Source organism: Lygodium microphyllum, chromosome 7 (genome assembly GCF_053477565.2).
Source record: "Lygodium microphyllum isolate KBCC chromosome 7, Lygodium_microphyllum_v1.1.10, whole genome shotgun sequence".
Taxonomy (NCBI): domain Eukaryota; kingdom Viridiplantae; phylum Streptophyta; class Polypodiopsida; order Schizaeales; family Lygodiaceae; genus Lygodium; species Lygodium microphyllum.
In genome coordinates, this window is record NC_141141.1 from 39,282,585 (window position 1) to 39,426,763 (window position 144,179).

A 144,179-nucleotide genomic window follows, 5' to 3' on the forward strand; every position below is an offset into this window, starting at 1 on the left:
CGCGACATATGTGGGATCATACTCGGCTGTCTTGATGGCTCGGTGTTGTTCGGCGTTGGTCATTATGCGGCATCCTTTCACTGCCCATTTTAATCGTAGAGTGTACCACTGCTTCAAGAAGGGAGATTCGGTGTCCGCCAGGTGGGACAACCTTGTTGTTTCCTGGCTAGTGAGGCCGGAAGTCGTGCGCGGGTCAAACGATGGGATGAGGCGTTGCTTAATGTCTTGCTCTTTGGAGACCTTGCGCGCGAGTAGCTCAATGGTAGAGCGTGAAGCTTGTGCGAAGGCGAATTCAAAAGTCTCCCAAGAGCAAGGCATGGTGCGCACGTCCGTCGCAAGGGGTTCCACTAACAATCCCAAGTTTAGGCGGTCATAGCTGAGGGCCAGTGCCACAAAGGTGGCGTCGAGCTATTTGATGCAGTCCACAACGTCATCCCCCGTGTCCTCGGTGAGGTCAACGGCCAGCGTTAGGAATGACTTCCATTCATAGGAAGGCTTAAGGCCGGCGGGTGGTTGAGGTTTGCTGGGGCTAGAGGTTCTGTCGGTACAGAGCTGCACAGCTGGGGGCCTGTTTGAGTCAGCAACTCGGGCATTGGTCGGGATGGATGGGTCGGGTTTGATCTTAGGGACCATGCTAGTGCGGTCGGCAGGGCTGCTGGGTTGCGGGCCAGGGTGGTTGGGTGATACCGCTGGTGGTGGTGGCCAGTGCTTGGGCCGTTGGGCATGTGTGACGCTTGTGGGGTGACTCGCAAAGGAGTCGGATGACTGGGGTGGACTCTACGGTTCGTGGTCTTGAAGTGTCAGAGGACAAGGCCTTGCGATTGACGTAGGAGCAGGGCCTGTGTCAGTTGGGACTTTGGGGATCCACAGCAAGGCATTCCCCTCATAGTAGCCTTGTGCACGCAGTAGGATTTTAGGGACCCATATTTGTTTAACCACGCGGCGCTTGTGATGATGGCGTTTTGGTCTTCTAGGTTTAGGTTTGTAGGTGTTCCGCGGACCCGCGCATCTAGTTCTAGGCTGATCTCGAGGCTTCTTCGGCACCCAATGCAAGCGAGTCTGTTGGGGTTTTGCCTTAGGTTTGGCGGGTCGCGGTGCATGGGGATCTGGGTGTAGTAAATATGCACGGACCTCCTCCTTAGTCCTGGGTGTGGCTATTTCTATTGGTGGCCCGTTGAGCAATGCTGGGGTTACGAGGCGTTGGCTGAAAGTCGTGACAATAGCCACATTCCCGATTGTTAGGTGGATGCGTTGTGACTCATAATCAACATTGCAACGGGTTTGCTTTTTAAAAGTTCGCCCGAGCAATGACTCTGTGCCTGCCTCCCCTGCATCGGGTAGGACATAGAACAGCATGGGAATAGTTTCAATCTCGATAGAAACAGCAACCCTGCATGTGTCGAGGATCAGGTAGGATTGGGCTCCATATGGGTTCAATCTGGCTGTTGTGGGATGAAGCATTGGTGCGCCAAGTTGGGTCCAATGCTCATGCGTCAAAATGTTAAAATCCACCCCGTCGTCAATTAGGGCGTTGAAGGAGCACGTTTGCTTGGCCGTGACCGTGATGCGGAGGTAGGCGGGTTCTACAGGCTCCTCCTCATTCTCGCCGATTTCCGTAAGTGTGGCTACTCGTATGTTAACGTGTGTTTCCACCATTGGTTGTTCATGCAGTGGGTGAGTGGGCGGATAGTACTTTTTGATTCGACTGTCGTTAAAGAAGCCCATTCCCTCACCATCCAGTGTTTCCAGCTCGACATTACCAATTCAGCTGATTGTGCGGACCTTAAAGGGCCCGAGACCTCTGAATTTCATCTTCTGTTTGTGTCCTTTAACTGAGTAGAGAAGCACTAGGTCTCCCGGCTCAAACTCTCGTTGCTTGACGTGTTTGTCAAACCAGCTTTTGCGTCTAGCTTTCTCACAGATAAGCGCATGGGTGGCTAGGAGACGCACCTCTGATAGGCGTTCTAGCTCAACTAAGCGTTGCGTCCATGCCTCCCTCCCCTCCCATCGTTCTTGGAGTGCTATCCGTAGGCTAGGGACGAAGAATTCTAATGGAAGAATAGCTTCGGTCCCATAGGTTAGCCTAAAAGGCGTTTGTCTGACCGCTGTCTTATAAGCTGTTCGGTAGGCCCACAGGGCTGCCATCAACTTGTTATCCCAGTCACTTCGTGAGGCTGAGACTACTTTGGTCAGGACAGTGATGAGAATTTTGTTGGTTGACTCAGTCTGGCCATTAGCCTGAGGGTAGTATGGTGAGGATTTGCGATGGATGATGAGGAAGGTGGATAGGAGATGGGCTATCACTTCGTTGATGAAGTGCGTCCCCTGGTCGCTAACCAATTCGATGGGGCAACCAAAACGTGAGATTACTTGCTCCCATAAAAACTTGGCAGTTGTCCTAGCGTCGTTTTTCCGTGTGGCCCTCACCTCCACCCATTTGGTGAGATAGTCCGTGGCCACCACGATGTATCTAGCCTGTGAATATTGTGCCACGGGGCTGATGGGTCCTATGAAGTCAATTCCCCACTTTTCGAAAGGTTGGCGAGCGATAACCGGGGTTAACTCCATCTGATCTTTACAAACCGGGACCCTTGTCCGTTGGCACTCGTCGCAATGTTTGACAAATTGTGAGGCATCATGGAAGAGCGTGGGCCACCATAGCTGGGACTGCAACACCTTTCGTGCTGTCGTATCCCCGCTAAAGTGTCCTCCTACAATGTCGTTGTGCGCCTCTGAGAGCACATCGTGCATCTCATGCTCACATACACATCTACGTAGCAGACCGTCTTGCCCTAGCCTATAGAGCTGGCCTGCAACAATCAACTAATAGGGCTGGATCTTTAGGATCAATCGCCTAAGCTGTGCCCGTTCCATTGGTCGTTCGGGCAGCCCATGCTCGAGTACTTGGACTATGTCATCTGCCCAATATGGTGTCAGGTCGGCCCTGAATAGGTCTTTTTCGCCGGATATGCGGAATAAGTGGCTGTCTGGTAATTCGTCCACTATGCCTTGTCCAGTAGCTTCTCCTGTGGGTACTCGGGATAGATCGTCAGCCATGTAGTGTTGTTTTCCCTTCCGTACTACCACTAAGAAGTCGAATTCCAGGAGCAGGAGAAGCCATCGGGCTATACGTCCTGTAGCGCAAGGTTTGTTGACTAGACAGAGCAGGGCTTGAGGGTCAACAAAGAAGGTGAAGGGGGTGGCAAGAAGGTAATGCCGGAACTTCTTCACGGCGAATACCATGGCTAATCCCTCCCTTTCTGTTGTCGAATAATTCATCTCTGTTTCAGTGAGCTGCCTGCTCGCAAAACTCACTGGGTAATCTAAGTTATGCTCACCAGGTTGGCACAGCACTGCCCCCACGACGAACTTAGAGGCGTCGATATGTACGTGGAATGACATAGTCCAATCTGGGGGTCGTAGGATAGGTGCCGTTGTTAGGGCTTTTTTCAGTTCCTCGTAGGCTTGTTGGCAGGCTTCGGTTTACTCGAAGGCAATTAGCAGCTTGTACAATGGCCTAGCGATCAGCGCGTAGTTCAGTACAAACCGCCGGTAGTATCCTGTGTGACCTAAGAAGCATTGAACTCCCCTATAATTACTTGGGGGTGGGAGGTCCACGATAACCTTGACCTTTGAGAAGTCCGTGGCAATGCCGTTCTTGGATACCACATGTCCCAAGATGCAGCCGTGCTTTACCCAAAACTGACATTTCAGGGGGTTGAGAGAGAGACGGTATAAACGACACCATTCAAAGACCGCGCGAGTTTTTCGAGATGTTGGTTCCAGGCCGAATGGACACACAGGTCATCGACAAAGACCTCTAAATCCTTGCGAAGCATGTCCTTGAATATGGTGCACATGAGGCATTAAAAGGTGGCGGGGGCATTGGTTAGCCCGAATGGCATGACTACATAGGCAAAGACGCCCCACTCAGTGGCGAAGGCGGTCTTGTGCCTATCCGCAGGGTGCACTTGCACCTGATTATATCTCGAGAAGCCATCCAGGAAACTGTAGGCTTCCTTACCTGCCACCCTCTCAAGCATGTGCTCGGTGTATGGTAAGGGGTAGTTGTCTCTCTTTGTCGCTGCGTTTACTTTCTTGTAATTGATGCACACTCGAATCTTGCCATTTTTCTTCATCACAATGACTATGGGTGATACCCAGTCCGTGTGCTCAATTTCGTAAATGAATCCGGCTCGCATCAACTTGTCAATTTCCTCCTTGACAGCATGGGTGTGCTTTGGATTCATGGGGTATGGTCGCTGCTTGACCGGCATTGCATCTGTTGTCATGGGTATGTTGTGAGTCACAACACTCGGATCTACCCCTCGTAGCTCATCTAAAGACCAAGCTAACACATCCCGATACTCCTACAAAAGAGTGATGAGGCTGGATTCTTCCTCCGTGGTCAGGTCCTCGGTAATAAACACCAGTCGGGGTGTTTCTCGTTCCAGGGCTAGGTTTATCTCCTTGACCTTGGCTGGCCCTTCGATGGGTTCGCGGGTTTGCCCTTGGCGCTTGGCACTTAGCAGAACCACCACCCTGTCCCCTCTTTTGAATTTCGAAAAGCGCTTAGGGAGGTCTTGTGGCTTCCTTTGCTCCTCCGATCACACATCGTTGGGACGCTCCGCTTCATTTTGCCGTAGCCGTCGGCGCCTCAGGTGGATGGGTAAGTCTCCCCTGGTGCGTCTGGTCATGGGTGGCCTAGGGATTTCTGGGTCATCTTCTGAAGTAACTTCAGATTCAGAGTCGAATTCCCCATTTTCACTAGTGTGTTGCGTGCCAGTCGGTCCGTTAGGTGCCCCAGTATTCCCTGGAGTTCTTTCCTGTTGGTTGGCACTTGGGAGGCGACAGCCGTCATGGAGGCTTGCTGCCATCATGTAGACAGGTGCAGGCTGTGTTTCTCTTGGCTTGCCAACTGTCTTGACAGCCTGCTCATATGCTTTATGATCTGAGAACGACAGATCAAGTGTAGCGAGAACGTGCATCCAATCCCGCTCGTCCTCTGGGCAGGGGATATACTTCGTCAAGGACCCATAGGGTTCCTTGCTCTGGGTGGTTCCCTTGAGTAGAGTAGAGATGGCATCCAGGTCGACTAGTGAGGTCTTCCAAGTATCCATCTCTATTCTCACAGCGTCAGTTCGGTTGCCCAGGAAGATCAGGCTGTTACCCCAGTCTTCGATAACTCTGGCATTGCGCATCCAGGGTCGACCCAATAAGATATCATAGTCCACTCCCTTCATGACGATGAAGTCGACAGAGAACTGGACTCCTGCAATCTTCACTGGCCATTTCTTCAAGACCCCGAATGGTCTCACTCGCATGCCATTTGCTAGCGTGACGTTAAACCGAGCAGCTTTGACAGGTGGGTTTCCCCACTTCTGTAGCACCGCATGGTTAAGCACACTGACCCCAGCTCCCGTGTCTACGATCCCCTTTCTCGTTGTGTCCCCCAGGGCTACGACTGGCAGGACTGCGTGCATTTCCAAGCCCTCCCAGAAGGTGTTAACGTGCAAGGATTTAGGGTCTGAGTGTAGCGTCAAACTTGGTAAGTGCGTTTACGTATCCTGGTCTTGAGCATTTGCCAGAGCTTGCTCGTGTGGTCTTTCGACCCACTGTTTGGGGTCCTGCCATAGGGTAGAGTGCTGCCAGAGCAACTCTCCCAGTCCAACCGTTACAACAGGTGTGGTCATTAGTGTGGTTAGGAGATTGCTAAACACTCGTCCTTCCCTTTGTTCAGACTATCCGGGCCAATGGCCACGGCTGTCATGTGGTTCTGTTACGTCCAGGCTTGGCCTTGTCAGCACTGCTTGTGGCGTAGCAGCCTCGGCAGACTTAGGTTGGGGTAGCGATAACGGCGCACTCATGCTGGAGAGGTCCTCAATCTCATCCTCCATGATGGGCTCGACATCCTTAAGGTGTTGTTGAGCCTCCCTCACCCATTCCTTCACCTTTTCTGTGGCTTCCAATTGCCGCCTGGGGTGGGGGTATTCCCCTACCTTAGCACTTTCCTGTTGGGCAGTTCTAGGGGCTGAAGTCTCTGCCTCTGTGTCTGAGACTTTCTTTCCGTGGGGTAAGGTCGTAATGCTGTCGGCGGTCTTTAGTGCGACCTTAGCCTCTGACCTCTTCTTTTTCCACCTACGGCTTTTCTTTCCTACTGAGGTAGCGTTGAGATTGCTAGGTCCTGGCAGAGAGACACCGGCCTGCTTCGTTTGTGCTTGGGTCATCACTCGTAGGGGGATAGGTGTGGCCTCCCCATCGGGGTTTTCAACACCAAACAGTCCCAGCGGGATAGACGGTAAATTAGCTGTACCAGAAGGCGGCTTCCATTTTGGACAATCTATGAAAAGATGAGTGATTCCGCACTCTGCACACCTTTGGTCAGCTTTGTCCCTACTTTGCTGCTCTCTTTCTGGGCAGCGTGATGAGACGTGACCGGGATGTCCACATGTCCAACAAGTGACTGGATCCTGTGGCTGCCCTCCCAGGCCTCTACCTCGTCCTCGTCCTAGTGCCATCACCGGTACTGGTCGGTAATCCATGAGGATTGCATTGCCCTCGTCGTCATGCAAGACGTAAGGGTATATGTAGGTATCTTCGTCACTGGGCTCCTCTATGTAGTGCACGGGAGCATCGCTCGGTGGGTGGGTCACATAGGGACCAGGCGGTCTAGGTATACCGATAGGATTTATGTCCATCCTAGGAACCACTAGCTTCATGTCATTAGGTGCTGGTAAGGCAAGAGGAGCTCCCCTTCCGTAGAATGGCTGTGGCCTGTTGGTCGGGTAGAGCTGGCCGTAGGGCTACGTGTACGGTAGTCTTCGTGGTAGTCTGCAGTGTGCGGCATCATGGCCGAACCTTCCGCAGTTAGCGCAGGGTCTTGACCTAGGGTCTTGGCATTCTGCTGGCAGGTGGTTTCCTCCGCAGTACACGCACTGGACGTGTGGACGCGTAGGTCGCCTTAACATGTCTTGTATTTTGGCGAGTTCTGTCTTGACCTCGGCCAAGCCGTGGTCCGTCTCGGCGGCCTTCCCCTTATCGTGGGACGATGCGTTGGGTCGCTTGCTAGAGGTTGGCGTTCGTTCTAAACTCCGTGGGTTGATTTCTTCTAGGTTCGAGCTCCTAGAGCTCCGCTCCCTCAACTGGTCATCGACCCTAATGGCTTCTCAAAAACCCTAGCCACTACGTCCCTTTGCAAGCTAATGCTTTGTACAATTCTTCATCCCGAATCCTGCTGATGAACACGGTTGACACTGCCCTGTCAGTCGGTCTTTCGCCCAAGGGGATTCTCTTAAGGAGGCTTCTCACGTGGGTCACATAGTCGCGGATGCCCTCCTTCTCCTTCTGCTTGACGTTCATCAGACGCACTAGCAGGTTGTCAGAGTATCCAGGTTCGGCAAACCTCTTGACAAAAAGGTCCTTGAGGTTATTGAAGTTGGCTCGTTCTATAGCATCTAGGCTCGTATACCACGTCCTACCCTTATCGCTTAAGCAAAGTCCGAATGCTTGCGAACGTTGGGCCTGGTCGTTGAGGCCATTGGCTTCGCAGACCTGCTCGAACTGCTCGACAAAGCTGTACGGGTCGTCCGGTGGGGGCTAGTACTTATCGAGTTGCTTAGCAACGATAGGTATTTTGGCTTGGCTCTTTGAACCCTGGTTTGCCCCTAGTCCTGCAAGTAGCGAGGTTGCTAGCGCAGCGGCATTTTGTTCCACCGCGGTGTTATCAAGCAGCCGTTTCATAAGGAGCTCGCCCAGCGTCAGGTCTTCCTCGAGTGTTCTTTCCTAGTCCGTTCGGTTTCGGTCAGCCAAGTTCAACACTCGCTGCACCTCATGCAGCTCCATGCTTTGCCTTAGGCTCCTGGCTTGTTGGTCCCTATTATAGTCTGATATGCCCTGCAATGCCTTGCGGGCTAGCCTCCTCTCCTCCTCTAGGTCTGCAATGATTGCCTCCGCCGTCCTGCCATGGTGTTCGTACCTGGCATGCACATCGTAACTGCTCACCATTTGCTGTATGGCTTCCGAAAATGCGCTAACATCTAGCTCCCCTGCAAACTGATGATCTGAGCCTCCCTCTATCATGGTGAAATTCTCGCGCTTGGTTGTAAGTCAGATCCTTGTCGTTGTCGCTCCTTGCCTGATCCTGCCTTGCGTTTGTTACGCTTGGGTTTTCTCCTAGTGGTGGGTTTTTTGGCAATTTATATGAGTGAGTTCTTTTTAATTTTTGAATGCAGTGCTCAACTTAGGGTCACTCGTGAGTGTGTTGCTCCTCGTACACTCGTGCTCAAACAGGCTTTCGACTTTCCTAAGTGTTCTTCAAGTGCGGAAATTCAATCAGAGTGCTGTGAGTGCTTTCCCTGCGTCTTACTCACTCTTGCTCGTTTTGAGCCTGACAGGCTTTGCTACTCTAGTCCTGGCCGCCTTATGGGTCACAGGGTCCTATGCTGCTTCCTGTTGCTCACGTGGGGGTGGGCCACTGGGGGAGTGCCCCAGTGTGTCCCTGGATGGGTCAGGTTTTGTTTTGGTTTGACTCTGGGAATCGGACGTCCGATTTACCAGTGGTCCGATTGTGGGGATCGGACCAAGTATGTTAGGCAAAGTGGGGGTCTTAAGGTCCGCGTGTCCGATTCTCAAGAATCAGACGGGCGAGTGTGCGAGGAATCGGTTCGATTCTAGGAGGTCCGATCGAACCGGTCGATCCGATTCTTTCTGGTCCGATTATGGATGGGTCCGATTCTAGGGATCGGGGACCGCCGGACATGGTCCGACTGGTGACGTGTATTACTCCGTCCGATCGGACTGGGTGGGTCCGAGTCAGAGCGTCCGAGTGGTCCGAGTGGTTGAGTCGAACAAGTTGGTCCGAGCGTCCGATTCTAAAAAGGGGACGGTCGGTCCGAGTGCCACGTGGCATGTCCGATCGGACCAGTTAGTCCGAGTCTAGTGATTAAACGGGTTGTTCCGATCGGACGGTTGTTCCGATCGGACAATTGTCCGAGTGTCCGAGTGTCCGATTCTGGAAATCGGACACTGGGTCGGTCGTCCGATTCCGCTGGTCCGATGGGTTACGCACACCGATTTGCTCGATTTTCACTAGGTGTATTATCCTATTGGTCGTGCAATTACCCCGCGACAGAGCTGAAGTGGGGCAGACGAGATCAATTACCTGAAGTCGCCGAATGCGATGTCCTCCTAGCTCCAGCTGATCGGACAGCTGCCCAGCTCGCTCACTCTCTGTCTCTCTCGCTCTCCGTTGGTTGGAAATGGGATCCTCTTGCCCTCCCAGAGTTTATACCCTGCTAGTTCTGCCCTACACACAACAAGTTCCTTCCCTGGCGTTTCCTATGCCGTTACCTTGCATCTACTCCATTTTTTCCCTTTGTTCCTGTGGTTTTCCCCCTGTTTCACAGCAGCAGCCCTATGCCTTTTCGTGTGTGATTTCCTACTGCTAATCTATCTTAAACACATCCTAAATCGAAAGCAAAACACTGAACTAATTTCTCCATGTTTTCCAGTCATTAATAACCAGATTGTTCCAAAACACTTACCTGTTCTGAAGATCAAAAACACCAGACTTCCTACCTATCTCAAGCTCAGTTTCAAGGTGAATGCCCTACTCCAATGCTCGATATGGGGCGCGCGAGTGCTCGAGCTTGAATCCGTGGTCCCGGCAACGGAACCAAAATGTGGGAGCTTTCGCTCAACCTCCAAGACCCACGGACTGCTTATTCTTTTAAGCGTTCCAAGCGAGCTCTCATGGCTATCTCTCACCTAGCCGACGCGCCATCGATCCTACGAATGCAGTGAACTTACCTTGATGCTTGATCGAGTGCCCTCCTCTCTCTCACACTTCAGTAGCTCCACGATTCTTGATGCTAGCTCAAGCATCCTCAAGCCTCCTCCATCTCCAAGCCTCATCCTCCATAGCCACGCGCGCAAGAGAAGAGAAGAAAGGAGAGAGGAGATGGTGGAGAGCTTCACCCTCTTGATTCCTCACTCTCTCACACACTCATTCCCTTACACTCTCACACTCCCTCTCTCAAGAGCACACACAAGCAAAAAGGAGAGAAGAAGAGAGGAAGAAGAAGACTAGTTTTGCCACACCAAAGAATGAGCTCTTCATTCACTTTTCAACTTTATATACAAAACCCTACTTCCCTTTTGGGCGGTCATTCCCTTTTTCCCTTTTTACATGGCCGCGGTCATAGCCCAGGCCCTGTTTTCCATTGTCCTTTTATCTTCCTTGCTTCCTCTTCACTACCCTTCTATATTTACAAATTGCACGGGTGAGAGCCCGGCACTCTTTTACAAGATTTTAGGGTGCGCTTTTTATGCGTATTTCCCTTTTTGTGGTTGCCTTGGCCTTTAACGGTTGTCCTTGCGCTTTTGGCCTTTTCTCCTTCTTTTCCTTCCGTCGGGTTACCTTTTTCCCGCCTTTGCTCTACGTCTTTTCCACTTTCTTCCACTCTCTTCGTGTTGGGGTTAACAGAGGTTGACCTGATTTCTAATGCAAGCTCTAATGTTGATGATGCTACTATGAGTGAGGACAATATTGGACTTCATAAAGAAGCAAAGGATCCCATGGATAGTTCCTATGGAGATGACTTGGTTTCTCATGCAGGCTATGATGTTCCTAGTGCTATTTTGGTTGAGGTTGTTAAAGAAAATGTTGGCTTTGAGACTGGCTATAACTTTGATAATGCTAATATGGATGAGGCTTGTGCTCAAGAGGTTCCAAACTCTTTGGCACAAGATGATAAGGGTGCACTAGACTATTGTGTTGATGATCCAAAGGATGCTCTGTCTATGGAAAAAGAGGATGCACAAGAAATTATGAATACCTTTCTTGATGGGATAAAGGAAGAAGCTTTGATCGAGAAGAACTTCACTTGCAAGGTGTCTCCTACAACTTTTGTAACACCTTTTGCAACAGAACCTAAAGATGTTGAGATTATCAAAGATACCAACATAGTGCTTGACAAAGATGATACACATGGATTACTTATGTTTGAGGAGGACCTACAACTACAAGTGTCTTTTGATGCTATTGAGTAGTCCTTTCTTGATGCTTTATGTGACAAGGAAGATATTGCTTTGGTTGAAGAGATGCCCAATCTTGTGGTTGCAAAGGATAGTGTACGTATGCCTATGAATGTTGAGGATCTAGGAGAGTTTTCTTTTGCATTACCTAGAATTGCTAATGATGAGCTAGCCTATGCTTTCCAAGGACAAGCTCGTCTAGATGAGTTGGATGTGCAGGATGCTATGTGTATCTTGGTTTGAGAAGGCCAACAAAGGGACCAAAGATGTGTCTATGTATATGTGAATGGGCAACTTCAGAGTAAGTATATGGAGCATGCCATGACTATGATGGCTCATTTTGCAAGCCCTATGCTTTTCAGGGATGTTCCCGAAGGGGGACCTTTGCCACTAAGTGTGCTTGATTGTCAAATACCATATGATCCAAGCTGATACTATTATACATGCAGGTTTTGCAAGAAACTGATATGGATCTATGATCCCAGTGGTTGCATTGTTGCACCTCTAGAGGATGTGCAGGTTCAGAGGGGGTGGATGTCGTGCCACTCATTGTCCACCAAATTGAGAGGACTTTAAGGATCAATGTGTGTGCCTCTATTCTTGAGTTTTTTATCCCTCTTTTGTGAGTCCTATGTAGAATAAGCATGCACTTGGAAAGGCAGGATGAGCATGCACTCTTGTGGTAGGTACTTCAATGAAACAGCTCAAGGATGTCATGCTACTTATAGGGATATTGCATCAAACTATTAAGAGTAATAGTATGCTATTGGATTTTAGTGAATAAATAGGTCTCTCAAGGACCTCCATGGCAATCATTATGTGCATTGTGAGAGGCATTGGTGGCTCTAGTCGTGAGCATATGAAGGCACCCTTAGGCCTCTGGATATACATGGAGGAAAGGAGGTGCGTGATTCTCTATGGTTCATCTTGTCATGAGCTAATACATTTTCTTTCTGGAAGTGCATGTCAATGGATATTACTTGTCATCATATGTTGTGAGAGCATGCATGATAAAGGGACATGACTTTATCAAGGATTGCTTTTGTGGTCATTGGCTACCTTCAACTATCTCAAGGTATACGGGATAATTGGTTAGCATTATCAAGACGAGGAACAAAGCTTCTAGCTTTTTCTTTTCCAAAGAACTTAGTACAAAGAAAGGAGGGCTTTATTGATTTTTATTTTAGAGAAAAAGCTTCAATCTTTCTAAATTTTGAGGAAGATGGAGAGCTACCATATTAATTTAACAAATTGAAGAAGCTAGAGATAAGAGAAGTAAGAAAATAAAGAAGAGGAGCAAGGGAGGAGAGAATGAATGTAGCAATATCATCATCATTATTATTAGCATGATGATATTAGGTATGTTCATCACCCTCTAATTGTTGCAATATTTTCTTTTGGAATAGGATGGCATTGAGTTGTTTGTTCATTGCCTTTGTGGCCCTATATGGTCTAACTCCACCTTTAGACAAGATATCACATGGCTTTGCACACTCTCACACATCCAACAAGTTGTGACCTTTAGCCTTATGAGGCCCCACAGCCCACCACCATGGTCTTGCACCCACTTTCATCAACTCAACAAGGGGACCTTTGTATAAGCCCATCATGCCATATAGAGCTCACACCCTCCCACTCATCCTATTTCATGGGCTCATAGCCTATGGAATATAGCTAACACATGTGGATCGTCATAGTTGAGCATCCTTTAAGCATAGTCACTCACCTCATTATGTCCTAGTCAAGCATGCTTTTAGCTTGTAATCTAGCACAAAATTGATAGTGGAAATGAGCACATGGAGCATTGCATAATTAACCACCTTTTTATTTTTGCTATCAAGCACGTGCTTGTGTGATAAGAGTAAACCACATTTATTATTGGAGATGCTTTTCAAATTGACCACATGATAATTATCTCTCTGCTTTTCCAATTTAGCACTCCAATTGACTTCAAGTCAAACACCCACAATTGATCATCCACCATGCTTTGCTTGTTGAGCACATGACAGTGCCTTAATCGAGCATAGCACACTTGTAGTCAATTGAGTACATAAAGTGCCACTCAAGAATAATGACAAAAATCTAGTTGATCACATAAACTTCTAATCAAGCATGAGGTGCTAGCACCTGACCTCTTCTCTCTCCACACCTAACATCAAGTCGATTAATATCAGAGTTGTCGCCATTAGCAGCGTAGAATCCGATGATGAGCCTCTCATCCCAACCGACTATCTTTGAATTTTTCTCAATTCCACACAATCAACGATGGCTAATGCTCTTATAGATGAAGGCTCTGATTATAATATTCTCCCTTACTACTATTGGTGAAACCTTGGGTAACCAACCTTGCAATCAACAGATGCAAAGTTGAATCCATATGGAGGCTACCCCTATCCCTTGTTGGGTAAGTGCAAAGTAATAGTCACTATTGAAACATAGAGCATTCCACTTCTTTTCTATGTTCTCCTAAATATTGAAGGTTTCAACACTAAAATTCTCTTAGGTTACACATTCAAGTTCCTTATGAACTACAATCTCAACTATGTTGACAAACGTATATACCACATGAGCTAAAATGCGGAATCCATATCAAGTAAAAGACATGTGCACCCAAAATTGCATATGGTATCAATCTTTACTGGCGCGGGCTTTCTCCCATATGGTCCACACATGTGCCCAACAACTAATACTTTCTCTACTCTAAAAACCAAATTTCTCTTGACACACCTAAATACACTTCTTCAATATGGCTCAAAATCCTATCACAATCAACAATATGATCAACCACAAATGTTCTACATCCTTGCTCATTCATCTCTTTATTCTTCTCATGGATATCACACCATTTTATTGGCACATCATCAAGAAAGGGTAAGGTTAACTGAGGAATATACTCCCTCAAAACTTTATGCATAGCATTCATCATATATGCCAGTGAATTGGTTGCTCCTTTTGGAAGCATACACATCCTAACCAATCCAAGTGGTGTCTTCATGGCAGTGATATCTCGGCTTTCTAATCCAAGCTGGAATTGATCATATCCTGAATATAAATCTCCCATAGAGTAAATTGACTTTCTTGTAAATGCTTCTGCAAATTCATCCACTATCGAGCATGATCCAACATTCCTTATGGTGACCTTATTAACTTGTTGTAAATCCAGTATAAACCTCAAAGAACCATTCTTCTTTGGAACAATAAACCACCGATTTGAATATGGAGTTAAAGAGGGCTTCAAAATCCGCATCCTGATCTTCTCATTCAAAAGCTCTAGTAGCTTAGGCAAATATGCTCGAGGTACTCGAATATGCTTCGAGTTTTATAATCCATAGTGCTTTGAGTTTGCCTTGCCTTGGAGAAAGGGATGGAACTCTTATTATAGTGAAATAATATATAGGTCTATTTTTTGCTAGACATCCCCGGGAACCTACCAAGCCTTCGCAAGGCAATGATCATCTACTTTTGAAAATTTTCATACTTTACTTTCTTATTTTAAGGGTTAAAAGTCCTTTTTTACACACCTCGATATTTATATATTTCAGAATTCATTCCCACCTTGTCACATAATCCCTGACCATCTATAGCAATAAACAAGTTGCTCATATCCCTAAGATGTTCACTTGTGACACCATCTACTATGTCCCTTAATTTACGATTTTCCAATGCAATTTTGACCATATCCTTGCTTAGGACTTTAGCAATAGTATCATTCTTTGCATGAGGGAATATATTTCTCATTGTAGCAGATTGAGCATATATCCGTCTATGATATTGTCCACTTGCTTTGGTTAATTGGTGAATTGGCTTCACTAATTGAATGCACCGACGTGCTTCTTTGGTTTTTAAAGTGGGCCCAATCTCCAAAGTTTTTGTGAACTTCTTATTTATGTTTCAATTCTCCTTCTCCAAGTCCATAACTTTAGACTATAACTCCATATTTTGCATGTATGTAGCATGCGTAACATCTTCAATGACATACATTGCTTGTTGTAGGCTCTGGTTCTCCCTATCCTTCTCAGCCAATAATCTATCCTTTTCCATCAAAGACTGCATATTCCCTTGTAATCTTTTCTATATATTTGTCAAGGCTTGATGAACCCCTGCTAATCCTTGTGTGACAAGTCTACATGTGTATCCATACAATCCTTCATTGCCTTCACAAAAGAACTTTATAAATGATGTAAGCCCTTCAAATTGTGGTGGCCTTTGAGTGACTAGATCGGCGGATAAATGCACCCATCAACCCAAAGGTCCATGTTTTTTTCCCCTAAATTTCTTTCTTGTTGCATCATGTATCTTATTATATCATCCCTTTCTACAGTTGTTTTGAACATTGGTGCATATGCATCCTCCAATTGAAAGTGAATATCTCTCTTTCTCTTGGTAGGTCATCTTGCACCTACATCCTGTAAAGAAAAATATATGCCAATTTTAACTTCGATTAACATTCAAATCACACAATTACACCCCTTTGATTCACTATATCTGTATTCTTTTTTACCCAGTTGGATCTTGTCTCTTTCTCTTAATTTCAGTCATGATAAACCTTGATCAACCCCTAATCTATCTATAATCTTAGCTCTTAATCTACCTCTAATTAGCATCCAATCTTATCTGCTGTTCTATCCAAAATACTCTCTCTCTCTCTCTCTCTCTCTCTCTCTCTCTCTCTCTCTCTCTCTCTCTCTCTCTCTCTCTCTCTCTCTCTCTCTCTCTCTCTCTCTCTCTCTCTCTCTCTCTCTCTCTCTCTCTCTCTCTCTCTCTCTCTCATGCAAAAAGAGAGCCCATATTTCTCCTAATGGAGCTTTTTCATGTAAAATTTGAGTATCGATTAGTTTTTTAGAGATTGAGGGACCTTTATGAAAATGAGCTCAAATTTCTTCCATGAATATGGAAGAGAATTCATTGCTTGTGTTGTAGTCTCATCCAAGAGACCGAGGTCTAGCCTGTCATAGCTTCGAGCAAATAGGGTGAAGGTGTTATCGAGGTTCCAAATGCATGAGACTATGTCCTCACGTAGTTTCACAGCCATGCTAAGAACTAGAACTAAAATGGATGATCACTTATAGGTAGGTCTCAAATTGAAGTTTTTGCATACTTGATATGTCCCAACATAGTATTATCAATGACTGTAGATAGCCAATATGTCACCTTTTTGTCCTTTGCATTCCATTCATTCCATGCTTTTAATTCATTCGCAGTGGGGCAGGGTTACCCAGCTTTTGTTCCTTTTCTTCACCTAAAATGAGCTCATAAATGTGTTTTCCAATAAGGAAGTTTGTTACATGCAACTTCCATGATTATTGTTATTCTCTAGCTTCTCAATGATGGGGTTTCCACTATTCTCTGCCATTATTACCAAAATGATACAAAACAGTAAACAAGTCTTTTACAAAATTTCACAATAAGTATACAATAATATACCAAGCAACCTTTTTCACTGATTCAACTGCTCAACAGTATGTGTAATTTGCAACCAATTTGTAGATAAAACTTATGCTTACTTCTTGGCAAACACCTCAAAGATTTGAAATCTGTAAAATGTGCACCCACTTTCGATCGGTACAACTAAAATTGATGTATGCCTTGAAACTGTTGTCCACAATCTTGCGTGTCTAAAATCGAGTCCAAAAAGGCCTTAGATGGCCAAAAAAGTAGTGAGATATCCTAAAAGAATTAATTTGTAAAATATAAAGTGCTCTGCATGCACATCAAATCTCATAGCAATCTGCGATATTTTCTTTGCTCTCTTTTTGGTTTCTTCTCATACACTATCCAAGAGAAAGAGTGGAAGAATGGGAGAGCTTCTTACCATTGAGCTATATGATTTTAATGCCTTTTTTAGACTTTCTAGAGTGTATGGTTAAGCTTTTGTATATCTTCTATTGGTTTTTGTTTATTTTGGTGTGAGTGTTCTATTGGATGAATGCTTAGCTTAAAGATGTTTTTCAATCTTGAAAGAGGAAAAATAAAAGCTTCAAATAGCTAGCTCGAGTGGAAAAGGTAGTTGATGAAGACTTGAAGTAAATATTGAAGTGATAGTAACACTAATGAGCTCTCAAGGGACAGTATAGTGGCTCTAGTACATTGTCATATCAAGCATACCTCTGGGAAGGTGTATCCATGATCAAGAGAGAATTATTGAGTACTCTCATATACTATATTGAGAAAGAGCATATGTGAGAGAGATAGTGTATGATAGATAGCCAATTTCTATGAAGCAATATTGTACCTACATGTGAGAGATTGAGAGAAAGGCTATGAAGACTATGGGCTATAAATAATATGTGATCAATTCCATTCAAAGTTGAGCATTTCTTTGTGTTCCTTTGATGCTTTGGCGGTTTCTATGAAGAATATAAAGAATATGTTGAAGTTTTGTTTTGATAAATCCATGGGAGATTCACTATATAATATTGTATGAAGATAGGTTGTTCTTGGTGTTCATTTTCTTCTTATGGTTGGTTAAAGTATGAAGAGCATGCTTGTTGGTGAGACAAGATATATTTTCTAGTAGTAGTTTCCTTGTTTTCTTGGTGTTTCTCTTGGGGCTCTAGATAGTAAGAAAGAATGGTTGGGAGAAATCAAGCAATTGAAGAATAGGTGCATGGATCAACATGTATTTCAAAGTATCAAAATATTTTTGTTGACTAGGGTCCCAATGAAAAACAATATTTTTTCACAACAACATATTCAAAGATATGTAATCTTTGCAAGTCAAAGGCAAAACCTTCACCAAAAATTATATGACCAAAATATTCAATTTAATACTAAAAGAACAAAATTTTATCAAGATTTGTATAAGAGTAATTTTTGCATAGTAAATCAAATACAATGTGAATATGTTTCTTTTGTTTCTCTTTTGATTTATTGAAAAAAAGTATATCATCAAAGAAAATAATTTGAAAACCTTAATAATCTAGAAAAAAACTACTCATCATATTCAAGCAAATGTAGTTGATGCATTAGTAAGAGAAAAAGGTATAATAATAAATTCATAGTGACCAAACTATATCTTAAATGCAATCTTAAATATATTAATTGAATCTAGGTGAGTTTGATGATAACTTGATTTAAGATCTATAGTGACCAAACCATATCTTAAATGCAATCTTAAATATATTAATTGAATCCATGTGAGTTTGATGATAACTTGATTTAAGATCTATCTTGCAAATTCTTTTAGCTCCTTTAAGTTTGAGAGAAGATGCCTTTTCATAACCCCTTCTATATAATTCCAATAAAAGCACAATGCTACATTACTTTATGCCTAGAACACCATATTAGAGAAGTTGGAAATCTCCCAAGTCCCACATTCAAACAAGGAGTAAAGATTTAGCCATGTGGCTAAATCTTAATCCATGATTCTAAGTGGTACTTGGAAAGTTAACCTATATAGTAATTAGGGTAGATCCACTTTCAAGTAAGGGGACAAGATTTGATCATGTGGCCAAATGTCAAGGAGAGTTGGAGAGAGAGAAAGAGAAGAGAAAAGACTACGGAAGAGAGAGAAGAATGAGTGAGAAGAGAGAGAAAGAGAGTAATGAGGAGAGAGAAATACTAGAAAAGGAGAGAGAAATACTAAAAGAGATGAGAATCCATAGAAGCTGAGCAAGGTGATGAGGAAAGAGACAGTAACGTATTAATATGTCAAAATATGTAAAAAATTACATGTCTCTCCCTTTTATACCTATGTCAATGTGACATGGTATTACTGTTATTTCTACATTAAACATATCTTCTTCCTAGCTTCTTACAATCTATCCCATCCTTAAGGTTTTTTCCCTCAAAAGCAAACTTACAAGAGTTAGAAAGGATGGATAAAATAGAGTACTACTTTGTTTTCATCTATACAAGTAGGGAAATGAATATAAGATTGAAGACATATGGGCTGAAGTGAAGGAATGAAAGTAAGCCTTAGTTATACATATGATCAGGAGTGCTTTAAAAGTATTTGGAGCCTTAAAGTCTTCAAGAGATAGACTCAAAATGAAGAATATAGCTTGCTAAGAACAGATCTTGTTGAACCAAATCTTCCATGATAGCAAAGCGACTCTTGGACAATACGTCCGTTGAACATAGTGCTACTGCCCTAGCCACCGCGCTACTATTGGGATTGGGAGTTACGTAAGGGGCTAAAGGGTAGGCTAGAATCCCCATCGTAGCAAAAAAACTAGCTAGATATGAACCTAGCAATGACCCGTACAGCTTCATGGAGCAGTTCGAGCAAGTATGTGAGGCAAACAGTCTTACAGACCCTGCGCAACGAGCTCAAGCTTTCGGCCTATGCTTAGGCGATAAGGGGAGGATCTGGTATTCTAGTCTAGATGACGCAGAACGTACGAACTTTGTTCGCCTTAAGGGTCTCTTCATCAAGAGGTTTTCGGAGGCAAGGTATTTGGATAACCTCATCGTTAGGTTGATGAATATCAATCAAAGGGAGAAGGAGGACGTTAGGAATTACGTCACTCAAGTGCGTAGCCTCTACAAGAGAATCCCTGCCAATGAGCGACGTACCGAGAGGGCAATGTCTACAGTGTTCATGAATGGGATTCGGAGTGAGGAGCTCTACAAGGCTTTGACCAGTAACTCCACCTTGCAACGAGATGTGCTAGCTAGAGTTTTCGAGGAGGCAATACGCGTAGATGATCAACTCAAGGAACGCAGCATGAGGACTACCAACCGAGAGAGTGCAAGCTAGAGGGACCCTGAGAGATCAACTACTTCGGGGGGAAAAGCAAATGCTAGTGTGCAGGATAAGGGAAAGATTGTAGACCACGACCAGGGGATAGCAGAAATGAGAATGGAGATTGCACGGTTGCAAGAGCTGGTAAGGAAGCTTGTGAGATCGCATGTACAATGTATATACTGCGGCGGCAATCACCTCCCAATTGAGTGCCAAGATCCTAGATCTCGGTCATGTAATTTACTTGACAAGAAAAATAGTGAACTTTGGCATCAAAAATTCGATTTCTTCTTGTTAGCCTCTTTCCTTACTGCAACTTGAACTCCGTGTTCAGCAGCTCTTACATGAACTCTACGACAACGTAAAGATGATATCTATGATTAGAGATCCCATCATTTATATGTAAATACATATTCAATTATACCATTAATTAGGATTGGTATTTTCAAAGTTAGATACATTATCGCATCACTATTATTTTCAAAATGCTTTCATTGTAGGCTTAGTATTATGTTTATTGTTTTATACAAAGCCTAAGTTTTTTATTTGAATATGTTACAAGCAACACTCTACTATAACTAACCAAGCATCCTCCTCTTTATCCCAAGAAAGTGAGAATACAATACTAGCTTCAAGGTGTAGTACTTACTAGAGTAAGATCAGCTCTCTTCATCAAGGGAGTAAGTAGCCATGTTCAATTAATCATCGAGCACAAGGGGATAACCTTCAACAAGATGAGGGACCAAAGAAAACATTGCAGAGAGGAAAAGCTATCATAGAAGAGCTGCCTAGTGGTAGTGGTGTTAGCATTATGAAAGCTGTGTGTGTTAACACCACTAAGGCTCCCAATTTACGAGCCATAAGATGATAGAATGTTAAAAAAGGCATTAGAGATCATGTAAAACCTATTGAGGCAAACCTTAAATAGGATGATAAGGGGACACTCACCAACTTACCTTCTTGCATTGTAATCCAAAAGCTTGAATGCTAAAAGATGGTTTCATGACCACGATCAATATGATCCAATGATGTCGCTCTTTCACATCCACAACCAAGCACACTAATAAGTTGAGAAGCTAGTAGAGAAGACAATGAAGAACTTCACCTTCCCTTAGTCCATCACTCAACACACCTCTTACTCACTCTCTCATACTCCAACTTAGCAAAAGCATCCAAAGGGGGGCCATTTTATGCAACAACGTTCCCATGAAGGCAAACCAAGGTAGAGATAGATCGAGGTAGCCCCAATCAAAAAGTGAATGAAGAAGCTCATTTGGAACAATGTAGGAGAATACAGCCACGGAGGGCCAAATGATGGATCTGTCCACCAACTTTATCTTCAATTTCAAAGATGGATCCACACATCCGCCTCTCTCCACATAGGGATCTATCTAACTTTATCTTCAATTTCAAAGATGGATCTGCACACCCTCCTCTCTCCACGTAGTGATCTATCCAACACAATATTCAATTTCAAAGGCATAAATCCCTTTAACACACCCTTAACCAGGGCTTGTATACAAACTCAAAAAAGCCATCTAGCTACACCCATCACCCCTTCCAACCACTCTGCACGTCAGTGCCATGGGACTGACACTCATCTAGGAGGGGGTAATATTAACCCCTCAGACAAACAAGGTGGAAAATCTGAAAAACCTAAAGTAGAAGACAAGACCAAGGCAAAAGTGAAACAGAAGACAAAGGCACACCAAGAAAAATATGGAAACACAAGAAGTGCAAAAAAATCCTAAATCAAGGAGAAACGCACAAGAAAAAGTGCAAGTCAATACTTTTGTAAAAGAGTGCAAGGCACATCATGATTTATTTTAAGAGCACCACGCTCTCACCTGTACAAATTGTAAAGATAAATGGGTAGTAGAAAGGAAGCTAGGAAGGTAGAAGGACAATGGAAAAAAGGGCCTAGGCCATGTAAAGGGGATGGATGCCCATGGGATTTTAGGGCATGTATGTAAAGTTCAAAAAGTGAATGAGAGCTCATTGTTTGGTGTGTGGAAAAGTGGACTCTTCTTATTCTCTTCTCTTACTTTCTTGCTTGTGAATGCTTGAGGGAGGGAGTGTGAGTGAGTGAGGGAGTGAGTGTGTGAGGGTGAGGGATCTTGGAGGTGAAGCCCTCCACTATCTCCTCTCTTCTTCTTCTCTTCTCTTCTCTTCTCTCATCTCACACATGGCTATGGAGGATGGAGCTTGGAGGAAGAGGCTTGAGGATGCTTGAGCTTGCATCACAAATCATGGAGCTATCGGAGTGCTTGAGAGAGGAAGCAACTCAATCGGGGATCAAGGTAAGCTCACTACACTCGTAGAGAGAGATAGTGTGTTGGCTATGTGAGAAGTAGCCATTAGTGCTCCCTTAAAATGCTTGAACAATAAACGGTCCGTAGGTCTTGGGGATTGATCTTGAGCTCACCTCTACAATAATCCATGCTCTCAAATTGTGGCGACACTATCTGCTTGGAAGCAACTTTACTTTGGTCACTGACCACAAAAGTCTCAAATGGATCTTTACTCAACCAGACCTCAACATGAGGCAGCATCGGTGGATTGAAGTCCTACAAGAATTTGATTTTCAAATCAAGTTGAGACCTGGAAAAGAGAATGTGATTGTTGATTCATTAAGTCGTAAATCTTTTCTAAATTCGCTTGTCATGGAAGAGCCATCTAAAGGAGAGATAACTTTAGCTACCATGATATCGATGCCTAGCAATCTAGTCATTGAGTTAGTCAAAGAAGAGGCAGACAAGGATCCTAAGTATCAACTAATGCTTAGAGAAATCCTAGTTAAGGATACTAATCCTAAGCTCACTATCAAATACCAAAATTTCACTGTGGTGGATGATAGACTTCTCTATTTTAGGACTAGGCTTTGCATTCCTCTCAGTCGTGCTAAAAAAAAGATTTTATGGGAAGCCCATGAATCTCCATTCTCAAGACACCTTGGCTATGCAAAAACTCTTAATGCAATCAGGAAAAGTTACTATTGGCAAAGAATAAAGCATAATGTACTCAGATATGTTACTAAATGCCTAAGTTGCCAATGGGTGAAAGTTGAGCATGTCAAAATGCCAGGCAAGCTCCAACCACTTGACATTCCACAGATGAAATGGGAGTTTATCAGTATGGATTTCATAGTTGGCTTACCTTCTATTCAAAGAGGGTATAATTCAATCATGGTGATTGTGGATATGCTGACAAAGGTCACTCATCTTATCTAGTCAAGACCAACTACAAAGCGTTAGATATTGCACCAATGTTTGTGAAAGAAATCTTTAGGCTTCATGGATTGGCTAAATGGATCATTAGTGACCGTGACTCTCTATTTACATCACATTTTTAGAGAAGCCTATTTGAAACAATTGGAATCCACCTTTGCTTTAGCACATCTTAGCATCCCCAAACTGATGGTCAAACAGAGCAAGTTAATCAGGACATTAAAGATATACTAAGAGATTATTGTTCGAGAGAATCGATAAGGTGGATATAGTATTTGTCCTCAATAGAATTTTCCTACAATGCGTCATATCACGAGAGTATTCAAATGACTCCATTTCAAGCATTGTATGGGCAAGATTGTTTGATTCCATTGAATTTCTCTAATCCAACCCTGAATGTTGAGTCTTCTAAGAAAATGCTAGAAGACATGGATGATTAGGTCAAAACTATCAGACAAGACATCCAAGCTATCAAAGACCGCCAGAAAGCTTATGCTAATCTAGGATGGCAAGAGTGTATTTTCCAAGAGAGAGACATGGTTTTCATCCATGTACGCCCAAAGAAGAGTTATCTGTCATTAGGAAAGTTCAAAAAGTTGAGTCCAAGGTATTGTGGACCATACAAGGTTCTCAAATGCCTAGGAGCTAATGCCTATAAACTGCAACTTCCTGATCATGTGAAAGTCCACAATGTATTTCATGTTAGTCTTCCAAAAGCTTATGTGGAAAATCAAGATAACATTCTTGATGACCAGCAAAATTCCTAGTCAAGGAGTCCTTGAACTCCATCTTGATAAGATTCTAGAAGTAAAAGATAAGCCTCTAAGAAATAGAACCATTAGAGAGTATCTTATCTAGTGGAAAGACTCTACAAGGATGCCACCTGGATAGAAGAGACAGCTCTAGAAAGACAGTTTCCCCAGTTCTTTTCGAGATGAGGACATCTCGATTCCTCTAAAGGAGGAGAGGATGCAATATTCCCACCACAACACTTCATATCAAGAAACAAATTTTGGCTTGAGGCGTTCTAAAATTACTTGTCGAGCTATCACATAAGTGACCGCACATAATTTTCTTAATATCGAGTCTTGCATTAAATCAATTCCACAATCCGACACGAGAAGATGCCTCAATGTTACCACCCAACAAAAAGCAAAGATGCCTTGTTAATAATATTACAACGGCTTGATTGTACTTTTTCCCACATTATATTTGATTCAGCATTCCCGATTCCATTTAATGCATCAAAGATCTCATTGATTTTGTAACTACAAGACAAATTATTTTCTTGTTAAAACACACACACAATGTTAATATTAATGATTATATTAGTGAGAGCATCAATATCATGAGTTGACCCACGTATGAATCAATGAGAAAACTTAACCTAAAATATCAAGAATGTTGAAGCAAAAACGACTATGAAATACTCGGCAACCATGAAACTTTCTGTATCAGGAAATTAAATAAATATTAGAAGTCTGTAAGACTTATTGGATATTGATAAGAATTTGTCGATACAAATTCTAAGGTCTAAACAAACTTGGAAAAGCATTTGAAATCCTGCTAAGTGCGGGCTAGTAGGGTAGGGCAGTGCATGAATTGCTTGCCATAGGTATAAATGCCCATATTATCTTTTAGGGCGGAAATACCAAATTTTTCATAAGGATAAAATAGACTTCAAATTCGTGAAAGAACTTGCAGATCTCGAAAAAGAGTTGCAAGTAGGAAGTGAAACCCTAAGAATAAGGTGGGATCTTAAAAGAGAAACTCTAGAATTGGGTGGGGCTGCTTCCTATGCTAAAAATACTTGCTGCTATTTCTTTTTTATTTGCGCATGCATTGATGGTTGCACAAGAAATATTGATTGTGCTTGCAATAGTTAGATCTGATTGTAAATATATAATCAGGATAATAAGAGGAAAGATCATGATTCTATCCTCTTTGTCCAACATCCTATCCTCTTTGTTCAACATCATGATCCTACACAATAGGTAGATCTTTTGCGACTACATTATTAGTAGCTGTAGGCTGTCTAACATGGGATAATTGTACAGTAATAAGAGACTCCTCATGAAAGATCACCCTATATACATCAATCACTGGCTTTGGTTGGTTATGCATCTTGCACTCATGAAAGATAACATCATGGCTATGGATAACCTTCTGAGCCTACAGATCCTAAAAGCAATAGCCCACCTAAATTACCATATCTAAGATAGATGCCTTTGATGGACTTTGGATCCAACTTGTTGCATTTTCCTTTGGGAATATGGTAGAGTACTCACATCCAAATATTCACAAATGGATATGTGAGGAAGATTTACTAGATCATAACTCTTCTACAACTCTACCTCTAAGAGTAGTACATAATGATCAATTAATGAAGTGAACAACAATACTAATTATGTTAGCCAAAATGTATGTGGTATCTGCTTCACTAAGCATACTATGGGCTCTTTCTTGATAATCTTATTCATGCGCTTTGCAATACCATTCTGGGGTGGGGTATAAAAGTCAACACGCTTAATACCCCTCTCATCATAAAACTGCTCAAAAGTCTTAAAGACATATTCACCCCCATTATTAGCCCATACCTGGACAACCACAGCAAGACAATGTTAAAAAATAGACAAAACTTCTAACTTCTACTTTCTAGGATAGGCCCATGCCTTATACAAATGATGATCAATGAATGTAACAAATACTTAGCACCACCCAAGGATTGACAAGGCATGGGACCATAAATATCCAAATGAACAAGAGTTAAAGGCTCACCCATGCACATAGTGCCAAACTTTTTATACATATTACGAGTCTGCCTACCACATAAACAATGATCACATGAATCAAAACATGAGAAGTCTAGGGGCATGAGATACTATGGAAAAGTCAAGACTTTTATTTATTTTAGGGACATATGCCCAAATGGCAATGTTAATGTGATGAATGTGGAAGATCAATCATAGCCAAAATATGATCAATGGTGCTAGATACAAATAAGGAATAAAGGCTACTAGTCTTGGTATCTCTAGCCAAAATGAGATTATCACGAGTGATTTTCCATGCAGAATCACCAAAAGAGACATGATATACGACATCATCCAATTGTCATGTAAAGATAAGACTTGTAGTTAAATTCGATACGTAGCATATATCATACAACACAAATGAAGTAATAGTAGCAAACTATAAATGGACATTCTCGATGCCAACAAGATCACAAACATGATCATTTCCCAATCTCACAGAACTTGTCATCAGATGATAGATATATAACCAAGTACGATGCAAGGTCACATGAAAGGAAGCCCCTCAATCAAGCAACTAATACTACTGAGAGAGAGATGACTAAGTATCAGTCAAGTAGACATCAAGAGAAGATGTAGGTAGAATGTACTCATGAGAACTATAATCCAATGCATGTATCTCCTCAATTTTTATAGTATACTTTATGATACTACAATCATCCAAAGTCTTACGTTTTCTTATACTCTTATCTTGTCTTGCGACCTAAAACAGGCACGACAGTGGCTCTAGGGGTCTAACTAGGGGCCTCCTATGCTCACCAAACTACCCTCATGGCCTCGTGGGTGGGAGCGTCTCGAGACTCTAAACTGCTCTAAATAAATTATGCATTTATATCGATTTTAGTCCAATGATATTGCCCATCCAAACTCCAAGAAAGGGAGTATCCAAACATATAGGTGGCTAGCACCTCATGTCACATACATAAAGAGCTCCCCCCAATAGAATGATGTGGCTTCTACGGCTTTCCTACACCCCAGGATTGGCCCATGATACATTGTCTACACATAGAATATGAATGTAACAGAGTTCTCTCATAACATAAATGTAACAATCTAGGAGATTGTATATATTCCTCACTTAATTCGTTTCCCAAAATATGGTATTACCCTACAACAAAGGGAATCTTGCACTCTCAATGTTGGTCATCACCTAGACATACAATTGTAATGAATCTAGGAATTTATCTTCTAATACTATATTTAGATTGCATATGCAAAGTGTACAACACTCTGTGATCAAAGAACTTAACTAAAAATAGCCACATGAAGTGTACAAACAATATTTTCATAATTTCTTTCAACAAGCATTGTGCTACATTTTGCTAAGGAATAGCACCGAGCTAACCCTTGCTAATGAACCCCTTAAAATTTATATGGACCACTCCATATATGCTAAGATATGCAAAAAAATCAACAACTTAATCAAACACCTTTCCATTTTAGACCCCACAATCCCATACCGTTCATATTTAGATTGCTTACACAAATGTAGGGAGGTTTCGTGACAATGTTCCATAGAAACAATCCCTAAAACACACACTTCAATATGTAAATAAAGACAAATTAAGGCAAATCATCATGCTTTACCTTCATTACACATTCACGAATATTCTCCTAATTTTTTATAATTTTTATGATGTAAAAACTATTTTCTTAATTTGATTATTTTTCATGAATTTTTCCATTTATTTCAACATAAATCATTGATTTTTTTGAGTTTTGTGATTTGTATGACTTATTAAAGTATAGTCTATCAACATATTGATTTTCATGCCATATGAATATCATTTGATCCCCAAAATCCAAAAACAAACCCATTTTTTATTAAATCTCGTGTTTCGAGTTTTGCAATTTTAATATTTTTAATATGCAAAAAAAATGAATAAATTTCTAAACTTATAGACATTATCAAACATATTTCAATCATTTGCAACCATCTTTCCATCATATACACTAACGATTCATCATGAAAATTAAATAAATATCACTTACTCGAAAATTCACATACTCATATTTCAAGAAAATGGGGCCATTGATGCTATTTTCCAGTTGTTGTGCTTCCAAATTACCCATTCTACGTGTCATCACGCTTCCAAACCATCGTCCATCTCATCGATTCATCAAATCAACCCTCCCTCTCTCATATGCAGCCACACGAAAAAGGAACAAAGAGGAGAGAGAAACAAGAGAGAGAAAGACTGAAATTCTATCTTCTTGTTTATTGCATCATTTTACGTGAGAATTGAGGCGATGGAGAGCAAGAAATTGGTGGATCTCAAGACCAAAAGGGGAAAGAAGATCATGACAGCCATCAAAAATCCAATTTTTAATGGGAGGAAGGGGCACACAAAAAATGCACCCCTCCCCCTCTCGTGTTGTTTTTTTGAGTTTTGGCCTTCTTGGAGCATAATTAAAACATAAACTCTCAATTATCTAGTCAAATTTAATCTTTTCACACTTGATTGAAGTGGTTTTGATTCGATGGGAGAGGCAAACAACCTCAAAATCATGATTCGACTGGACAAGCAGCTTTCTAGCATTGAAATCTATCATTTGGCCTCCATTATCAGCTTTTTAGCTTCCAAATCTAGTACCTACTTCATAACACCAAATTGGAACCATGAGATAGGGTGACTCAGTCCATCCAATTCACAAACTAATCTGCACAAAGATAAATCATAAAGAGCATCGAGCTACTACAAATAAGAATATACAACAAAGCACAAACACAACTCTCACCCTACCTCTAACAAGATCAAAACATGAATTCAGTTCACGAAGGATTAGCCAAGCATAATCTGACAGAGAGCCAAAGCTAGTCACTAACTAATTGCTCCAACATAGAATGGCTAAAAAGAACTATCAGATGAGTCATCCTAAGTGGTGATCTGACCCGCCTACCTGAGCTAGAAGAACTAGACTAGGAACTCCTAGTAGGCGAGGACTCCTATAGCTTGGTCTATAAAAAGTCACATATTTCCCATTTTTCACATTCTTTTCCTTTAGTACTTTATATTCGATCATATAAAAAGGAGGGAGCTAAGCATATTGTGACCCAAGGAGAATAGGGCATCAACCTTAGGTCCTATGTCAATATCCAAAAACCTACCAAGCTCTCATGAGAGGTGACAACTTGTCCCCAAGAACCTACCAGACCTTCACAAGGCAATGATCATATGCTCGTGGAAATTTTTTTCTTTGATTTTCTTATTTAAGGGGTTAGAATCCCTTTTTACACACCTTTGTATTTTGTATTTAATTCAAATATATTCATTATTTCTTCTTGTTTATTTGGTAGGCTTCTCTATCTACCTCAAAACTAACAAGGATTCCTAGAAATAGCCACCTAGCAACAGGATAGCAAGATAGGGTCACTAGGACTACACTCAAAAAGAATTCTTAGGGTGCTCGACAATAATGCTACAGGAGATAGACAACTGCTCCAATCTCCCTAGACACACCTAACCTAATCATGGGACTTCATGCCTTGAATGCTGATCCCCAACAAAACAAAAATACCCATATATATATGCATATAGCATGAAGAGAGAGGACTCATAAAGGAAGGACGTCACCTAGACTTGGCTATAAGAAGCTTCAGCATAGTAAGAGGCTCTCTCCAAGTCTCTGTTGAATCTGTTTAGTATAGCACTAAAACAAAAAAACCATTAACCGCACCTGTACCAAACAAGCAAATGGCCCTCTTGGCCTTATAAAATCAAACCATTTCATTGCAAAATAGAGAGCCTTCTTGGCCTAATGAAAATATAACCATAAAGCACACCATTCAACAACCCATTGCTAAAAATAAACCCTTGGCCTCCACGTAAACTATACTGAAGCACAAAACTAAACCAAGGGGATAGGCTACTCAGGCCCTATACTAAATGAATCAAATTATTAGCTAATCTCCTGCATACATAGCAAGGGGTGTCTTACGAATATGTTGTTGAACGATCCAATGTGTCCATGACAAAATATGAAGATGATCAATTGCTACCTGGCTCATAACCCATACTAACCATCGGCGGCCAAAACAGGACATGTCAGCGAGTAGTCCCCACAGTAGCCGCAGAATGACATCAAGAGGCAATTGTAAAAACCCCTCAGAACAATAGTTAAGAAAGACATATTCAACAAAGGCATAACTAGTCATGGAATGTGCAAAGCAATTCCGCTATTAGGAAATGAGCTGGCACGTCATTGCCTCAAAGATCTCAAGGGTGTCCAAGGCTGCACCATGGTACATCCTTAGAATGGGATCCCTCACACTATAGGTCCCATTCAATTGGTTGATCACTAACTATGAGTCACCTTTCACCAATAACCAATGAATACCACCATGTCTAGCTAGATTCAGTCCCATATGCAAGGCCTTATATTCCACCATGTTATTCATAAAAGTAGAGCCTAAATACATTCCCATTTTTTAAACCACTCTGCACCAAGGATCTTTAATGACAACCCCAATACTTGCATGCTTAGTAGGTCCTCAAGAAGCTCGTAACCTGCCATGGCAATCAACCTACTTGTACTTATGATAATCAAAATATAATTGAGAGAGGGGATATAAAACAAATAGTACAATCCCTCCTTCTTCACTAAACTCAATAGGAATGCTCGTAAGAACTCTATGATAGTGGTGACAATAAACTCGAATATTCCACATGAAAGAGTTGTCTTGCCACTCAATAATGTGATAACCCTTACTCCACCAAATCACTTTGCATTGGTGGTAATGCTACTCTAAATATGGATGCTCAAGATAAAGAATGATTTTCCCATTCAATAGTCTTGGTACTCTTTGCAAATTTAAGTTGGATCCCGAAGGACATGCAAAGGTACCAAGTCCAACGTTAGCTCCTATACATAATAGGGCTTCAATTTATCGAAATTTACTTTAGTTTTGAATCCCTTGCAAATCTGCTAAAAGGGTTGTATAGCCATTCATTCCTATACGAACAATCTTATAAGGACCATCCCATTTGGGTTCCAACTTGCCTAGGAAGAGCTCACAATGAGCGTCATAATATAGGACCAATTGACTCTTAGAAAATTTATACTTCTTAGCTCGAAGGTCATAAAGTATCTTCATCTACTTCTTCTCTACTTCCTGATGTAATAAGGCTTGTAATCTAATCTCGTCAAGATGTGTGAGGGAAATGAACCTTTCTTGCAACGCTTCCTCTTCACCCAAAGAATGGTTTAGAACAAACCTTACTATAGGTAGCTCAATCTCTAAAGATAAAGCACACTCTTCCCCTTATACTAATTTAAGAGGGGTGTGGCCTATAGCTCGTCTAAATGTCATATTATAAGCCCAAGCAACCATATATAACTTCTTGTCCCAATCATGCTTACCTTCGAATACAGTCTTGGATAAAATCTACTATCTATTTGTCCATTACCTTGGGGATTATAAGGTGTGGTCTTATTAATTTTGATCTTTAGAGCTTTAGTCAAAGCCTCAATCACTTTTTTCAAAAAATGTGTCCCATAATCAGACACAAGCTCCTTAAGTTGACCAAAACGGCAAGAAATTTGTTCAAAAATAGAACTACATGTTTCTTTGGCATTATTCTTCATTGTAGCGCATACTTCAAATCACTTTGTAAAATAGTCTATTGCCACAATGATATAATGCTTCTGCGTAGTTGATGAAGGATATATATGTCCAACAAAATCAATGCCCCACTTCTCAAATGGTAGTATAGCCATAATAAGAGTGAGTGGGTGCATCCTATTCTCCCTATTATCATGTCTCTGACATGTATCACATCCCTTAATATATGCAAATGCATCTTAGAAGATGAGTAGCCACCAATATCTAGATATGAAAGCTTTTTATGCAATTAAATGTGCAACAAAGTGCCCTCCACCCGATAAGGCTAACACCACTACCGCCGAGCAACTCTTCTACCATAGCTTTTCCTCTCTGGAATATTTTCTTTGGTTCCTTATCCTGTTGAAGATTATTCCCTTGTGCTCAATGACTAATTGGACATGGCTGCTTACTCCATGCTAAAGAGAGCTAATCTTACTCCAACAAGTACTAGCTAGATGGCAGGACTTCCCATACATGTCACATTTGACGTTAGGGAACTTTCTCCGAAAGCGTTGACCACCACACCACTTACTGCCAAATCTTGGTAGACCACCCTCTTCAGAACGTCAACTTCCTATCAAGTTTTGTTGCTTCTTTAGGAAATTATCATCCATGGCTATTTGTCTATATTATTCTGTTATCATGTCGGTATAATGCTTCATCATGTTCTAAACTTTGCCAAGAACATTAGATGCACTAGACTCATAACCATGATCATCCACTTGCAATTCAATCAACCTAACCACTTGATTAAGGATCAGTCATTGATTAATTGGCATGACATAATGGTTCACCATTTGGCTTCCATTATTTAGTGGAACCATTTGGCTAGCCATTAGCATAGCAACATTAAGAGGAGTTGACAACATGGGCACGTTTTGCATTATGCTTCCTTTTCGAATTGGTCAATGCTAAATTATTTCTAGGGCCTAGACTCAAATTTTGGTTTTCCCTAGATGTGTATGCCCCTTGTTAGCGAGACTTTACCTCCTCTCTTGGTGTAATAGCAATGTTTATATCAACAAGAGTAACAGTACTCAACTACACTTGGATAGTGAAGTCTAATCCATGTAAAAGATATTGCAATTGGGTAGGTGGAATAGTAATAGAGGTTTATAATTTGCAAAACACCTCATTTAGTATTTTGGCATGCTCATGGGGCTCTTAACATGCCACATTCAAAACATGTAGCCAATATTGACCACCTCTCTTAAGGGGAAACTCTCTTCAAAAGGCTACAAAGAATAAATCAATCGTGGTTATTATTCCAACTTTCAAGTCATGATACTACATTGTAGCGCTTCCTTTTAGCATCATATTGAAAAACATCATTAGATGTCCTTCGACTCGAATTTGACAATTGAACATTAATTGCTAGAACTCACTAATATGTAGTTTCGTATCTTTCTCTGCTAACCCATTTAAAATGGGTAGAGAAAGACTTAAGGCTAGCAAATATGGTGTTCTTGCAGGTAGTATTGCAATGGGTTGCATCATCATGATGATCAAGTTTGCTCTAGGAGTTTGTATCGGTGGGGTTACACTCCCACTCAAAGTAAATTAACGTTTTGGAGAAAGGGGAATGCTAGAGCTTCCTTCTTTCCCTAACAAAGTGACTGGGATATTAATTGCATCAACAAGACCTCTCTTTCTCAAGGATATCGCACTACTACACTTAGGAGAATATCTCCTAATGATTTCAACTCATTGTCTTGCCCTTGGAGCTCTTTCTTGTCATTGAATCTTGACATGATGGTGTCTATTAGGAAATAACAGATCTATTTCAATGCTCTTTGGCATGCACTAAACAACTGGTTCCTATTAACCAAGATTCAAAAACCGCTACTTATTAGTAGCTCCCGACAAACACACAAGTTGTTGGGACCTAAAACGGGTCACACACTAGCTCTAGGGCTCTAATTGGGCCTCCTATGCTCATGAAACTATCCTTATGGCCTCATGGCCAGGAGCATCTAGAGACTATACACTGCTTTAAATAAATTAAGAATTTGTATCAATTTTTAGTCCAACGATATTTCCCATCCCAACTCCAATAGACCGAGTATCCAAACATATAGGTGACTAGCACCTCATGTCACATATACAAAGAGCTCCCCCTTATAGAATGTTGTGGCTCCTATGACTCTTCTACACCCCGGGGATGTGGGGATTGGCCCAAGATGATGCATTGTCTTACACATAGAACAGGAATGTAATAGCGTCCTCTCATAATATAAATGTAACGATTCAGGAGATTGTATATATTCCTCACTTAATTTGTTTCCTAAATCTGTTTCCCAAGATATCGTGTTACCCTACAGTAAACGGAATCTTACACTCTCAATATTGGTTATCACCTAGACATAAAATTGCAACGCATCCAAGAATTTATCTTTTGATATCATATTTAGATTGCATATGCAAAGTGTATGGCACTGTATGCTCAAACAGTTTAACTAAAAACCAATCAATGTAAAGTGCACAAATAATCTTTTCATGATTTATTTCTACCAATGTTGTCTTACATTGCTAAGGAACACCACGAGCTAACCTTGCTATTGAACCCCTAAAACTTATATGAACCATTACCTATATGCTAAGATATACAAAGAAATCAACAACTTAATCAAACATCTTTCCATTTCAATCCCCACACCCCCTATTGTTCATATTTAGATTGCTTGCACAAATGTAGAGAGATTTCGTGATAATTTTTCATAAAAACAAGCCCTAAAACACACACTTTAACATATAAATACAAGTAAACTAAAGCAAACCCTCATGCTTTACCTTCATTACACATTCACAAACATTCTCCTAAATTTTTATAAATTTTAACGCATGAAAACTATTTTTTCTTCAAATTTTTCATTTGTTTGATTATTTTCTATGAGTTTTCTATTTATTTTAACATAAATTATTGATTTTTCTGAGTTTTTTAAATTTTATGACTTATATGAAGTGTAATCCATCAGCATATTGATTTTCATGCCATATGAATATTTAATTCCCAAAATAAAAAAAAATCCCTTTTTCCATTAAATCCCATGTTTTGGGTTTTGTGATTTTATTGTTTTTAATATATGAGAAGGAAAATGAATACATTTTTTAAATTGCTGACATCATTAAACATATTTCAATCATTTGCAACTATCTTTCCATCATGTACTAATGATTCATCATGAAAATTAAATAAAGATCACTTACTTGAAAATTCGCACATGTACGTCTCGTATTTCAAGAGAATGGAGCCATTGACGCTATTTTCCAGCTGTGCTGATGCATCCAAATTACTTGATCTATGTGCCATCACGCTTTTGAACCATCGTCTATCACTGATTCATTGAATCGGCCCTCTCTCTCTATCTCTCATACGAAGCCATATGAACAAGGAACAAAGAGGAGTGAGAAAGACTCAAACTATATATTCTTGTTTATTGTATCATTTTACGTGAGAATTGAGGCAATGCAGAGCAAGAAACTGGTGGATCTCAGGCCAAGAGGAGGAAGACGATAGTGACAGCCATAAAAATTCAATTTTTCAATGGGAGGAAGGGATGCCGAAAAAAATGCGCCCCCCTCTCGTGTTATTTTTTTGAAAAGATTTGGCCTTCTCTTAAAGCATAATTAAAACATAACCTCTAAATTATCTAGTTCAACTTTGGTCTTTTCACACTTGACAGAAGTGGTTTTGAGCAAATCCGAGGGGCAAACCACCTCGGAATCGCGATCCAACTGGACGAATGGCTTTTTGGCATCGAAATCTATCACCCATGCCTTTGTCACCTACTTTCCAGCTTCTAGATCTAATAGTAGCTGGTTCATAACACCAAACCATGTGGCCATTAAATGAGGGCTCAAATAGACTCCAATTGACGAATGGATACTTGTGTTGGATTCCTAGCATCGAAATGCATCTAGGAAAACTCCAGCTCCTTGATCCGTGATTGTTCATTTTTCACTAAAATTGTCTCTTTTACGAGTCTTAGGCTTCTTTTGCACTTTAGCTTTAAAATCCCCTCTTACCTTGCCTTTATCTCACCTACCCTAGTGCATTTTATCACACTGTGGTTGAATATGACCCTACTATTCAGAATAATGACACGTATGAGATGATTTAGGGCCATGGGATTTACTACAACCCTACCTATGAGATCTAAACTTTGACCTACTCTACTGTGCATTTTTCCCTCCACGATGATTATTACCATAGCTACCATCATTATAGCCTCTAAAAGTGAGTACATGAGAGGCGTGAGATGCATCAATATTCTTTCTATTTACTTTCTTGATAAGCAAGGCACCCTCTATATCTTTGAGCATAAAACAACCTACAGGAGCATTATTATTTTGGTAGTGCAAAAAGTGTCCCAAGAGACTCGAGGATAGTGAAAAGCAAGAACATAGCCTTGAAATTTTTGTCAAAGGTAATCACTTGCAAAGTAAGCTAGCTAGAAATGGAATGAAACTCACTCAAGTAAGCAGACATAGCAATTCATTCCTTCATATGAAGATCCATGCGTTTCTTAAGCCAATACAATCTCAAAGTGAGGCTTTGTTGATCATAGAGACCATATATTTTCTCCCATTGCTCCCAAGCATCACCCTCTGTCTCAATGATATTAAAGTAAACCTACTTTGATAAAGATAAGATAATAATGGATTTGCAAAACTCATAAAGATTAGCCCAAGATCTACATCAAACTCTTCTAGCTTTATGCCTTTGGAATTCAATGGTTTAATTTGCTTCTTTTGAACCAAAACTTGCCATATTTATGTCTTCCAATAATTGAAGTTGTTGCCATCCAACTTATCTATGTTAAAAATGGCACTATCCCTAGAAGTAGATTCCATTATGATTGCAAAGCAAAGAGTGAAAGGGCTATTGTAATAACAATAAATCTGTCCAAAACAGAATGCAAGAGGCGGGGTACAATAGAATGTATGGATGTCCACAAAATAAATGCACTAGAGTATTCAAAACCAAGTGTCTACTCTCAAAAAATTGAGTCAAAATTGAATTTCAACATTGCTATCCATAAAATTGTAGTAAAAGAGTATGTAATTGTAGGAAAAAGTTTAAAATAATAAGCTCTCATTGCTAACAAAATCCGATTAGCAACTAGGATATACAATGCAACTAGCAGCTTCAAGAAAGAGAATAAACCAAGGTACTAAATATGTTAGGTACATAGATGCATTCCCAAGAAAAAGAGTAGCATGTACATAAGCTAATTGTGCATAAGAGATCTCCAAAAGCAACGAAGATCCACCAATCAACCAAGTAACACATTGCATACGAACAGTGAACTCAAGTAGATAACCAAGCATGCATCCAAAGCTAACAAAGCTGTCTAACAGGAGGAAGTTTTGGGTGTACAAGTCAAATCTAAATAACAACTTGAATGCTTGCGTATCTTATGTATTTGATGCCTACATGCTACCTAGGGATGCTATATAGACTTATAGATGATTGCCATGATGTACATTCTTGGATATGCTCTCATTGAGCTTTGAGCTTTGATATTGAGCTCAGATATTCACATACTTGTAGTGGCTACTTGCTTTGAAGCTCTGTCAGTTACGAGCTCTGTCACTTATGTTATGCATATGCTCCTAGATGTCTTGAGCTTGCATTGCTCTTTTCCATTTTGGATTTTGTTAAAATGGGAGTACCTTGGCATTGATCATTGCAGAGCTTGGCCTATTAGAGACTATGGGAGTCCTTTGTTTATGTATATATGCGCAATTGATTTATTCATATACTATCTTTGCAGGCATTAATGATTATGCATGTTGTCCATAGAGTATTACAACAATAAACCTTCCAAATATTGAGCTAAATAGGCTCTAATTGATTCAAGAAGCACTTAAGCATTAATACATCATTCGAGCATTATAAACTTGCCCTGACTAAAGTAATTCGATTGATAGTGATGGGTGGCCTACCACCTGTAGTGTACAAGTGTGCGGGCAATAAGTACAAGATAGCTGTAGGCAGCTAGGCACGAGTGGGCTTTAACCCCCAATAGAAATTAAGGTTTAGTTTAAAAGGGGGACCTACCTTGCCATCCCTACTAGCACCACCCTAAAGGTAATTTGAAGGGGATAGTGATTTAATGATGTGATATGACACTCATATCTATTGTGAGACACCATCCTTCATGATTTGCATGTGCATGGTCTAACCATGTTGCCCTCTAAAGGCTTTTGTGATACTCATATCGGATGTGAGGCATGCATATAGTGATTAACTCAGACTGTGTCTCTCTCTTCTCTCCCTCTTTTCCTCTCTCTATCCATCTTCATTCACAGATTTACTAATGTAGACTTAACAAAAATTACAAAATTGAATGCAAGGATAAATTGGGTACACTCTTTCTCCCATGCATAAGAAGGGTTCTACTCTTTACATATATCTTAAATTATATTCATATTTTGCCAAAAAACCAATTTATAACCATCTTTTGCATAAACTAAGATCTTCACACTTTCACATTTTCTAGTTTTCTTTTGATACTTAAATATAGAAAAATATAAATGCTTATAATAAGACAAATCTCTCAAGTCAAAGTCGATAAATAGTTAGTATGCCTTATCAAATCCAATAATCAATGATGCCCATGATGATTGAGAAAATAACAAATTTTTAGTTAATCCCAAGTAAAACTTACAAAGTAAATATCTCAACTAGGTGACCAAGATCCATCATGCCTCTATACATTAGCTAAATGTTCACAAATATAGATTAGCATGATAAGTAACATATTAATTAAGTTATTTTCTAGAATACTAAAATTAAATTCATAAAATAAAAATTCTAGCCATAAATATCAGTAATCAAGAATACTTAAGAGCCTTCTAATGGGAGCACACACAACCCAAATCATTAACTATGTATTTTACGAAATCACCTATGTATGCTTTCACTCAAGTACACAACAACAAACCTCGATGATTGCAAAGCACATTTGCCACCATCAACTCTTCACCCAAGGAAAAACCATACCTCCTTGAGAATGTGTCTCACATTGAAGAAGAATCATTTAAGGCACTCATCCCTTCAATGATGCACACAAGGGAGAATCATTTAAAGTGATCATCCCCTTGCATAGATGCCTCTTGAAAATGTGCTTCCTTGTTGCTTGTTGTGACACGTGAATTGGGGCTTTTGATCAACTTTACATTAATGCTAAGTCCTAAAATTTGCTAGTACCAGTAGTAGGTCCTAATTTAGCCTCTCCTCCACAAGCATATTGGTTGCCCCATGTAGCATGTCAAACACTGATATTCCAATCACTCATAAGGATATAACTTTTGCCAGATTTTAACATGGACAAATGAGACATTCAGGCATAGAGTGACCAAATGTCCACATCTTCCCACCCATGCTAACCTTAATGGTGAAGGCATCATCTTGCTTTTCTATCCAAAACAATGTAGGATTCAACCCAGTCTTAGCCAATACCATGATGCCTTCTTGCCCTTGTAGTATCCACTAACTCGTATCATGCTTCCTATATACTAATCTTTATTTCCTAGAGATCAAGTTTTCCGACTTATGGATCTTCAACTACTGGGTAATGCATCTTTTTTATGGTGTGAATATATTCCCATTGCATTCCAATTCACTATAATGATTTTTTGACAACATTTATCCATGAATATATAAATCACTATCTACGAACTCATCATCTTCCACTCTTAGATCTAAATAGAAATTTTATCAACCAGAGGAATACTAGAAAACTTTTTATTTGAGACCTTTCTCTTACCTTTGCGTAAAGAGCCACTACTAGATTAGATCAATTGTGCCAAAGAGCTCAAGATCATTTTGGTGGAGGGTTGCGCTTGCCCCACATCATGTATGTTTTCCTATCTCCTTTGGTCACCCCATTGGAGCTAGAAGAAGAATGGATATATAAATCTTTTGCTTAGTGCTGCAAAAAGTACTCCAACTTTGCTCTCTATCCATTCACAAAACCTAGGGAACAGCACCCACACAAGGCATTCAGAAAACCTAAGGAAAAACATCTAGACAACTTTTGCTTAGTGCTGCAAAAAGTACTCCAACTTTGCGCTCTATCCATCTAGAAAACTTAGGGAACAACACACACACAAGGAATTTAGAAAACCTAAGGAACAACTTCTAGACAAGGCATTTGTGCATGAGCACTCCCTTTGCCAAGAAGCTAGAGGTCTATGGGAGTATATACACCAAGCTTCCCTTATAGCCAACTAAGTTGTACATGATCGAATCTCTTTCGTACTTTGAACCAATGATAGCAAGGTAAAAGTCATTTCTAGCAGACCTAAGTTGCCATACCATGACCCATGCTTGATAGGTTTGAAGGAACCATTTTTAGAGTTTTGTAAGAGGGTTTTCCATAAAATAGAAGTATAGATACACAAGGTAAAAGTTGGTGTACCTTGAGACAAGTAGTAAGGATGCCACTAGGACTTTGAGGAACTTTCTTCCTTTAGTCATCCTTGATTGTTTTGCACCATTGTGGAACGGGAGGTCCTTACGGAGCTACATCTTGATGCACTCCATATTGATATCATTGCAAGCAACATGAACATAGACAAGATCATGCACTCCCCTACTTGAACTATCTTTGCTAAAACTGTTAGGCCCTGCTTGGTCAAGTGGGTAGTTACTTGCATGTGATCGCATGCATGCAAGGAGGAGGACGACAAAGTGGCCCTCTTAGTGGAGTACCTGATGACTGCTAGCCCAGTAAAGCACATTAATTGTGAGTTGATAGTCTCAGGCGAAGCATCCTTTCCCTCGACTTTTTTGTTCACTCACTCTATCTTTTCTAAGATATCTCAACTTGTTTTAGGCTATGCAAGCATGCAAATGGTAGTCACCTATTGGATGAACTTGATTTAAAATGGAAACAAATAAGAGGAGTGAGAGGAATCGATCGTTGTAACTCGTTTGTAGTTAGCCTCACGATTGCTCAGATTATCAGACCGGATTTAGCAAATCAGCAGAATTTGCGCGTGTCGTGCATCTTCCTGTTTTGTGGCAAAAGGCACATACTTGACACTTGGCTGATGTCTCGTGCGAGGTTTGACTCTTTTTTACAGCAGTCTCTGTTGCTCCAATCAGATGAGAATGGACAAGCGCTCGTCGGCCTCCACCGTAGCTCACAGGACAGCAGTCCTGGCTGCACAGCTCTCTCCGGTTGCTCATCACCATGGCCGCCATCTCGTTCCTCACACCTGTCTACACTATCAACCCCCGGAGCACGCTTCTGGTCCGTCAACAAATCTGTCTCCTTACGAAGAATCGTAATGGTCATATGAATTTTTAATATCACGTCTGCACTATGATCTTCGTAAAGCCTGTCACAAGAAGTTTCGACATTTTGCTATGTGGGAAAATGGGCTGTTTTCCTTTGTTTTCTCCCGTGGTGTTTTTAACATCATGAGATTCTGCTGGAGAGCCATCGCATACCTAGCTAGGCGAGGGGGGACCGGCCCGGGGTACGAAATTTTATTATCAGGTCTGCACGATGATTTTCGTGAAACCTGTCATAAGAGATTTTCAACGATGATCGTAAAGCCTGTCACAATAAATTTTCAACCTTTTCCCAAAGGGCATCTCTTCCCTTGGTTTTCAAAATCACGAGCTTTTCTCCTGCGAAGGCATCGCATACCAAGCTATGCACAATTGTGGCCACCCCAGGCCGGCAACCCCTGGCCCAAACCACCCCTAGCTAGGTATGCAGTCAGTCCCTCGGGAATCTGTCTAGAACTTCTTGTGGTAAGGCATGTCAATCGCTAATAGCAGATATGTTTTTGGATCTAACGTTTCTTGCACGAGAAAGTACCTATCGGGGGGATTCACGTAGAGCAAGCTTGTTTCACTTTTTGATCAAACCTGATTCCATTGTCACGTATAGCTTTCGGCTAATTCAATCTGAAAGAACTGCTTGAACCAAATAGGCTGGCCTTGGTACCATTTCTGAGCATGATACATGTACGAATGTTGATGATGGGCAGAGCCGCCAGCTTTCAACATCTCGGCCATGAGGAAATTGATGGATGGCCATGACATAGAAAGACGGACTGCCATTTTCAACCTGATAGCCAGCAGTGAGCTGTTCCATTTGAAGGAAATTGGGGGCAGGGTTTTTGTAGCTCCAGATTACAACCAAACTATGGAGCAACAAAGGGAAATGACCATAAAAAGGATCAAGTTCCTATTAAGCAAAGGGGTATTCAAGGGCTACCTCACAAGCAATGACCCAGAAGTCGCCCTTTCCCGAGCAGCTGTGTTTGAAGTCTTAGGGAATTTCGATCATTCTCTTGGTGTCAAGGTTGGACTTCAGTTCAACTTATGGTAAGCTTTTGTTTCATCTTACCTTAACCCATTAGCAGTTTCCTGTATGCCTTTGGCCCACTGTATCTGGATGTTCTTTCTTGAATGTTGCAATGAAAATCAACAGGCTTTTCATATGCTTGCAGTTTCTTCTCACTGACACTATATTCAGCCTATCCACAATTGTTTCTGCACAGACATATAACTATACTGCTTTATCCATCCTAATTCTGACAGGTTCATTAACTGGTTCATGTATACACAAGTCCTCCATTCTGTCTGATCCCTTGTTCAAATATTCTGTCCTTTTGTTTTGCTCATTGTCTCATTGGTTTGGACCCTATCTGGCACTATAAGCCTCAAAAATTGGTTTGAACTGCCTTGCCAAGATCCATACACGCCTACCAAATTTTCTTTGAAGGACGTATGTATGGTATATGAACCACTTGTCTGCTTCATTTAAAACTTCTGGAGCTTATAGGCTATTTGGGGCAGGGGGGGTGCAATTAGGTTTCTTGGGACCAAGCGCCACCATGAAAAGTGGCTAAAGCCTACTGAAGAGTACTTAGTACAAGGATGTTTTGCAATGAGTGAGCTTGGACATGGGAGCAATGTGAGTATGAATCTTGATACCTTTTCTACAACAGAGTGAAATTTGATTGGTGTGAGGACTTCTCTCACAACATTTATTGTATTAGTAGGTGCGTGGCATTGAGACAGTGGCCACATATGATGGTGTGACCCAAGAATTTGTCATCAATACTCCTTCTGAATCTGCTCAAAAGTATTGGATTGGAGGGGCTGCAAATGTATTTTTCTGGCCTTGCACAAACTAATCACCACCCCATTCCTTTGCTTTGCATTATCTGGGTTAAAGGAGTCCTATTTTTGCAATGGATTGGGAGATAATGTCTGTTTTCTTCTTGTAGGATGCAACACATGCAGTGGTTTTCTCACAGCTTCAGATAAATGCAAAGCAGCAAGGGGTTCATGCCTTCATTGTCCAGATTAGAGATGAAAGAGGTTCCATTTGCCCTAGAATCCGTATAGCTGATTGTGGTCATAAAATTGGGCTCAATGGGGTAGACAATGGACGAATATGGTAAATGTTGGTCTTTATAGAACTCCAGAGCTGACAATCATTTTAAATATTTTCTGATTAAGTATAGTGATGACTGAAGACTCAGAAGATAACACTTGCAACTTGTCTGCTGGTAGTAAGGTTTGATAACGCACGTGTTCCACGAGAGAACCTGCTCAACTCAGTTGCTGATGTTTCTCCAGATGGGCAATATATCAGCTCAATATTGAATCCTGAAAAGGTAAAGATGTCCTCATACAAATACTGTGAAGTATTTCTGTCAATGGGTGATCCTAATGAGGATATTTCTGTTCTGTCATATGATTGTCTTTTGGAATCAGTTTGCACCATTTTTGAGGACTTATAGCTTACTTCTGCTGCGTCTACAGAGGTTTGGTGCATTTATGGCACCCCTTACAGGTGGACGAGTTTCAATTGCTGTCAGTTCTGTCTACAAAGCTAAGGTAACATCATGTTTCATAACGCCTGTCACATTATACACATGATATGGGCATCTTTGAACAGGTTTGAGTCACTGTATGAGACAGCTTGGACTTGCAATTGCTATTCGATATGCACTTACTAGAAGAGCATTTTCCCTTGGCTCTAACAGCCTGGAAACTTTACTTCTTGATTACCCTAGTTACCAACATCGATTACTTCCTCTCCTAGCAAAGACGTAAGTTGCACATTTTCTTATATTTTTTTGTTTTTTTTTTGGTTTTAGGATTTGGTTAAGAGAATAAAAAGGGTTTGTTTAAAATTGTGATTATTATGATTATAGAGGTTTTTTGGTATGAGACCAAAGTACGGTTTCATCTTTAGTTGTTGACCTTTAATAAATTTGTAGGGAAGAAAAGTGTGACTGGCCAGCACAGCCACATTGTGTATCTATCAAAATGGTGTTTCCAAATGGTGGAGTGCACAAGAGCTGTGAGGCCCTTAGGTGTCCATATTCTGCCCTCTCATTCAGTGCCAAAATCTCCCAACTGAGCTCGTTAGGCACTTCCATAGCATGTAGTCTGTGTATCAATGTGTCTCCCGCCATTGTGTCAAAAGCTTTGTGGAAATTTACAAAGCAGCAATAGATGCATCGAACATGAGCCCTGCCCTACTCAACGACCCCTCTGAGTGTGAGGATGTGATCTAATGTAGAGAAGCCTCTCCTAAAGTGATCTTGTCCCTATGCTCTGAGCCCCCTACATCTCCCCCATCTGCCAACTCCTCTTCACATATGGCCCCACTAAATATGTAAGCTATGAACTTTGCCACCAAATCTCTAAATAGCATGGCCACTCCTATCTATAACCTCTCACTTGTGGGAGTATAGTATGTGGTCCTTGTTGTGTCTCCGAGTAAAATACTATGTCCCTCCCTCTAAATGTCTCCTCAAATGCTTCCATATCGAGTCGTAGAGCTTCATTACAATTCCAAGCTACTACTATAAGGTTGGTCTCATAGGTCTCGCACTGTCATTTGGTCTCTCTCCATGATCACCACTCTTCCTCCTTTGTAGAAGGCTAGCTTGCCCTCTTCCCAAGCTGCCTTGATTCTTGGCATGCACTCCCTCATCTGGGCTAGTTGGGTTATAGTGTAGAGTAGTGTGTAAAGCGATGTATAACATAGAATCCACATAGGGATACACCAAAAAAGGAAGCCAGTGGGTTAGTGAAGGCCTCATGATTGGATGTGTAATTGAGTAATGATACAATTGTGAGAGTGCGCAATGGAAAGGAAAGGAGAGAAGGAGATTGAATCAACATAGGAGAGAAGGAACAAAATGACTGCAATGGCTGAAAGATACAAGGTTGGAATGGTAAGCCCCTATGGCATATATATGTCTAGATATCATTAGGGCAATCAATTGAATTGGATGTGAGTGGGAGGGCCCCACCTATTGTTGAGAAACCACTTCTTCAGTTTATACACTTCATTTAGGGTTTCGCACTGATAGCCCCAAAAAGGGATGGTGTCCACATTTTGGCTACTTTTCAATGGGTGCCCACACAATGGTGCGCCATCCTAGACAACTTATGTCTATAAATAGGCAGTCACTTCATTCATTCATGACCACCTTCTTTAGTCACCACCACCACTTCATTCATTCTCCACTCCTTTTCTTGTGACACTCTTTCCACGTCACTGCTGTCTACACCCCTTGTGGACGACATCGTAGTTCGTGGCCTTCTTCTACCCGGCGTCACTTTCCACTAGCTAGCGTCATCTTCTTCTTTGCATTTGCTGCATCCGGAGTGTCTCCACCAGTTGGCATTAGCTCCCATTAGCCTGGTGAGTTGTTGGCATTTGCGTTTCGCATCTGAAGGCCTTCTCTTTGCCAAGCGTCAGCTTTCTACACCTGGCAACAGCTTTACTAAAACAGCCCTAAAACATGGTTAATTAACGAAGAAACCTTGTTTATTTAAAAGAAATGCATTTCTAGAGAGTGTCTATGTCCCATAAGCACAAACCCACTTGGGAGGGCCCAAACTTTCTGTAAATAAGTATGCTGCCCTCCATTCAGCTCTCAATCTCGTTTTTGAAGGTTTTAAGTGTTTTTCAGCTTGCTACCCACACCCCTTTCGTAAAAGACATCGCAGTCTCAGCTGTCCCTTGCTGTCATCTACAGTCTGGCATGTGTTTCTAGCCTTCCACCGACAGTTTGCAACTGTTTACAATAGAGAGACTGTTGCTAATCACTCTCGATTCAGAAAATAATCTCGTTTTTGCAGATTTCAGGTACTTCAGCTTGCTTCCTACACCTCGGACTCGGAGGACATGGCGGTCCAAGCTGGCGATTGCTGTCTATAACAGTCTGGTGCTTGTTTCCAGCCTACCACACACTGTTTGGAGCTGATTTCAGCATATTGACTGTTGCTACTGGTTTTTTCTGCGTTTTTAGTCTTTCTCTCTCCTCACCTACATTTTTATTATTTCTCTCTCTTGCACTGCCATCTGCATCAGATCCAGCCTTCCTTGGTTGCGTTTTATGGTGTCCGACATCTAGAGGCTGCCTTGCTGCGATTCGGGATCCGTTTAAAGTACAACATACTCTCCAGCTCATTATCCCTACCTTGATCCTTGAGATACAGGTGTTGAGATTCAATATTCATTCACTACATAGTGTGTTTACTGCATGAGCATTGTATATTCAATAGTCATATCGTTTCATTTATTCACTATGTCAATTGTCTCTGAGAGCTACCCTAACCCTAATTGTGTTTTTTGATCAGTCTGTGCTTTGTCGTACGATTGTTATTTGTGTTTTTGTGTTAGGGTATTTCTTTACATGATATCAAAGCCTGGTACTCTTTGAGAAACATAGGCCTTTGATCTGAAAGTTCTTTGCATAAGTAAGAACAATAGCAAGTTCAAATGACTTCGAACATAACAATATCAATTCAGTCTCCAGAATCAACTATGCGGAGAATCGAGCGTGAGTGGGCAGATCAGCTTGCTCCACAAAGTTCCGACATGGTGGAAGATACTTCTGACCACATAGAAGAAAAGCTATATAAGCTGTCCAATGAAGAATATCATGTGATCATGGCTTATAGACGAAAGAAGATTGAGGAGCTCGATCAAAGGATTGTCCTTCAAGAGAAGCTACCCAATGAAGGTATGCATGAATTTCTCTCTTCAGATGTTGCGCATAAATCTGATGATATTGCAAGGCCGTTGAGGCCTCCATCAGGGATGGGCCCTCCTTGTTGGAGAAAGAGATCCGGAGTATGTTCCATTCTTTCATCCTCTTCCGTCCACTCTGGTGCAAGGTACTTTAGATTCGTCTTTTGTTCCTTCTTCTTTTACTTTTTCTGCTTTGCAATATACTGGTACAAAACATGAGGAAGACAGAGTATAGCCCGTTGATTAAGGAAAATGTTCTCTTGAGGACCAATTCTTGTATGTTAACACATGTCATGGGGATTATAAGAAAAAGCCAGGTACCTCTTCTTCTACCCTTCTTTTCAGTTTACTTCTCAAAATTAGAATGAATTTGGTGTTTCTATTCCTTCATTACATGGTGCATCTTCATTATCGTCTTTTCATTTTCAATCATTAAATGGGAAAAATGAACAAAATGTAACTTCACCTTTCACTCCATAAATTCAAAACCCACCCATCCCACCATCTTCATCCGCTACTTGTCCACTTCCATTCACACCATTCACATTCCCATTTTAGACACCTCATGTTGCACTGCACATCACACCGGGGGGTTATGGAAACATAGGCATATCTTTTAGGACCTCATCCTTGCCTCAGCCGGGTGGTGTTCCATCTTCTTCTCACACATTTTTGGGATCATTGTAGCCTGGGTATCCCTCCCATTCTCTCTCGAGTGTGGATTAGTTGGTATCACAGTTTGCCTGCATGGCCCTTACCTAGTGGACCTTCTAGTCATCTTGCTGTGCCCTAGCCGAACTTTGGATAAGGCTATCCTGTCCCAGTGCCTCCACCTACACTTGCACCTTATGGAAACATTCATGTTCAAATGCCTTCGCCTCAATTAACACTCATTGGACATTCACAATCCATTTCTGCCTACCTGCCTTTTCCTCCTCCTTATCGGACCCCTCTATCACCACCAAAATCTTATTCCCCATCCATCTTACCCCACTTTCTTGACACCTCATGATTCTAAATCATCTTCAGCCAATCATGCATTCAATGACAAGACTCGTTTTAACGGGTCAAACTTTACCACTTGATCGAATCTGATGAGACATGTCCTTAACTCATAGAACCTATGGGATCTTATGTAGGGGTTGGATCCCCAACCCAATCCCGCACTTGTTCCATACAAGGTCGTCCGCTCATGGAAGGCTATGAATGTCTCCGCTATTGTCGAGCTGATGCAGGGCTTATTGCCTGAGTTTCATTCTTAGCTTCAGTATTTTGACCTAGCGTCAGAGCAATGGGCACACTTGATTGACCGCTATGCGGCTCGGGATAGGACTCGTCGTATAAATCTTGACCATGAGCTTCAAAATTTCAAAATATCTGACCGGGATGGCTTGAAAGTCAAGTTGGCTGAGTACTAGCGTCTTCTTGCCAAATTCTCTACTACGGGGACTTCTAAGTCCTCTGACGATCAAGTCACACTGTTTCTAAACAAACTCCCCAGGAAATTTTTCAATTTTGTGGAAAGTATAGTTTCAAAGCCTACCATGCTTACTTTCTATGAATTTGAGTGTCAGCTATTGTACTATGCATGGTTGTTTGATCAATTTTCATATGAATACTACCTTAGAGGGGGCTCTTGTTGCTCATTCTTAGAGGGGGCAACAAGGGAAGGGTAAAAAAAATCAAACTTCCACTCAAAAACAAAATCGGTTCGGGGATTCACAAGGAAACTCCTAGTCACAACTCAAACCCGGGTGGTAGAATGTACCTAAAAAGAATAGGTATTGTCAACATTGTCAAAAGGCTGGCCATTTTGACGATGAGTGTTGATCAAAGCCAAGAGGCACAATACTAAAATCTAAGTCTTAGACCCCCGCTCCTCAGTCAGAGGCAACCCACAGTAGGGGAGGTAGAATGATGGCAAGGGGCAGTTTAAAGGTTAGACTGATACTGCCATTGCTCAACCATCTCACTCGACAACGTTCTTAACTCTAGAGGGCTTGTTTGACTGGTCTGCCGAGACCCACATCGTCTCCGTAGAGACATTAGATGCGAGTCTCGTTCATTCCTGTGAGTTGCCTCCCGATGAGGTTACTCGTCACAGCCGAGCACTTTAGTTCCTGTTTGGGTTGTGGACAGTGGAGCTACCCATCACATGACTCCTATAGAGGACATCTTCCGTATTCGAGTCCCTGTTGTCGGGTGGGTCCGTATAGGAAACAACTTCTCAGTCAAGATTCAGGCTCAAGGTTACACTAGTTTTGCCACTCACAAGGATTCGGATTTGGCTTCGCTGGACAATGTATACCATGCCCCTCAGCTTGGGGTGAACTTGTTATTTGTTCAACAACTTTGCCGGTTGGGGCGAATTGTTTTTTTTACAGCGACCATAGTCGAGGTCCTTGACTCTCAGACTGGTTTAGTGATTGCTTGTGGTAAGGCATAACCGAATGGCCTATACCACATGACACTTTCTGACTGAGCTAAGAGCCGAGGGCTCTGTGTTCCATAGCTCCCAGGCATTAGCCACATCTTGGGAGCCTATGAACAATGAGCATCTTTGGCATTTTCGCTTAGGGCATCTTGGTTATGACTCTCTTTATGAGTTGTTATGCCGTGTGCTAGTTAAGGGCCTTCCATGCGTGAAGCTAGCTCAAGATGTCTGTAAAGCATGTCAGCTCGGAAAGTAGCACCGTATCCCATTCCCTCAGCAGTCCACACATCGTGCTGAGGCGCGTCTTAGATTGATTCATGTTGATCTTTGTGGACCGACATCCATTGCCGCCTTGAACGGCGCGCTGTACTTCTTTTTGATAGTGGATGATAATTCTAGATACATGTGGGTGTACTTTCTCAAGCATAAGTCAGATGCTTTCATATATTTTTCTGCTTGGGTACTGCTGGTTCATAACCAAACTGGACATCGTGTTGGTTGCATGAGGAGTGATAGCGGCGATGAGTTTATCTTCCACGAGTTTTCCGAGTTTCTACAGCAGCATGATATTTCTCGCCAGTTCACCTCTACCAACTCCCTCTCTCAAAATGGAGTTGTAGAGCGTAGGAACCGGACAGTCATGGAAATGGCATGCTCTATGCTGTTCGCAGTAGAGCTCCCTGAGTGCTTTTGGGTTGAGGCTGTTAACACTTCGGTGTACATCCTCAACTGGTGCCTGACTGTGGCCTCTTCCTCAGAAGACCTCGTATGAGGCATTCTTTGGCTCTCAGCCTATCATTTCCCACTTTAGAGTATTTGGGTGTCGTGCCTACACACACACACACACCTGATAATAAGATAGGAAAGCTCACTCCTCGAGCTGATCTCCTTATCTTTGTCGGATATTTTCTTTGAAGCGAAAGCCTATTGTTTGTTTGATCCTTGGACAAATAAGATGATCGTTCGGAGAGACGTACTTTTTGATGAGAGGGATATCATGCAGTCCTCTGTACCGGATTCAGATATGATTCCTCCTTCCATATCATCAGAGATCGTGCCTACTGAGCTTGGTCTATTTTCCACTCCTGACATTCCTTTAGATAATTTAGCTCCCAGGCCCCCTTCGTGAGACCCATTATCTTGTTGGTACCAGTAGACGATGTGGGATTCGGGAATCCTACCACTAGATTCCACTCCGGAGAGATCTAGAAGATCTGCCCTGGCTTGCTCCTCAAGCATCATTTGCATCGTTGTTTACAGCTGATTACATAGTGCATTCTGAGCCGGATACATGGCAAGAGGCCCTTCAACACCCTCAATGGCAAGAGGCCATGGAAAAGGAGCTAGAGAGTATTGACCGAAATGAGACTTGGACATTTGCGGATCGTCCGAGCCACAAGAAAGTCATTGGGACAAAGTGGGTTTTTAGGACCAAGCTAAATGTTGGTGGGACTTTAGACAAGTACAAGGCTCGCCTTGTAGTGCAAGGGTTTTGACAGAAGCATGGCATTGATTATGAAGAGATTTTGCCCCTACTATGCGATTGACATCTTTTCGGTTACTTCTTGCGCTAGCCACTCACCACGGTTGGCCGATATATTAGATGGATGTCGAGTGCTTTCCTCAATGGTTATTTGGAGGAGGAAGTCTATGTGGAGCAGCCACTAGGTTTTCCTTTAGGGAACCCGAGGGATAAGGCATTCCACTTGCAGAAAGCTCTTTATACAAGCACCGCGGTCTTCGTTCCATAGGATGGACGAGTTCTTACAGACTCACGGATACCATTCTACCCCTTATGACCCGAACTTATGTGTTCGATCTACTGTAGAGGGGGTCAGCTATATCCTACTATACGTTGATGACTTACTCATCACAGGCTCAGATTCTACAGCCATAGAAGAAATGAAGGCCAAGCTTAGTGCTACCTTTGAGATAATAGACCTTGGTTTGTTATCTTATTGGGGATGGAGGTAGTTCAATTTGGGGGACTGTATTTTTGTGTCACAGTAGATGTACGCACTTTAGCTCGTGGAACAACATACTTCGGCGGATCAGACGTGGCTAGTGGCCACGCGTCTTGATCCTAAAGTCCACTTGTCGAAGGATATCCCTGGCCAGTCCTTCAATGCACATACCTATCGATATGTTGTAGGGAAACTTCTTTGGTTAATTCACACTAGGCTAGATTTAGCTTACTCAGTTAGCATACTCAGCTAGTATTTCATAGCACCTAGGATGTCACATTGGATTGCATGTCTTCGTGTGTTGCGTTAGTTACGGGTGTACTTATTCTTATGGCCTGACATATGGTTCTGGTTTATGTTTGCAGGGGTGTACTGATTCTGATTGGGCAGGAGATCCTGACACCCGACGTTTCCATGGCGGCTACCTCTTTACCTTGGGCACGGCTCCGATTTCTTAGTCTAGCCGTAAGTAGGAGAGGGTGGCGGCTTCCGCGATCGAGGTTGAGTATAGGGCTCTCTTCGATGGCACCACTAAGGCCATCTACTTGAGGGGCTTATTGGCGGCACTTCACTTTTCTTGTGACTCTCCCACCATTGTCTACTGCGACAACCAGAGTGCTAGTGGCCTTGCAGGAAATCCGATCATCATACCATGGACGCGGCATGTGGGAGTCCACTTCCATTTTTCCAGAGAGCAGGTTGAACTAGATACTATCCGCCTCAAGTTTGTGCCTTCCTCTGATAATTTTGCAGACATCTTGACCAAAGCAGTCAACCGGCCACGGTTCTTTAGTACCTGCTATACCCAGGATCGGCTTGGATATAACCTCCCCTACTTCTTCCGATTGACGGGGAGAGGGTGCTTCCCTCTTGCTTTTCTTTCCAGTTTGAGAGGGGGCGAACTTGTTCTCTTGATAGTGCCAGTGATGATACTTACAGTTTTTAGACATTCATTCATTTATTCTTTTGTATTGTATTATGGATATTTGTAACTTCATCCGCACTGTCAGGATGATATGATTGTAAAAGGGCGCTTGGGCAAGTGAACAATTCCCCTGCAAGGGCACTGTCCAAGTAGCACCGTTGCATTGCATCTTGCATGAGGATGACATTTGCATCTCCCTTTGCATTACCCAATGCATTGGCATTTTGTTCATGTAAACGTGGATCTATGTGCATTTATCCCTTTTTGGTCTTTTGGAGTGGTCGACTCTAGATCCACCATATTCGTGGCATTGCACATGGCAGTCTCCAAGGCAGTCTTTCCCTAGCTTGCTTGCTTGCTTTGCTTGTCTTACTTGCTTCACATATTTGCTATATACATATCTTAGCCATTTTTCTTCTTCACCGACACCCAGTAATGGTAGGGATAGTATGCTTGTTTTGTGAAGGTCTTGGGTTTGACAATCCCTTATCACTCTTCCGTATTGGGGCACGGATACTCAATAGGACGAAAACTGATTTGCAACCCTCATTTAATGCTAAATCTATCAAATCTCAAAAGCCCTCAACAAAAAAAAAGTCCATAGCTGATTCCATCCGCCTTTGTAGGGCTTGGTAGGCCGTTGGGCAGCCAATGAGTATCCTTTGTCCGATGCCATGTCCTCTCTGGGGTGATCACTTGGGCTCCCTCGATAAGATAACCATCGCCTTTGTAGTCTTAGTAGGCCACTAGGTAGTCGACGCACACCCTTTCTCCGATGCTCTAGCTGCTTTGGGGTGGGATGCCTTGGGGTAAAATATAACGAAAAAGGGCTTGGCTGGCCTTTCTTCTCATGGCACCGTTGTTGGCCTGAGAGGGGGATGTTGAGCTAAAAAATGCATTAGCTTTACTAAAATAGCCCCAAAACATGCTTAATTAATGAAGAAACCTTGTTTATTTAAAAGAAATGCGTTTCTAGAAAGTGTCTGTCCTATAAGCACAAACCTACTTGGGAGGGCTTAAACTTTCTATAAATAAGTATACTGCTCTCCATTCAGCCCTCAATCTCGTTTTTGTAGGTTTCAGGTGTTTTCAGCTTGTTGCCCACACCCCTTTCGTGGAGGACATCACAGTCATTTCGGGCACGAAAACTCAATAGAACGAAAACTGATTTGCAACCCTCATTTAATGCTAAATCTATCAAATCTCAAAAGCCCTCAACAAAAAAAAGTCCATAGCTGATTCCATCCGCCTTTGTAGGGCTTGGTAGGCCATTGGGCAGTTGATGGGTACCCTTTGTCCGATGCCATATCCTCTTTGGGGTGATCACTTGGGCTCCCTTGGTAAGATAACCATTGTCTCTGTAGTCTTATAGGCCACTAGGCAGCCGACGGGCATCCTTTGTTCGATACTCTAGCTGCTTTGGGGTGGGACGCCTTGGGATAAAATATAATGAAAAAGGGCTTGGCTAACCTTCCTTCTCATGGCACCATTGTTGGGCTTGAGAGGGGGTGTTGAGCTAAAAAATGCATCAGCTTTACTAAAATAGCTCCAAAACATGCTAAATTAATGAAGAAACCTTGTTTATTTAAAAGAAATGCGTTCCTAGAGAGTGTCTGTGTCCCATAAGCACAAACCTTCTTGGGAGGGCCCAAACTTTCTATAAATAAGTATGCTGCCCTCCATTCAGTCCTCAATCTCGTTTTTGTAGGTTTCAGGTGTTTTCAGCTTGCTGCCCACCCCTTTCGTAGAGGACATCGCAGTCTTAGCTATCCCTTGCTGTCATCTATAGTCTGGCACCTGTTTCCAGCCTTCCACCCACAGTTTGCAATTGTTTAAAGCAGAGCGACTGTTGCTTATCACTCTTCATTTAGAAAATAATCTCGTTTTTGCAGATTTCATGTATTTCAGCTTGTTGTCCACACCCTAGACGCGGAGGACATCGCGGTCTAAGCTGGCCATTGCTGTTCAGCATACTGACTGCTGCTACTGGTTTTTCTTGTTTTTTTAGTCTCTCTCTCTCCTATACTTCTAGCTGTATTAAATCTAGCCTTCCTTGGCTACGTTTGTTGGTGTTCAACATTCGGAGGCTACCTTGCTGCAATTCGGGATCCGTTCAAAGTATGACACACTCTCCAGCTCATTACCCCTGCCCTGATCCTTGAGATACAGGAGTTGAAGGTTCAGTATTCATTCACTGCATAGTGTGTTTACTACATGAGCATTGTATATTCAGTAGTCATATCATTTCATTTATTCATTGTGTTTATTGTCTCTGAGTTACTCTAACCCCAACTGTGTTCTTTTATCAGTTTGTGCTTTGTCATACGATTGTTATTTGTGTTTTTGTGTAAGGGTATTTCTTTATAGCTCTAGTCCAACACACCCCAAGTATTTGTGTTTTGCAGCCTCGGGGCTTCCTCTGCATGTGGCGTCATCACCTGGTTCTTGGTGTCAGCATCTAGGGTGCTCTCCTTAAGTTTGATTGCTTCAACACTCTAGGATTTGCATTTTGCTACATAGGTCACTCCTCGGCACTGGAGGAGTGCGGTTCGCTCCCTTGATAGCTGCTGATCATCTTCCACATCTTCGATAGCACTAGAGAACTACGGTTCCCTCCCTTGACAATTGTCCTTCACCTTCCGGTGATTACTTTGATAGCCCACTGCTCGGATAATTGCGTTTTACTCCCTTCATTGTGCAGGTTCCCACAAGTGTTGTTGCCTAATTCAAACAGGACAGTGCAGTTATCTTTTGAGCTTTGGCTCCGCTGTATCAACTTTTCTTCTCATAGTATGATTTAGTGTATCATCACCGTGTTTTTCTTGTCTCTGAGTTTCTTCTCTCTCTCAATGTTTTCCATACACACTTTGTGTTTCTCCCCGCAAACTCTCTTGCCTCTTTGCACCGTCACACATTTTGACACGGTATTAGAGTATACCTGTCATGTTTACATGGTATTAGAGCATACTTGTTATTTTGACAGGGTATCAAAGTGCAGAAGCTCAGAGAGCTAAAGACCTTGTTCATCAGAGAAGGCAGAGACAGGTTGCGGGTTTGGCATCATCTACTAATTTTCCCCCTTCATTTCCACTGCATCACTAGGAGATAGAGATACCCTTCTCTTTCTCTCCTACTCACCTACCTTTTCCAAGTTGACACTCTAGTGCTATGACTTCTCCACAGGCAGATGGACGGACCACTGGGTGCTCCTCTTCCAGCATCATTGAAACTCCCACCGATGCTTGCTAACATGGATCCTTGCTCCCTACACTGCCGGAGTATATGCGCCTACCCGCAGGCACTCGTTGTGCCACCTCTCCCTTCCGGGCCACAGAGTTTATTTTGCATTGGCTTTCAGAATTTTATACTCAAGGTAATTAGACGCATTTGATGCGCATTAAGCCCTTTTGAGCTACAGGAGGATCGACGGGTACCATGACGTCCTCGTGACCACCGCAATGCACTACGGAGGTTGCTTCTACTTCTTCTAGGTTTTTAGGAATGCCACCTCGACAAGCCGCGGTTTTGCAATTCGCTCCCCTGAGAGATGGTGATTGTTGGATAGTATCCCCTTGGCAATCCGCTCCTTCGAGAGACAGTGATTGTTTGCCACCTTCCATTACTTCCGCTCCGCAGTCCACTCCACTGAGAGAGAGCAACTGTTGCCCACCCTTGGCTAAGTTTGAGCCTCAGCCTGAGTCTCACCTTTCCTTATCTTGGACTATTCAGGTTCTAGAGGCCACCTCTGGGAGTTCTTTGATATCTTTGATACCCCTAATACCTTCTTTGGCACGATCGACGACACTTCCTTTGTCATCAGACGATTCAGAGTCCGTGATCCATGAACTTTTATATTCCCTATCTCTTGCGAGGGGGATATACTCTATTTGCTTTCCAAGGGGAATCCTACTTTTTTGGCTTTCAAGGGGGCCCCTCCCCCACCACCCCTAATGGAGGCACCTTCTCCTCATGAAGTTCTTCACCCACCATTTCCTCATTGGGGTTGGCTGTCTTCGCACAGTCATTTCTCCTATTGATACCCAGGATCTTCAGAGATCGCCTAGGTCGGGGGGCCTTGGAGGTTCAACCATGACTTGGTGATGAGACCTTCGAATTCCTTTTAGCATGGAGTTCTTGAGCTAGTGGCTTCTCTCTTGAGGTGGAGTTAGGTTCTCCAATTCATCCCATCTATTGTTCCTTACTACAGGTTACCTTTCAGTTGGAAATCTTGGATCTCCGGGATCCTCTCCATCTTCATTATATCTCTCTTCACTCCTCTTTCTTCATTCCTTTTTAGGCTTGAGAGGGGGTGTTGAGAAACCACTTCTTCAGTTTATACATTTCATTTAGGGTTTTGCATTGACAGCCCCAAAAAGAGCTAGTGTCTACATTTTGGCTACTTTTCAGTGGATGCCCACATAGTGGTATGCCACCCTAGACCGCTTATGCCTATAGATAGGCAGTCACTTCATTCATTCATGACCACCCTCTTCGGTCATCACCACCACCACTTTAGTCATTCTCCACTTCTCTTCTTTTGACACTCTTTCCATGCCGCTGCTACCCACACCCCTTGCGGAGGACATCGTAGTTCATGACCTTCTTCCACTTGGCGCCAATCTCCACTAGTTGGCATCTTTTTTTTTGAATTTGTTGCATCCGGAGTGTCTCCACCAGTTGGCGTTAGCTTCCATCAGCCTGGCGACTTGGTGGCATTTGCGTTTAGCATCTAGAGGCCTTCTCTTTGCCAGGCATCAGCTTCCTACACCTGGCGACACCTTTCTGCTATATTGATGGCTGCCTTCTTACTCCCTCCTCCAATTCGACAAAACCTAGGTATTTGCATTTTGCAGCTTGGGGACTTCCTCTATATCTGGTATCATCACTTGCTTTTTGGCGTTAGCGCCTAGCTGCTCTCCTTGAGTTTGACACTTCGATGTGGGATTTGCATTTTGTTGCCCAGGTCACTCCCTGACATCAGAGGATTGCGGTTCACTCCCACTCCTTGACATCAGAGGATTGCGGTTTACTCCTTCGAGAGTTGGTGATCATCTTCCACATCTCCGACAGCATCAGAGGACTATGGTTCACTCCCTCGATAGCTATCCTTCACTTTCCAGTGAGTACTTTAATAGCCCACTACTCGGAGGACTGCGTTTTACTCCCTTCACCTGTGCAGATTCCTACAATTGTTGTCGCCCGATTTAGATAGGAGAGTGTAGTTATTTTTGAGCTTCGGCTTCGCTGTATTAGCTTTTCTTCTCATAGTATGATTCCGTGTATCATCACCGTGTTTTCCTTGTGTCTCTGAGTTTCTCTTCACTCTCAGTGTTTACCGCACACACTTAGTGTTTCTCCCTGCAAACCCTATTCTCTCTCTGCATCATCGCACATTTTGACATGGTATCAGAGCGTATCTATTATTTTGGCATCTATGAGGCTTTGTGCACATGTGAGCCTGTTAGATAGAAACAAGCCGTGGCCCGTAGAGCTAGAGATGTAACATTTGAAGACGACTTTGCAATAGATGACCTCTTCAAGAGAGGCAGAAGCATGGTAAAATTTCTCACAAAGAGGCTTGGAGTGCACGCTATATTTAGAGCAAGCAGTGACTTGGTTCTTTTTCCATTAGCCACTTGTTTTGCTTATATGTTTATTGTTGTGGAGAGACATGTTAGTCTATCAAAGCCTCATGAGGACGGTTGTCTCTAGAGAGTGGGCTGTATGAGATGAGAGGCATTAGCCGAAGGCTTTGACATTTATGAGAAATGTCATGGATGACACTTATTGGCAGGATACAGCTACATTGGTGAAATCTCTTACTCCCATTTACACAGTGTTGAGGATCATTGACATAGAGGGTAGCAGTCTAGGCCTCTTATACAAGTATATGGATAAGATTAGAGAGGCGCTGGACAGAAACATTCTCTCAAGATAAGTATATCAATGACAATTCATTCCAATTTCTCTTTTTAATCATATCTATAAAATATCGTAAATGTATGAGTATACGGATAAGATTAGAGAGGTACTGGACAAAAACATCTTCTTCTCTCAAGATAAGTAAGTGTATCAATGACCATTCATTCTAATTTCTCTTTTTTAATCATATCTATAATCTATTGTGATTCATTATTTATATCAATATGTGGGTGAACTTTCATAAATGTCGTAGGATGTAAGACATTTGTGTGGTGTGGAACAGGAGATGGAATTGGTTTCACAAACTGATTTATGCTATTGCACATTGCTTGCATCCTCTTTGGCATAGTGAGGATCAGTATACAAGTGAGGAGCTTGAAGAGGGGCTGTAAGATTACCTTAACAAGTGGGCTGATGGAGATGTTTCCATCATTATGCGACTTAAGGATGATCTCCTCAAGTTTTACAATCATACTCTTTCATTTACATGCCCCACTATAGAGTTACATGAGATACATCTCCAGTGTGTGTCTTGGTGGGAGAAGTATGGAAATTGTGCTTCGACTTTGGTAAGTAAACAAATTCAATGAGCACAAATAAGTATGCTGAATTTGTTTTGGTTCTTTGTTTTAGGGCTTGAGTTTAGCTAACACTTCTTGAATCCTAAATTTTGATTCCAATTTCTAATCTTATCGAAATTTGGCAAAAAAAGATGGCTATCTGTATTCTCTCACAAGATTGTGATAGTGGTCTTGCTTAGAGAAATTGGAGCACATGGGCTTTGTTTTGCATAAATAAGAGAAATAAGTTAAAGATTGCCTGGCTTGAGAGATTGGTTTTTTGCTATTGTAACTTGTGTTTGATTGAAAATTCAAGTTACACACTTGAGCCAAAGCAGGTAATGTAGATAAGATTGAGATAGAGAAGGTGAAGAACATTTCCACCATTCCAGAGGAGGAGATATACATCTACAACATGCTTTATGAGGATATTTCTGCACCTGCGGATTGGACATGGTCTAGCCATCCGTCATCTAGAGTGAGAGCTCTTCGATATGCCGTTGCTTCTACCTCCATAGCTCTAATGGTAGATGACGACGATGATGATGATACCTCCTCTTCCTCTAGCAGAGTATTGGTGCTCTTGCAAGTAACCATGAGGACGAGGCAGAGGACATGCCTTTGGATGATGCTCAGTGACTCTCATTAGATGATGAATCATGATTCATAGATTTCTACTTTCTACACTTATTGTAGTCAATCATGTTTATGGTTCATTGGCATTTGGATGAGATATTGTGATTACTTGAGTCTTGACACTTATCACTGATACATGATCATTGATACATGATACATCATAGTCATATTTAGTTTTCATGCAATGTAGTTTGTTATCGAGTATTGTGTTTTTGAGTCTATAGCTGTTCACTATTGAGTCTTCAATCTTGACATATGTTATCATCATTCATGGGCCATGGCATACTGGAGTCTTTTGTATTAGGTTCTAAGTTCTAACTTCTAAATCTTGATCTTGAAAGTTTTTTAAACTCATGGATTATGATTTTATAGTTTTACTATCTTAAATCTTTGGTAGAATCATGTATACTAATAAAAAATTTCTTCTAAATTTACATGTATACTCTATATTGTTAAGGAATTTAAGTGGTTTGGTGTAGATGTTCAACATATAAAGAATATTACCTATTTGTATATGTCTAATGTCAAAATATTCCCAAAAATAGACGTAAAATCCATTTTGCCATTTTGACCTCGGGCCAAAACTCTGTTTTGTGACTTTGAAACATGTTTTTGTTTTGTCGTTTCCAAAACTCCACGCAACTATGGCTGCTAATCATTTCAAAAATCGTATATTCTCCATGATCGGAGAGGTGATTAGTCTCACTAATTGGTCCGAATGTAGTAGTAAAGCTGGTAGGAGGGGTGTAAGCTGGACTATACGTAATGCACAAGCACTCTTCAAACTTTTCCTTTGTTATGAGACTAAAATCTAGAACTGGAGAAGAAAAAGAAGGTGAAGGTGAAGGTGAGGTGTTATCTTTCTCACCGTGTCCATAATGCCTCCTTAGGGCCTCCAATGATGGAGAAGCCTAATAAGATATCATGGGATCTCGAGAAGGTATTTGAGACATTATGAATCAGCTATGTGTTGTTTTTGTACCTCATACAAAAGCAAGCCTTCACAATATTCGTAGGATACTCTTTACAAGAGCATTGGCTCTGATACCATGTGAAGATATGCTAGGGTTTGTGTTACAATGACGTGAAATTTTGAGATGTTTTAATCTTGTTGATAACATTTGATTTAGTTATTAATCAAATGTGCAAGGTTGTTTAAGCACATGTGATGCACATGGCAGTTATTTCATAGTAACAAGCCAAGGACCCCGAGGATGTAGTGGGTGTCAAAGGCAAAAGTTGTGATAAGTTAAGCGAGCTGGGCTTTGGGAGTCAATTGGTGTCAATTTTGACCCTAGGACAATTATTTGGCGAATAAATGTTGGTGATGTCACTAAGGACTAGCATTAATTAATTAATTGATGCCAGTCTAAGGGTCAACAAACATTGAGGACCACTTCAAGTTGCAAATGGTCTACCCAATTTAATTATGGATGGATACATTTAATTTTGGTTAAGGTCAGAATGACTGAAATTAATTTTCAGGATTATTTAATTCTGAAAATTAATTAAATGGTTGGATAATGTTGAAAAATGGGTTTAGAAGGTTGCCACTTGGTAAAAATGCCCATACAAACTGAGAAAACGTTTTTGGGGCTGGGTCTTGACCATTTAATTAGTTTACAGGTTGAGAGAGAGAGAGAGAGAGAGAGAGAGAGAGAGAGAGAGCTGGTGGTCCATTGTTTGATTAGAGAATAGCAATTTGCTGTAGAAGACAGCCATTTGGGAGCCTCAACAGGCAGGGGACAAGAGGAAGTTGCCTTCCAAGGGCTGACAACAGCATTGCTGATCAGGTGACAACATTTTGGAGGTGCCTAGCAGTAGGTGATTGCATTAAATGCAGGCTAGAGCAAGCAATATGCAGAATTTAGGGTTTTCTTGCATAAAGAAAACCAGATTTCTCTCTCATCTTGTCTTTCTCTCACCTTCTCCAACCCATTCTCAGGAGATCCTAGCATTTGTTAATCATTTTGAGCAGATCTCAGCCAAATTTGGTGGACAATCGAGAGATCTCTATTGTAAACCCTAAATTTTTGTAGAAATAAAGGTTTAAAAGCCACTTAGGGACCCGTGCCAATTGGTGAAGGCATTGTACATTGAATTCAGCACCTAAAATTTATGTAATTGTCAGAAAATTCAGATGCCAGCCCATTCATTATAATTTGGGGCAGCATTTGGCCAGTTGGTGGTTGCATTTGTGCAAGTCCTGGGTGAAAAATCAAGGGGCAAGTGACCCGAATTGATTGTTGATTGTTGCTACAGCAAAGGGGCTTTTGGAACAACAAAGGAGATTGTGAATCTTAGCTTGTACTCATTCCATTATCAATCAAGTTAAAGAAGTACTGAAATGGGCACTAGTTTTGGGGCCAACAAGGTGTTCAATGTTCCAAATCAAAGTGGTAAAGTGTGTATTTTTAGTTTATGTGAAATTTATGCTTTTTGTAATTAGTACTTGATTAGGTTATTTACCTCTCTATCCGAGGAGGAAGGCTGGTTACAAGGTTCCATTGTCGAGATACCACTCAATCCCTTGATTTGTTGGGCTCAAGGCACCAGATTGCAAGCGAAAGCTTTGCGCTAGTGCTGATTTTTGCTCTCAGCTAAGAAATTACAGCAATATGTCTTTATACAGTAAGATGGAACCACGTAGTGATAATGCCTCTCAGTATGAACATCCACATGGAATGAACAAAATGCAATGCTTGATCTTGAACAAGGCACACAACATGAAAAACAAGCTGATAATGTTGGTTTAGACCAAAATGTGGGTCCTTCTAGGCCTTTAGAAGTGAATGATTAGCAAGAGGAAGAGAAATTTGATGACCAATTTAAGATCAACTGAGAATAGCAGCTAAAATGTCTATGCAATTGGTAAATGATTCTCAGTTTGATGTGCTTTTTGAACCCTTGAGGGAGGGCAGAAAATGCAAGAAGAGGAAACCATCTTTAAGAGGTTCGGGACAACAATATGCACCGAAGGAAGAGCCAATACAGCAGCATGATGTTCCAAACGTGGGTAGTGAGCATAAGCAAATGATGCCAGTAGGGTAATTGATGCATATGCAAGGTCAACTTGGAAGTGCCAATCCAATGCTTTTTGGATAGTAAGACATGCATGCAATGATGGGTAACTAGGACCGCACATGGGGATGTAGGACACAACTCCTTATGGTATGCAACAACCAGTGCCTGGTGTGCAAGGCCCAATGTATCCGGGTATGGTTGGTAATATGTAGAACCTCATGTATAGAAATGTTGGCATGATGTTGGGGAACAAAGTGGCAAGTTTTTGACAATGTATATATGTAGCCCACTATGTTTGGGACTCATGGTGTTAATGCTGGTCATGCAGATGCTCCGTATAGTGTTGGTTACGAGGACAAATACAGCTAGTAATGCATGCAACATATGGAAAAATATATCTTGGTATGGCTAGTAGTATGCAAATTCCCATGCAGTCACATCGAATGTTTTCTAATGTATATGATGCTCCTAGCATGTCAGGTACACATGAGGGGTTGGTCAATTGGATGCAATGTTGCATATTAGTTAAGTTGGAATTGTAGCAATGTGAAAGCATAAAGCATCACAATGCTTAAAGGGAAGAAAGGCCTACAACCTAGTGGAGGTTTCGAGGTAAGTAAAGTTGAGGTAAAGTTTCCATATGCTTCTTGGTGACGCTTCAACATTGTTTCACCGATAGATGCAAAGTGGATGGAAGAGGATGACTTGGCAGACCATCCTTAGTTGTTGCAACTTTATTGAGATGCCTTTCAGTGTGACAGAGGCTTGACCTCCCATACACACTTTTGAGTTATCCCTCTAGGAGTGCATCCCAGAAATATTCGAGTGTGGATCGTTTGCTACTGCAGTTTGCCTCTATGGCATTACCCACTGGACCATCTGGCCATTATATTGTGCCCTAGCTGACATTTGGATAGGGTTCTCGTGTCCTAGTGTCTCCATCTCCACCTACGGTATTGTATGGACTTATATCCATTTCGGTACCTCCGCAGCAATCGGCACTTATTGGACATCAACAACTGCCTATCCACTATTACCCCTTTCTCCTATTATCCACCACCACCACTACCATCTTATCCTCCATCTTACCCTACTTATCCCTCTTTACAAACATCTCATGGTTCTAGCTTCTCATCCGCCAAGCATACATTTAATGATAAGACTTGTTTCAACGGGTCAAACTACACCATTTGGTCAAATTTGATGAAAGACATACTCTCAAAACCTATGGGATTTAGTACAGGGATTGGTACCCCAACTTGATCCTGCACCTGTTCCATACGAGGTTGTCCACTCGCAGAAGGCTCGTAACACCTTCGCTATTGTCGAGCGCATGCAAGGCTTTTGCCCGAGTTTCACTCTTAGCTTTAACATTTCGACTTAGCATCCCAGCATTGGGGGCACTTGACTGACCACTATGTGGCTTCGGATAGGACTTGTTGCATCAATTGGGATCATGAGCTCCAAAACTTTAAAATCATAGACAAGGATGATTGGAAAGGCAAGTTGGTTGAGTATCGGCGTCTCCTTGTTGACCTCCTCTGATGATCAAGTTATCGTGTTTCTTAATAAGCTAATAAGAAAATATTTCCATTTTGTGTAGCAGGTGATTTCACAACCTCAGATACCCACATTTTATGAATTTGAGTGTTAGTTGTTGTGTTACGCATGATTGGTCGATCAATTTCATAACGCATCCTCGATAGAGGGGGCTCTTGTTGCATCTTCTTAAAGGGGGCAATAGGGCAAGGGCAACAAATCAAAATCAAAGCAAGGCTAGTGAATCCCAAGGAACCACTCAATCTCCTCTTAAACCTTGATGGTAGAATGTACCTAAGAAGAATAAGTATTGTCAACATTGTTAAAAGGCTGGCCATTATGATAAGGAGTGTCGATCTAAGGCAAGAGGCACACAACCAAAATCCAAGAATCAGATTTCCACACCCGAGTTGGGTAACCTCCAGCAGGGGACGCGGGATGATGGCAAAGGGGCTAAGAGGGATCGGCTCATCTCCCTAATGTGTAGAGTGAGGATGCAATCCAAACCTCCTCCCTCCCTTGAGCAAAGAACACGTGTTGAAATGGGAGGTGATACTTGCATTAGCCAACAACAATAAGGCATGATCTCTATGAGTCTTGGGATCTAGTTTTGGACCTTTGTGCAAGTAGTTGAAATATGAGTGTTCTATATGTGATTCAATAGTCTTTGAAGTAAAGTAGATTGATGCTTTTCTGGCTATAATAACATTTTGGTGTCTTCTAACTTGTTCCTAGAAGAAAAATGCTGCTGCTTAGATGCTTTACATGGGATGATTTTCTGTCAATTTTTAAGGTATGCAATGAGCTTTGCGGCAAACGAGCTCAAAGAAATATTTTTGAAGCAGAAAGATGTAGATACAAGGTTTCTTCACATGATAGCTAGTGGCTATAAGGCAATGCTCACATGGCATAACATCAAAACACTACAGGTAAGATGGGGTTTACCATCTTGGAATGATGTGGATGTAGTCCAGGATTAATGTTTGAAAGCTAGAACTGGATATGCCTATTTTGATTTTGCAGGAGTGTCGTGCAGCTTGTGGAGGTCAAGCTTTAAAATCAGAAAATCGAATAGGGTGTTTGACAGCTGAATTTGATGCACAATTAACATTTGAAGGTGATAATAATGTTCTCATGCAACAGGTAAGGTTACAGCTATTTATGTTTTAAATATTAGAAAGTCAGATACTGATAGCCAATGAAAACACATATGTAGTAATGCCATGTTTATGCAATAGGTAGGGCTGAGAATTTATCTACATGCTAGAACGGATACTTGAAAGAAAATTTAAATCTTGAATTAGCTTGGGGTTTTTCAATCATTGAAGGTGAGCAAGGTTTTGCTATTGGACTACATGATGTCACAAAAGAAAAAAGGAGCTGTTGAAGTTCCATATTTGGAACATTTACTAGGTTTTGCCCCGGCCAGTCTAATCTCCTCTGAAAGTTCAGTTTTACGAGATGCAGATTTTCAAGTAAGTACATCTTTTGATTTCCCAGTTCAAGGCTATTTAATATACACTAGGTTTTGCCCGGCCAGTCTAATCTCCTCTGAAAGTTCAGTTTTACGAGATGCAGATTTTCAAGTAAGTACATCTTTTGATTTTCCAGTTCAAGGCTATTTAGTAGGTATATTGAAGTCAGAGCATCTGTAATTAGTATGCAATTGCTATAATGGTATCTGTGAGTCACTGATTTAGTCTTGCACCTTGCTAATGATCAGTTCTGTTTATAGTCCGCTTTGAGTGCCTATGTTTGGGACTCTTCACACTTTTTTATTGGACTGATGCCTATATACCTGCTGATTATGTGTGCAGATTTGTATATTCCATCTTCGAGAACAAGACCTTTTGCTCAAATTATGGAATGAAGTACATTGTAAACTCAATGAAGGAGCGTCTCTAAGTGAGGCTTTGACCACAGTATGTGCGAATTTCGTAGACATTGGTTGCTTCTCCATTCATGTTCATTGAAAGTTTAGAATGTCTCATAGCTTATGGTGCATGCTTTTTGGAAAAACTTGTGTAACCCTTGACTTACATAGATTGGATCTGCAAAGAACTGAGAGAGTCAAAGAGAAATCACTTTGTCATGGAAAATTCACGAATCCTCGGAACTTAACCAACCAACAAAACACAAAACAATGTAAGGTACTGCTCTGTCTAGGCTAAGGGAGGGTAACCTTTGATAGTCAACTAGGTTCCTTATACCTAACAATGCCAAATGAATTTCTAGGATATATGGATTTAGTCGATCAGCTGAATTCAAATTCTATCTCACAGTGGAACTTTAAGGCTCTGACCCTAGAATTGAGCGTTGAGGCTTCCTACAGTCTTTGCAAAGTCATCCTATGGCTATCTAGTCTCTATGAATGCTGTATCCTTGGGGCTAGTTGATGTATTGTGAAAACAATCGAATTCCACACTTGGTTCAAGGACAATACAACTTTGCAAAGTCGTCCTATGCTTATCTAGTTTCTATGATGTCAAAAAATAACAAGTATACTTTGATACCATGTCAAAATAAGCGATAGTATAGGGAGATAGTAGGATTTGCGGGGAGTAACACAGAGTGTGTACGGCAAAGACTGAGAGAGAAGAGAAACTCAGAAACATAAGAACACGGTGATGATGCATTGAATCATGCTATGAGAAGGAAAGTTGATATAGTGGAGCCGAAGCTTAGAAGATAACTGCACTGTCCTGTCTAAATTAGACGGCAACACCTATGGAAAATCTGCACAGTGAAGGGAGCAAATGCAGTCCCCTAGGCAGTGGGCCATCGAAGTAATCACTCAAAGGTGAAGGACAACTGTTGAGGAAGTGAAACGCAGTCCTCTGATGCCGTCGGAGATGTGGAAGATGATCACCAGCTGTCGAGGGAGCGAACCACAATCCTCTAATGCCGGGGAGTGACTTGGGCAGCAAAACGCAAATCCTAGAGTGTCAGAGCTGTCAAATGTAGGGAGAGCAGCCCAGATGCTAATGCTAGGTGAATAATGATGACACCGAATGATGGAGGATGAGTTGGGCTGCAAAAACGCAGGTACTAGCAGTCTCCATGACAGAGGAGTGATGTGAAGTGATGGAGGGGTCAATCTGCAAAAATGTAGGTCCGAGCAGCCCCATGTGATGGACGACTGACGCTAGGTGATGGAGGAGGAGCCATGCTACAAAAATGTAGGTCCCAGCATCCTCTATGACAGACGAGTGATGCCAGGTGATGGAGGAGGAGCCAGGCTGCAAAAACGCAGGTCCCAACAGCCCCAATCATGGATGATTGATGCCAGGTGATGGAGGAGGAGCTAGGCTATAAAATGTAGGTCTCAGAAGCCCTTGTGATAGACGAGTGATGAAATCACTGATGCTCTGTGATGTAGATTGTCGCTAGAGGCTAGGATGCCGACGCCAAGCTGGAGATGATGACGCCAAGCAAGGAGATCTCCACATTGAAAAACGTAGGTGATGTGAAAAGATGACGTACCAGCGAGACAGTAGAGTTGGCAGGGAGGAACACGGAGTGAACTCGGCAAACATGGAAAAGAGAAGAGAAGAGAGAAGAAACTCTAATGAATGGAATGATGAAGTTTTGAATCATGGAGTGAATGTGATACAAGGGAACAAGAGTGTTGTAGCACAAGAAAGATGATGATGATAGCCACGAACCACGAACCGCAATGTTCTCTTGAAGGGGTGTGAGGGTAGTGGAGAGGCTAGAGAGAAGAGATGATGGACTGAATGAATTAGCCGTGAGGAATGAATGAGAGAGTGGCGTATAAATAGGCACAAACAGTCTAGGATGGCGCCCCTTTTTGGGGCTGCAAACCCTAAACGCAAAACGCAAAAACGCAAAAACGCAAACTGTGGGTGAAGGGTGAAGGGTTTCTCAACACCCCCTCTCAAGCCCAAAAAGGGGAACAAGAGAAGAGTGAGGTGGAGATGCAATGCTACATGCTGAAGAATGCTCATGCAGTAGGTGCCACTTGGACAGTGTCCCTCATGGGAAAATTGTTCACGTTGCCCGAGCGCCCTAGTACAAAGATGATGAAAACATGCAATGCATAGGAAGAATGTCGGACTTTGTGTGGTACCGAGAACCATAAGGATATGCACGTACTTGATCTCGGGAGGTGGCTCTAGAAAGAAGAGGTGGCACAAGAATTGCCTGGTGGAAGACGCATATACTCTGGGGGATGGGGAGCAAGGGTCGAAGTCGGCAAGCATTGGTGGTGTGTCTGGTGATGCCATAGTAGGAGCACCCAGTAGTCTGGTCATCTATTGGTAAAGAAGCCATGGATACTAGTGTGCCTTGCTGAAGAAGCAAGAGGTCAGCCACCCTGAACCACGAACCGCAGTGCCCACCTCAAGGGGTGTAAGGGCAGTGTGAAGCATTAACCGCAATGTTCGCCTCAAGGAGTGGGAGGGTAGTGAAAGGGCTGGAAGGGAGCTGCTAGTGGGAGGAGGATGTGACCAGCAGTAAGAGACTGAAATCTGCAAAAACGAGATTGTTTTTTGAATGGAGAGTGATCAGCAAGTGTCGCTCTGCTGTAAACAATTGTAAACTGCGGGTGGAAGATTGGAAATAGGTGCTAGGTTGTAGATGACACCAATGGGCAACTGAGACTGCGATATCCTCCGCGAAAGGGGTGTGGGCAGCAAGCTGAAAACACCTAAAACCTGCAAAAACGAGATTTTGATGCAGCAGAAGAAGAGAAGTGGATGCTGAATCCACCACCAGTCTTTGCCTTCACTGGAGTGGAGAATCTTTGCCATTGTTTGAGCAGATCTAGCTCTGATACCATGTTAAAAGATGGCGTACTAGCGAGATAGTAGGGTTGGCGGGGAGGAACACAGAGTGAACTCGGCAAACGTGGAGAAGAGAAGAGAAGAGAGAAGAAACTCTAATGAATGGAATGATGAAGTTCTGAATCATGGAGTGAATGTGATACAAGGGAACAAGGGTGTCGTAGCACAAGGAAGATGATGATAGCCATGAACCATGAACCGCAATGTCCTCCTGAAGGGGTGTGAGGGTAGTGGAGAGGCTAGAGAGAAGAGGTGACGGATTGAATGAATAAGCCGTGAGGAATGAATGAGAGAGTGGCCTATAAATAGGCACAGACAGTCTAGGATGGCGCCCCTTTTTGGGGCTGCAAACCCTAAATGCAAACCCCAAACGCAAAAACGCAAACTGCGGGTGAAGGGTTTCTCAACAGGTGAAGGTGGAGCCTAAAGGAGAAGGGTGCTTACGCCAAGTAGATGATGGTGATGCCAAGTGGAAGATGCTCCAAATGCAAAACCTGATGTTGGAATAGGGCGCTTGAAGTAGAAGAGGAAGGGTGAAGGTAGTGTCTGATGGAGGAAGAGGGGTAAAGAATGATTGAAGAGTGGTGGGGGTGGTGAAGAACGACTGAGGAGAGTGATGATCGAAGAAGGTAGTGAAGAATGAATGAAGTGATTGCTTATTTATAGGCATAAGCTGTCTAGGGTGGCGTACCACTATGTGGGCGCCCATTGAAAAAGTGGCCAAAATGTGGACACCAGCCCTTTTTGGGGCTGTCAGTGTGAAACTCTAAATGAAATGTATAAACTAAAGAAGTGGTTTCTCAATATCCCCTCTCATGCCCAAAAAGGGATGAAGAAAGAGGAGCGAAGATAGATATGAAGAAAATGTAGAGGATCATGGAGATCCAAAATTTAAAGCATGATGTTTGGGGGTGTGCATACATTAAATATTCTCTTCCAAATTTGTTTTCATAGCTAGCATGATGTGTGGATACATTAAACATGCAATTCCAAATTTATTTTCATAGCTAGCATGATGTGTGGAGCTGTGTGCATACATTAAACATGCTCTTCCAAATTTGTTCTCATATCTAGCATGATATAGAGCCTGGAGGTACTATGTATGCATTGTGCATGCTAGTCTTCCAACTAAAAACTAATTCTGGTCAAGCTCTAATTCTGGTTTGAATTGCTGAATCCCTAGGTATGTGATTGTATCTTACTCTAGGTATGTGATTTTAGTATCTTTCAAGAGGGTATTTTCCAAAACCTTTTTTGATGCTCTCAATGAGCAAAATAGAGGAGTTCAAGCTCTAATTCTGGTCTGAATTATTGAATCTATGGGTCAAGCATTGTTGAATCCTCTCTCAAATTGCATGATTCCTAAAAGGTAACCTGTAGTAAGGTATAGCAGAGGGGATGAATTACAGAATCTGACTCCACCTAGGGAGAGAAGCCACTAACTCCGTAACTACATGCTAGAAGGAATTCTAAGGCCTCGTCATCAAGTCGCGGCTGGAACCTACAAGGCCTCGAGCTAGGCGGTCTCTAAAGATCCTGGGTATCAATAGGAGAAACGACTGCTTGAAGACAGCCGTTCCCAATGAGTAAATGGAGGCTGACAAACTTTAGGATGAGTAGGTGCCTCCCTAGAGGGTGGAGACGTAGGGGCCCTCTTTGAAGCCGAAGAAGTAGAAGCCCCCTTTAAGGGCAAAGAGAGTACATCCCCCTTTGAAGCCACCTCTGTGAGAGGGAATCTAAAAACTTATGGATCACGGACTCCAAATCATCTAATGACGAAGGAAGTGCAACTGATCATCCCGAAGAAGGTATCTGGTTATTGAAGTGGTCAAAGAACTCCCACAGGTGGCCTCTCGAACCTGAGTAGTCGAAGGTGGGGAAAAGCAAGGCTCAGGTTGGAGCCAAGGGTGGGCAACGGTTGCTGTCGCTTAGTGGAGCGGATTGTGGAGCCGAAGTAAAGGAGGGTGTTGAACAATCACTATCTCTCGAAGGAGTAGACTGCTAAGGGGACGATAGCCAACAATCATTCTCTCTCAAGGGAGCGTACTGCAGAACCGTGGGTTGTTGAGGTGGCATTCTTGAAACCCTAGAAGAAGTAGAAGCAACCTCTATAGCGCATTGCGACGGTTGTGATGAGGCCGTGGTACCAGTCAATCCTCTTGTGGCTCAAAAGGGCTTAGTTCACATTGGATGTGTCTTATTGCCTTGAGCATAAAAATCTAAAAGCCAATATTGAATAAACTTTGTGGCCGAGAAGGGATAGGTGGCACAATGAGTACCTGGGGGTAGACGCATATACTCTAGTGGGGTAGGGAGCAAAGGGTGGGTGGGAGAGGAAGAGAAAGGTATCTTTTTCTCTTGGTGATGCAATGGAAATGAAGGGGGAATTAGTAGATGATGCCAAACCCGCAACCTGTCTTTGCCTTCTTTGATGAAGATGGCCTTTAGCTCTTTGAGCTCTCGCACTCTAATACCATGTCAAAAAATAACAAGCATGTTCTGATACCATGTCAAAATAAGCAATAGTGCAGAGGGATAGTAGGGTTTGCGGAGAGTAACGCAGAGTGTGTATGGAAAAGATTGAGAGAGAAGAAGAACTCAGAAACACAAGAAGAACATGGTGATGATGCATTGAATCATGCTATGATAAGAAAAGCTAATACAGTGGAGCTAAAGCTCAGAAGATAACTGCAATGTCTTGTTTGAATTAGGCGGCAAAACCTGTGGGAAATGTGCACAATGAAGGGAGTGAAACGTAGTCCTTCGGGCAGTGGGATATCGAAGTAATCACTCGAAGGTGAAGGGCAGCTGTCGAGAGAGCGAGCCACAATCCTTTGATGCTGGGGAGTGACCTGGGCAGCAAAACACAAATCCCAGAGTGTCGAAGCTGTCAATCGCAGGGAGAGCAGCCTAGATGCTGACACCAGGTGGATATTGATGACGCCGGATGATGGAGGATGAGTTGGGCTGCGAAAACGTAGGTTGCAACAGCCCTTGTGATGGATGACTGACGCTAGGTGATGGAGGAGGACCCAGGCTACAGAAACACAGGTCCTAGTAGCCTCTATGACAAACAAGTGAGTCTAGGTGATGGAGGAGGAGCCATGCTGCAAAAACGCACGTCCTTGCAGCCCTTGTGATGGACGACTGACACCAAGTGATGGAGGAGGACCCAGGCTACAAAAACATAGGTCCCAACAGCCCCTTTGATAGACGAGTGATGAAATCATTGATGCTCGGTGATGTAGACTGCTGCCAGAGGCTATGATAGTAACACCAAGCTGGAGATGATGATGCCAGGCAAGGAGAAGATCTCCATATTGAAAAACATAGGTGAAGGTGGAGCTTGAAGGAGAAGGGTGCTGACGCCAAGTAGATGATGGTGACGCCAACAAGTGGAAGACACTCCAAACGCAAAACCTGATGTTGGAATAGGGTGCTTGAAGCAAAAGAGGAAAGGTGAAGGCAACCACGAGCCACGAACAGCAATGTCCTCAAGGGGTGTGAGGGCGGTGGAAGGGGCTAATGAGAGAAGGGAAGGGTGTCTAATGACGGAGGAAGAGGGGTGAAGAATGACTGAAGAATGGTGGGGGTGGTGAAGAAAGACTGAGGAGAGTGGTGATTGAAGAAGATAGTGAAGAATGAATGAAGTGATTTCCTATTTATTTATAGGCATAAGCTGTCCAGGGTGGTGCACCATTGTGTGGGTGCCCACTGAAAAAGTGGCCAAAATGTGGACACCAACCCTTTTTGGGACTGTCAGTGCGAAACCCTAAATGAAGTGTATAAACTAAAGAGGCGGTTTCTCCATTGGGGCCAATGGATGTATTGTGAAAACAATTGAATTTCACACTGGGCGCAAGGATAGTACAACTTGTGTCTTCAGTTAGAAAAGCATGGCCATCACTTTGTTTGCCTAAAACAGAATGGTTAGGGTTCTGGCTTGTTTGGGTCCCTTTAAATTCTAACATTACTAACATTAAGTATTGGAAGACTACTTGCATTATCAAGTCCACCCATCCTTAGAAATGAATGTTAGGGTCATGATCTCCCACTTTCCACGTAATACAACCATAGAGTTCTCTTACTCCGTTATAATCTAAAGTCATGTTAGAGAGCAAAACAAGTAGTGGAATAATGAAAGCTACAAGGTCAATGAAAGAGGTTGCACAAGATGAAATTGGGAATAGGAATCCATGAGGATCAAGAGTATAGTGGTTGAGCACTAGCTTGCATATTGCACAAGCTCCCTCTCTGCAAGTACAAGAACAAACAACTGTGGCCACACTCCCTCCTTTGGCAGCCCATGAACTTGGATATGACCCTTCTAACACCCTCTCTCAAAAGGATAAGTGAACAAGCAAATAACAAGAACACCTAGGATGCACTATGGATACTCTAGCAATGTATGTTCGTCTATGTGTGAAATAATTGCACGCTTAATTGATGGAGAATGGAAGATAGAATTAATTGATGCACAATGATACTCAATCACAAAATGAGAGGCAATGTATTGATGATTGAAAGACAGTACAATGCTCAAGGTGACCAAAATGAATAATGACCGTTATGTGCTAGTGATGCACAAAGTGCCTTTTTATAGTAAATCTTAACTCTAAATGGCTTAATTGTCATATGAAACCCTAACCCTAAAGTCATTGAGGGTTTGCATTTAATGACAGTTTAAATGCCTAGGGAGCCCCGATCATGGATCAAAGGGCATTAATGCATAGCCCATGAGATGGCCTACAAACTCCCCTCCATGGAATGGATGGACTAATCTAGGAGCAATAATAGAATCCTTGAAAATAGTAGGCTTTGAACCTATCAATCGAACCTCTTTGATGTGGAATGTGTGGAAGTAGAGGATGATTAGCATGAAGCATTGCTGATTTTTGATCAGGAAGCTTGTTTTTGGCTTTAGGTTTTCCCTTTTGCCAAGGATGGGTGAAAAAGGCTTGATCAGTCGCCAAAGTAGCATTGTAGAGATGGCTTTGCTCTTCCTGTGTGGTTGATGATATACATAACTTGATTGCCCATAGTTACTAACCCCAAAGTGGTTGCAAAGCTTGGATAAGCTTCATGGTAGACCATTCAAAGTGATAGAAACAAGCTGATTATCTGGCACTAGTTCATCAAGATTTAATAATTGCTGTCCAAGATCTTTGATGCTAGTGAGATAGGTATCCATGTTACCTCCTCCTTCCATTCAAACATCTTCCAATTGCTTATGTAAGCAAGTGACTCGTGCTTCATTGTGCACTTGATACAAGGAAGCAAGCTGATCCCATGCATCCTTGATTGTCTTGCATGATACCTCTCTTTATTAATAGGGCGATTAAGGCATGCACTTGGGCAACTTGGCCGTCCCATTAGATTTACTATTTATTGGGAGCCACTGTAGAAGAGGAAAAGGATTCGGCATCATGAGAGCCACCTCTCGATGTGGAGGCAGGATGTGGTGCTGGTGTTTGAGAAGCCAGCCTTTGCTTGGTGCCATTCACAACACTCACCCACAACTTCATGAGATATGTTCGAACAGTGAATCTCTTAGTCACAAGGGCACCAATAATGTGGTGAAATGAGAAAGGATAATTACTCTTAGGTTAGTTTGGTTGGGAGAGAGAGCAAAGGGAGTGTGAATGCTTGCACAAAACTCCATTGTGCAAACATGAAAGAGCTCTTTAATCAACAACCTTCAAACATTTCAGATGAACTCTCAAGAGAAAAACAAGTACGTGGGAACTTTGAGAAATGTGTCAACATAGGTAGACAATGATGACAAGTAATGTGTGGAATGTAGTGTTTGACAACCATCATACGAGCTTCTAGCTCAAGGAAGTCAGAAAAATACAAGTAGAAGGTCAATGCCATAATCGGCCACCAACATCAGCACACGATATGAATAGAGCCTACTGCCAATAGAGAGAGAGAAGCTACGACAACAAATGTAGAATCAATGATAGCACAAATACCATTGCTAGTCAAAACTCAAGCCCAATGTTAGGTAATGTCACATGCAACAGCTAATACAATAGTGAAGGAAACGCAGGCAGACATTACCAAGTGCACAACTCATAGACTTGCCACACATGCAACTTTCTAAAACACACACAGGAGCATATCTCTGTCAGAATACTTGAAACAACAGATATCATGTTAGAAGTGCGCAACACGCAGTGGAATAATGAAAGATTGATGAAAGAGGTTGCATGAAATGAAATTGCGAATAGAAATCAACAATGAGAATCAAGAGTACAATGGTTGAGCGCTAGCTTACACATTGCATAGGCTCTATCTCCCCCCACCAAGAATTTGCAAGTATATGAATGACTATGGCCATGCTCCCTCCTTTAATAAACAAAAATGAAGGAGTTGTCCTATGACAAGATAGGTAAAGAGGCTGTCCACAAATTAGGGTATAGGTACCCATGATATGACCACTAGTATCAAAACAATAGTGCACCAATGAATAGTTGCTTTAACTTGTAAAAGAAAATTGTTCATTTTAGTTTTCTAAGCGGTTTATACTACTGCAGTTTGACACATGAAACTAGCTTCCTTCATTAATTTCTTGTCTAAGTGCATCCTTCCAACCCTTTATTGGCACATTAGTGGTAGCATTCTTATCCTAGGTTGTGGGAGGTATTTACTGTCAGAGTGCAGCGAATGCAGAAGTGCATGATTGGACTGAAAGAGAGAGAGAGAGAGAGAGAGAGAGAGAGAGAGAGAGAGTATAAAATTTGGGAAGAGGATAAAAAATTTTGGAGAGAGAAGGAGACGGGAGAGAGAAAATAAAAACTTGAGAGAGTGAGAGAGAGAGAGAGAGAGAGAGAGAGAGAGGAGAACACTGAAGACTGCAGTGAATGTATGTTGAATACAAAAGGCACTATGTACAAAAGGCTGTGAGGAATATCCAGCCGGAAAACTCTCTCTCAATTTGCACAAAACACAAGTGAGTGTGACTGGGGGCAGGCCTGCCCTAAACAGGGCAAAAATGATACAAAAAACAATCAGATCGGCCTGTCTAAAACTGGCTGACCAGAACTGGCCAACTGGTCATAAATGCTGCACCTGCAGCTGCCTGCCACGTGGCATTGCTGCCCGACCTGCCTGTTCTGCCTGCTCTGGACGGCCTGCCCTGATCGCTGCCTAAACCTCGTGATTGCCCAAAACTGCTGCCCAAATTGCTCTTGTACATGGTGATGCTGCATAAACTGCCCTTATCTCCCCTGACCATGTCAGTGCTTGTCCAGGAGGTGACTGAACCTCTAATTACCCCTCTCAGATTCTGGATGCGGCATAAGGCTGAGGGATTTGGAATGCTGATGAAGAGTGTTATGAGAAGTGCCTTGATAAACAAATCTGCCACATAATACATGTCTTACGATACTTTGGATCAATGGTCCTGTCCAAGATCTTGTCACGAATGAGGTGATATTTTATCTCGGTATGCTTCGTCCTCACATGAAATATAGGATTCCGTGTCAAGGCTATGGAACTCTTGCTGTTGCATAGTAGTGTGATAGCCCTTGTCTATGAATAGCCAAGCTCCTCCAACAGCCTTCGAGGCCAAATGGTCTTACAAGTGGTAGAACAAGTCATTTGGTACTCAGTCTTTGTGGAAGAAAGGGAAAATGTAGGCTACTTCTTGCTACTCCAAGAAATTGCACTTGTACCGAGAAGAAAATAGTGGCGTGTTGTCGTGGTACTCAGTCTTTGTGGAAGAAAGGGAAAATGTAGGCTACCTCTTGCTACTCCAAGAAATTGCATTTGTACCTAGAAGAAAATAGTAGCCTGTCCGAGTTTGAGTTTGTCTGGCCTCGTAACATCAAAACCGAACCACCTGCACAAGATCGGAGGTCCCCTTCAGAAATTGCAGTATCCTAAAGGCAGCCCGCCAATGAACCTTCTTGGACTCATGCACAAATCTTGCAAGCAAACCAGCTGGAAATCACAAGTCAATCCTAGTATTCAAAAGCCAAATGAACAATCCAATCAATTGTGGATATTTGGAGGCATTTTCTGTTGGCGAATCAACATGAGCGGAAGCCTTCCAATTTGGATCCATGGGAGTAGAAATGGTTTGGCACTCCATCATCTCAAAAGTAGTCGAGCTCATGCACATATTTCTGTTGGGAGAGAAAGATCCCCCTCTCAGTTTGCCATATCTTATCTGGGCATGGTCACCTATCAAAATGAGATCATCCACATAAAGCACAAACACAAGATATCCTTCTTCCACCTTGAATTTGTTGCACTTCTCGGGTAGTTCCCCTTTGACTTGGAAGACGCAGACTTCCTCCCCTTGATTACTGAGTCATCTTCATTGCTAGACGTGATGGGAACACAATCTGCTCTGAAAGCTAAAACCATAGCCTTGTCAACAGTTCTCTTGCTTATCCCTTCTCACAATCAGGTCTACATGCCTTCAATGTCGCACAGGTCCAACTAGCCCTCCTAATCAGCAAATGACACGTTCTTTAGCCCACTTCAACTGTAGCTTGATGAGCAGCCCTCCTGCTCACACTCAAACACTGGAAATGCAGCTCCTCGTTGCAAGCTGAAACTGCTCTTCGGATCTGTCCAACTTTCCTATAGCCCATTGCTCTAATACCATGTTAGAGTGCAGTGATGCAAAAGCCAATGCACGGGCCGAGATGAAGTGTTGAATGCAAGAGAGAGAGAGAGTATGAAGAAGATCAATGCTGAATACTGAAATTTGAAGCAGAATATGTACAAGTGTGAGCACCAGATGTATGGCGATCAAAAGACCTCACAAATCTTTTAGATAGAATGTGTACTGGACAATGATGCTTGCAACCTAGTTATAGGTGATCACACCAGCAAGGTTGTCTTTCAGCTGTCCAACCTGCCCATTGCCCCTTTCCGTGCTCCTGTCCAACTGTGCCTGCCCACCGATTTCTAAACTGCCTGTTGCGTGCTTGCCGGGCTGTCTGCCTGTCCAACCATACAGAAGCTGACCCTCTTAACACTCCATCCTTCAAACTCTGGCAGGGCATATTGATTTGATGGGCACAATTCACAAAGATGTGAAAGAAAAATCATCTGATATTATCCTATATAAACCTTTAATGAAATGAAAGTCTAGTTGTGATTTATGTGAGGAACTTTGATTCATCATTACTTCATTATCTGCAGAGCTATCAAACTGCTGGGGATTTGGGCCAGGCTTTCTCTGAAAAGGCTGCATTGGAAGCATGCATACGGGCAGAGACCACTGCATCAGATGACCTTATGAAGGTTTGCATTGTTGGCATTTGGGGGTGGTGCTTGCCTATTGGTGCCTAAAAAGAATCCAACCAAGATTTTAAACAGGCAGGGCCAGCACTGTGCTAATCTTTACAAGTTTTTCTGTTTACAGCTTCTTTTGGGGAAGTTGAGATCTCTCTATGTGCTTAGTTGCATTGATGGCAATCCAGTTTTTCTAAGGTAATACGTGATATGCTGCTTTCTTGTTCAAATTATGCAGTCAACAGGAGCTCTGCCAATTGTATTACTAGTTGCAACTAAAAGATGGTGTTTTTCCAAGTTGTCGAGAGGTTTTACAAAGTCTTCAAACAATAGACCAATGCTTTTGTAGAACTTTCAGAAGCTATTTTGATTTGACTTCAAGTAGATTCTTCTCTCCCTAACAGTAGTGTTCTGGAGGATTGCCAAAATACTTTACCTTCTTGGAAGGTATTGCATTCCACCTTGAACAAGTGCTAAAAATGTGCCAATATTCCCACATAATAAGATGACTGATGAAACAGAAAACTTGTAGTAAAAACATAGGCCTTTAAAGCTCTTCCTTCATGACTGTAGGTTGAGTTCCCATGATAACCAGGGGCAAAATCAATCTGGATACAAGAATGAACTCCTCCTTCACAACTAAAAAAAATCTGTGTATCTGCCTGTCAATTTGTACATTAAAGTGTTGAACACAATATGAAAAAAATCTAGCTGCATTAGCATTAAATCAATGCACAACTGCAATTCTTAGTTGTGAACATCAGCTGAGGAACCTGTGGGTCACATTTTTGTGTTCCTGCTGGCAACAGAACATCAAACTGAAGTTATCTTGTTGATTCTCCACTCCTATTTGATGCTTTTATGAATGAGCTGTACATGTACATGCTGCAACAAAGCCTATCAGTGGACGAGTAATAAATCTTAAGGACCATACCTTGAGCCTCCACCATATGAGCGGCACTTATTGTGGATGTAATATTTGTGGAGTAGTCTCTGTTGTGGCCTGGTTCACTTCAGATAAAGCACTTCCATAAGGACCAGAAATCATAACATTGAAGTCACTGATGCGGTTAAGAGACTACAGGGTTTCTAGAACTTCTTGAGAGCATATTCACAGGCAAAAAGATTAAAATTGAGCTTGTCTAGTGAGATTGTCAAATCCATAGTGGATCTGACCGACTCCAATCTATGGTCCATTATGTGTGACTAGGCTGGTAAGAAGATAAGAAGCCAAGACATGAAATTTTTGTGAGACTACTGTCGTGTTTCTTTGTTTGCAACATTTTTAAACTAGAACCTCGGTATTGCTGGATCCAGACCATGAGCTTCACATTTCTGACAATAGCATTCTACTCTCTCATTACCTCAAAGAAACACATCCATTATTCACATCCACATCCCCAGTGCACACAGCCTGAGCCTCAGTCTATTCTCTATGCACTCATCACTACATAGAAATATTAGTGTCTATTCTCTATGCACTCATTACTACATAGAAATATTAGTATCTGTTATTTGCATCGACATGTCTTTGGACATCAAGCTTGTTCATTCCTACAAGAATATGCAAGATGGAAGGTACAGAAGTACACATGTTTGCATGTAAGCTTGTCCCATTGAAAGACTAACGGTTTAAAAAACTTCTGAATGGTTGTCATTGTACTCCAAAAGTTTTAGTACAGTTTCCAACCAGTTAGGATTCTTTCTGAATGGTTTAGCTTGTTTGCTTTTGCAGAAATCAATATTTATTCCGTGAGCAATGCATGGCCATACAACAGGAGATCGTGCTTCTCTGCGCTGAAGTACGACCACATGCCTTGACATTAGTTGAATCATTTGGTATTCCTCATCAGTTACTTGGGCCAATAGCATTTGATTGGATTGAATGCAATGCTTGGAGTTACGCAGTCAAATAGCCATATTTCAAGTCCGAACTCCCAACTGTACAATAATCCTAATAACAAGACATATAATCATAATCATTTCTCTCACTGATATTTTCTGTGAAGTACACCTACTGCATGTATTGAGTTTTTGACTTGGATAGAGTGCCTGTATGTCTGGAAATTCCTCGTTCTGTCATCCTCTTTTATATCTTGTTGAAGCAATAACTATATTTAGGGTCATGCTTACTTTTGGCCAGCCCTTGCAATTATGTGCATTATTGAGATTACTATATCGAGATTACATTGTTAACTTGTCACCTCTCTCATCTTCTTTTGCAACAATTAGGAAGAAAGCCCTCTTCCCAATCTGATGATGGACATCGTAGAGAATTGATTATAGCTTTTGAGTAATTTGTTAGTTCGGAGTAAGCATAGTCTTAGTTGTTATTCTTAACTATGGTTTTCTGTTGAGGCAAAAAAGGAAAATAGAACCCAAATATTTCGTTTGATTTATAATGCTTTACAAATCCATATAAAACAGGTCTTAACACTGACACTGAGCATGATGGTTTGCATCAATTTACCACGATCAATGAGACTATACTAACGTTTTCCCCCCTTATTCTGTGGACCATTGGAATGCTTTCTTTGTTCTCTTAGACCAATCACTAACTAGCTTTATCAAAGTGGTGAAAGGAACCTATTACTCATTGGCGGCATTGTTTTTAAATTGGAATTCACCAAGTGAGTTTTGAATGGTCCTTGCATTAGGATATTAAGTACATGTGAGTAAGCTTTGAATGACAACAAAAAAAGGCTTAGGTCCTTGCATTAGGACATTAAGTACAAGTGATTAAGCTTGGATAGTCATTCACCTTGGATATGGGCAAAGACGCATACATTGTATTAGACTTAAGAGAAATTGTATCACCTCTTCATCACACAATATGTATGGTACTAATGCAGCTGCATGCACTCACCATATTTTCATCCATGGAAATATAGTAATTTATATTCAGCTCTAACACCAACTATGCATTGAGACACGAGATATATCGCATGAGAGACTCTTTCTCGGATTTGGACAAAGAAACAAACATATGCTTCATGGGATGCATGGGAGTGAGACACCTTTCACCTCTCGAGATAGGTATGGTTTGGCCTTATTAACCTTTTGATTGGCTCGTCATTCAATCCTTGTATGCAACTATTTCTTGTTATTTTACGCTTTATTATGGTGGCATTCTTTTTTCATTGGAATTCACTAAGCGAGCTTTGAATGACAACAAAAAAAAGGTTTAGGTCCTTGCATTGGGACATTAAGTACAAGTGATTAAGCTTGGATAGTCATTCACCTTGGATATGGGCAAAAGACACATACATTGTATTTATAGAGACTTAAGAGAAATTGTATCACCTCTTCATCACACAATATGTATGGTACAAATGTAGTTGCATGCACTCACCATATTTTCATCCATGGAAATACAGTAATCTATATTCAGCTCTAGCACCAACTATGCATTGTGACATGAAATATATCGCATTAGAGACTTTCTAGGATTTGGACGACAAAGAAGCAAACATATGCTTCATGGGGGAGGGGTCATATTGCATGGGCAATTCAGACAGTGTAAGAAGAGATGCATTTCTTGATGCATGGGGCTTAGACACCTTTCATCTCTTGAGATAGGTATGGTTTGGCCTTATTAACCTTTTGATTAGCTCGTCATACAATCCTTGTATGTAACTATTTCTTGTTAGTTTATGCTTTATTATGGCGGCATTGTTTATTCATTGGAATTCACCAAGTGAGCTTTGAATGACAACAAAAAAAGGCTTAGGTCCTTGCATTAGGACATTAAGTACAAGTGATTAAGCTTGGATAGTCATTCATCTTGGATATGGGAAAAGACACATACATTGTGTTTATAGAGACTTAAGAGAAATTGTATCACCTCTTCATCACAGAATATGTATGGTATAAATGCAACTACATGCACTTGCCATATTTCATGCATGGAAGTTCAATAATTTATATTTAGCTCTAGCACTAACTATGCATTGAGACATGAGATATATCGCATTAGAGACTCTTTCTAGGATTTGAACAAAGAATCAAACATATGCTTCATGCGAGGTGGGTCATATTGCATGGGCAATTCTTATCTTATAGCATAAGAAGAGATGTGTTTCTTGATACATGGGACTTAGACACCTTTCATCTCTTGAGATACGTATGGTTTGGCCTTATTAAGCTTTTGATTAGCTTGTCATACAATCCTTGTATGCAACTATTTCTTATTATTTTACGCTTTATTAGTTTGCCACGTCATGCATTGTATGTTACCTTGGTCTCTTATTTAAGCCTTTAAATTGTTTTTCAAGTTCAAATAAGTACATCCTCTTGGCAAGGTCAATGAGTTGAGCACTCATGGCATGAATGGTTTCTAGGACTTGAGAGCTTTGCGACAATATTGCCCATATCATCGTTAGTTTGAGTTTGTGTCACATTTCTGATATCTTCTCTTGCAAGATTCACATGGATATAAATTGATGCAATTAGTGTTATTAGCTATCTGCTTTGTGGTTGGAGGAGCCTCAAGACATTTTTGGTTAGAACCTCCTTAGTGGTTCACGGTTGGAGGTTCAACTTGTCAAAACCATCCTTCAAATTTATTGGTAGAACTAGAAAAACCCTCCTAGTCTAGAATATTATTCCTATTGTATGCATGGGTATTTGTGAAGACGCAGCACTTAGTCCATATCCTTACAATGAGGTAACGGTCAATTTCTTGCAAGCTTGAGAATGAGGTGAAAGAGGAGGCAATGGCATTTGAATGTTGTATTCTCAAAAGTTTACAAGATGGTGCGGTTATCATATCTTGTTGATGATGATAATCTAGTAGAGTATGGAAAGGAAAGGAATACAAATGATATATGTGGGACTACAATAATTGCAAACTTACAAAGACAACATATGAGAAGTGAGCATCATTAAGGGCATGAAGATGGTTGCAATTGAGCCACAGTATAGAAGTTATAATTGTGCAAAATGCATCATGCAAAATAGCCATACAACTTCATGTGAGGGCATAGCGCGTTGCTTTGTATATCCAACACTAAGTAGAAGACCTGGTGTGTAGGTACATGGGTTGTAGAGAGGAAGAGAAGAAAATCAAGATTTGCATCTTGGGTGTGTAGCATGCGTTGTGGGATTGTAATGATTGCATCATATCATCGGGGGATTTAAGGAGATTACAAAAATGTAAGATGATATCAAAATAGGCTTGACCATGAAGATGTTGGGGATCTTGTGAGGATAGGGAGATTATGTTGTTGGTGGAGAGATGCAGGCCAACACACTCCATTAGATGGCTATCCAACAACATCAACAATGGGCACATCTGGGAGATGTTGCTTATGTTGATTCTTATCTCCCATTTCCACAATTTATATATGCACCTCTTCATAGTCAAGGGCCTTAGCTTGCTATTGGCATGACCTTGCACCACCTCATCGTGTTTTGTAGGCTTGAAAAAAACTACATCACCCAAAACAAGGTATGTCAATCAGTTCTTCCTCTCTCTTTTACATCCATTTGTTGAGCTCAGCCACTTGATGAGAGAGATGGAAGAAATGCTTGGGTCAATGATTGCCAATGGGATTCCCACCTCAATCCACACCCTGGGAATGCATGCATAACTGGATAATCTTTAATCTCTTTCCCATTCATCAAGATTTTACTCTAATCCTTAACCGTGCTCTTGTTTCTATTGATAAAAATTGTAAGAAGGGTAAGTTATGCAATCAGTGAGTCACTGAATTGCAGAGGTAATCCCCTTCCCAATCCCATTTCCTTATTGATCATGCATATCATGAAAAGCCCAATCTTCAATTTGTAAATGCATATCATGCTGGTTGCTTAATAATAAATGCCTGCCATGTATATTCCGGGTGAGGAAAAGCCCGATGCCGGGCGAGGTGGCAAGACAAAAGAGGGGTGACCCCCCTTGCCATCAAAGACCCTAAAGGGGTGCACAACCTGGCCCGGGGGGAACTTTGCCCACCTCTCGGTGATCCGGAGCCCAAAGAATTATTGCAGGTGCAGGCACATTTGATGGAATAGCTCGAGCCCTGATCACTTGAGTCTACAGCCCCCTACATGCATTGGTAATGTCATGAATCACTTGGTAATGTATGGTGGATGCATGCAAGAAGGGCAGGGTATGTAGTCATGGAAATGGTCTCAGCAAAACAGAACTATGGATGCAAAGGATGTATGGCTCCATGTGGCATTAAGGACCACCGTTGAGACCCTGGATGTTTGGGATAAGACCCTCACCATTGGGACAAGGTATGCTCCTTGAGGGAGTCTTTGCAGGGTATTGTAGATAGTTAGTCCTACACAGTTAGCCCACAAAAGTTGATTACAACAAAGCCTTCTTGTGTGATTGAGTGCAAGCTCTATAGGTTGATTCAAAGAGGGCATTCTCCCCTTCGATCTGAACCAAAAATCTCCCCATTTCGCCCTACGGTTTGGGAGATACACTTAGTTTTGTGCCTAGAGGTACTGGGGGACCGGCAGCAGCCCTACACAGTCAGCCCACAAAAGTTGATTACAGCAAAGCCTTCTTGTGTGATTGAGTGCAGATTCTATAGCTTCATTCGAAGAGGGCATCCTACCCTACGATTTGAACTAAAAATCTCTCCATTCCGCCCTACGGTTTGGGAGATACACTCAGTTTTGTGCCCAGAGGTACTGTGGGATAGGCAGCAGTCCTACACAGTCAGCCCACAAAAAGTGATTACAGCAAAGCCCTGATCATTTACTGTCAGAGACATTTTTACATATCCTTGTAGAGGGGATCAAGGGTTTCATTTGAATCAAAAAGTTTGGCGATCAGAGCTTTCTAGCTCAAGATATTGTCATTTCTCTAACAAGGGGTTTGGTGGACTACACTTGGGATGGCAGGCCACAAGGGTAAAGCAAAGGCCCAGGAGGACTTTCAGCACGAAATAAGGGACTCCCGTGCCTCAATGAACGATCCTAGCTCAGCCCAGGAGGATCGTGAAGATATATTTGAAGAGGGTGCCCCCGAGTTAGACCGCTTATCTATGCTCAACCAAACCTTATGCCAAGATGAGACCCATCATGCTGAACGACATCGAGAGATGGAGCAACGCCACAGGGAGATGGAAACCCGCTAGGATCACCGTCATTCCGAGATGATGGCCAAGATGGACTTAGTCATAGAGCGCATGGGCACCCTCATCCCCGCCATTGCCCCCCCTCGGATTGACCCAAGGAGTATGTCCCTCCCCGTGAGGCTAACCGCCCTCCCCCCCTTGGAGATCGGGCGTAGCCCACAAGGTCTCGGTGGTACCCATGGCATTCCCCATAGCACTTATGAGACGGGTGAGCCTGCCACCCGACATGATGAACCCCTCCTTCCTTCCCCCGTTACGAATCCTTCAAGCCCATCCTTCGTACCCCAACTCCCCCGTAACGGAAGCTATTTGCACACTCAGGTAAATGGCTCTAATGCAAATCTTGGGCAACATGGAATGCACGAAGTACATGGGCAGCATGGACATGGCAATGGGCAGCATGCATCAATGGGCAGCATGCATATGGTAATGGGCAACATGGAAATTTTGGACAGCAAGGTCCTAATGGGCAATTTGGTCCTCATGTAATGCAAGGGCAGCATGGCCCCCATGGAAATTTTGGACAACCGGGGATTGGACAGCAAGGCATGTATGGGCAGCATGTAGCACATGACATTCATGGGCAGCAAGGCCCAAATGAGCTGCATGACAAGATTGTGTTTACTAAATTCAATGGGCAGTCCTCATCCCCAACTGAACTAGAGGAATGGACCTCTAAATTGGAAGCCTATTTTCTCATCTACCCCCGTACCGATGAGGCGAAGATTATTTTTGCCTCCCTTCATTTAGAAGGTTTTGCCCACACATGGTGGAGATTCGTTCAAAGAGAAAATCAGTAGTTTCGTGATTGGGAAGAGTTCAAGATGCATATGATCCAAGTTTTTGTCTCCATGGTGGAAAAAGAACGCTTGGCTAGGCAATGGTGTCAGTTTGATCAGCGAAACCTCACCGTGAGGGAGTACACCAACCAATTTATGAACCTATCCATGTATGTTGAGGCAGTCAGTGATGAGGCCAAATTGCATAAATACATTTATGGGCTAGATGCGCATCTCTTAGCTGATGTAATGGCTCAAAAGCCAGCCACCCTGTTTGCAGCCATAGAATTGGCTGAACGCTATGGTTGAAAATACCGTCGCAATGAGGGCATGCAGCCCATTGCAGGACATCAAAGATACCCTATCAGGCAACCCCCATATGCTAGTAATTATTGCAGCAACAATGCAGGGAATGGCAGTCCCAAAATCCCTACTTACCCCACTTTTAATGCTGAAAGGAAATATGGCAGTTTTGGGAAAGCACCGCCCTCCAAAAGTGACCCAAAGTATGCTAAAAATAAGACACGGAATGGCTTCAGTCCTAACGGTAAAAAATTCATTCCTCCTGAAGTTGTCAAGGATCAAAAAGCTAAAGACTTGTGCTTTAAATGCGGGGATAAGTACACAACTGATCATGCATCCAAATGCCCCTTTAAGAATGCCATTGTCAAGTTTAATAGCATGTATGCGCTAGAAGATAGTGACAAGTTAGAAGAGGACTTGCATGACAACCCTCCCATGAAGACACTTGCTGAAAATGCTAAATATAAAGAGGATCTTGATACCGATCAGTTTTATGACTCACTGGACGGGTTCCTTTTTGACCCCGGTGGCTGCCCCATTGATGACATGCTTGGGAATGACCCTTGGCACCCCTCATTCACCACTATATTAGCTTGCTCGATCTCCATGGATACATGGACCAGCTCTAGGAGCCCGAACATCTTATGAGTACATGGTAACATTGATAGCAAGAGTGTATACATTCTCATAGATAGTGGCAGCACGCACAGTTTTGTGAATAAATCAACTCTTGGCCGTTTGACATGTGTTCCCACTGAATTACAGCAACCTCTTCGGGTTCAAGTGGCCAATGGAAATGAGGAAGTGAGCTCCCATGTATGCACACAAGTGTCTCTTATGCTGGCCGAAAATTACACAGCAAAGGTGGACTTAATTACCCTTGATATGGGCCCTGTGGATGTTGTTTTGGGATATGATTGGCTTTAGCAGTTGGAAAAAATCTCTATGGACTTCTCTCAGCTGTGTATGGAGTTTGTAATGCATGGGCAACTTGTACACTTGTAGGAAATAAAAGAAATTGCAGATTTTCAGCTTATAACAACAAGACAACTCAAAAATGAATTCAAGAAACGCTCTCAAATCTTTGTCTTGCACTTGCATAAGGATAATGATGACCAACACACCTTGGGGAAGCAAAATGCAGCACTAAAAGCGCTTTTGGCTGAATATAAGGACCTATTTCAGCCCCCCACTACCCTTCCCCCTCAGAGATCGGTGGATCACCCGATTGATTTGGAGCCCCATGCCAAGCCCATCAATAAACCCCCATATCGACTCTCTAAATGTGAGAGAGAGCAAGTAGCAAAGCAAGTCAAGGAGCTCACTGAAATGGGATTCATAGAGCCTAGGTCTTCCCCTTATGCCTCCCTGGTTCTATTGGTTAAGAAAAAAGACGGATCTTTCTGGTTGTGCATTGACTACCGTGATCTCAATAAGATCACCGTAAAAAATAGATACCCCATCCCTCAAATTGATGACTTGCTTGATGAACTCAAGGGAGCACGCTACTTCGCCAAGATTGATTTGCGATCTGATTACCACCAAATCAGAATGAGGATGGGTGATGAAGTCAAAACAGCCTTTCGGACTGACCATGGCTTGTACCATTTCCTTGTCATGCCATTTGGGCTCAGTAATGCACCTGCCACGTTTCAGAGCTTAATGAACAAAATATTGCAGCCACGGCTTTTCCAGTTTGTGTTGGTATTCTTTGATGATATACTCATTTACAGCAAGTCACTGCATGAGCATCTGAAGCATGTCAGGCAAATCTTTGATGTACTAAGAGAGCACTAGCTATTTGCCAAAGAAAGCAAGTGTGTCTTCATGCAAATAGAGGTTGAGTACTTGGGACACATTGTTAGTAAAAAAGGCATCCAAGTTGATTCTAAGAAAGTGCAATGTGTCCGGGAGTGGCCCACCCCCACTACCACTACCTCCTTGCGTGGTTTTCTTGGTCTCTCCTCATTTTATCAGAGATTTATTCGCCATTATGCCACAATTGCAGTCCCGTTAACAGACAGGCTGAAAAAAGAGGCTTTTCTATGGGATGAATTGGCTGACCGCAGTTTTCAGCAGCTGAAAGACTCGGTCACTTCAGCCCCCATCCTCGTATGCCCCGACTTTTCAAAGGATTTTACCATCCAGTGTGATGCTAGTGGACGGGGTATTGGTGCAGTCTTGCTGCAAGAACATGGGGTAATAGCATTTGAGAGCCAAAAATTGGATAATAAAGAGAGAAAGTTGCATGTCTATGATCAGGAGATGTTGGCAGTCATTCATGCTATCAAAAAGTGGCATCACTACTTGTATGGCAGTAGATTTAAGGTGAAGAGTGACCACCGTGTGCTCAAATAATTTTGACATAGCCAACCTCACTCCCAAACAACGTAGATGGGTGGCTATCCTACAAAATTATGACTTTGAGATTACCCACACCCATGGCAAGGACAATGTAGTGGTTGATGCACTCTCTCGCATGTGGGCATGCAAGGTTTCATCCATCACTGAACTCCACAATGATTGGATTGAAGAGCTCCAAGAGGCATACTTGCTTGATGCTGAATTCAGCCCTCTTTTCCAGAAATTACAGCGAGGTGTCATGGATGACAACTCCCAATATCAGCTCCACAACGGCCTCATTTGGATCCATGGCCGTATTGTGATTCCCTTGACTTTCAAGAGGGTGAATTGGTACTCCTCAAGGTCCCCAAGTCCCGTTATGCTACACTAAAGGACGGTTCTTGCAACAAGTTGGCACACTGTTACTATGGGCCCTACAAAATCATTAAGAAGTTCGGGGACTTGGCTTACCGTCTCCAACTCCCTCCCACTAGTAAGATCCATGATGTCTTTCATGTGAGCCAATTGAAACCTTTCATTGGCACTCCCAAAGATCATGTAGAGGAGCTACCACCCATAGATGACGAGGGCCTTATCCAGTATATTCCTGAAGCGATCATTGGGCAACGTGAAAAGCAACTCCGCATCTGTTCCATACATGAATACATGATCAAATGGCAAGGCCTACCAATAGAGGAAGCATCTTGGCGCCCAGCATCTATCTTGAATGAATTTCTACACCTCAAGGAGGCCGTATTGGCTGGAACTTAACCATGACACCTGTTTTGGGCTGTAGTCTGCGTCTAGACAGCCACCTGTTTTGCACCAGTTTTGGTCTTGGTCCATTTTCAGCCCCATTCCCCAAACATGGATTGAAAGTACACCTCGAGGGCTCCGTGTCAACACCTTAGTTGCCCCGATCGGAGTTCCCTTGAGGAAGTTATGGCTATTTTTCTCTAGCCATACCATCTGGGATAGCACACTAGTAATTCCTGGACAGCCCTCTATTTTGTAACAGTTTTGGTCCTGACCCAATTGCAGCCCCGTCCCACTCACATGGGTTGAAAGTACATCTCATGGGCTCCGTAATGACACCTCAAGTGTCCCATTCGGAGTTTCTCACACAAAGTTATGGTTGATTTCCTACAGCATACCCTTACAGGACATGACCACATCCCTTGTTTTTGAGGACAAAAACTTTATGAGACGGGATGGTTTGTAATGAACGGGGATCACGGGAACATGGCATGGGAACATTTTTGTCACACTGACGGTATATAAGGTGTAAGAGGGTATTTTGAGGCATCACAGAAATTATCAAGAAACTCTCTTTTCACCTTCTCAAGCTTCCATGGCTTTTTCTTCTTCTTTCTTTTTCCCTCTTTTTCTCTCTTCTTCTTGCCTTTCTCTCTCCTCTCCCTCTTCTCTTGCAGTCCTTCTCTCTCTGCTTCCCCTTAGTTAGGACAGTTAGGTCTCTTTCATTACATTGGCCCCCCCGCCACATTTGACCCCCCTCCCCCCAAATTTACCCCCTACCAAATTTGGCCCTCCCTGCCACATTTGACCCCCTTATCAAAATTGGCCCCCCACCAACTTTGGCCCCCCTACCAAATTTGACCTCCCCTGCCAAACTTGACCCCCACCGCCAACTTTACACCCCCCACCCCTAACTTTACCCCCCACTCCTAATTTTGCCCCACCCCTAAATTTACCCCCACCCCTACATTTGGTTCCCCCCCCCCCCCCCCCCCCCCCCTTCTTAAGCCCCTGTTCCTACCCCCCTTCTAAGCCCCCTTCCTATGCCCCTCCTAAGCCCCCCACCTCCCCCTTCCCCCCGCAGTCTCATAGCCCCCGTTCCCACCCCGCTTTGTTCACAGGACCTACACGCGACCTGTGGAATAGTAACGCGTGGGCGGCGCGACGTGATCGCGTGTTCGTGCGTTGCTTTGTGGGTGTTCACGCGCGAGGACACGTCTGGTCTTCTTCGTGCGGTGGTGCGTGCTCAACCGTTTCCATGCAGCTGTTCATACGTAGCCCCGTATACCTATTTTTAATTTCAAAACCTAATTAAAAACTCGAGAAAACACCTAAAATTTTGAAAATTCCTAAAAAAGTAATAAAAATTCAATTTAAAAACAAAAAATAGCTAAAAAATCTTTTTCCAAATTGAAAATTTTTTGGTTTATTTTCTTGGTTGAAATGCAGAAAATAAATTGCAAATAAAGTACAAATATTAAAAATTATTCAAAATTCATTAAAAATTGAACAAAATTCATTAAAAAAGCAATAAAAATAAAAAACAATTTCAAATTTTTTTAAAAAAATTCCACCAACTCATTTGAATATTTTTAAATCCTTCATATATGCTTGCTTTTTATGATAGCCCTTTGCTATGTGTCCATATCTTCCACAATAATAATAGTTTTTATCCATGTTAGATTGCTCATATGGTTGTCAAGAGCCACCTCTGCCTCTAGGTAATCTCTCACTGTCTCTAAAGGCTCTAGATCCTCATTGTCCTTGTGCATTCGAGCTTTGCCATGCATTCTATTGTTGTTGTCCATATGTATTTCAGTGTCCCCATGAACTTAAAAAGCTCCACGAGCTCTACCACCTCTAGCTCGTTGACTAGAGTAAAAGATGGTATCTCTGCTCTAAGAGATAGTCAAACTTGTATTCAATCCAAGCTTGACTTCCTCATGTAGTAGTAATGCAAGTAATTCATCCCAGTCAGGGGGATCTGCTTTAAAAGAAATTGAAGTATCAAATGCTTTGTACTCCTTGCCTAGTCCATTCAATGTAATTGCAATCATGTCATCCTTTGAAACTTTGGAACCAGTAGTAGCAAGATAATCTAGTATGGTTTTTATCTCTCTCGTATAAGCTTGAATGCTCCTGCCATATCTAGATATATTATTAAACTACCACTTCATATGTATCTTCCTTGCATGAGTAACATTACCATAATTTTTCATGAGAATATCCCAAGCATCTTCTGGGAACTGGTAGCTTGTAATTTGCATAGCCATCACATTAGAAATGCATAAAGAGAACCAATGTAATACTTTTTTTGGTCCTTCCAACCACTGTCGATGAGCTCTCCATTGATCATGAGTGAGATTTTGTTCAGGCAATTCACGTTCTGCTTCAGCCCCCACACACAAATCCCAATAGCCTCTGCCAATCAAGAAAATTTGCATCTTGAACTTCCACAAAGCAAAGTTTTTATTGTTAAGCTTTTCTCCCAAAATTTGAGTGATATTATCGGTACATGTAGCATTTGCCATATTTGCAGCTAAAAGTATTCAATGCTTTATGCAACATGTCAATTCCTGACTCCCTAGAGTCCAATGTGTCTTTTTACTTCTAAAAATTATTGCATAACATTCAAGAAACTCATGTACATGTGTAACTACCTTGCATGTAGTTCAGCCCAGCTCAACTAAAATGTAGCAAACATCAATTCTCAAATGAGAATTCCATAAACTTCATTCAAGTTGCATAGTTAGGTCACTGTTCAATTAGGCCAGTTTTAGTCCAAGAGTTTATGGTAGTAAAAACTCTACAATAACCAATGATCTCTCAGCATAGAATCATGTTAAACATCTCTAGCCATTTGTCCTAACATCTAGGAGAGTAGCATTGCATGTGGATCTAACTGACTACATGTAGTTCATGTAGTTATGTCTCAACATTCAATGATAGTTGAAATAACGAGCAGTGAATTCTTTTGCTAAAACAAATGTATTCTTAGTTCAAAATATTCTCAAACCATATTATACATGTATCGCAATATGTGCGAGTCAATACATGGCCATAGAAGCATCAATGCTTGTTCCATCTTCTAGTAATAGTATCAGATACACTTCTCACAGGCTATAAATAGCCACCACTCTATCATAACCAGCAATAAACTAATTCAAATTTGAGCATTCAAAGTTCATTGCATTCCAGAAACCATCTTACATTCATGGAGCAATATCCAATAATTTATGGGTACCAATGAGGTACCAACCAAGCTTCACTAAGCTTCAAGAAGTCAAGTATGAGCTGCGATTAATTCAAAATAGCACCTTTTTTTAAAATTCATCTTCAGATCTAAGTTTTAGCTCCTCCTAATCATGCCCAAATGCATGTGACTGAATTCGTTCTCATTGTCAAACATCCCATGAAGTTGAGTATTCCAAATCATCCAAGAATTTTGTAGTTGAAATATGTTCATCATTCACCTATAAAAACATGCACAATTTAAGGGCAGTTCACGTTGATCTAGGTTGAAGTAAATCTATTGTTGTTCAAGAGATGATTATTGAGCATTTATTAATGACATACAGGCTAAATAATAGGCTTCAAATGATGCTCCATAATTTCAATCATCATTCCAATCGCAATATCCATACTTCAAGCTTCATTAGTATATGATAACAGATGTGTTGTACATGCAATGAATCAACAGGGTGCAATTCTGTAATAGTCATGTTGAATGCATGCTTATCATGGTAGCCACTATAGCAAGCTCCCAAGCTCCATTATATGTCACTTATCCTTTCTATCAAGCCTCTATAGGCTCAAGAAAATATGGACTTCACAAAACACTGATATATAACCTTCAAATATTTATTACGACTGCCAATGTCTTCCTGTAGAGATTCATACTCCTGCTCCCACAATCCAAGCTCATAGGCTCACTAGGTTTCATGCTTCATAGCTCTAGTACCATGTCAAAGTTTTAGGGGGAGAAAGAGAGGCATAGATATTGAGAGAAACCCACATAGAGAGAGAGTAGAATATTCTCATGTTCTTTACCTTCATTATTAAAAAAAAAAAAGCTAGACTAAAGTCTAGTCACACACTACATAACAGTCTAGGTCATGTCTTTGATTCATTTATTATGACACACATGGCAGATGATGATGAAATTTAAGACTACAACTGCCAACTTAGAATCATTGACGGTGATCATGAGCTTAAATCTCAACACAATTTACCAATATGGATATCACCCTTCATAGCATAACAATAGGCTGGAATATGACTTGTTTTGCTAGACTAATGAAAAACAATAGCAAACTTTTCAGAACCTTATTCTTCCATCCACCTCTTCCTCTAGAGCTCCCCTTGCCTCTAAAGTTTCCATGACCTCTTGAAACCTGTATTTCACCAAATTGCTAATTTAACCTATTTTGCTAGTTATCACCATCATGACCTATACCATGGCCTCTCGAAGAGGATCTACCACATCCTCTTCTTAAACTTGAGAAAATTCTTGGACATGTTTACCATTTCTTTTAGATGAGTCACCTTGCATATTGATCTCTTCGCTAATCATGAGAGAGACTAGCTTATCAAAATCTGGAAATGACTTCCATACATATACATAAGTGGCAAATGATTTCTAAGCCTTCTCATTATTAAGGCCACCCAAGGTGGATGAAACCAAATCATCATCATCATGCATTGCACCAATCGTTGCTAAAGCATCTACAATGCTCCTCACCTTCAAAGCATACTCATTGAGACATACATTTTCCCTTTCTTCAAGGTATTCAACTCTTGCTTGAGTTGAATCTTTCGTGTCTTTGTATTTATTGAAAATATGTTCTCAAAAATTGTCCAAGTTGCATGTGAATTTTCTGCATTCCTGATATGTCCTAGCATAGTATTTGTAAAGTGCCTACCTAACAATTCCCTTGCAGCACGTTTTAGTGGTCAATCGGGGAATTGTCCTAGACGATTTTGCTCGGCACTCATGAGACTCATCATGAGAACGCATGGGGTCTATCATCTAGGTTTCCCAAAGCCCACCCTATAATGGAAGGTATCGATTGTGCCCACCACGAGGATCAACCTGCAAGCTCAAGGTCCTAATTTGACAACTGAGGTCTCGATACATCAATTAGCTTCATTAGAGGTGTCCCACAAGGGCTTTTCATCTGATTAGAGTGATCATAGTTACCCTTGGTTCATGGAGTGCAATGCTTTTTTTTAGTTAACTAATTAGGATTCAGGGAACCTTAACGGAGTTCTAGCACAGCCATTGTACCTTTTCCCTACGATAATTTTTGATCAAGGTTCTAAGACTTGATCCTAGGTAAGTCAATGCTTGGCTCTACCTAATTTTTCCTAATTAACATTTTGTTCAATATCTTGAGAGAAGCTCCTAGCTTACCGGAACCGCCCATCTGTAGGATGGATTCAACAGGGAACTCACCCACACCCTTCCCATAAATGGTTTTCTTTAGTTATCTAATTACCTATCACATTAAGTTATGGCATATAAAAGCAGCTTTGTTAATTAACCCATTATCACGTGTTCCTTCGTGTAATTTTATGGCACACCACAATGACGGAGAAAACATTTTTTTGGTAAAACATATTTATTTATTACTTTGCAAAGTTATTTATAATGATTTTTCCCTTCTGCCTACGCAGAAGATAAACCTCCGTTCATAGGAAAATCCATTTTGTCTGCGTAGAAGAAAAGCAACCCTCCAAGATTTCCATCCCTTCACTAGTACACGGAGGACTCCATGATCCCATCCTGATTCATATAAGGGTCAGACAGTTTCTAGGAGTGATCAAGAGATTTACAGTTAGATTCCACCTAGCACTCTCGCCTCCTCTTGCCTAACGGATTTCTCACCGAGCGACCTCTCGCCGTCGGGGTCCAAAGCTGGTCGTGGCGGTAGAAAGCAATCCTTCTTGGAGTAGGGTTCCACGTCTAGCCATGGGGGAGGCATAGTGCAATCTTTCCTCTTATTATCCTGATTATATATTTACAATCAGATCTAATTGCTGCAAGCATAATCAATCTTTTCTGTGCAACCATCAATGCATGCACAAATAAAAAAGAAATAACAGCAAGTGTTTTTAGCGTAGAAAGTAGCCGCACCCAAATCTAGGGTTTCTCTTTTAAGATCCCACCTTATTCTTAGGGTTTCGCTTCCTTAAAAATTGGTATTTCAGCCCTAAAAGATTATCTAAAGTCTATTTTATGAAAAAATCTGAAGTCCATTTTATCCTTATGAAAAAATTGATATTTCCACCCTAAAAGATAATATGGACATTTATACCTATGGCAAGCAATTCATGCACTGCCTTATCCTACTAACCCGCACTTAGCAAGATTTCAAATGCTTTTCCAAGTTTGTTTAGACCTTAGAATTTGTATCGACAAATTCTTATCAACATCCAATAAGTCCTACAGACTTTCAATATTTATTTAATTTCTTGATACTGAAAGTCTCATGGTTGCTGAGTATTTCATAGTTATTTTTGCTTCAACATTCTTGATATTTTAGGTTAGGTTTTCTCGTTGATTCATACGTGGGTCAACCCATGATATTGACTCTCTCGCTAATATAATCATGAATATTAACATTGTGTGTGCTTTTAGCAAGAAAATAATTTTTATTTTATTCTACTCATATTCTATGGTTTAATCAATGATGTTCAACCATTTGTCGAACTTTCAACGTTATCTAGAAAGATCAATTTTCATTTAGCTATGTCCTAAGTGCAATGTTGATTGTTTTTCTGAAAACTTTATTCTAGGCAATGCAAAAATCATAAGTGCAATTTTTCTTTCATATTTTAGACATCAAATTATATTACTACGCACCTAATTTATGCACGTCTAGTATATATTTTTCTATGTAATTTTTCATTGATTTATTGTCTTGATTATTTTATGATATTAACTAGATGATTTTCTATAAATTATTATGAAATTCATATGTGTCTATTTATCATTAGCAAAATGAAATAGAGATAGTCAGTTTCAAGGAAAAATTATAAAATATTCCCTTCCCTAACAACGTCTATAATTTTTCTGTTATTTTGATCACATGCATCATTAATGCAATAATAATAAATATCATGAAATAAACCATAATTAAGATATTAATTTCTTAATGACAGCCATATAATCATTTTCCAAGTGAAATATTTTTTCAAATTGGATGGTAGCGATGGGGATGATTATTTTATGCATTCTCTCCCTCCAGCGTAAATAAAGGTAATGAATTTTGGTCTATTTTTTCAAAAACGTCTTTTTTTCTTCAAAATGACTTCATCTAGTGGTTTTTGGCCAAGTTACCTTATGAATCATCTAGTTTATAAAGTTATGTCATACTCTTTGATACTTAACTTACTCAATATTATGCTCATTTTTGCGTGTTCTTTGTCTATCGATTAAGGCTTTTGCGATTTGTCTTGCAGTTACGAAATCAATGCAATCTTTGACGCATTAAATGGAATCAGGAATGCTAAATCAAATATAATGTGGGAAAAAGTATAATCAAGCCGTCGTAATATTATTGACAAGGCATCTTTGCTTTTTCGTTGGGTGGTAACATTGAGGCATCTTCTTGTGTCGGATTGTGGAATTGATTTAATGCAAGACTCGATATTAATAAAATTACGTGAGGTCACTTATGTGATAGCTCGACAAGTAATTTTTAGAATGCCTCAAGCGCAAATTTGTTTCTTGATATGAAGTGCTGTGGGGCAGGAATATTACATCCTCTCCTCCTTAGAGGAATTGAGATGTCCTCATCTCAAAAAGAATATCTAGAGCTATCTCTTCTATCCAGGTAGCATCTGTGTGAGGATAGTCTTTCCACTAGATAAGATACTCTCTAATGGTTCTGTTTCTTAGAGGTTTATCTTTTACTTCTAGAATCTTATCAAGTTGAAGTTCATGGGCTCCTTGACTAGGCATTATAATTTTCTGGTCATCAAGAATGTTATCTTGATTTGCCACATAAGCTTTCGGAAGACTAACATGAAATACATTGTGGACTTTCACATGATCAGGAAGTTGCAGTTTATAGGCATTAGCTCCTAGGCATTTGAGAACCTTGTATGGTATACAATACCTTGGACTCAACTTTTTGAACTTTCCTAATGACAAAGAACTCTTCTTCGGGCGTACATGAATGAAAACCATGTCTCCCTCTTGGAAAATACACTCTTGCCGTTCTAGATCAACATAAGCTTTTTGGCAGTATTTGGTAGCTTGGATGTCTTGTCTGATAGTTTTGACCTGATCATCCATGTCTTCTAGCATTTTCTTAGAAGCCTCAACCTTCAGGGTTGGATCAAAGAAATTTAGTGGCGTCAAACAGTCTTGCCCGTACGATGCTTGAAATGGAGTCATTTGAATACTCTGGTGATATGACACATTGTAGGAAAATTCTACCAATGGCAAATACTATATCCACCTTATCGATTCTCTGGAATAGTAAGCTCTCAGTATATCTTCAATGACTTGATTAACGTGCTCTGTTTGACCATCAGTTTGGGGATGCCAAGATGTGCTAAAGCAATGCTGGATTCCAATTGCTTCAAATAGGATTCCCCAAATTTGTGACGTAAATAGAGAGTCGCAGTCACTAACGATCCATTTAGGCAATCCATGAAGCCTAAAGATTTCTTTCACACACATTCGTGCAATATCTGAAGCTTTGTAGTCGGTCTTGATTGGATAATATGAGTGACCTTTGTCAACATATCCACAATCACCATGATTGAATTATACTCTCTTTGAATAGAAGGTAAGCCAACTATGAAATCCATATTGATGAACTCCCATTTCATCTGTGGAATGTCAAGTGGTTGGAGCTTGCCTGGCATTTTGACATGCTCAACTTTCACCCATTGGCAACTTAGGCATTCAGTACCATATCTGAGTATATCATGCTTTATTATTTCCTAGTAGTAACTTTTCCTGACTGCATTAAGAGTTTTTGCATAGCCAAGATGTCCTGAGAATGGGGATTCATGGGCTTCCCATAAAATCTTCTTTTTTAGCATAACTGAGAGGAATGCAGAGCCTTGTTCTAAAATAGACAAGTCTATCATCCACCACAATTAAATTTTAGTATTTGATAGTGAGCTTAGGGTTAGTATCCTTAACTAGGATTTCTTTAAGCATTAGTTGATACTTAGGATCCTTGTCTGCCTCTTCTTTGACTAACTCAATGATTGGATTGCTAGGCATCAATATCATGGTAGCTAAAGTGATCTCTCCTTTAGATGGCTCTTCCATGATAAGTGCATTAAAAAAGATTTACGACTTAATGTATCAACAATCACATTCTCTTTTTCAGGACTGGATTTGATTTCAAAATCAAGTTTTTCCAAGACTTCAATCCACCGATGCTACCTAATGTTGAGGTTTGGTTGAGTAAAGATCTATTTGAGACTTTTGTGGTCAGTGACCAAAGTAAAGTTGCTTCCAAGCAGTTAGTGTTGCTACAATTTGAGAGCATGGATCATTGTAGATGTGAGCTCAAGCTCAATCGCTAAGACCCACGAACTGTTTATTGTTCAAGCGTTTCAAGCGAGCACTAATGGCTACCTCTTACATAGCCGACGTGCTATCTCTCTCTATGAGTGTAGTGAGCTTACCTTGATGCTCAATTGAGTTTCTTTCTCTCTCAAGCACTCCGATAGCTCCACAATTCATGATGCAAGCTCAAGCATCCTCAAGCCTCTTCCTCCAAGATCCAAGCTCCATAGCCATGCATGAGACAAGAGAAGAGGAGAATAAGAGGAGAGGAGATGGTGGGAGGGCTTCACCTCCAAGATCCCTCACCCTCACACACACACTCCCTCACTCACTTACACTCCCTCCCTTAAGCACTCACAAGCAAGCAAATGAGAGAAGAGAAGAAGAGAAGAAGAAGAGTCCACTTTGCTACACACCAAAGAATGAGCTCTCATTCACTTTTTGAACTTTATATACATGCCCTAAAATCCCATGGACATCCATCCCCTTTTTACATGGCCTAGGCCATTTTTTCCATTGTCCTCCTACCTTCCTAGCTTCATTCCTACTGCCCATCTACCTTTACAATTTGCATGGGTGAGAGCCTGATGCTCTTAAAATAAATCATGATGCACCTTGCACTCTTTTACAAAATCATTGACTTGCACTTTTTCTTGTGCGCCTTTCTCCTTGATTTAGGATTTTTTGTGCTTCTTGTGTTTCCATATTTTTCTTGGCGTACCTTTATCTTCCGTTTCACTTTTGCCTTGGCCTTGTCTTCTACTTTAGGTTTTTTGGATTTTCCACGTTGTTTGTTTGAGGGGTTAACATTATCCCCCTCCTAGATGAGTGTTAGTCCCATGGCATTGATGTGTGGAGTGGTTGGAAGGGGTGATGGATGTAGCCAGATGGCTTTTTTGAGTTTGTATACAAGCCCTAGTTGAGGGTGTGTTGGAGGGATTTATGCCTTTGAAATTGAATATCATGTTGGATGGATCACTCTGTGGAGAGAGGTGGGTGTGGGGATCCCTCTTTGAAATTGAAGATAAAGTTGGATAGATCCTTGCATGGAGAGAGGCGGATGTGTGGATCCATCTTTGAAATTGAAGATAAATTTGGACAGATCCGTCGTTTGGCCCTCCGTCTGCCTTCTCCTATGCTATTCCAAATGAGCCTCTTCATTCAGTTTTTGACTGGGCTGCCTTGATCTGTCTCTGCCTTGGTTTGCCTTCATGGGAATGTTGTCGCATAAAATGGCCCCTCTTGTAGGTGGTTGCTAGTCCCTAGACATTGTGGTTTTGAGCTGATGAGGGTCGATGAGAAAGGACAGATGTGTGAGTCGATAATGATGGGGATGTAGAGAAAGTGAGCCTGGAAAGAAACAAATCATCCGGTTAAGGTGGTGGGGTCCAGGGGTGTATTGCATGGATGATGGGCCCCGGAAGTTGGTGGTTGATGCCTTTGTTTGTACCTAAAAAGAAAAGAATGTGCCTACCTGGGGGTGTCGCTGCCTTACTATGGAGTGCATGGTGCATGTGCTTGTGGAACTAGATGGGTCTAACCAACCCCTGGGTGTTGTCCCACACTTGAGGACTAAGTTTGTGCACAAGGGAGGTGCAGTGCATGGGGCTTAGGGTGACAGGTCTAACCATAGGCAAGAATTACCTTCCTAGGTATGTCCTTTTGTAATAAAGCATAAATGCCTTAGTCTAGGGTACGTATAAAAGGTGGAGGTGTAACATGTGAATCATCTTTTTGCCATTTTACAAACATTACTTGTTTGAGGTCTCAACCTCCCACCATCTAAGAGGGGGAATACTCTTGGCCACCATAGCTTGGGGTGCATACCTTGCTGCAGCCATTCATCATTTGATTCTCAGCCAACATTGGTAATATCATTTCATGCCTAGCCACCTTGGCTATGGTTTCTTAGCATTTTATATCTATTTCTTGTATTTTTAGTTTAATGGCTTGATGTGGGAATTAACTTCTTTACATTGGTATTAGAGAATGGACTTTGATCCATGGGAAGAGTCATTTTCATGGAGAATTTAGTCACAGTGACTGGTACTAGTTAATTAGAGCACCAAGATTTAGTCACAGGGTTTGGTACAGTTCAAACTGTGACTAGTCAGAGTTCTCTACAACAAGTCAAGAATAATTTTGAAGGCTTCTTGAAGAAGGTCTTGAGGAAGATGGAGGTTCTTGGCCGAAATAGCAGGACGTGGTCAAATGGAGGTCCATTTTAAAGGCTTTTGACCCTAACTGAAGTATAAGTGCGGTTATGGAGGTTAAACTGAGATTACTTTTTGGGACTAGCTTCTCTCTCTTCCTTCTCTCAAGCTTTCTTCAAGCTTTCATGGTGGATCTTGGCTTTGCTCTTCTCTCATGCCCTTCATTGGTTCAAGTGACCTCCAAGACTGTAATCTTCATGCTTTAAGCTCTTCATAGAGTGGCTATATGCTTCTTGATCATGGCAACTATCTTCAGAAGGACATCAGGCTTAATTTGCACATTTTGCGCTGATTTTCTTGCTCCTCTTCCCCACGAATTCATCAGCAAGAGGTATTGGCTATGGCTTATGCAATCTATGGCTGAGTCTCCAAACAAGCATACTCAACTAAATCCCATCCTCTTGAGCATTCTTGATCTCTCAAACCCTAGCTATGGTAGATTTAGGACAGCAGTGTTTTTTTCTGAAATTTCTTCAAAGATCAAAGGGCTTTTGCTCTAACAAGTATCCTGGAGCTTCTTCAACACTCAAGGGACTAACATTGAAGCCTTCTTGGTGGACATGAAGCTTCAAAATATGGTGGCTATGGAGTCAAAACAGGGCATCAAGCTTTAAGAATCCAATTCTTGGATTATTTCCTTCAATTTCATGGGGCTTTTGTTGTCTACAACCCCAAGAAGGTTCAATTGAAGGTATTCTTCAATGATTTGGCTTACATTAAAGAAATTCTTCAAGTTTGAAAGCATTTTCAGCCTCTTGAACATGGAAATGTCTAAAAATTCATGGAATCCATGATTCTAATGAGAATTTACATGCATCAAAGCTCAAAGGATCTTCTCCAACAAGCTATTGTGGACTTCTATCAAATCATTGACTTCTTTTGATTGCATTGGAGCAATCTTCTTGATCGGGAGCTGAAGATTACATGGGAGCAATCATATTGGACAAAGACTTCTTGGTCTAAAATCTTGGTCTATTGATGGTGGCTTATGCTAAAGGTTGATTGATTGGATTCATCTACTACTTTCCATCAGTGTTAAAGAGGCAATTGTATTGTTTTCAGCTTAATCTCTCATTTATCCAATTGTTGAACCTGTCCTATTGTTCATAAGAGAGATTGAGTGTAATAGAACCTCTTAATTCCTATTAAAGGCAAGTAGAATTCAGCCCATGACTGATTATGATTGCTTGATGAGTTATTTTCTGCCCATTCAAATGTTGAAGCTCAATTGATTGCATAAATGCTACTCACTACCTACTTGACTTGGATTTTTGTTGGATGATTGAGCATTGATGCTATAGGATTGAAACAATGATGAAAATGGTAAGTGAGAACATTGTAAAAGGAGTGAATCACTGCAAAAGGGTAATGCCCTATCCATAGCCCTTTCAATTCAGTCATTTCCCAATACCCACTTGCATTTCATTAAAGAATTCAAAGGCTTTTTCAATGCATAGCATCCTTGTTTGATTAGCCATTAGAATGTACTTGCCATGTTGGTTCTTGTGAGGAAAAGCGGATGCTAGGCAAGTCGGGAAGACAAAAGAGAGGCGACCCTCCCTTCCTGATTAAGACCCTGAAGGGGTGCACAATCCGGCTTGAGGTGGAACTTTGCACATCCATCTTGTCTCTGAGCCCATGCAATTCTCAAATTTAGGTGCAGGTACATTTTCCATTATCAGATTTTGGCACTAGTACAACATTGATCAGCAATATTCAGGGTTCCATAAGTGGTTGAAGAACCATTGGAAGAGGTGCATGGCATCTCCTATTTTCGGGGTACCTACAGGTGTTTGCCAGAGTTTTTACGGATAAAAACAACACATATATACCAATCTACAGGTTATTCTTGAGCTCTATAGGTGCCCCATAACCCCTTCCTCATTGCTACAGTGGTTTACAAGGGTTTCCTTCACTCATGGTATTCCTGCAGGGTCAAACGGGGTACTTATAAGTGGTGGACAGGGTGCAGGAATTTCCTGTTCCGACCTGAAGATTCAATTACAGAAAATTATGTCCTGATCCAAATTAGGAACTTGATAGCTCTATTCAAAGAGGGGATCCTAAGCTTTTATTTTAATAAAAAAATTTGGTGATCTGACATTGGGAGCTCAAGTTATTGTAAATTTTTTGACACTAGGTATGTTGAGACAGCACACAGATAGCATATAGGGGGACATTGTTTGACATTGTTTCATCCAAAATATCCAACCCAAGTCCATATATTTTGAAATCTGGTATATCCCCATATAATAAGCTTCCTATAGAGCTATTAAGAATTGGGATTGGTGCTATAATCTAAAAGAAATAGGGGATTAAGTGACAAACTATCTACTACTACATCAATGTTTCCTAATGACCAGGAATAAGAAGAAAGATCCTATTACTGAGGCATTGAATGATGGTGTCAAAGACTTCCAAGAGGATCAAAATTACACAAATGAAGCCCATAATGTTGATCGAATAGATGAAGAATTAAGCATTGGGATTGTTTATAGCACACATCAAGGACAACATGACATACATGAAGAGCATGCAGGGAATGATTATCTCCTACTGTCAAAAGAGTTGGGACATGTCAATGAAGGCCTTTATAAGGATTTGAAGGCTTTGAATGAAGGTTTAACCCATATGAATCAAGGTTTGTTGCAAGGGATGGCACAAGCAAACCAAGGAATCTCTGATTTGCAGCAAAGCAATAAATCCTTATTCCAAGAGCTCATCTCAGCTATAAAGGAAATCCTTATTCCAAGAGCTCATCTCAGCCATAAAGGAATAAATCCTTATTCCAAGAGCTCATCTCAGCCATAAAGGAATAAATCCTTATTCCAAGAGCTCATCTCAGCCATAAAGGAAATTGGAAGCAAGCCACAAAGAGAACCTCAAACTATTGAAGACTCCCATGAAATTCCCTTTGTTGGTAAATCTTCCCATCCAAGCAAAGAGAAGCCTCAACCAGTAATTCACACTTTTGAAAGGGGAGAACCATCTAGAGTGAGGGGCAACCATCATCCTTCACAAATTCATGGCATTCATACCCCAAGGCCTCAGTTTAGCAGTCCAAAGGATAATCATAGACATGAAGGAAAATAACACAACACTCGATGGGATAATGATTATCATGGATGTGATCCTTTCTACAAGAATTTTCATCATCGGCCCTCAAATGCACAAAAAGAAAATGCAGTCAACAATCAAGTTCATGAAGGTGGAAGGCATGATGAGCAAAGATCACCTCATAACATCCCAAACCAAGAGCATGTTTCAAATGGAAAACCTTCATCTCATGGTTTTGGGCCATCTACTTTTAGACAAAATTCATAGAATAAAGATTCACGTAGACAATAATCTCATGGGCAGCCATCTTACAATGAAAAAGAATATAACGAGAAGATCAATATCACTAATTTCAAAGGAGATAATGCTTCACCTTCGGAATGGGAGGAGTGGATCAATAAGCTTGAATTGTACTTCACCCTTTACCCTAGAAATGAAGAGGCCAAAATTTATTTCGTGGCTCTTCATCTTGAAGGTTACGCCTATATTTGGTGGCGTTACAGGCAAAAGATTGGGCAAAATTTTGACTCTTGGGAGGAGTTTAAGCAAGCAATGATTGATGTCTTTGTGTCTCCTTTGGAAAAAGAAAAATTTCAAAGAAGATGGTATGCATGCACTCAAAGAGGAATGTCCGTTAGAGACTATTCCAATACCTACTTGAATCTTTCCAGTATGTTGAAGGTATTTCAGATTTTGCTAAGCTAAACAAATACATTTTTGGTCTTGACCCTGCCCTATCATTAGAGGTAGGAGCTCAACAACCAAAAACATTACATGAGGCCATACAATTGGCTGAAAGATACTCTTTGAAGTATAAAAGAGATGCAAGAAATTTTCAGCAAAGAAGTATGCCAATAATATTTGCAATCAACCTACAAAGTATGGTCAAGTTTTCAGCCAATCAAGAGACTCTTTTAGGCAAGAAAACAGAGGTTATAATAGTCCAAACAATTATAACAGCAAAGTGCCAACATTTTCCACTGTTTATGCCTCTAAATAGAGCGGAAATTTTGTACAAAAATAGGGGCAAACTTTCAAAAATGTGGATGAGCCAAGAGGTACTTTTTCAAGAGCTAAAAATGCTCCTAAATTGCCCCAAAACAATTCTAACAGCAACTTCCTTCCTCACGATAAGCTTAGGGAAATGTATGCAAAAGGATTATGCTTCAAATGTGAGGAGAAGTGGTCACAAGATCATAAGCTGAAGTGTAAAGCTAAGAATTTAAAATCAACATGGTGATCACTCAAGAAGTGGAAGTTGAAGAAGAAGAAGATCAAGAGGGAAATTTACTGCATGTTGGTGCATACCCAATGGTTGAAGAGATTCATGATGAAGAGAATGCCACCAATGAAGAATTCTATGATCCCATGGATGGATTTCCTTTTGATCCAGGTGGTAATCATGATTCTCATGCTACCTTCTATACCATCTCACATGATGCATGGACCAGTTGTAAAGGGGAAAATACACTTAGACTCAAATGTTTCTTTAATGGCAAGGTTGCACATATTCTAGTGGATATGGGCAGCACTCATAGCTTCATCAACACCAAATCTTTGAATGGGGTGAAGTTGCTACCCATTGATATGGACTCTTCCTTGCAGATACGAGTTGCCAATGGTGCATATGAGTCTAGTAAACAAGTGTGTCCATGTACTTCAATTGAGTTATCGCCCTCTTGCACAATAAAAGTAGACTTGATCACTTTGGATATGGGGCCTATTGACATTGTCATTGGATATAATTGACTAAAAACACTTGGCAAATTCACCTTGGACTTGGAGCAAATGCAAATGGGATTTAATTGGCAAGGATAGCACATAGAGTTGAAAGGCATAGAACACAAACAAATAGAACTCATTTCCATGAAGAAATTGCAAAAAGAAATTAGTGCCAAGTCATGCATCTTCACTCTTTTGCTTGCAAAAGTAGATGAAGGAAAATCAACAAATCAACCATGTTCTTCTTTAAAGAAAAGGGATCCAAGATTAGAAGAGCTATTGGAGGAATACAAGGATTTATTTCAGCAACCATCATCTTTACCTCCAAAGCGAGAGGTTGGACATCCTATTGATTAGTTGCCCAACACAAAGCCCATCAACAAACCTTCCTATCGCTCATCCAAGTTTGAAAGGGAAGAGGTGGAGTGACAAGACAAAGAATTGCTGCAAATGGGTTTAATTCAATAAAGTCAATCACTGTTTACCTCTCCCATGCTCTTAGTAAAAAAGAAGGATGGATAATTTCACATGTGTATTGATAATCAGGATTTGAACAAGTCAACGGTCAATAATAGGTATCCTATTCCCTGAATTGATGATCTTTTGGATGAACTTAAAGATGCCAAGGTCTTTACCAAAATAGATCTTTGATCAGGTTATCATCAAGTTCGAAAGGAAATGAGTTCAAAATAGCCTTTAGGACTGAAAGAGGGTTATACCACTTGTTGGTTATGCTATTTGGACTTTCCAATGTACCCGCTACTTTTCAAGCCCTCATGAATAAAATATTGCAGCCCTTCTCATTCAAAACAATCCTTGTTTTCTTTGATGATATCCTAATCTATAGCAAATCCAAGGATGAACATTTGAAGCATATGAGAGAGGTCTTTGACACATTACGAAGACGTGCACTTTTTGCCAAGATGACGAAGTATTCTTTCATGGAAGATGAAGTTGAATACTTAGGTCATGTTGTGGGAGAACAAGGGATTAGAGTGGACCCCAATAAGGTAAAATGTGTTAAAGAATGGCCTACTCCTATGAATGCAACCTCTTTGAGAGGATTCCTTGGGTTATCATCCTTCTATAGAAGGTTCATCAAGAATTATGCTCATGTGGCAGCTCCATTGACAGACAGGCTCAAAAATGAAGCTTTCTTTTGGGACTCCATTGTTGATGAACCTTCTATAGAAGGTTCATCAAGAATTATGCTCATGTGGCAGCTCCATTGACAGATAGGCTCAAAAAGGAAGCTTTCTTTTGGGACTCCATTGTTGATCAAAGTTTCAATGAGCTGAAATCTCTTCTAATTTCAGCATCCATTCTTGTATGTTCGGATTTCTCTAAGGAGTTTATTATATGTAAAAATGCTAGTGGAAGAGTAATTGGGTCTGTTTTATGTCAAGATCATGAAGTCATAGCTTATGAGAGCCAAACATTTGATGACAAGGAGTGTCAACTACATGCTTAAGAGCAAGAGATGTTAGCAATATTGCATGCTATCAAAAAGTGGCATCATTATATCTATGGCAGCCATTTCAAGGTCAGAAGCGATCATCGTGTGTGCTGAAATACTTTCTTTCACAACCAAATTTATATCCCAAGAAACGAAGATGGTTAGCTGACTTTGAAATATCTTATATGGTTGGAAAAGATAATGTTGTGGCAGATGCCTTATTAAGAATGTGGGCATGTTTGATTTCTACCATTTCAACCATGCATAAGGATTGGATCCATGATATTCAAGAGGAGCATTTGCTTGATGAGTAAGCATCAAATATGATGAAAGAATTTCAGCAAGGTAAAGTAGAAGAGTATCCAAGTTTCAAATGGCACAACGATCTTTTATGGTATCGTGGTAGAGTATTCTTGACACCACAATCTTCTTTCAAAGACCGTATCTTGCATGAGATGCACTCTTCACCTTTAGCGAGATACCATGGGTTGTTCAAAACATTTGACAATATCTATCAGAGTTTCTATTGGAAGGGCATTTGGAGGGATGCTAAGGATTATGTTATGGAATGTCTTTCGTGTCAATTAAATAAAGATCCCTCTCTTCTACTCGGTGGTTTACTTTAGCCACTTCCTATTCCTCAAGGCAAGTGGACTGATATTACAATGGATTTTATTGTGGGATTACCTACAACAAAGCATGGGTGGATTAGCATTTATGTGGTGGTGGACTGGTTGACTAAGTTAGCCCATTTTATCCCTACCAAGGCTCAATTTACAGCAAAGCAAGTGGCTGAACAGTTCATGGATTGTGTTTTTAAGCTTCATGGTATGCCATTGAAGATAGGATCCGATCATGATATTGAGTTCATGGTGAAGGAGTTTATTCACTTCTATGGGAACAAATTTGACTCCAGTACGGCACATCATCCCCAAACTGATGGCCAAATGGAGCATGTCAATAAATGGTTGGAAGTCTATCTTTGTCAGTTTTGCCATGCAGTCAATGTCAAGATTATGGGAGAGAAGGAAGGAGTCTCACTTGTAGCTTTCTTGCTTGCACAATGGGGGAATACACACAAAGGTGGAGGCTGAAAACAGTTTTCCTCTTCTTTGTTGTGTAAGCCAAAAGAACTCTCATACAAAGAAATAGAAGAACCCTATATATGGGTCTCAAACCAAACTCAAATAAGTAAGGTGGCATACTAACTAAGCCACGAACTAGAGTAGATAAGGATAGTTGTCATCTAGCTATTATTCATGGGCGGTGTACCAACCGCGTCTACAACTGACAAGTTGGTGACATAAATGCACAACGGTCACCTTGGCATATCACGAGTGGAGCTCGATATCTCAACACTCCCCCTCGAGCTCAATCCCAATTCCTGCACACCAAGCAGGTCTCTGAACTTGCGCAGCTTCTCTGCGCCGCCCAATGCCTTCGTAAATATGTCAGCTACCTGATCCTCTGTGCTGACATAAACTAGATCAATAAGACCTAGTAAAACCCTCTCCCGCACATAGTGATAATGCACCTCAATGTGCTTTGTTCTAGCATGATAGACTGGGTTATTTGCCAAGTGTATACTGCTCATGTTGTCACAATAAATGACAACTGGCCCATCTGTAGGCTGATGCATATCATAAAGTAGCTTATGCAACCAAGCTACCTCACATGCAGCCATTGCTGCACCCCTGTACTCCGCCTCTGTGCTCGACAAGGCAACTGTAGGCTGTTTCTTGCTGCTCCAAGTGACTGCAACACTCCCAAAAGAGAATACATATCCACTGGTAGATCGTCTATCAGAAATACTACCAGCTCAATCAGCATCAGTGTATCCATGCAGCTGTATCTGAACCCCAGTCTCATAAAATAGTCCATACTGCAATGTGGACTTCACATACCTGAGTATGCATCTAGCCGGATCCAAATGCGGTTTCCTTGGAGCCTGCATAAACTGACTTACCAATCCAACAACATAGCTCAAATCTGGCCTGGTAATAGTCATATAAATCAAACTTCCTACTATGCGTCTGTACATAGTAGGGTCTTCGAGAAGCTCACCTGCATCTGCGCTCAACTTCACATTCCGCTCCAAAGGAACTGAAATAGGCTTACAGCCTGTCATCCCATATTTGCACAGCATGTCCAATCCATACTGCCTCTGCAAGAGCTGTATACCACTTGGTGATCTAATCACCTCAATGCCCAAGAAATAATGCAGCTCTCCCAAATCCTTCATCTCAAACTTTTGCTTCAATAGCATTTTCACATGAAGGATATCTTCATCACTGTTACTTGTCATAATCAAATTATCAACATAAATGACAAGCAGCATAATACCTTTCTCTGTTTTTCTCACATAAAGTGAGAAATCTGCCTTGGAAATTTGAAAGCCAATAGTGACAAGATATTGTCCTATCTTGTCAGACCATGCTCTAGGTGCTTGCTTCAAGCCATACAATGCTTTCTTCAACCTGCAAACAAACACAGGATGAATAGCATGCACATAACCTGGTGGCTGCTCCATATATACCTCTTCTTGGAAATCACCATACAAGAAGGCATTCTTTACATCCATTTGATGTAAAGACCATTCCTTTGATGCAGCCATAGCAATGACTGCTCTTACAGTTCCCATCCTTGCAACCGGACTGAATGTTTCTTCATAGTCAATGCCAAATGTTTGTGCATACCCCTTGACTACTAATCTTGCCTTGTATCTGTTCACAGAACCATCTGCATTGTGCTTCACCTTATAAACCCACTTACAACCAATTGCATTTTTACCTTTAGGCAAAGGTACCAATTCCCATGTAGCATTTGCTTCCAAGGCATCCATTTCTTCATCCATGGCTTTCTCCCATTTTTCTTTTCCCATGGCTTCCTCAAAAGAAGTGGGTTTTGGTTCCTGTATCACTTTGACCATATATGCATAGTGAATGGCTGTAAATCCATCATATTTCAGCCTATCCATAGGATACCTAGCTCTGGTAGACCTGCGCAAAGTAGGTTCACTCCCAGGTGCTCTCAAAACATCCCTGGTCTTCCTTACTCCAAGTGTAACAATAGAAGGAATACCCAACTCATCATCAATGCTCTATTCTGAGCCACTGGATTTACCATCCACATAAGAGTGACCTGCATTCACATCAAACATGGGCTGATCAACCTTCTCTTTTCCTTTTCGTGATACCTGCATACCACTATCTGCATTGCTTTGAGAAGATTCTCCTGATCTCAATCTGCCTGTCCATGGTGAAGAATGTGAACCACTGCTAGAGGACGCTCTAGGTCCACTAATATTTTGTGACTGCTGCTGTGAATTCTGTGCAGCATTACCATTTTGTGCATCTACATCATCAATCACATTTACTGGTTTATACCAGCTACTCATCTCATCAAAAACAACATCTTTGCTCACTGTAAACTTACGAGTAGAAGGGTTATAGCATCTATACCCTTTTTGCTGCAGAGAGTAACCAATAAAGATGCACTTCTCAGCTTTTGGATCCAACTTGGATCTCAACTCATCTTGCACATGTACATAGGCAATGCAACCAAAAATTTTCAAATGAGAAATATCCAGTTTCCTACCAGTATACCTCTCCTCTGGAGTCATCCCATGTATTGCTGCAGTGGGAGTCCTGTTCACTATATAGACTGCCATAGCAACTGCTTCAGCCCAGTAAAAATCTGGCAAGTCTTTTTCGTTGAGCATGGCACGAGATACCTCTCCAATATGCCTATTTTTCCTTTCTGCAACTCCATTTTGTTGTGGGGTATGACTGCATGAATATTGCTGCTTTATGCCATGCTCCTGCAGGAACCTTGCAAACTCATTTGAGAGGTACTCTCCCCCTCCATCTGACCTTAGGCATTTTATTTGCAGGCCTGTTTCTTTTTCAACCATAGCTTTAAGAGTTTTGAAATGCCCAAAAACTTCACTTTTCTTTTTCATAAAATACACCCAAACTTTTCTGCTATAGTCATCAATAAAACTGACAAAATAATGACAGCCTCCAAGAGATGCAGGTTTAGTAGTCCACACATCAGAGTGGATTAATTCCAATGGCTTCTTACTCTCTTGAACATGTCTAGGAAATGGTTTCCTTGCTTGTTTTCCAAACTGACAGGCTTCACATACCTTATGCATTTCTGCAACCTTGAATTTAGGCAATCCTGTAACAATATTTTGGGCCTGCATTGATTTAAGTCGCTGTACATTAACATGACCAATGCGTTTATGCCAGATATCAATATCTGCAACTACACCGGTCCCATGTGCAAACATTGCTGCACTCAATTCAGGCATGTTTGCATCCAACGTAAACATTCTGCCCTTCTTCTTTCCTTTTGCTATCAAGCGACCTTTATTTTTCATATCCTCAACAAAGCATCCATGAGGATTAAATCTGACCTGCAAGCCCTGCTCAACCATTTGACCAACAGAAACCAGATTCTTGGTGATATTCGGGACATGAAATACATCGGACAGGTATTTCTTTTTCCCATCCTGCATAGACAAAGGAATTTTTCCAATCTGCACAATAGGATGTGCAGTATCATCATCAGTCTCCACAAATCCTGGTTTTTCCATTTTCCTTGCATCCTCCATCCATTTTGCATGACCTGTCATGTGGTTTGATGCACCTGAGTCAACATACCATACATCGTTGCTTTCTTCTACACTTGTCATAGAATTGTTCATGTGCTACACCATGAACAAATGCTCATTTCTGTCATCACCCTGTCTACTAGAAGATGCATAATTCCCTTGTTGCAATTTTCCATTCATGATATCATTTTGCTTTTTATAGCAGTCTTTAGCCATATGACCCATTTTACCACAGTAGTAGCATTCAACATTGCTGTTTGCATTTTGGCCTCTTTGCCATCCACCACGACCTCTTTGGCTCCCCCTGCCTCTAGAGTTACCACGTCCTCCTCCATAGGACTGGTTTTCTTGAGTTTGCTGCATATTCTGATTTCTACCATGGCCTCCAAATCGGCCTCCTCTACCTCTGCCTCTACCTCTTCCAGCATTTGAGTAGAAGACAGCTTCTTTTGAAGTTCCTCCTAAAGAAGATGCACCACCATTTCTCTGCTCCTCAGATATTAGAAGAGCAATCAACTCCTCAAAATCAGGAAATCTTTCATGAACTGAAATGGATGTCCGAAACTGTGCATAATCCTTTCCTAGACCATTCAAGGTCACAGAAACTAGATCATCATCTTCCACTGGCGATCCAATGGAAGCAAGTGCATCTACAATCTTCTTCACCTTCATGTGGTAGTCGTTGATGCTCATATTTTCTCTTTGCACATTATGCAACTCTTTCTTGAGCTGCATTTTCCTGGTTTGCGTATTTGTGCTATACATTTTTGACAAAGTATTCCATGCCTCCTTTGGCGTACTTGCATCCTGAATATGCACAATCATAGAGTCTAAAATACTGATAGACAACCAGTACATAACTTTCCTGGCTCTCTCATGCCATGCTTTAAATGCCTGCATTTGCTGTTGATTGGGAACATCAGGAAGAACTGGTTCTTCTTCATTTCCTGCAACAAATTCCCAATATCCTTTTCCCATAAGGAAATTCGTCATTCTAAACTTCCATGCTTGGAAGTTGTTCTTGTCAAGCTTTTCAGTGACAATCTGTGAAAGAGAATCAGACGCCATTATAGAACACTGTAAAAAATTCTGTCACTGCAAAGAACACAACTTCAGCCTCACAAGGGCTAATCTGCAAAACTGACGAAAGTGGTATATGACCACACAGTCACTTCCTAGTGACGATTTTGCATCAACAGGCAGCATGGATGATTCTGTAACTCCCAATGTCTCTGCGCACAGGTATACGATGCAATTTCTACAGTAACTTTTCACCGACCTGTAGAACAGTGGTCGCACAGCATAAAACTGGGCCTTTTCTTGAGTGCGTGCAGAAAACTTCCGCCTCCAAAACAGGCCCCGAAATGGCCTCAAATAAAAAAAAGAGGGTCGCCCAAGGCTAAAGCCCTATCCTGCAGCATATACTGGCCTCTTGCTTCACCGCGAAGAGCGTCTCAACCTGAGACGATGCACTCTTGCAATTTTCGGCTGTGCTACTGCAGAGATTTGCTCCCAAAATAGAAAATGAAAGCAACATTGCTCCTCTTACCAGAACACCGCGAGCTTGGCTTGCTTTCTTGAGCTCCTTACCACGAATAAGGCTCTGATACCATGTCAAGATTATGGGAGAGAAGGAAGGAGTCTCACTTGTAGCTTTCTTGCTTGCACAATGGGGGAATACACACAAAGGTGGAGGCTGAAAACAATTTTTCTCTTCTTAGTTGTGTAAGCCAAAAGAACTCTCATACAAAGAAATAGAAGAACCCTATGTATGGGTCTCAAACCAAACTCAAATAACTAAGGTGGCATACTAACTGAGCCACGAACTAGAGTAGATAAGGATAGGTGTCATCTAGCTATTATTCATGGGCGGTGTACCAACCGCGTCTACAATTGACAAGTCAGTGACATAAATGCACAATGGTCACCCTGGCATATCACGAGTGGAGCTTGATATCTCAACAGTCAAGCTTTGTGGGATCATTGATTACATCTTATTGAATTTTGTTATAATAACATCATCATATGAGCATTGGAATGTCGCCATTTGAAGCGTTTTATGGATACCAAGTGCAAATACTTTTAGCCCTTTTTCATGAAGATGTTGTCGAAGCGTTTGCGGTCAAAAGTCTATTGTAGGGGTAAGAGACAACAGGGTGAAGGGAGATTCAAGGAGTGGAGTAGACGGAAGAGAAGGGGTTGAAAGAAAGAGAAGATATGAAAGAATACTTGTAGAAAGAAATAGAAGACGTAGAATAATACTCAGAGAATTGAAGCCTTTCAGTTTATTTCTCCATTATGAGAAGACAAATCTCTTGTACACAAAAAAGTATACAAAATAATGCCTTCCTCTATGCTGCTCAGACTGCCAATCTGATGCTTCCATTGACTCCAAAAGGGGAGTAAAATACCAGCACACCTTGCCATAATTCTGCCAGATCACTCTTTCTTCATCTCCCACTTTGGAGTGCTGTTCATTGCCTGAAAACAACTATCGCGATGCGTGCGATTTCATCCATCTCTCTTTTTTACATAAAATCCTCACAGATGGCTGAAAACTACATGCTTTCTTTTGCATGTCATCCTAATCTAGAAGTTGTCTATATTTTTTGGATTTTTTACAAGAGATAATATCTAACATATCATAAATTGACTACGCTTGTCCAAAAAACTAATATGTTTGAACCATGGACACTAACACTAACGTCTAAAATGGCATTGGCTCTCTAGATGAATAAGAAAGCCGCACTTTAGAGTTTTCACATGGTGTGCACGTAGCGGCACGACATCCACCCCCTCCTAACTGGACATCCTCTGGCATGTGCCAAAGTCTTATGAATCGCAGTGTCAGAAGAAGTATCCTCTGCCATGTCAATGTCTTCATCTTCTACCTCTTCTTCTTCCATATTCTCATGTTCATGTTGAGTATCTAGCTTCTTCAACGTATATGCTGAAGGCTCCCTACATTTAAAGAGTTTGATACGTTTTCCAGCCTCACTGGAATCCTTAGAGTTGTCCCATCCATCTCATTTAATGCATAGGTAGCATTGTCAAAAACAAACCTTACCACATATGGACCAAACCACCACTTTATCATCTTCTGACTGGCACTATGCTCATTTTCTAAGCTACTGTCATAAACTAGCACCCAGTCTCCTTCTTGTATAGCTCATGGTCGAAGTCTTTGTCGCTTGTCAAACCTCTTCTTATTCTTGATCCTTGCAATCTTCAACTTTTTCATGGCTGTCTCAATGTCTTCAGGCCTTCTTTCTAACTGTCTAATGTGTAGGACCAGCAACTCTTCTCTATTCAAACCCTCTTCCCATGGTAGAACACTCCAAGTAGCAATAGTCTCCTCAATAAGCATGATTGGCTATTATCCATACATTAATTTAACAGGCATATACCTTGTAACTACAATATGAGTGGTCCTATCAGCCCACAAAGCAAAGGGTAACATTTTTGGCCATTCTTTCATCCTGCCCTTGCATGACTTTGCTAATGCCTTAATGATAGGCTGATGACCTCTTTCACTTTTGCCATTTGCTTCAGGATTGCAGTCTGAAGTTAAAGCCAGCCTGAACTTTGTACTAAGAGCTCGACCTTCTGCTTGATTTGTCAAGTCTTCTCATGCAAGCACAAGATATCTCATATTCCATAAACCTGTAGGCATGGTAAACAAATCAACTACCCATTTGTAATGCATAGACAATGGATAGGTCGGTTGCAACCCATCTCTATGCTTTACCATGGAATACATCTGACAGACATTGCATGATTCCACAAAATGTTCCACATCTTTAAACATGTTTTGCCACCAATAATTCTCTTTGATCTTGGCAAATGTGCCCCAAAATCCTCTATGTCCAACCCATAAGCTTTCATGAAACTCCTGCATCACCTGTTGTTGAGAAGCCCTATCTCCCAAAACACATACTCGAGCTCCTCTCTTTTTCTTTGCATGCTTCCTTAAACATCCATCTTTTAAGAAAAACCCATAAGATTTTCTTTTAATCCTTTTGAATTCAGCTTCAAACCATTCAGCCTTCTTTGTCATGAGGCTAAGATATTGACCTATTTTCAGTCAATCATCCTCATACAACTCTTCCAAAAAGTATGTTCTCACTGAAGCATAACATTGATGATGCTTTCTTTCTACTGCCCATTTCTTCTCCATGGTTGTAAGCTCTTTTTTTACTACTGAAATCCATATTACAACAGTTGTACATGCAGTAACAACAGCTACATACTCATTCCCTATTGTAATAAAGTCATTTTCAGCATGTATCACATCATCCTCTTCATCTTCCATCAACTCCTCTTCATCTTCAAACCTCGCTCGTGAAAGCATGTCAGCAACGGGGTTTTCTCTACCTGCAATATGCTGAAAATCAGGGTTAAGTGACTTTATATATGCAATCCATTGTAACATGGCAATATTAGGAGATGAGCAATTTGCTATCATTCCCAATAGAGGTAGACAATCAGTCTCTACCACTACATGAGCTCCCATAAAATACTCCCTATCACACTTAAGGGTTGTCACTATATGCCAAAGATCTCTTTTGACTTGAAAATATTGTCGTCGGTGTTTATTGCGGACCTTTGCTCCAAACCAAATGGCATATCTATTCCCATCAGCATCATCCTGACCCACTGCCCAACCAATGCCCATTGGGCTTGTATCCACAATGAGAATAATAGGTTTCCCATTCTCATAATTTGCTCTCTTTAGTGCTGGGGCTGAAATCAATAAGCTCCTTAACTTCTGAACTTTCAACCACATGAGCAAAATGCGGAATCCATATCAAGTAAAAGACACATGCACCCAAAAATCTTCTTACCTCGGATACATTCAAACATGTCTCCCACATCCTGCTTATGGGATTAATCTTTACTGGCTTTCTTCCATATGGTCCACACATGTGCCCAACAACCAATACTTCCTCTGCTCCAAAAGCTGATTTTTCTCTTGACAGAGTCAAATGCACTTCTTCAAGATGGTTCAAAATCTTGTCACAATCAGCAATATGATCAACCACAAATCCTCTACATCCCTGATCATTCAGCTCTTCATTCGTCTCATGGATATCGCACCCTTTTATCAGCACATCATCAAGAAAGGGTAAGGTCAACTGAGGAATATACTCCCTCAAAACTTTATGCATAGCATTCATCATATGCGCAATTGAATTGGTTGCCCCCTGTGGAAGCATACACATCCTAACCAATCCAAGTGGTGTCTTCATGGTAGTGATATCCCGAATTTCTAATGCAAGATGGAATTGATCATATCCTGAATATAAATATCCCAAAAGAGTAAATTTCCTTGCCTGCAAATGCTTCTGCAAATTCATCCACTATCGGGCCTGATCCAACATTCCTTATGGTGATTTTATTGACTGGTTGCAAATCCTATATAAACCTCAAAGAACCATTCTTCTTTGGAATAGTAAACCACTGATTCGAATATGGAGCTGAAGAGGGCTCCAAAATCCGCATCCTGATCTTCTCATTCAAAAGCTTCAGCAACTTAGTCAAATATGCTCGAGGTACTGGAATAGGCTTTAAATTTCATGGCACATGAGGTACTGTAAACATCACCATAGGTGCAACTATGGTCGGATCAACACATCCAATTTCATCTGACTGAAATGAAAAGGCTTTCCCATGCCTTGCCAACATTTGTAAGAAAGAAGCTCTTTCTGCAAGTAAAAGAATTTAATAGGAAAAACTTGGTACAAGCTTTATAATTCTCTATGATTCTATGAACAAAAAATCGTCTCTCATGGGTAAGATCAATATGACATATCATTACATTTTCGGTCAAAATATTACACTACAGATGTATATACAAGGGGAATGTTACTTCAGTACAAATAGACAAATTGATAATTATAAGGCTATTCTTTAGCTTATCCTTGATCTATAGCTTCTCCATCCTTAAGACCTCTCCTTCTTTGGAAAAGTTGCTTCATCTTCCATACTTTCATCCGTCATCACTAGTTTCCTCTTGGGTGTTTTCTTTCGTTGCTCGAAGAACTTAATTACCTTAGGTACTCTTTTCTCCTTAGGCTTTAGAGGAGATGGACTGAATTTCAATGGGGAAAGCTTAGGCATACCCTTCATTTTGTGCCCCTTTTGTTTGGACCTTAGAGACTTCTTTTTCTTGGTGGTTGCCATTTTCTTTCCTTTGCCTTTCGTTGTTGCATGTCCTTTGGAATTTTTAGTTGCTGAGAGAGGGAAATCTGGGTCCACCGGTGTAATTTCCCTGTCTAAAACTAGTTCAAATACACCTCTCCCATATCCACCACATGTATGCCTTACGGCAGTCTCTGCACTGTAACAAAGCACACAAGTTATTTGAAGTAGCAAGATACTTTCACTATAAAAAGGATAATGCACAGGAGACTTACATTCACCCCCTCTACATTCAGTGACTTTGAATCTATTATCCTCGAAGCATTTGAAACCTCTCCGGCCATAACTATGTACGCCATTTTGCAATGGGACCTCTTGAAGCAAAAACTTGAAAGGTCTCTGAGGATTAGTAATGCTTTCAAAGCTAGTGTCCAAGTGGGTAGTAACAAGTCTAATAGCACTGCACATATTAACTTATTAGCAAATATTATAAACTTTATCCAATAAAGATAAAATAAAGAGTTTTTATTGACAATACATCTTTGATTGGCCATGGATTCCTAAAAGAGAATTCATAAAAATGACCTCTCTTGTAGGAATCTCGATATAGATTAGGCTTTAGTGATCTCTGCAAACCAAAACACAAGTGAGCAATAATAACCCTAAAGACAAATCATCAAGAGATAGAATGTTAAACAAAGTACATTTCAATATATCGAAAAAAATTATGATGGTTTGTGACACTATCGAAGTCCTTAAAAAACCTTGCAATATTTGAATCAAATTTTGAAAACAAATCCACTGAGAGAAGTGGATCAATAACAAATATACTCTTAGCAATATTAATGCTAAGAGAAGCAACATATGCCCTGTATACAAAGAAAAGAATGAATAAGAAAATGAGTACAATATAAGGACCCTTGGAAAAATTCATTATAAATAAAGAGAAGCGAAAGACCTTACCTCAAACAACAATAAACTACTGAATCTATAAGTTGAATTTTTCATGACCATTTGGACGTACACTTTTCCTATCCTCTTGTAGTTCATTGGGCCAAGAGTCAAAATCTTTCTCTGGAAAATCAGATCCTCATTTTCTATTACCTCTTTCCTTTTCTCCTCCATGACAAATTCCTACTCACTTGCAACCCTTGTAGGATACAAATGGGTAACCTCTTCAATCTTGGGTGCTGGTGGCTCTTTCTGATTTCTCTTGGGTGGAACATTGAGGATCTCAAATGCCTTTTGATCAGTCGCGATGGAAGAGGCTTCAAAAATTTATCAAACCTATATCTAAGTCTGCTAACCACACTAAAGTCTTTATTCATTAATGTAATTTGATGTGCATGGGCAGATGCAATATAAGCATAATTCATAAAATCTATCAAAAAATCCTATGATGCCTCTTAGAAGCATAGGAGGGCAGACATCTACCATCTCTTGTTGAGGCCATCCACAGAAGCAACAAGGGACAACCTATCAGATATCTCCTTGACCAGTCTAAAAAATGCAACCTTAGGAATGAGGTATCTGGTTGACTTTTGAGCTTTCCTGATCTTTGCAAAATACCTCTGCATGTAAAACCATCTTGTCTTTCTCTTTTTTCTTATAGGGGCTTCCTTGGCAGACCGAGAATGAGGAGAAGTTGAGGGCTCAAACTCACCAAATGACTTGTTCTCTGAGAAAAATTCACCTGAACTACCAGCTGGTGTAACATGGACAATAATTTCTTCAACTGTCTTCTCAACAGTTAGCTCAGCACCTTCTTCAGAAGATTTCTTCACCAGTACCTTCCTTGCAGTTTGTTTTGTCCTATCCATTGAAACCAACATGCTACAATCAGGAAGTTGAATACAAAGGCGACTTGCTCCTCTCACGCGATATGAAAGGTGAAATAATGCTTGGCCCAATACAATGCGATAGCGCGGATCTGAGGTCTATCCTTTGACCTTATCACTTCGTATGGAAGCAGGAAGGATGTTGTCCCTTGAAACCCTTCTCTCTGCTTTGGATTTCTAGTATAATGTGATTAAATAGATTTGACATCCTACTTTTACGTTATCGCTTCGTATTGAAGTTGAGTTGTAGGCCTTGGACCTGTCTTCCTTCCTTTGCAAAAAATGCCCAATACAACGCGATTTGGAAAATTTGATTTCCTTTTTTCTTCTAGTCACTTCGTATTGGGGGACTTCCAACAAAACGGGAGTGAATGAGCAGTGGGGATGTAGATCACCTCTGTCGATAGGATACATCAGTACTGTCGGTCGTATGGTAGTCCTGACGTAAGGTTTTGTCAGGCGAACGACAACCGTGATATAAGTTTAGAATTCGCGCTCCCGCCAAATGAGAAATTCTTATATACTTGGGTTTCTGATGTCCATTTGTCACGTTCTCATTCACCATGATATTAGGATTTCTGGAACGTTCCTTCTTCCCCCCTCGCCCCTATTTAAGCCCACTCAAAAAATTTCGTTTCTTTTTCCTCCTATGCCAAACATCTTCCTCTCTGCCATGCTCGATGCAATGTCTTCCTCTCCCCTCAGCTCCTTTCCCTTCCTAATCACAGAGGCCCGTTTCCATCTCTGTCCCCTTCTTAATATAGACGCCTGTCCATAATCCCGTTCCCCTGACGTCACCCACTTTGTCGCCCCCACATTGTGTACTCCATCCATAATCCACATCCAATATCGTTCCCAACATGCATGTCATTTCGTACACACTCCGCCTAGAACTTCCTCATCCTCCACCCTTGTCAAAGTCATCTTCTATGCATGCCTCAGCACATTCCCAAAGTCCATCCCCAAGGCAATGTACACAAAAACAACGCGAGTATGTGAATAACAAGGTTTTGATTTTCCATTTATCACATCGTATTCACGTCTCCTCCTCCACTGCACTTTCGGAAGGCAAAGTTCTTTTGCAATTTCCAAAACAAAGCGATAAGGTGAATAACAAGGTTTTCATTTTTCTCTACTTGCGTCGTATTAGCTAGACCTTGTGCAAGGTTTTCTCACACATGTGTCTTTATTTTGCGTTGTATGTGTAGAATCCCAACCGAATTTTGAACCGGAACAGCGTGATGGTGGAGTTTTGAGGTTTGTAAATGCTTCTATTCACGTCGTATAAATTGATCTTCCAACACGGAGTGAGGGTTGCACTTTAAGAGCTTTATACGTTTATATTCGCATTGTATAGACAAGTAGTCTTTAGAGCTATTGATTCAAGATGTCAGGAATAGAAATGTCACACATATCTGCCTCCACATCTATAAAGAGGAAAAGAGTCCTTGAGCCCACAATGACAAAGGAGTCAGTTGCTTAAGATGTTTCAATAGCATCTCATATGTTAGTGACATGTGAAGGTTCAAGGAAGGCTTCAAAGAAGGGAAAGGCTTCAAAGTCTCATGTGAGGGTCCTAGGGCTTTCTCAAATTACAGATGTTAGAGCCTCTGAGAAGCTCTTGGATTTTCTCATAGAAAACAACATTGACATTACTTTCTATCCAATAGCTAGGGAGATTTTCAATCCAGAGTGGGATCTTGATCAAGTTCTTAATTTCTCAAAGGACTTTTGCAATGAAGATTATGCAAGTTTGAAGAGTTGACATATCCTGTTGTTCAGTTGGATTCCAAGGAGTATGCTCACATCCCTGTTGGAAGGTCAGGCACTAAGAAGTCCTTGTTTACCAAGAAAGGTTGTTACCATTCTCTTGATAGATTTTATGCAAGTGAGCTATGCTCTTTACACCCAAAACAATGTAGGCTTATGCTTAATTCTACTACATTCATTGTTATTTCCTTGTGAAATACTCTCTAAAATTTGATGAAAAGCATAAAGAAACCTCAAAATTATCCAGTTGTTTCCTTCTTAAAGAGATAGTTCCCTAAAGGATGTTGTACTTGGGCATTGCATATCAAGGATTGATCCCAATATTTTGTTGGTTTTGCATAGCACTTTCTCAAAGGAGGCCTCATGGCCAATTGTCTGTGTTAAAGCACTTACAAGGCTTCTTGGATACTCAGGTTTGCAATACAATGTGCATAAAGTTATGTTTTTGGAAAAGACAGTAGCCATCCGAATATTTGGTTATGGTCCCGACTTCTCTACCTCCAGGGCTGGATACTTCCTTGCATACTCATCTTATGTTTTAGCAGCAAACAAAACAAATGTCAAATCCATAGCTGGATACAAGAGAAGAAAGTTTTTATGTTATAGAGGACAAATTCCCGAGGAAGAAGAGGATGTAAAGGCTCTTAAAAGCTAGCCATGCATATAACATTTTGAAAATAGTATCGGTATTTTCAAATTCCAGTGTATTTATTGTGCTCTCTAAAGTTTTCTTTAAAAAAACCAATTGAATAACTCATGAAGGGCATTGGTTTTTGTTGCTCCTCCTCCATGTCTAATGTTTCAAAAGAAACACATGCGTGCTTGGTAGTGAGATTTCTCCATATCTTGGCTATTGTAAGTTGCTAGGGACCCTTGCTCTTCCACAAAATAGGGCCCATGAATAAGAAGAATATGCTGTGACAACCCAACAAGCAATAATGAGTTTAAATAATTAAACCTTGTTTTCAAAACAAAAAGGTTCAAATTTATGTCCATCTTACCAAGTAGAAAGTAGTATCCTTTTCTCCCCAAGCTTCCTTGATTGCTTGAACAAGATTCACAATTGAATATTTGTACTCTTCCGAATAGTTAGATGTTATCTTTTGTTCCCTAAGCATTTTTAAAAATATGTCAAGGTGTCTCCAAAAATCCATTCCTAGGAATGCAATTCGTGGTGTGCTAGCCACATTTTTTATAATTACACACAACTCTCTCCAACACTCCCACAATGCATTCATTTGTTTACCAGTATGATTTCTTAGAAATCATCTAGCTTTTGCACCCCCCATAAAGACATTTGCTAAGACCTCTCTTGTTTTCCCTGAGGCTTTTTGGCACTTACCTTTTTTATTTTTGTACAAGTTTCTCTTTTTCTTCTATCAGGTGCCCAATCACCTTTTCTAGTCTTGCTTGTTCCTCTCTTTGTCTTTGCATTCCACACTTTGCTTCTTCCCTCTCTTTTTTTGTTCCTCTTGTTCTGCGCTCTCTCTACTTTTAGTGCGGCAAGCTCTTCCATGCCCTCTTGGAGTTTTCTCATCTGCATTTTGAGAACTACCTACTATAGAACCAAGAGTTTGTACTCCCTTTGCATTCCGACGCTATTGGTTCTCTTCTTCTAATCTTTTTGCCAATGTTCCTCTTTGTCTTCCCTGGCCCTTAGCTCTACTTTTAGTGCGTGGATTTCTTATTGTTGCAAGGCAACTTGGCAGGTCTTTTCTAGTTGGAAGGCATTTGACATTTCCCTTTCCATTTCCAGCTTTGCTACTACTGCTTTCTTCTCCTCCTTTGCCCTTTCCAATTGAGCGTAAAGCTCCCTGACATGCTCGTCCTGGTCAGTGGGCTACGACACCGTGGTAGTAGTACATGTTCTTGGTCTCTTGGGTCCCTATTGAGATTTGGTGTCTACAGTTGTTGGTCTCTTCATTCATGTCATTGGGTTCTTACATTGGAGGTCGGCATTGGGGTATGCGCCTTATCAACCAAGAACTACATCCATGCCATGAGGTTACTGGCATCTACTATGGTTGGAGTGCTTGGCGTTGCTGTGATAGTCAGGGTATTTGGCAAGATGGTAGGCAGGGTCAGGTGGAGTGCGGCCTTGCCCTTTCCCTCTAGGATGGGTGGAGATAAGTCTTCTTATTCTTGGCCACTGGTTCCCAATCATCCTGCCTTGACAAGCTCATTGTTGCTAGCTCGTCATGTCTGCACTACTGCTCAATGGACGTGCATGGATTGTGCCAAGTCCTCCTCTTTTTTTCTTCTCAACTCCTCCTTCTGTTCGATAGCTTTTCTCTTCCTCTCTTCCTCGGCTCTTTTTGACTCATTCTTGGCTTTTTGTAGGTCCGCTTCCTTGTTTCTCTTTCTCTTTTCCTCTTGCTTTTTTTGCATCGTCTTCTTTTTAGGCATCCTTGTCTTCCTCTTACTGGATTGAGCTTCTTGCTCTCCCTCTTCTTCACTAACTGTCATCTCACTTCATGGTTTCTTGTCTTGACAAGGAGATGACCTATCCAGTGTTTCATCTACTCCCTCTTCTCCATCTTGCACCTCTTGGATAAGGGTGGTCAAGACTCCTCCATACCCTATGAATGAGGTCTTAGCTGAGGGATTCTTCTTGTCAATTTCTTTCGATGCTGGGGATTCTCCACCTATCGATCTACTTCCAAGGGCTAGTGTTCTGGCTGATTGGTCTATGGTCTTCCTGACATAGCCGTTCCAATCCACCTCATACAGCAAATGAGCCACCACGCTCTCCAACAAGGGCATGCTGATCCTATTCATGAGCGAATTGTATCTTTGGCTGGAGAAGAGGGAGTGGATCACCTTGGCTTGAAGCCTATGACCTCTACATTGGGAATGTCTTAGATGCTTATGCCACCATTCGTCAAGATACTCTCCTTCCTCCTCCCCAACATGGCATATACATCTCTTTTTGCCTCTTATCCACCTTTGGTTCCAATCCCAATCCCTTTTCCACCAAGGCCTTGCTGACTCAGACCTGCACCTACTTGATTCCTTCTATGCTTGCCAAGGATATTGTCCCACACTCCTTATTGGGTTCATATGTCCTCAATAAAATTCCATGCACTTATTAGTGTGGTCATGCCCAAACTTTTTCATGTACTTAGCAAGGTTGCACTAGTCTATGAATCTCCTAACGGCCTCCTCACTGGTCACCAGTACCTCTTCGATGTTGTGAATGCTCCTGAATTTGAGCTAGCTGTATGCCCAGTTCTCAAGGGAGAGGTTGTACATTGCTCTTTTCTCTTCCGTGAAGGGGAGGCAATGGGCTCGGTCTTGCTGCGACATCTTCAGCTTATGTCATAAGCCATGGTTTGTCATTAGTGCTTTCTTAAACAGTCACTTGGTGGAAGAAAAAAGTTCATGCTTGGTAGATTAAAATGTTTTTAGTACAACATTAGACTTTTTCCTCCAAGTAGTCTATTGCTTTCAAATTTTATTGAGATTTCCTCAATCACAAGTTGTTTCATCCTACCATTGAGGTCCGCCATGTTTAGAATTTTTTCTCCAAGTAGTCTATTTCTTTCAAATTTTATTGACATTTCCTCAATCACAAGTTGTTTCATCCTACAATTGAGGTCCCCCATGTGTGCTTTTCCTTTATTGTTTTCCTTATGTGTTTGGTTTGATTCACCTTAGCTCCTCCCCCCCCTCTGAATTGAGAAGAATCCTTCATAGGATTAATGGTTTAGAGGATGAAGGGCCTACATCACATAATTATCTTAGGGTTTTACTATTGCATGGGCTAAGCATAGAAATTCAGGTTATTTTCTAAAGTATCATAGATGACCATGTCCAAAGGGCGTATGCCCACATGCGTAATATAAGTAAGAACATCAAGCAATAAGTCATCGGAGTCCACTCACTAGCGATGTGCAGCTCTTCCTAAGTGAGGATATGATCTAAATAGGGATGTCCCTTAATGTGTTCTTCCACGGGTCAGTTATTGCGAATGGTAGTCAATACCCTATAGGAATTTGGAGCTACACATGTTGGATCATATTCTGATGACTTGATTGTGTGTCGTTGCTCAACATTGGTCATGATTCGGCATCCTTATAGTCCCCATTGTAATCAAAGAGTGTACCATTTTCTCAAGAAGGAGGATTTGTTGTCTGCAAGCTGTTGCAACCACACGATTTTTTGGTTTGTGGCCATGACTGCGGTTTTATTATACGACGTAATGAGATGCTGTGGTTGCATATTCTTTGGATATCTTAGTTGCAATTAACTCTTTGATTTATTTGAAAGCCTTTACAAATACAAATTTTGACTCTTCTTAGGAGTAAGGGAGTGTGCGTTCTTTCGTTGCTATAGGCATTTCCAAGATACCTAGATCTAGTCGATCATAGCTTTTAGCCAATGTCATGAAGGTAGTGTCCAAGTGTCTTAGGCAAGCAACTAAGTCATCCCTCATATTTTCAGCTAGGTCCCTAGCTAAGGTTAGAATTGAGCACCACTTATAAGAGGGTTTAAGGCCAGTAGGTGGTTGAGGTTTGATAGTAATAGAGAGTTTAATAGCTGCTATTTGGTTTTCTTCTGAGGGTGTAGCTTGGCATCATGTTTGATGGGTTTGGGTGTAGCCGTGGTTGTCACGTTACTAGATTTTTTAGAGATTTGAGGGGCACCATCGGTGCTAGATTTGGCAGTTTGTTAGTAGCCCAGGCTGCGGTTTTGAGTGATAGATTGGCTTGGGCCTCGCTGATCCAAGTTTTGGAAGTTCTATGGATGTAGTGGCCCGATTCTCTTGTGGCCTGAGTGTCTCTCACTTAATGTTTCATGTGGTCCAGTTTGAGGGTGGTGTTTGAGTAGGGCTTTTGGTTGTGTTGGCTTTAGGTAGCCAAATCCAGGTGTTACCCTGATAGTAGCCTTTTGCTTGTAATAAGGTCTTGGGGACCCATCGCGGCTTGACCGTGCGTGATGTCTTATAGTTTCATCTTGGCCTCCTAGGTTTTGAGTGTGGGTCATTAGCCTTGCGTGGTTGTGGATTTTTGGTTTTGGGTGGCAGTCCTTGATGTTTAGGTACCCATTTAAGTTGGGGTATATGGGCTTTAGCGTTGGGTTCAGCGGTTTGCTAGCATTGGGGCTTGGCGGATTGTGATGAGTCATGACCCCCCTCCTTAGAATTGATGGTGGGTTTTTCTATCGGTGGCTTTGCGGACTTGAAAGGAGTCATGCCACCCTTACTAAAAGTTGTAACTATGTTGATGTTGCCCATGGCTAGGTGGATACGCTGTGATTCATTGTCGACATGGCAATGAGCTTTCTTCTTAAAGGTTCGTCCTAATAGTGATTCTGTGAATGCATCTTTAGTGTTGGGCAACACATAGAAGATGATCGGCATGCTTTCAAACTCCATAGAACCGCAACCTTACACTTTTCCAAAAGTGTGTGATATCATCCTCCATATGGGGTGAGCTTAGCGTTAGTGGACTGTAACTGCGGTTTGCCAATGTGGGTCCAATGGTCATGAGTTAAGACATTAAAGTCATCTCCCTCATCAACCAATGCTTTTGTGGTGCATGTGTGCTTGGCATTGATCATTATGCTTAGGTAAGCTGGTTCTACAGCTTCCTCATCCTTATCCTCCATCTCAGTGATAGTGGCTACTCGTACTTGGATAGGGGATGCTAGCATTGGAGGCTCATGCAATGGGTGAGTGGGAGGGAAGTACTTCTTTATGTAGCTACCATTGAAGAAGCCTATGCCCTCACCTTCTAGGGTTTCAAGTTCTATGTTTCTAGTTCAGCTGATGGTTTGAACCCTAAAGGGGCTTGGCCCTCAAAACTTTAGTTTCTGCTTATGTTCTTTGACTGAGTATAGTAGCACTAAGTCACCCTATTCAAAGTTGTGGTGTTTGACATGCTTGTCAAGCCATCGTTTGCATCTTGCCTTCTTGCATATGAGCACTTGAGTGGCTAGAAGCCGGGTTTTTGATAAGCGTTTGAGCTCAATTAAACAATCTATCCATGCCTCTTTCCCGTCCCATATCTCTTGAAGGGCTATCCTGAGTCTAGGCATGAAGAACTCCAAGGGTAGAATTGCCTCCGTACTGTAGGTCAACCTAAAGGGGGTCTATCCTACAGCTGTCTTGTAAGCCATGCGGTAGGCCCACAAGGCCACCATCAACTTGATATCCCAATCATTGCACGAAGCATAGATGACCTTGGCCAAGATGTTTACTAAGATTTTATTTGTGGATTCAGCTTGACCATTTTTTTGAGGGTAATATGACAAAGATTTCTGATGGATGATTAGGAAGGAGGACAGGAGGTGAGCTATCACTTCCTTAATGAAGTGAGTGCCTTGGTCGCTGACTAGTTCAATGGGGAAGCCAACCATGAGGTTGAAAGGTGAGAAGGATCAAAGCTTGCTTGGAAGAGCTATGGTAGGAGAGAAAGAGCAAGAAAGAGAGAGAGACCAAATGGGAACTCGAACAATCACAATGTGTGACCGGGCCTTCCTTTATTCAAACTGTCACTAAAAGAATAAGGAATAAAGTGATCTTGTTGGTGGGTTCCTTCTAGTTCTTAAGTCCAAGTGTGTTCCTTGTTACTTACAATAAATCATGAACTCACCCTCACTCTATGCGTGGGAGCGCGTGTGTGCTCTTTTCTGTGTACTCTACAAAATCAGGCTTTTAACTTTCCTTAATTGAGCTTCGAGTGATAGAAATCAGAGTGGGTGAAAAAATAAAGTGCGTGTAGCTTTGGTGCTCTTATCTACGAGTTGGCTTGACAGGGTCGTGTGTTTGGTTCCTGATTGTTCCTACTAGCTTCTAGGTTTTTTTGTTGTGCTATCTCATTTAGCTCGGTCCGAGTCAAGTTCGGGTCTTGCAATCAGCCCACAACACCAAACATCCTTTCAGACCATTCGACCACCATCCCTAGGTTTGTAACTATGCATGAGGCAATCAATGGATTCTTCTAGCACGGGTCATGCTTCTCATTAGTCGGGGTTCATAAAATTTCCAGGCTTTCCTTCCCAGGCTGGATCTGATTTACTAGTGTCCGATTTTCAAAATCAGACGTCCGATTCACCAATGTCCAGTTCTAGGGATCAGATAGAGGTTCGGGTCCAATTGTCACAATCAGACAAGTGTGTTTCCGATCAAACAACTGGAGTTGGTCTGATTTCCATGCGTCTGATTTTATGTTTGATTTTAGAGCGTTTGATTCTAAATAGTCTAGTGTATGTATTAGACAAGGATATTGGTCTGATTTTCGTGCGTCTGATTCTGGGAATCAGACATCTGATTATGGGGTGTCTGATTCTGGGTAGTCTGAAATTGAGCGTCCGATTCTAGATGTCCAATTTTTGTGCATCCCATTATGGGATTTCTGATTTTCAAAATCGGATAGGGTATATCCAATCAACTAGGATGGGTTGATATGATTCCGAAAATCGGGCCATCCAATTCTGGTAACATTGTCCGATTCCTGCGGATGAGTTTCCAGGGATGACGAAAATCACTCAATTCGAATGATTTTGGTCATGAGGGGTCAAAAAACTTCCAGAATGTAAGAATAGACCCTAATGAAAGATTGTGTATACCTGGAATAGCAAATAAACTCCAAAATACAAATTGGCAAACAAATCAAACCCTCTTTCCTTGCTATGGCAGTAGAAACCTTGATGCCTCTTTTTCTTTTTTTTCTTTGTTTTTTCCTATCCTAATGCATCCAAATCACAAAGAAAACACCTACACTAATTCAACCTAATTTTTCAAATCCAAAAAACCATAAACCTACTTGCTAAGGAGATTGAATACCCCTTCAAACTTCCTCGCTTCCTACCTATCTACCTCAAGCACTGGTTTGGGGAAAACCCTACTTTAATGCCTCGATTCGAAGCATGCAAGTACTCAAGGATTAAATCCGTTGGTCCCGACAATAGAACCAAAATATAGAGGGAAGCTCAAGCTCAACCACCAAGACCCATAGACTGCTTATTATTCAAGTATTTCAAGTAAGCACTAATGGCTACCTCTCACATAGCCGACATGCTATCCCTCTCTTCGAGTGTAGTGAGCTTACCTTGATGCCCGATTGAGTTGCTTCCTCTCTCAAGCACTCTGATAGCTCCATGATTCTTGATGCAAGCTCAAGCATCCTCAAACCTCCACCTCCAAGCTCCATCCTCCAAAGTCGCATGTGAGACAAGAGAAGAGAAGGGAAGAGAAGAGAAGAAGAAGAGAGGAGTTGGTGGAGAGCTTCATCTCCTTGATCCCTCACCCTCACACACTCAGTCCCTCACACTCACACTTCCTCCCTTACAAGGACACATAGGCAAGCAAAGAGAAGAGAAGGAGAGAAGAAGAAGAGCCCACTTTGCCACACACCAAAGAATGAGCTCTCATTCATCTTTTGAACTTTATATAAAATGCCCTAAATTCCATTTGGGTAGTCATCCCCTTTTTACATGGCTGACCACATCTACATTTACAATTTGCACAGGTTGTCAGAGCCCGGCGCTCTTATGACATGCACCTACCACCTGCATTGTGGAGTGGTGAGTATTGTCAGTGTAGTAATACATGGGTGGCTAGGTAGAGGCACCTTTACCCCCAACAACCTCCCACTTAAAGGAAAATTTGCACCACTTAGAAGTGAAAAGAAAAAGAAAAGACAGTACAATGTATACATGTACAATATAATGAGGAAAACGTCATCTCATCCAATGCCCATTAATCTCCTGAGGAAGGTAAATCGCTTAGTAGTGAGGCTTTTTGTGAGTAGATTTGTAGGAATTTTTTCAGTAGAGATCTTGAAAAGGTCAAAAAAATTGTCTTCCATGACCCCACATATAAAGTGATACCTCATCTCAATGTGTTTTAGCTTTGCATGGAAGACCAGATTCTTGGCTAGCTGAATAGCACTCATAGAATCCAAATGCAGCGTAGGTATCAAATCAATCCCAAGGTCATGAACCAAATGGCCCAACCATATGGCCTCCTTGCAAGCCTTAGTGGCTGCAACATACTTGGCCCCATTGGTAGAGAGAGTTATATACTTCTAAACCTTGGACATCCAAGAGACATCACCTTCAGCATAGGTGAATACATAGCCAGAAGTGGAGTTTCTATTATCTACATGTCCTACATAATCATAGTGTGTGTACCCCACAACTTTTGTATCCTGGTTCATAGAAAATACACATATCTGATGTGTCCTTCAGGTATCTCATGATACCCTTCACGATATCCCAATGTTTCTTGTCAGGTGTAGCCATATAGCGTGCATTGCAAAGCCAATATCTGGACGAGTGGCTATCATGGCATAAATCAAACTGCCCACGGCTGATGCATAAGGAATCTCGGCCATCTCGGCCCTTTGCTCATCTGTCTGTGAAAAATCGGCCTATGAAACCCCTCACATAAGAAGGTAATAGACAGCCAATAGGCTTGATGTACTGCATGCAAAAACACTCAAGGACTTTATGAATGTACTCCCTCTCTAAGTGGTAGAGTAGTCCTTGATGCTTGTCGTGCTTAATGCACATACCAAGAATGTGAGAGGCTTGTCCCAAATCCTTCATCTCAAAGCTCTTCTCTAGCTGAGATTTAAGAGCATTCATCTCATCATGAGCTTTCCCTACTATCAACATATCATCCACATAAAGTACCAAAATAAACAATGAGCCATCACGGGCTTTCTTCTTATAAAGACACGAATCCATAGCACTCCTACTGTAGCCCTATGACTGCATAAAGGCATCAAACTTATGATACCACTCCCCAGGTGCTTGCTTCAAGCCATAAAGACTTTTTTTTAACTTGCACACTAGGTGCTCCTTGCCAGGTTCTGCAAAGCCCTTGGGCTACTCCATGTAAATCTTATCATGCAAATTTGCATGCAAGAATGCAGTCTTGACATCCATCTGATACATGTTCAAGTCAAGCTGTGTGACTAAGCCCAAAACCAAGCATAGGGTAGTCATCTTGACCACATGAGAAAAGTCTTCAAAGTCAACTCCATGCTCCTATTTATAACTCTTAGCAACAAGTCTTGCCTTATAAGCCGGGTTGGGGTGCCTAGGGGTACTTTTCACAGCTTGTATACCCGTTTTCCATGGCAAAGCCTTCTTGTTATTTGGCAATGCAAGCAAATTCCAAATCATATTCTTATGCAAGGAATCTATCTCAGATTGTATAGCCCTCTTCCAGAAGTGATTGTCACCCCTATGCATAGCCTCGCCTCATCATAGGTGAGAGGCTCTCCAGCATATGTAACCAAGACATAATGCATTGAGGGCTCAAATCAATTAGGTGGACATCTAGCTCTAGTAGACCATCTCACTGCAGGCTCTGCTATATGTCTAGCATCCTATCGTCCAACACCTTATCCATGTGTACAAGCTGTTGCTGCAAGCTGACCATCTAGCTGTGCAGGTTGTATTAGAGCACCGGGCTCCTCCTGGAATATAACCCTGCGTATCTCCACCACCTTCTCAGGCTGCCTATGCATCTTATCTTCATGGAAGACTACATCATGGCTACTAATGAATTTTCACACCTTGGATCTCAGAGGTGGTAACCCATTTCCCCTGCATCTCCATAGCCAAGATCCAACTTATTACGCTTGTCCTTGGGCACATGGCAGAATACCTCACATCCAAAGACACATAAATGTGCATAAGACAGAGGTTTTCTAGCCCATATCTCTTCTACAACCTGGAAATCCAAACCATTGGAAGGTGATCTATTTATGATATGCATAGATGTACTGATTGCCTCAGCCCAACAACTCTGTGGTAGGCCTGCATGGCTAAGCATATTGCGTACATGCTCCTAGATGGTTCTATTGATTTGCTCAGCCAAACCATTCTGGGGTGGGGTATAGGGGGTAGTCAATTGATGCTTAATACCCCTCTCATCACATAGTTGCTTAAAGAAACGTGACACATGTTCTCCCCCATTGTCAATCTTAAGGCATTTTAGCCTATGCCCAGTTTGGTTCTCAACCAATGCAAGCCATCTCTGAAACACAGCCAACACATCAGACTTAAGCTGGGGTAATCCCAGACTTTACATGAAAAATTGTCAATGAATACCACAAAATACTTTGCACTACCCATAGACTGATAGGACATGGGCCCACAGACATCCGAATATACTAATTTAAGGGCTCACCCCTGCGTGTTCAACCAGACTTCTTATGCATATTCCTAGTCTATCTGCCATAAAGACAATGTTCACTTGAATCAAAACATGAATAGTCAAGGGGTGGTAAGTACTGCAAACCAAAAAGTGTTTGCATTCTTTTTAAAGACATATGGCCCAAATGGGCATGCCAAAGAGATACATGTGGGATGGAACTGACTGATAAAACATGGTCAACAAAGGACCCATCAACTACAAGAGGATAGAGGCTACCAGCCTTGGCACCTTTAGCAAGCACAAGTCTGCTATACCATGGGCGATCTTCCAGGTAGAATCCCCAAATGAAACATGAAATCCAGCATCATCAAGTTGCCCTTGCAGTCATAAGACTGCATGTAAGCATAGGTACATGACCTACATCCTATAACAGAAAAGTATTGCCAGTAGAGAATTGCAATCGTACATCCCCAATGCCAACAACAGCAAGCGACATGTCATCACCCAAGCAAATTGAACCAGAGATAGTGCGGTAGGAGTGAAACCATTAACGGCATGGTGTAACATGAAATGAAGCACCAGAATCCAAAATCCAGCACTGTGCATACATAGAGTGAATTTCAGTCAATGGTGTAGCATCACAAGAACTAGCTGCAAGTATGTACTCCCCATCAAAGTCATCAGTCTGCATGACATTTATCTCCTCAATTTTCACACTAGATTTTGCAAGCATAATGCTTCGATCAGAGGACTTTTCTTGTACTTTGTATTTTCCCTTCTCTTTGTACTTCTCATTGCGCAACTCATGACACTGTGGACATATGTGACCCTTCTTGCCGCAATGATGACATGTCACATTAGCATTTCTTCCACGAGACTTGTTTCACAACTTACCACACAAATTAGACCTAGACTTCTACAAGTCTCTCCCACATCCATACCCACTGTCATTCTTTCCAATACCATCTTTGCCTCTAATAGTCAAAGCACGCGACACACAAGAGGTATCCGGGTTCTTACAGTTCATCTCTTCCTGCAGAAGAGTACTCTCTATATCAAGCAAGTTCAAAATAGTAGCAAAAGCACATAAGGCAGCGTGGAATACATCCCATGACTCACTCAGATTCCCAAGCAAAAACAATGGAGTAACCTCATCATTAAAGGAACTGGCTCAAATGAGCAAAGATTGTCATATTCTTCTTCATGCGCAGGTCCATAAGCTACTTCAGCCAATACATCTGCCTTGTTGGACTTTTCTTATCATAGAGGTTCTTAATTTTATCCCAAAGTTTCCAAGCACTCTATTCTTCCTCAACCACATTGTAATGCACCTGTGCAACGAGAGACAAGATGAGGGTGGACTTGCATAACTCATCAAGATCATCCCATTCGTCATCAATCATAGTTTCAGGCTGCTCACCATGCATCCTTAGTGGCTTTATCTGCAATTTTTGCACCAATACCCGCCAAACGTGGCTATTCTAATAGGCATAATTTATACCATCAAGCTTAGTGATGTTGAAGATAGCATTGTCAATGGAAGAAGAAGCCATACTGCAGTCCAAAATAGTGCAGACAGTTCAAAACTGCTTGCTGTTTTCTGTTAGCAAAATATCACTAAAACCAAGGTAAAATGACTACGAACTAATAGCTAATGATGCTGCCCACTAAGTACCATCAAAAGTACATAAAATCAGGATAATTCAACATAAAAATTCCATGCCAGTCCATGCATAACTACTTGCTATAATAAATTATAGTCAGGTTCAATAAGAAAAAACTGTAGGCAAAATAAATACACCAAGTCAACCACTGAACTGTCAAAGCATAACCAGCATCAAGCGGGCATAAATCAGCATGTGACAGCCATACAGACATCAAGCAAACACCCAAGCATGCCAAATGAGTCAGTCAATAAGGCAGCACACCCCCTGTGTAATAGGGCAAATTGTACACAACACTAGCAAGACCTGACACAAAGAGGTGTATGCTCAGGGAATGCAAAGCCCAAATCAGCCCAAGTACATATGTGAGGACCATATCATATCAGCCATGCAACATCCAAGTAAAGATCCCAGTCTCAAGTATCGGAATGCTCAAGTAGCATGAACCACCTGCTCAATGTCTGTCAAGTATATCAAGATGCTCCCACTAGCACAAAATCCATAAATATCAAGTAAATAAGCTCAACAAGGGCATATGATAGCACCAATGCCAGAAGATCGAAGATCAAGCATCAATAAGACCTCATGAGCATACTGACCATGTAGCATATGCACATAACATCCATAGACATCAAGTACAACCAAACTGGAACTCTGGCAAGCCAAGAAATAGCCAAAGTAAGCTCCGAGCAATCAGATGTCAAGCCAAAGCAAGGCTCAGTAGCATCGAACTCCAAACAATGTAATGGGCATGTAGTAGTGGCATAGGCCAAGCATATCAAGACCAATCAGAGATAAGAAAAGTACATGCCATAAGTACATCCGAGATGAAGATCCAAATGCTATGTGAAGCAATCTCAAGCTCAACTAATGATTTGAGAGCAAATCCAAGCTCTATGTGGATCCCCAAGAGTCACTACATCAATGTATACATCCAAGACATAGCCCAAATGCAATAGGCATATCCAAACATAAGAAAAAGAGCTTCAGACCTGAATATTCTAGTAGCAAATAAACATCCAAAACTGAGCAAACACTGGCTCAATCTAAGATCAAAACCATAGACAAACTATAGGCATACTTTCCCATATGTATAGGCACCAACAGGGCATAATCGAGCATCAAATGACTATGTAGCATGAGCATTAAGTGTAATGATAGGGGGCTGCTCTATTTTGGGCTGCATGTGGACTATGTAAAATAGTCAATGACTAAGAAAATTCAGCCCCAAAAGCATCTCATATCATAGGTATACATTCCCCTAGCATTCGGGGAGCATTCAAGACCAATCGAGCAACCAATGTCAATGCCAACCAAGCATAAACATAAAGTACTGATGTAACACTATTTGTGGCTGCCTATGACTATGGAAAACAGTCCTAGATTGAGGTAAATTAGTCCACAAATCAATGCCAATGATAACCACCAATGTTGAGCGTCAAGGGGGTGTTCCCAAGTGCCAAATGAAGTGTTTTCAAGCTACCAATGAGTGCCAAGGGAGGGCTGAAGTAAAAACCAAATTTTTTGCAGGACTTCAAGCTGGCCCAAACTAATTTGGGGCTTGTGGAAGGGTGGGGCAAGGTCAAGGTAAGGTTGGGGGAGTATTCAAGGAACCCCAAGAGCTCCCTCTTAAAGGGAAAAGTAGGTACTCGAGAAGCCGAAGAGTGATCGGAGCTCAAAGGAGTCAGATATAGCTGCTAGGAAGGAGACCCAATGAGTGTAGGTAATCATTAGGAAGCTGAAGATGCCATGAACCAAGCTTGAGTAGTCATGAGTCCATGCTCTGATACTAGTTGAAAGGTGAGAAGGATGGAAGCTTGCTTGGAAGAGCTATGGCGAGAGAGCAAGAGCAAGAGCAAGAAAGAGAGAGAGAGAGAGAGACCAAATGGGAACTCCAACAGCCACAATGTGTGAGCGGGCCTTCCTTTATTCAAACTATCACTAAAAGAATAAAGAATAAAGTGATAGTGATAGGCACCCATAGCTGAAGTGTGCAGTGGTGGATACTATCATTGTAGTAATACAGGGCGGGTAGGCAGAGGCGCCTTTACCCCCAACAAATATCACCTACTCCCATATGAGCTTGGAAGTGGTCCTAGAGTTATTTTTTCTTGTAGCTCGTGCTTCTACCCATTTTGTTAGATAGTTGGTGGCCACAATGATGTATTTGGCTTGTGAATACTCTACTGTGGGACTAATGGGTCACATAAGTCAATCCCCCATTTCTCGAAGGATTTTTGTGAGATAATTGGGTTTAGCTCCATGTGATCTTTACGAATAGGGAATTTAGCTTATTGAAACTCATCACAATGCTTCACAAATCATGCTACATCTCGAAAGAGAGTAGGCCATCATAGTTGGGATTGTAGCACTTTATGGGATGTCATGTCTCTGTTGAAATGTCCTCCTACGATTCCCCCGTGTGCCTGTGTTAGCACGTCATGCATCTCATGCTTACACATGCATCTGCATAGTAACCTGTCTTGCCCCAGCCTATAAAGTTGGCCTACTATCAATTGTTGATAGGGTTAGATCTTCAGGATGATCTACCTAAGTCAGGCCTTTTCTATCGGTCATTCTGGTAGTCCATGCTCAAGCACTTGAACTATGTCATTTGCTCAATATGGCATCATGTCAGCTCTAAAAAAATCCTTTTCGCTAGATAAGCAGAATAGATGCGCATCTGGCACTTCACCCACAATGCCTTGTCCAACAGCTTCTCTCGTAGGGGTATGAGACAGATGGTCAGCCATGTAATGCTGCTTCCCTTTACGTACTACCACAGAGAAGTAAAATTCTAAAAGCACAAGTAGTCATCAAGTGATGCGTTCTGTAGCATAGGTTTTATTAACAAGATATAACATGGCTTGATGGTCAACAAAGAAGGTAAATGGCGTAGCCAAAAGATAATGCCAACATTTCTTTATAACAAATACCATGACCAACCCCTCTCTCTCGGTTATTAAGTAATTCATTTCGGTCTTGGTGAGTTGCCTGCTAGCAAAGCTCACTCGGTAGTCTAGGTTGTATTCACTAGGTTGGCACAACAAAGCTCCTACGGCAAATTTGGAAGTGTAAATGTGCACATGGAACATGAGTGTCCAATTTAGGGCTCATAGAATTGGTGCCATGGTTAGAGCATTTTTTAGTTCCTCATATGCACGTTGGTATTCCTCGGCCCATTCGAATATGATCAACAGCTTGCATAGAGGTCTAGAAATCAATGCATAGTTCAACACGAACCGTCGGTAATACCCTGTATGTCCCAAAAAGCATTGAATGTCTTTGTAATTAGTTGGTAATGGAAGGTCAATGATGACCCTGATCTTTGAGAAATTTGTGGCAATGTCGTTGTTTGATGCTAGTGTCCTAGGATGTATCCATGCTTCACCCCAAATTGGCACTTCAAGGGATTCAACAAGAGACGATACAATGGACACCGTTCAAAGACCACTTAGATTCTGTCTAAGTGTTTCCTCCAAGTAGAGTGAACACACAAGTCATCCAGAAAAACCTCTAGCTCCTTACTAAGCATGTCCTTGAGTATAGTGCACATCAGCATTGGAAGGTAGTTGGTGTGTTGGTCAACCCAAAGAGCATAACTATATAGGCAACGATGCCCCATTCAGTGGAGAACACGATCTTATGCCTATCGTTAGGATGCACTTGCACATGATTGCATCCAGAGAAGCCATCTAAGAAATTGTAGGCCTCTTTTCCAGCTACTCTATTGAGCATGTGCTCGGTGTATGGCAATGGATAGTTATCTCTCTTTGTTGTCGCGTTTACCTTCTTGTAATTGACACACACTCTAATCTTTCCATTCTTATTTGACATGATGACTATAGGTAAAACCCAATCCATGTGCTCAATTTTGTACATGAATCCTACTCTCACTAGCTTATCAAATTCTTCCTTGATAGCATGGGCATGCTTTGGATTCATGGGATACGGTCGCTACTTGACCGGTGTTGCGTCAGGTGTCATGGGTATGTTGTGAGTCACCACACTTCGGTCTACCCCTTTGAGCTCTTTTAAGGACCGAGCAAATATTTTTATATACTCTTGCAAGAGAGTAATGAGACTTGCTTCATCTTACTCAGTCAAGTCATCAGCTATAAATATAGGTCGTGGGGTGTCCCCTTCTCTGGCTAAATTGACCTCTTTGACCTTAGTGGGTCCCTCGATTGGTTTGCTTGCTTGCCCTTGTCATTTGGCTCCCAGCAAGATCACCAGCCTATCTCCCTTTTGAACTTTGTGAATCGCTTTGGCAAGTCTTGCAGTTTTCACTGCTCTTCTGTTTGTGTTTCTTTAGGTAGCTTCCGTTGTTCCTTCCTTAACCTTCGATGTCTTAGGTGGATAGGTAGATCCCCCTTAGTGTGTATAGTCTTGGGAGGTCGAGGTATCCCAAGATCATTATCTGAGCTGACTTTCAACTCAAAATAAAACTCTCCATCTTCATTAGAATAGGGGCTCTCTCCTGGTGGTCGTAGCTCAAAAGGTGAGTCCATTCGAAGCAATGGTGCATCACTTGATTGGATTAGGCCTTGCTTGCTCGTAGTCAATTGTGCCTATGTGCTCCAACTAAGTTCGATCACAATCCTTGTGTTTGACTCCTTTCTCTACTCTTAAGGACACTTTGCTTGCGTGGTCTGGAGTCTACTCATATTTGTTCGATTATATGCCCCTAGTGTTGTATTCTATAGTATCGATTTTCCTTTTTCTCTCATCACTGAAGGAACACCAATCCTCGTATTCATCGTCACATTTGTCTTTGTCTGATTGCTCATCATTCTCCAAGTTCTAATATATCTCCTCTTGCTTGTTGAGGATTAAAGCCCAATTGTACCTCAAGTTTAAATCGTGCACCTTGGACCATCACCATTCAGCTCATCTAAGAGATCTTGGAGAGGCTTGAGATTCATTGCTAGATTGCCATCCAACTTGTATGTTAGATATCCTAGGATCTTCAAGAGCTCTCGTCTATTGTTCGGGACTTAGAATGTAATGGGGTTGGGTCTTTCGAGTAGGCTTCCAACCATCATGCAGACTGATACTAAGAGTGTATCCTTGGGCACTTGCCATTTGCCTTGATGACTTTCTCATACTCCTCATTTTCCTAGAACGGCAGGTCAATGGTAGCAAAAACATGTATCAAGTCTCGCTCATCCTTTGGGCACATGATATACTTGGTAAGGGCCCCATAGGATCTAATAATTTGTCCATCACCCTTCAGCATGGTGGAGATGACATCTAGTTCAACGGGCGTAGTCTTTCAAGTGTCCATCTCTACTCTTACAACCTTCATTCGATTGCCTAAAAAGATGAGACCTTGCCCAAACTTCTATGACTCTCACATTGCGCATCCTGGGTCAGCCTAGCAGGATGTTGTAGTCCAGTCCCTTCATGACTATAAAGCCAACAGAGAATTGGATTCCTATGATCTTCAGTGGCCAATTTTTCAACTCGAATGGTCTCACCTTCATTCCGTTAGCTAGTGTGATGTTGAACCTAGCAGTCTTGATCGGTGGGTTACTCCAAGTTTGGAGTACTGCATGGCTTAGCACACTCACTCTTGCCCCTGTGTCTACGATTCGCTTTCTTGTGACATCCCCAAGAGCTAAGATTAGCAGGATTGCATGAATTTTTGTGCCTTTCCAAAAAGCATTGACGTGCAAGGATTTAGCCATGGAGTGCAGTGTCAGACTCGTTATTTGCTTTTCTGCGTTGTGCTCAAGCAAGTTTGTGGGGTAACTGGCTCATCTGATTCCTTGATCCACTGTTTCAGCTCGTGCCATAGTGTTGGATGTTGCCTAAGTAGGTCGCCTAAGCTTAGAGTCACAAGGATGGTCACTAGTGTATTAAGGAGGTTTCTAGCTGCTTGCCTTTCTCCTAACTCTGTGGTTCTTGGCCAATGGCCTTGACTAGTTTGCTAGCCCAGAGCATTCAGACTTTGTCTAGGTGGCCCTAGTTGTGGTGCCATCAGCTCCCTTGATTTTGGTCATGGTTGGCATGCTTATTCGTCTTCTAGTATGGTCTAAGCATCTTTTAGGTGCTCGTGGGCCTCCTTCACCCACTCTTTCACCTTCTTGATGGCTTTGAGTTAGTGCTCTGGGTTGGGATACTCCCCTCGACCTTAGCACTTCCCTTTTCGATCATCCAACATTTCTTCCTTTGCGTCAATGATTTTCTTCCAACAAGCAGTGTTGTGGAACTTTCAGTTTTGAGGGTGACCTTAGCATCTGGCATTTTATTCCTTCATCTCCGAATCTTCTTTCCAACTGAGGTTGCATCAAGGTTGCTAGGCTGTGGCAATGATATACCGGTCTACTTTGTCTGGCGTGGGTCACGACATGCAATGGGATAGGCATGGCCTCCCCATCAAGTGTCTCGACAATGAACAACCCCAGTGGAACCAATGGCTCATTTGCGGAACCAGAGGATGGCCTCCATCTAGGGCAATCGACAAAGAGATGAGTGATTCCACACTCAGTGCATCTTAGGTTAGCTTTATCTCTATTTGTTTGCTCCCTCTCGGGGTAGTGTGAAGAAATGTGTCCTGGGTGACCGCAAGTCCAATACACAATTGGCTCTTGGATTTGTGCTCATAGGCCTTTGCTCCTCCCTCTACCTAATGCCATCATTGGTACTAATCGATAGTCCATAAGTACTATGTTGCCTTCTTCATTGTATGATATATATAGGTTTACATAAGACTTGTTGCTTTGCTAGGCTCGTCCACATAGTGGACTAGAGTATCACTTTTGGTGGATGGGTGACATAGGGTCCAGGTGGTCCAAGGATATTTGTAGTATTTATCTCCATTCTAGGGATGGACGGCTTAGTGTCATTAGGCATAGGGAGGGCCAATGGGGCTCCCCTTCCAAAGAAATTCGGTGGCATGTTTGCAAGGTAGGGTTGACCGTAAGGTTGCGGGTATGGGAGTCTTTGAGGTAGTTGACAATGCATGGAGTCATGGCTAAACCTACCACAATTAGTGCAAGGTTGTGAAATGGGTCCTGAAAATTGGTTGGCAAGTGGTTTCTACCACAATGAACGCATTGGACTTGTGGGCGCATTGGTCATCTCATCATCTCCTATAGTTTGGCTATGTCCATCCTAATCTTTTCTAGCTCTTGTCCCAAATCAGTGCCCTTCCCTTTGTCTTGTGCACTTGGGCCTACTCTCTCACTCAGTGTTGAGGCCCTCTCAGAACTCCTGGCATTGGACTCTTCTCAATTTGAGTCTCTAAAGCTTCTTTCCTTGAGCTAGTCATCTACTCTAATAGCTTCTTCAAAGACCCTTGCCAGTGCCTCTCGCTGCAAGCTCAAGTTTCCAGCCAAGGCTTTGTAGAGCTCTTCACTTTGTATTCCATTGATGAATACTATGGATATTGCTCTTTCAGTTGGTCTCTCGCCCATAAGGATTCTCTTGAAGAGACTCCTCACATGGGTCACATAATGTCGAATATCCTCTTTCTCTCTTTGCTTGATGTTCATGTGTCATACTAGTAGGTTATCAGAGTACCTAGGTTCAAAAAATCTCTTAATGAATAGATTTTTCAATCCATTGAAATTAGCATGCTCTGCACCATCCAAACTTGTATACCATGTCTGGCCCTTGAAGACTTGAGATTTTCTTTTGAATTAGGCCTTTAGCCTGAGGTAATGGTTGTTCTAGGCCACACGTTTCATTGAAATACTCTTGACTTGAGACGAAAAGGCATTTTACACAATTCCAATTTCAAAATTTGTGAACTAATGGACATGTGGTATCTTGCCCAGTCAAGCTAAATGTAGGAAAAGGATATTTCCTTCGAAGCAAGGAATCTTTAGCCACTAGTGCAGATGTGAGCATGACTAGATAGTTTGCTATTGGTTTCTACTTTGCCTACTTGGCTGGCAGAGAAGGTGGTGGTCACAACGAAGCACAATGATGATGAGAAATATATCTAGGAGTCATAGGCAAGTGGATCTTTCACTGTTACCTATGACACGGGTGGACTGCTTGGAATTGGGAGTCATATCAAGTGGATCTTCCATTGTTACCCATGACATAGGTGGATCACTTGGAAGGGGTACAAAGATCACCCTCTATTTGAAGGAAGACTAGCATGAATACTTGAAGGAGTACTACTTTGGTGGCTCCTTGTGAATCAAGGTTTTCAATCCTTGAGCAATGGAAGGCTTAGGAAGCCAAAGCTCAATTGTGATGTCCTAATAAAGCCATATTGAACTTTTTCCTAATATGTGTGTAGATATTGTTTGGAAATGATTTTTAGGTTATTTTAAGTGTTTTGAAAATTTTTGGTGATGGAATTTTTTTTTGTAAAAAATTTTCAAACTTGGGTGACCTATTTTCAATCCTAATTTGTGAAGCAAAATTTGGTCAAAATTCCTCTCACAAAGTTTGAAGAGGAAATTGAGGAGAATATTTTGTTGTCTCACAAGTTGTCTAATTATTCATTATTTTGGAGATATGAGCCCTCAAATAAAAAATAAAAATTTTCAATACTTCAAAAACATGTCGTGCTATTTGTGCTTTCTTTTCATTTTTGGCAGGTTTGCATGTGTGAGTACTAATTTGGGAAAATCACATCAATTTTGGTACACACTTTTCTTGAGAAATGCACAGTTATTGGAAAAGCCTATTCCAAATGCATGAAGACATTTTGGTAGAAAAGATGAATGAACAATTATCCCCATCATCTTCTTATTTCAAAATCTGAGGTTGAGAGTATGAATGTGATTGTGAGCAAAAGTGAGATTGCAATTCTTTTCATGACATGAAATCAACTCAAAGTTGGTTAGGAGGTTCGAGCTTTGCATTGGGGTACAAGTTATGATTGTGCTATTTGTTGCTCTTCTTTTTTCTTCAAACTATAATACAGATTTCTATTTCTCTCTTTCTACTTATGTCTCCCAATTGAAAATTGTGTTGATTTTTATCAAACTATGACTAGTCATGTTACATGAATCTTACCATGGAATTTTGATAAGCATTCAATTGTTGTAACCAATGTACATTTTGGGACCTGTAAATCTGTGTAAGTTGTCCACAACATAGAGATATGGTAGTCATTTTGTTCCTTGGGTTGCCAAGAAAGTCTTAAACCAAGCCATACATGGTGAATAACAAAGATGAAGAAGAGAAGTAGGGCTCTTTCCTAAATCCTCCATAGAAGCTCAAAGAATTTTTTATTGAAAAGTAAAGTGGAAACCCTACTTTTAAAAAAGTAGCGTCTTCTTGGTTGCCACTAACCCTAGCTAGACTAAGAACCTCCAAAAAGGGTCTCTTCTGGGCCACGAACTAGTAAAATATCCAAGAGTCAGATATTTCTTTTTTAGATATTCTCTAAGAACTCCTAAAATAGTCAAGATGACCTACTATAGAGAACCTCAAGTACTAGTCACAGTTTGAACTATACCAAGTCTTGTAACTAAGTCTTACACTCAAGTTATCGTGTATGATGCTAGATAACTAGATCTAAGCTTGTAAATGACCTTGCCAATGGATATAAAACAATTCAATCAACTAGCCATAGCCATTCCATAATTGAACTTGTATTAAAACTACAACACAATGAAGTCATAACTAGAATGAATCAAAGGTACAATGAGAATCATGTAATTCTGTTGTAAGAAATCTACCTCTTGCAATGGTGGGCATTGAGTATACACCCTCAATGTTGGCGAGGAAGGTAGAAACCCTCAAGCTTCAAAAAATGGAGAAATTTTGCAAATGAGTAAAAGATGATAAGATGTTTACATATTGGCACCTCATGGAGTCCCTTTATAGAAGCCCTCTATATCACATGCATTCAAAGGACAGTTTTAAACCCCCTTTTAACATTTTTGCACCATTTTATATATCCCTTGCATGAATTTTGGAGGCAATAGTTATATCCCTTCTATAAATCTGAAATTCAAAGAGTGTGCATTTTCATGGCCCCTTTTATATAATTCAAATCAAAGCATGTTGGTGCAATACTTTAGCCATGGAATTTTCATGATGACTTAAGATGGATATTCTCTCTCTCCAATAGAAGCTATATGTAATAATGACTAACTAAGAAGGAGAAGATTGAATATAAAGGATAGAAATATAACAAAAACGGTAGTAGATCGACCTGCATAAAATGAATGACTGAGAAGGAGGAGCCTAAATATAAATGATAGAAATATAACACAAATGGTAGTTAGATCAACTTGCATAAAATTCTCAAATAAACATCATAATGGTCACAATAAAATGTCTAACGTACCTAGAAATTTCAGGCATGAGCTAGACTCACACGAGTTAAT

At 41.5% G+C, this 144,179-nt stretch overlaps 1 protein-coding gene across 8 annotated transcripts; it reads left to right on the forward strand.

Moving 5' to 3' along the window:
- Window positions 1-40,316: 40,316 nt before the first annotated feature.
- Window positions 40,317-79,472, forward strand: LOC148033368 (acyl-coenzyme A oxidase 3, peroxisomal-like). 8 transcript variants are annotated; one of them, XM_087681278.1, is made up of 15 exons: window positions 40,317-40,628; window positions 41,320-41,716; window positions 42,191-42,308; window positions 42,397-42,504; window positions 42,625-42,797; window positions 42,918-43,017; window positions 43,166-43,240; window positions 43,325-43,455; window positions 64,198-64,333; window positions 64,428-64,547; window positions 64,733-64,990; window positions 65,222-65,326; window positions 77,372-77,473; window positions 77,595-77,662; window positions 79,200-79,472. In XM_087681278.1, exons 2-15 carry the CDS (start codon window positions 41,403-41,405, stop codon window positions 79,378-79,380), a joined length of 1,989 nt encoding a protein of 662 aa, XP_087537404.1. In that variant the 5' UTR covers window positions 40,317-40,628; window positions 41,320-41,402; the 3' UTR covers window positions 79,381-79,472. The 8 variants fall into 8 exon arrangements, 5 of the variants coding, with proteins under 5 accessions (XP_087537404.1, XP_087537401.1, XP_087537403.1 ...); XM_087681275.1 differs by having other exon boundaries at window positions 41,377-41,716; XM_087681277.1 differs by having other exon boundaries at window positions 41,377-41,716; window positions 64,733-64,879.
- Window positions 79,473-144,179: the final 64,707 nt, after the last annotated feature.

Excerpts from the sequence above, each read along its gene's own strand:
- LOC148033368 (XM_087681275.1), top strand. The coding sequence starts at position 40,481 with ATGAGAATGGACAAGCGCTCGTCGGCCTCCACCGTAGCTCACAGGACA. Across the intron at positions 40,629-41,376 it reads ACCCCCGGAGCACGCTTCTG|AGCCGCCAGCTTTCAACATC; the intron begins GTCCGTCAACAA and ends GATGATGGGCAG. Across the intron at positions 64,991-65,221 it reads TACGAGATGCAGATTTTCAA|ATTTGTATATTCCATCTTCG; the intron begins GTAAGTACATCT and ends TTATGTGTGCAG.